Source organism: Oculina patagonica, chromosome 4, assembly GCF_052425735.1.
Source record: "Oculina patagonica isolate OP01 chromosome 4, crgOcupat, whole genome shotgun sequence".
Taxonomy (NCBI): domain Eukaryota; kingdom Metazoa; phylum Cnidaria; class Anthozoa; order Scleractinia; family Oculinidae; genus Oculina; species Oculina patagonica.
In genome coordinates, this window is record NC_135761.1 from 54,346,227 (window position 1) to 54,470,055 (window position 123,829).

General features: G+C 37.9%; 5 protein-coding genes across 6 annotated transcripts in view; 4 read left to right on the forward strand and 1 right to left on the reverse strand.

The window, feature by feature from the left end:
* The window catches only part of LOC144650682 (uncharacterized), a 14,312-nt gene extending 2,746 nt beyond the window's left edge, over nucleotides 1–11,566 (forward strand). Inside the window, exons 3-13 of the mRNA XM_078510410.1 lie at nucleotides 577–608; nucleotides 2,091–2,244; nucleotides 3,182–3,345; nucleotides 4,180–4,334; nucleotides 5,065–5,145; nucleotides 5,696–5,807; nucleotides 6,379–6,456; nucleotides 6,745–6,872; nucleotides 8,456–8,572; nucleotides 9,293–9,403; nucleotides 10,113–11,566. Coding sequence (XP_078366536.1) covers nucleotides 577–608; nucleotides 2,091–2,244; nucleotides 3,182–3,345; nucleotides 4,180–4,334; nucleotides 5,065–5,145; nucleotides 5,696–5,807; nucleotides 6,379–6,456; nucleotides 6,745–6,872; nucleotides 8,456–8,572; nucleotides 9,293–9,403; nucleotides 10,113–10,203 — 1,223 coding nt within the window. The 3' untranslated portion in view covers nucleotides 10,204–11,566. The remainder of the gene's footprint in view (nucleotides 1–576; nucleotides 609–2,090; nucleotides 2,245–3,181; nucleotides 3,346–4,179; nucleotides 4,335–5,064; nucleotides 5,146–5,695; nucleotides 5,808–6,378; nucleotides 6,457–6,744; nucleotides 6,873–8,455; nucleotides 8,573–9,292; nucleotides 9,404–10,112) is intronic.
* LOC144650710 (uncharacterized) lies at nucleotides 11,294–15,277 on the reverse strand. 2 transcript variants are annotated; one of them, XM_078510447.1, is made up of 3 exons: nucleotides 15,132–15,277; nucleotides 11,807–12,002; nucleotides 11,294–11,431 (listed from the first exon to the last, which is right to left on the reverse strand). In XM_078510447.1, exons 2-3 carry the CDS (start codon nucleotides 12,000–12,002, stop codon nucleotides 11,373–11,375), a joined length of 255 nt encoding a protein of 84 aa, XP_078366573.1. In that variant the 5' UTR covers nucleotides 15,132–15,277; the 3' UTR covers nucleotides 11,294–11,372. The 2 variants fall into 2 exon arrangements, with proteins under 2 accessions (XP_078366573.1, XP_078366572.1); XM_078510446.1 differs by lacking the exon at nucleotides 15,132–15,277 and adding an exon at nucleotides 12,899–13,024.
* Nucleotides 15,278–18,353: 3,076 nt separating this feature from the next.
* LOC144650691 (uncharacterized) lies at nucleotides 18,354–36,079 on the forward strand. The gene is made up of 3 exons (XM_078510421.1): nucleotides 18,354–18,440; nucleotides 33,721–34,326; nucleotides 35,475–36,079. The coding sequence occupies exons 2-3, from the start codon at nucleotides 33,741–33,743 to the stop codon at nucleotides 36,077–36,079; spliced, it is 1,191 nt and encodes a 396-aa protein (XP_078366547.1). The 5' UTR covers nucleotides 18,354–18,440; nucleotides 33,721–33,740.
* Nucleotides 36,080–43,516: 7,437 nt separating this feature from the next.
* On the forward strand, nucleotides 43,517–84,328 carry LOC144650683 (DNA-directed RNA polymerase III subunit RPC2-like). Its single transcript, XM_078510411.1, has 49 exons — nucleotides 43,517–43,562; nucleotides 44,428–44,589; nucleotides 45,956–45,988; nucleotides 46,698–46,754; nucleotides 47,137–47,277; nucleotides 47,822–47,890; nucleotides 48,422–48,453; nucleotides 48,929–49,020; nucleotides 49,340–49,457; nucleotides 49,575–49,656; nucleotides 50,606–50,755; nucleotides 51,527–51,640; nucleotides 54,244–54,324; nucleotides 54,827–54,883; nucleotides 55,867–55,914; nucleotides 56,429–56,476; nucleotides 57,184–57,249; nucleotides 57,848–57,898; nucleotides 58,309–58,368; nucleotides 58,462–58,551; nucleotides 59,897–59,995; nucleotides 60,663–60,726; nucleotides 60,930–60,995; nucleotides 61,706–61,754; nucleotides 61,844–61,882; nucleotides 62,164–62,238; nucleotides 62,620–62,718; nucleotides 63,212–63,339; nucleotides 63,881–63,908; nucleotides 64,493–64,550; nucleotides 65,261–65,297; nucleotides 65,793–65,842; nucleotides 66,171–66,207; nucleotides 66,323–66,384; nucleotides 67,009–67,027; nucleotides 67,251–67,328; nucleotides 77,375–77,449; nucleotides 77,582–77,633; nucleotides 77,724–77,784; nucleotides 78,128–78,210; nucleotides 79,124–79,172; nucleotides 79,265–79,282; nucleotides 79,420–79,525; nucleotides 80,212–80,308; nucleotides 80,612–80,702; nucleotides 81,929–81,975; nucleotides 82,238–82,297; nucleotides 82,801–82,890; nucleotides 83,947–84,328. Exons 2-49 carry the CDS (start codon nucleotides 44,509–44,511, stop codon nucleotides 84,077–84,079), a joined length of 3,420 nt encoding a protein of 1,139 aa, XP_078366537.1. The 5' UTR covers nucleotides 43,517–43,562; nucleotides 44,428–44,508; the 3' UTR covers nucleotides 84,080–84,328.
* An 11,535-nt stretch (nucleotides 84,329–95,863) lies between these two features.
* Nucleotides 95,864–121,211, forward strand: LOC144650695 (serum amyloid P-component-like). Its single transcript, XM_078510426.1, is given in 5 exon segments — nucleotides 95,864–95,939; nucleotides 96,403–96,665; nucleotides 119,201–119,312; nucleotides 119,787–120,066; nucleotides 120,752–121,211. Coding segments are annotated over 5 exon segments (1,101 nt in total). The 3' UTR covers nucleotides 121,122–121,211.
* The last annotated feature ends 2,618 nt before the right edge of the window (nucleotides 121,212–123,829 follow it).

Sequence of the window (123,829 nt, forward strand, 5' to 3'; positions counted from 1 at the left end):
AACATTATACACTTAACCACTGCTCCTGATGGAAATAGTTAATTTTGTTTTCCTCGAACCTCAATGTTTCCTGAGGCTTTTCATCACAAAACATTGACATTTGTATGGAAGCTAAACTAACGGGTTTCCTGAGGGATCAGTCATTGTTTTGTTATATAGCATGACAAAGACCTAGAAAAATGGCGGCTGTCGGTCAACATTTATGGGCAACATTGCAATGTTACCCTCTGATTGCCCACTCAGTGACTTTTGGTAGGAAACAGTTTTTATAGTTAGATGTCATGATTTGAATTAGTCATTAAGAGCGCTCGCTGTTGGGGAAAATTTCCAGCTTTTCTCACAAAATAAACTACACTTTGTGAGCAGGAAGTTTGAGAATCATGACTTAAAAATTCATACAGTGTACTTATGAACTTCACAAAGTACTTTATAGACACATGTTAGTATGTAGCCCTCCTGGTTTTGATTTTGATTTGTTTTTAAAACACTGAGAGGAGAAGAACAAAAAATCCTTCATTGGTTGTGATTTTCAATATTTCATTTCTTATAATTATTTTTGTCTTTTTCATTTATCAGATGTAGGCAGTTATGACAGGATTCTGACTCTGGTAAGTGACTGGTATTACTAGTGATTTTGTATTCAGTAAACTGTAGTAGTGGTGCAATTATTATGTATATTCTCCACTCCTCTCTCGTGAAATTATCTGGGGTCAAGAGGAGACTTTTGGAGATGAGAAACTAGGAAGGCGTTGCCATTAAAGATGAGTTTGTTGTCCATCGTACTGGTTGTCTTCATAAGGCAAATTGATGAAGACTAGCAGTATTCTAGTTAAAACGTGGGATCAACAACTCAAAGCCTTTCGATCTTGAGACAAACAAATAAATGTTCATCTTTCCTAAGAAGGTGTTACTTTTAAATGTGTCACCCCCCAACCCCCCTCTCCCCCCCCCCTCGTGACCCTTACTTGAGATTTGTTTTCACAAATTGATATTGATAGAGATTATTGTTTATATTGTATCAAGGGTAACTCTCCCAACTTAAAACTTGTTGGCCCTGATCCCAAGTTGATTTCAGGGCTCGAAAACAAAAAGGCATCTGGCCATCTGGCACATTCTCACATGCCCAATGGGCAAGGACCCAGGAAATTTGAGAGCTACTTGTTTTTTTTTTCCATCCCTGGGATTGGAATGTTAAGCTGTTTGTTTATAGCGCAGATTGAACCACAAGGCACCTTACCAAGTGGTATGAGAACATGTGTACAGAGCATGAAGTACATGTTCATTGTATTAAGCATTACTTCTCATGGATGTGTACCCCACTCTATGCAGGGCTCAAAATAATTTCCGTAGAGTCTCCAGACACGGTGACCGGAAAAATTCATTTTAGCTCGGTCATACCTTGTTTTTGCTCGGACAAAATTGCAACATATAATTTTCCAATAATTATTTAATACTGTATATGTTAAAGTATAAGAACCCCCACCTTTTGTTTTCGGACTCTGTTTTTTTCTCATTGCGACTCTATTTTTTGCAAAGAAAGTTTGTAGTCCCCAAAGGAAAACAATTTTGTTGTAAATGCGACCGTATCGGTCGCAATTTTGAGCCCTGAATAAATAGTGCAGAGAAGTCAAAGATTGTTTTAATCAAACTTCATTTTAATTGTACTTTTATATCCTGGGTTTTGGAACTAAATTAATCGTTTGTTTCTGTGCAGGAGGAAACGGACAACTCTGGAAAAGTATTTTAAATTTCAGACCGTAATAGCAAAATGTAAACAACTGTTTAATTCGATCAGTTCTAGCTCATTTTTTTGGTTGGAAGTTCGGTTATACAGCGAGGTGTATGCACTAACAGAAAGTAGACAGTTTATTTCAATATCATTATATTATCGACTTGTGACTAGACAACATAACCAGCAAGGCGAACGTTTGACCGGTCAAGTCCCCAATCAGTCCAGACATTGTATGTTGAGTATGCTATTTGTACTCTCCAAAGTATAAATTTCAGAAATATGTTTCAATTATTTACTTGTTTTCTGTGTGTTGGGTTAAATGAATTTGGGTGTAACAAAAGGTTGTTTTTCTGTGCAGATTCGCTCTCAGCGAGACAGTGATCCAGTGCCATACCTTTACCTTCCTGATGAGATACTGCTGCTGATCTTTTCCTTTTTACCACACAAAGACTTGGTGTCTTGTTCACGGGTCTGCTGGCAGTTTTATCGAATCTCTATGGATGAATCTTTGTGTAAGGGTTTGAATTACACGCATTTGTATATTTTTTTATTGGCCAAATTTTAGCTTGTACATTGTGCCGCATTACTAGTTTAAACTACAGTGTATGTTTGTGGTAAATGATTGCATACTTTTTGAGGTTGTACTTCAGTCAAGTTGGTATTCATTGTTCTTGCCTCCTGCCCCCCCCCCCCCCCTCCTCCTCCTTCTCCCACACACCTCTTTAAGGTAGACACTGTCTAGGGCTGAGACTCCTCCTGGAAAGTGAACACCTTGATATAAGGTGAAGACCTCTCTGAAGCAGTTATGCTGCTCCCAAATTAAGCTTTTAGAAGTACATGTTGTTGGCAATCCTTCAATATGAAAGAGGTTTTTACAAAAGGTCCATAGAAAATGCACATTTAGTACTGTTGAGGCTCATTATTTCATTTGTAAAGATAGTTAACAATTATCCTGCGAAATCGCGCGGAATATCGCCTGATACTTAGCCGACGAGGCCGTAGGCCGAGTTGGCTAAAATCAGACAATATTCCGCAAGATTGAGAAGGATAATTGTTTTATTATTCAACAAATTGTCAACGAAACACATTCTACACATAGAAAAACAGTAATTGTGCTGCGCTTTACAAGATTTCGGACGAATCTTCGCAACCTACGAATATCGCAGGATATCTGTTATGTACGGATGACAGATATCGTTAACATTTTGACCATATATGGGCAGCGCGCGCATCTGTTGAATAATAATAGGGAATAACTGTCATCAACCTAGTAAATGGCCCAGCTCATAACGAGTCTCTCGTAGCTCAGTTGGTTACAGCACCCAACCGGTATCTGGGAGGCCATGGGTTCGATTCCTGTCAGGGACTCAGAATTTTTCGTTGTCCCATGCTTGTGTCATTGTTAAAAAATTCATCGTTATAACTTTCAACAAATTCTTTACTTCACAGGGAAAGTCATTGTGTTGGGACAGAACGCCAATATAACTGATGAATGGTTGCATGCAATTGGCACCCGGCGACCAATGAGTTTGACCATTTCTAAATGTCGCGGTGACAAAATTACAGCCAAAGGACTTCGAGAATTGTTCCGGAATTGTAGTGATTCCTTGGAGGTACTTTTATACCTGTGTACATGTAAACTACACATAACTTTTTTAAATGCTACGATCTTCATTGATTTACTCATTCTTAATTTATAGTGCTTTTCAATAACACACAACATCTGAAGTTTAAACCCCAACGAACGATTCGTTATTTGGTGCCATCAATCATAATGATGTTGACAGCTAACGAAACCTTGAAAAACAAAAGCAACTAAAATGAATCCAAATCTACGAATCACAACTGACAGATGTGACCTTCAATGTGAGCTTCTGTTTCCTGATAGCTTTACACAGTTGATTGACAGTAGTGAAAAATGTAAACCTTGATTGACCGGAGTGCACATGTCATTGAAAGGCTCAGCAACCTTAACATCACTGTCATTGTAATCATCATCGCCATCTTTGTTTAACATTACAGGATCACATTCATTTAACAGGTAAAAAGTCTGCTTTGAGCCTAGTGGCCCATACAGGCCGGAGCTTATCCCGGTTTCCGTAGCATTAAGCGACTAGGAGTATTGCAACTCCCCCCTGGATGGGATGCTAGTCCATCGCAGGGTTACCCCCCAGCAGTAAGTTCGCCGGTACCCATTTATACACCTGGTTGGAGACAGGCACTCTGAGAGTAAAGTGTCTTGCCCAAGAACACAACACAGGGCCCTGGCCAGGCCTCGGACCCGGGCCGTTCGACTCGGAGGCGAGCGCGCTAACCATTAGGCCACCGCGTCTCAGAAACTGGTGGTCAGGTTGCTTAATATTGATTTTACATTTGGCAATTGCATAACAGAATGTCTTGAAATTTACACGTGTATAGTTTGGTGATTTGCTTATTTTCAACTCCAGGAGCTGAATTTCAGTCGTTGCCGTGGAGGCGAGTTGATTGGCGAGTCTGTTCTTTTACATGTGGCAGCACGATGTCATTGGTTGAAGTCTGTTGATGCGAGCTGGACTAATGTCAGTGATAATGGGGTCCAAGCTCTTGTTGACAATGTCAAAAGGTATGTACATGTAGTAGCTGAACACCCGTGACCATGCTCTTGTAACTTAGAATCATTGCAGTGTCACCTTAAAGAAGATTTCCAGTCCGTATTGCCCAATCATTGCCTGCAATGTTTGTGTGAGTCTCACACGAAGGAATGTTTACAAGCAAAAATAAAAATTCTGGGGCAAACTTACCTTTTTCTTTATTATTAACGCCAGATATCCATGCAAAACAATAATAACTTGTAAAAAGAATCTTGGTGCTATTTCAAACCGACGTTTCAGCTCGTCGAGCATTCTTGAAGGAAACGATCCGTAATGGTGGACTAAAAAATTATTGTACGCTATTACCCAAGTGTAATGTTTCAACAAATGAAAATCAAAAATGAAAACAAACCTCGAGTCTGGGCAGTGTGGACTGGAAATCAGCTTTTCTGCAAAGGACCATATGAACAGTCCCTGGAAATTCCTTACAATCCTTTTGATGCACATGTTCAGTGTAGTTGAAATCTCTAAGGTTGTTGTCTCTTGCCATTTAATCATTCAACTTTTTTGTTAATTTGCACGATATTATTGCTCGCTGTGAATCCTATTAAAGCACTGAACAGTCTGGAATCAACAATTACATGGTGCTACAATGTTATGTTAAAGTGTCACACAACCATAGCATTCTATGGGCATTTTATTGCATTCAACTAGCAGCTTTTTGTTGTTTGTAAAAAGTGAATGTGTCAAATTATGTTGCAGGTTGGAGTGTCTTTGTTTGAATGGCTGTTCTGCTGTCAGTGACCAGTCCATCAAATGTGTGGCAAGCAAACATGGCAAAACGTAAGTCCTCTCCCCTCCAAAGGTATCTTCCCTTTTAAAGGGACAGCGATATACACTGAAAAATTTGAATTTAGCCCCTAAGGGAGACCAATCTGGGTGTGGCTCAAGCATTTTTTGACCCCTAAAAGATACATGTACCAATTTTTCATGCCTGATTGATCAGTCTAGACTGCCAACACAGTATCAGCGTATGACAGCATTTTTTATTTTTTTTTTTCACATGCAACCCTAAACAAAACCTTGACTCTAAAACTTTTGGTGTGCTGTTCTGAACACCCTACATGTAGATGAGACCAAAATCTGTAATTTGCATCCCTAAGTAAGACGGCAAGCATACCCGTCCCTTCAATGTGGGTGCCTCCCTTTTGTCGCTATGGAAACCAGAAAAAAGTACATGTTCTGATCTGTTTATTCAGTTGGCTCTGAAATGGCTCAACATACTTTTCCCGCAGTGTTTAGCTCCTCCCACCGATGAGAATCGAGCTTGACTTTTATCTGCTCATTTCATGAAGTGCATTTACATGTGATAAAACCTATTCTTCTTTTGCAGCTTGAGAATCTTTGAAGTGTTTGGTTGTTTTAACATCACTCCAGCGGGGATGAAAATTCTTGGTCAGACTTGCAAACAGTTGCAAACTTTAAACATTGGACAATGTTATAAGGTACGTACGCCTACTTGTATGTAAACTTAACAATTATTTCCTGAACGCGCGTTGGACATGAGATGGAAGATAATTGTTTTATTTAAAACGCTCAAAGAATTGCAATATTTTAACTCCCCAGCTGTTCTTATTAATGTTTATTGGCTACCACATTTGTGGTTAATGGTATATGAGCTCATGTACCATTGCCTGTTAACCAATCAAAACTCAGGAATTGCAATATACCATTGCTACTGTAGTTTTTAACAAACCCAGATATACACTTATGGTTTAACATAATTCGAGTGAATATTTTGCAAGATGCGTGTATTCTTCCTCACCCTTTCAGTGGCTCGGAAATTTAAACAAAAGTAAGCGATATTGTCATTCAAATAGTCAACGGGGGGCAGCCTAAAGCAACTGGACTAATTGCCTTCACTTTGTATGAGCGATGGACAACTTGGCCGCGCCTCTCTTGGAAAGGTCGGGCTGGAAGTCTGTTGGAAGTCTGGTACATTCATTAAAACTTAATTGACATCGTAGACTTGTTTTGTTATATTATTAACAAAATGTTTTTTTTCTTTCTGTTTAGATCACTGACACGGCTATCGGCTGTTTGGTATCTAATCTTCCAGAACTGGAGAACCTTGATCTCCGAGGCTGTAAGCAGGTACAAAAACTCAACTTATTATGAAAGCCTGTGTTGGTACCCTGGGTGCCAGAGGGTTTTGTCTTTCTTTTTTTATGGCGAAGCTACTTCGCCGCTCACAGATAGCGGCCTTGGAATGTCAGAATTTACTATTTTCTCTGAGAGAGAGTTCAACTGTTTAATGGTCTGTGGGAAAAACGACAAACAATAAACAGTGATCGACTTCATTCATCTCATCACCTGTCTGGCTGAAATTGTATTGATATTGTTAGGAGAAGCTAGATTTTGAACAGATTCCTTTGTTTGTAGGTTCGTGATTCAGCTGTGAAGAAGATTGTTCGTCACTGTCCACTTATCACAACTCTTGCACTAGCTAACTGTCCTCTTATCACTGACGTGTCTTTAGCAGAGATTGCTACCAATCTTCCGAGAATAAGGTACATGTAAGACGCTTTACATCCAGGAACAGTTTAGCATGGAGTAATTTTCGTATTTTTGTAATTACGCCAGGCATAACTAATCGATGATCAATGACATCAATTGGTAATCAATGAGTAATCGATGGGTAATCAGTTGATTAGTCATTGATTATTGGCGATGATCAATGAGTAATCGATGAGTAATCGAAGCCCAAAAATTTTGTGGCCTATCGATTACTCATCGATGACATCGATTACTCATTGATGTAATTGATTACCTATTGATGTTATTGATTACTCATCGATGACCCATCGATTACTCATCAACTATCATACTGCAAACAAAAGACACATTCCTTGCTTTCTTGTACCATTTTTTGTGATTTTTTTTTCTCTATGTTAGTCATATTTTGCTTTATAACTGGCATTCTTGTTGACGAAATTACGCCCTCGCAAAAAGGTCAAATAACCTTCCGGCATATCAAGACGTGAAGGGCTAAGCACAAATACAGATGATATTTCAATATTTCACTTTACCCAACTCTTTATTTAATAACAAAACAATTGAACAGGAAAACCAACCAGTCTGGAAATGAAACTAACAAGTACGAAGACAAGAATCGACTACGTGGTTATAGATTTTGGTCGGTGGATGTTTGTCAGCAAAGTAAAACTGCTTCGGCTTAGGGAGACAGCCATCATAAGCACTTACATTACGCACCGGAACAGCTGCAAGCACTTTTACTTTCTGTACTTTTTTCACGTGTTACCATGATATTGTTAGATTGTTATAGCGTGTTATACTTTTACCACGAAACTATATCGATGAGTAATCAATGCAATGAATGACTAATCGATGCAATCGATGACTGATCGATGCAATCGATGACTAATCGATGACCAAAAATTTTGTGGCCTATCGATTAGTCATCGATTACTCATTGATCATCGGCAATAATCAATGACTAATCAACTGATTACCCATCGATTACTCATTGATTATTCATTGATTTCATTGATGTCATTGATGTCATTGATTAGTTATGCCTGGAATTACGCTACGTGGAACACAAAGAAAACAACAAACAAATTGAAGGAAGCAATATGGTTAGCCTGTGTTTGCGCGCTTGTTTTCGTTCTGCCCCACTTGGGGCCCGCTTGCACAAAACGTGCTGTAATCAAGGGTGCCCCAGAAACATGGCCCAAGTCAGGGTCCGCCGAAATGTTTAATTGAGTGTGTGTAATAAAAAATAAGAGCAATCATGGGATGTGTTTTAAGAGGTTATTGTGATAAATTGTTGCACACATTTCGAGTATTTTATCCTTAGCCGAGTTTTGTCTAAAAACAAGAAGCCCTGACCTTACAGTAACGGCAGCAAAAACAAAACAAAACAAAAAAAAAACCAAAACATTTAGGCATCCTACATGTAAACAACTCTAAAAATCTGTACTTGGGTTTATATCATAACCCATTAGGATCCGCCACCAATATGAAACAAGCGTTCGCCCTCAGCCAGTTGATTGCTATCCGTGGCATCAGATAAAACTAGTTATTTGCCTTACAGTTTACTATACATGTTATTTGTGGTGTTGCCCGACAGGTCTCTGGATATTTGTGGCTGTTCTAAAGTGACTGATAATGGTATCTGTGCACTGTCCAGAAACTGTCATAGACTGGAGTTGTTGGACTTGACTTCTACTGGAGTAGGCCACAAGAGGTGAACTATTTTATATATTTTGTTTAAATCTGAATTAGTTTTAAGGACTAACATGAACAAGAATCTAAACAAAATTCAAGTTTTGACTTGATCCAGGCAAGGTTGTAAAAACGTCAGTCTCACCAGCCTATTTTTATTATTAAAAAAGATAAAATCTGTGTTACAGCAAGGCGCCTAAAAGTGTGACCACGTTTAATTTATTCACATTCTTTCGTGCAGATTTAATCCAATCAAAAGCCGTGGATAGCTTGCAGTTGACTTCTGATTGGATTAAATCTGCACGAAAGAATGTGAATAAATTAAAAGTGGTCACACTTTTGGGGGCCTTGCTGTAATTCGCCTTTACCCATTTATACATCTGGGTGGAGAGAGCCACTATGAGATTTAAGTGTCTTGCCCACGAACACAACACAATGATCCCACCCAGGGCCTGAACACGGACCGCTCGATCCGGAGTGCAACGTGCTAACTATTAAGCCACTGCGTCTCCCAACAAGACTATTTGACACCTTAAAATAATAAATTGACTGTTAAATATAGTTACACAAGGCAAGCTTGTTACATTTTATGCCCCCTGTTTTTAGAAATCCACTTTGATATGACGAACTGCTCTACCAGCAGGCAAGTTCCCGTTCGGGATTACCCGCTCGGGATTACATCCCACCTCATGCGCAGGTTTTAAAACTAATGCACTAACTTGTGTGGTTTTTCCTTTTTTAGCGTCTTGTCGCTCGCTAATTACTGTAGTCAGAGTTTGTGTAATTTGAAGCTGAGTTTCTGCACGGACATTTATTATAACACTGTGGTTCACCTCGCTAAACAGTGTAAAAGGTAATTATATATGACAAGACATTCCTTATCAGTTTTCTTTGTCTGTTTTCCCTCGGCAGTTTCATTGTATACTTCTCAGTTTCTCGTTATACAATCCGTTCTCTACTCACTCTGCTATGGGTTTGCGAAGGCCGCCTCGCTCCTTAATCCGCAGGGGTACTCCCCGAAAATTTGGAGTCACACATAAGCGTCTAGAATATTTGTCTTGCAATATCGCGCGGATTATCGCTTAGCTGACGAGGCTAAGAACGAATTGGCTAAAATCAGACAATATTTTAATTCCGCAAGACAACAAATGGTCAACGAAACGCATTATATAGCTAGCAAAACTGTGCCTTTGTAGTGCTTTGCAAGAACTCGGACGCAGGATATCTGTAATGTACGGATGACGGATAACAATTACAGTTGAATCTCGGGAAATCAAAGAAGGTTGAGATATCGGGAGTTTGAGTTATCGAGGGTAAAATTAGAAAGAAAATGATCTGGAGGGAAATCTAAAAAGGTTCGAGTTAGCAGGAGTTCGAGTTACTGAGGGTTCGAGTTATCGGAATTCAACTGTACCTTCTGACCATATATGGGCATCGTGCGAATTTGTTAAGTAATAAAGGCCCGCCAGCCTCCCCTCTTCCCCCGGCTTCATTCCTGCCACCTCTTAATATTAACAGATGAGTTTACAATTGTAAATTGTATACTTTCTTTCTCTCCTCAGATTAACCACACTTCACTTGTATGGCTGCAAGCGAATACGTAACGCATCTAATCTCAAATTACTCAACCCTGCTCTTACTATTGAGTGCTGAGATTGTCATTTATTGACATTTTTCATTTTTTCATCGGGGTGGTGAGGGGAGGCCAGTTATGTTTAAGCGTGACCATGTCACGCAATTGTGGGCGATTCTTGAAAAAATTGCGTTCAGGAATTAAATACAATGTTATTTTTGTTTCGCTTAGTAAACCATCTCCTGTTTACAAATCTAGAAGCGAAAAGAGCCACAAATCATGCTTGATTGGAGGATAATTTTTGTCTTTCATTGGGGGTTCCAAGTGAGCTTCATTCAAGCTTGAAAATTCGCAATTTCTTGATTTTGCGGGAAAAACAAAGATTCAAAAGAAAAAAGGAAAACACACACGAAAGCAGGATTGCTAATCATCAATGTCTTCTGCAACATCAAGTACTGTCCGAAATATCGGCTACAGGACGAGCAAAGGGGATTTGTGAGAATTGTAGGTCCGCGTTGATATACAAATTAACAGAAATCAAGTCGTGATTAAGCAGTTGGTTTCAAAGATAACGAACATTAATTTTGTTGCTTTGTTACTTCAAAGCGTTGTTTATAAGTTTTGTATATAAGAGGTGTCTCCTAGAATATTGTGGCGTAGCAATTGATTTTCTATTACAATTTGAAGTAATTAAGTCTAGATTATTATTTAACTAGGTAATGTTATGATGTCTCAGAATGGTAGGAAATTCTTCTAGCTTAGTGGGTAGGTTTGAAATCTCAACATTAATTTATACTTCTTCAAATCAGTCGACCTAAAGGGGTTAATTTATAGCTTACTTTTTGTTTGTAAATTTTGTATGCCTTGGAGCTCTCATCGTTTTTTCTCTCTCAGGAAAATTTTTTCATCTTGGAAGAGAAAGGGAAGGGGGGGGGGAGAGACTAGCAACAATTTTCTCACAACTCACGGGTTTTTTCTCAAAAATCAAGCGGGGAAAAGGGGGAATATGGTTGTACAGAATAGAAATTATTTAAAATAATTTAATGACACTTAGAGTATGCCAAGGTAGTTCTCTTTAGCATGTATACAGGTCTTGTTTAATTTAAGTCCTCTCTCTACTGGAACTGTGTCAGTTATTACATTCATATCGCCGATATAAATGAATGGATATTATATCCAAAGAATGTCGTGTTTATTGATGTAAACCATTGTAGCAATACGAAATATTTTAAAAGTCAATTATTGTCATTCATTTCACTCTGGGCTCAAAGGATTTCGCAGTTCTTTCGTCAATGCTTGGATTCATTTCTGTGAGGAAGAAAAAAAACGCGTGTCATGTGATGTATACATTGGTCTGTCTATGAAGTAATTTGCTAGATATTCAAACAATATAAATATCACACTAATGAGGCAATAATTGAAATAAAGAAACGTTTTATTTTGTATATTAGTGGTCATTCCTTCGGACATTCAGGTGCACCCGAAAATCCCCTTACTCACAGCAACAACAAACTGTAGCGCAAGAGACATAAACTTAGCTGTCATTCGCAGGCTAAAAATTTAAAAGGTTTGAAGTATTAAGAAATTAAAAACAATTCTTTGATTTTCAATTTTCTCCTCATCTTTTGCTTGACATTGTATCAACATTACAAGGAGAATTCAAACCTTCATCATTCAACTTACCAATCACGTTCCTCCGTCTCCTCCAACCGACTGCTCCGCCATTATTAGCCGCGCCATTCTCCTTTTCTTCCTTTCTGTCCTCCCTGTATTCTCTTCCCTCCTCCAGAGTTTCCTCCATAGCTGCAGATGTTCTGTGCTGTGTCATGATACAAAAGCTGACAAGCGAGATGATGGCACATGTTAACCCGAGTCGCATCTGAAAGAAAGGGACACCGTAAAACGATTACATGACGTAACAAAACCCAATCACTCGGCTCGTCATCAAACATTTGTCAATGGTTGAAGATTTTGAAAAAGGTAGTTTGGTCGTGGCGACACGAGGTAAATGTATCAATGACAAAATAGGTAAATACTACGCTCAAGTCCAAAAAACTTTTCCCGACGTTTTGACAATGCTGCCTTCTTCAGTCTGAGACAAAACTATTTCACCGACACGAGGTAAACCGAGTAGGAAAATCGGTGCAGACGGAAGTGCTCGGTTTACTTCGTGTCGACCCGACTAACCGCCCGTGGGTCTCCGGAAATGGTTTAAAACACGTGCTCTGAATAGTTTTTTTTTAGCCGATCAAGGAAAACAAACTGTGTGTAGCCAGACAAAGGAGAAAAAGATCATTCATTTTAACAAAAGCAATAACGACCCAGAAACTCGTTTGTCAGAGAATACTTGCAAAGTAACTTAAAACTGAAATCCATATTTTAACCGGCGCTTTTCAAGTTCTAAAATGCGTACTACAAATGTACTTCTAATCAGTAAGGAAAAACCCAAAATGAACGAATACATATTGCCATACTACAAAATTTTTACCAAGTCTTAGTTGTCGAAACGGAGAACCTAGGTTAAGTATGTTTCCTTCGTTGATATTAAGCAAAACATAGCAGAAAGTATTTTCTCGATAGAAAAAAATAAAAAACCAGGTAGCCAGTTGTGCTTTTATAATTTTTCTGCAATAAAATAAGCTGAAATGTGTTTGAATATTTTGTATACATTGCAATTAGATTACGGTCGTCTAAAACTTCTGTGATCTATAATTTCTTTAAGAGTATGAATATTCTTCAGATAAAAGAACAGTGTTAAAAAAGAGTTTAGATTACCTCTCATACAAAACGATTTCCACTTGTCCTCTCAAAGATACTCTACAGTAAAGAACGCTAGCTAATCTCGCTGAATTAAAAACGAAGCACGCTTTCTTTTGTTCGTGCTCGTTTAAATGGTCTTTACGTTTCTATCTTTTGGACCGGTAAAGATCAATCAAGGAATGTCTGAGGCTTCCGACAGACGCAAGCGACCAAGGTGCTTGATTGGCTATTTGGGAACGGTAATTTATGATTCAATACGTCCGTAGCGAATGTGATTAAAGGTAATCAGCTAGTTTGCACTCGTTAGCGAGATTGCGATCGTTCATTAAAGTAGATTTATTCGTCATGTCTTTGTTCGATGAGTCCGGCCGGGTGGGCTTTCGTTTACTCTCTTTCGATAAAAACTTTTATTACTAATAAATACTGTTTCAGTATTGATCAAAATAGAGAAATTGGTAGAAACTGATGTAAGATTTGTAAATAGAGTCATCTCGAAAACTGTACAGAGACTCTATAGCTGGGGGATAGAGAGAAAATGGAAAAGAAAAACCTTCTCTTAGAAAGCTTAAAGATCAACCTTACTTTGAAAACTTTTGGCCCTTTATCACGTTTTTCTTGACTGCTAAATGTAGGAGTATTATTTACACATACGGCGAAAAAAGTGATTAAATATTATGAGCAATGACAGGCAGTAGTCGTGCTCGCTTACCACTGAAAACACACTTAGTGCGTTTAGCTGTTCCCTAGGAAAGAAATTACACTAACAAATCTCGGGAGAGATAATTTTCGCACACTAAAAGACATAAAAATGCTTATTTTTTTTATTCACAGTACTTCATAAATTTTTATTCGTAGTCGTCATAGCTACGGGTGATTTTGTTGCTTGTTAAGTTAATGAAGGGTTCGTGCAGATCCGATCGTATCGGCCGACAATACGCTCTGTTTTACCATTTTATTTACATTTAATCTTCCGTGCGATTCCCGGCTGTCACCTCTCTGAATATAACTTTTTTTTCAGTTAGCGAATTTATAATAAAGAGGGATCAAGATAAGTATTTTAGAATCGTGTACGTGGACTTATTAATACGCATCGTGTACGTGGACTTATTGATAAGTAATTTATACGCGATACGTCTATCAATAAAAATTGAAGCATTATCCGAGATCCTTGATTTTTCATAAAAGTTCAAAATTAGCGCTTTCGTTACGTAGGCTTATTTAAATTAAAATATTCCTTAATATGAATTGAGTTGAACACCAAGTACTACGCGATTCACTAGATAAATTCTTCTTAACTACCGAGGCTTCGGGCCATCAATTTCATATTGCATTGAGCATTATTCGAGCATTTTAGTGGCATTTTCCCGGAAAATTGATTTTTTCCGAGAAAATAAAAAAGAAATTACTTTTTTTTTTAGAGAAAATGAAGACTAAAACTCAAAATTCAACTACAGATAGTTTTCTGGAGATAGTCAACTACTTTCTGTACTTAGCCTCGTAGATGATTTCGAGGATTATAATTTTTTGGCTGTATTTATGAACTTTTATACGTTGTTGTTGTTACTTGCAACACTTGTACGTTTTTGTAAGTGTTAACAGTTAACACCATGTAAAAACTTTGAATTTAATTTAAAAAAACCGTTTGTATAATGAGCATTATCCGAGCATTTTAGTGACTTTTTGGGCGAGACCGATTATTTTAGTGGGAAAAATGGAGCATTAAGGTGGAGCATTTTAGTGGGGAAACAAATAAAGCATAATGTACAAAAGCCTAAACACAGAGACAATGAGCTGACGTCACAGCATACGGTGTGTTCGTGCTATGTTTTCATTGGATAGTAAGATCGGAAAGTGTCCGAGTATTCTTCCAAGGATTTGCCAAAACCGACACCTGGATTTCCGAGCTGTGCCTCGAGTTTTATATGATGCGAAAATAATAGTCAACGTTTTCGACAATAATACCGTAAATATCGTCACAAGCAGAGCTTGTTTTGTTCAATTTTAAAACGTTAGATTTTAATTTACCACAACTTCATAGAAACCAAGAGATCCTAAGTCAATTTGCTAGAATATACAAGATCGGGTTACGGAGAAATTTCAGGAATCGAACGCAAATACGGAAATTTGTCTAGGATGTGAAAGCAATAGTGAAACGGTTTTTGTATAATTATAATGCTCTTTAGCTTCCGAAATAACCGATTCTCAAGAACCAAATACTTACAAGAAACTGAACGTTTTAGAAAAATACCTTTTTCTTTGTGCTCAATATCCAGCGAGATTTCAGACTTTCCTTGGAGTCGAATCAAGACAATTCATGGACGCCAGTAATGAAAAACAGTTTGTATTGCGGCATCAAAGATTGTTTAGTTAAACTGCTTGTAGACCTACGGCTGAATACACAGTACGGGTGTGGTAGTTATGAGAAAGTCATGAACGTTGTTTGCTTGGCGCAGATGTGTTCACGAAAACCACCCATGCAGTTAAGTTGATGTGATTTGTGTCAATACGTTTGCTAGAAATGATTACAGTAGCTAGTCGGACATAAGCAGCGCCAACCGCCAACCTCGTCCCCAGGGTCTTCTCCGCAACGTTTTTTAAAATGGCGGACGAGGTTCGCTCAAGCGCATAACAGAACGAACTCACTCGCGACATAAACAAAATTATAAGCACAAGAAGAACGAACAATTTTGTTTTCTTATACTTAACTTTGTTGCGTATGCCACAGCGATTGCTAGTGATGATAACATAAGAAGAATAAGTGTGATTGTTCTTCTTCTGCGCTTTGTATGCTCCAGTATGCTTGTGCTTGCTCCCGGGTGCTTGCGCTAATAATTCTCAGTGAAAACCAACTTTTCAATGCGAACTCAACACAATAGAGTTAGACGCATGAAAACCGTGACGTTTGAATCCTCTTGAGAAGAATGATGGCAACTTCTAAACGTCACTCTTTTATGCACACGGTACTGTAAAAGTTATTTTTTTCAGCTGGTTTCCCTCGGTCCTTTCACACACGAGAAAGTATCTAAACAAAAGGTTTAATAGGTGTAATGACACTGCACTCCACACGCGTTATACATCACGGGTTTTTTCTTAGGCGTCGTGGCCTTCGCAAGATAACGAAAGAAAGAATATAATAGAATTTTTCTGCGTGAATTGAAGATGAAGTCCAAAATGTAGATCTCTGATAAAAGTGGATTTGGGTTTCTCCGTTGGTTGCCGTTAAATCTACGAAAATGTGCGTTCATATAATGCGCGACAGACAAAGAAACAACAATCTGTCCTTTTTTATCGTTTCGTCAGTTCTTCTTGTTGTTTTTTTTGCCACTTTTAGCTGGCGTCAACAAGGTTTAACTGGAAATAACAAAACGGAAAAAACAAAAACGTGAGAAATTGTCCCTCGCTTTTCTCGCTTCACCTTCTACTCCTTTTATTCCAATACGAGAGCCATGTAGCATTGATTTGTCAGTTTTGAAAGGAAAATATGTATTTTAATCAACAGAAGAAATATAATTGGAGAATTTACAAGTTGAGATACATTCCCAGCCATTTCTAAGCCATCATCTGATGAGTAAACTTCAAAATTCATCAGCAGAGTATGACTCCCTGCCCCCTCCTGACAAAGCGTACGCTGATGTGTTTACTTCCCCCCTCGCCCTTCTCCTCGCAGGGTCATGCTGCCATCACAGTAGTCAAAACAACTCTAATTCTTTATCATTACAAGCTTCAAACTACTGTAAATATTTATTCTTCTGGTAAAATAAACGGTTGTTGTTGATGTTGTTGTTGTTGTACTAAACAAGAATATTAGGAAAACGCCAAAACTTGTTCCGTGCACCGTACTTTGTAGCTTCTTGGTAATATGTTATTAGTTGTACGTGTGGTGACTGGGTCATGAAGTCATAAAGTGGCATGCATATGCCACCGCATTTTTTATACACCTAAGTAGGAAAGTAACAACAGTTAAAGTAATTTTCCCTGGGGAATGCCCCTAAAATGTCACAATTTAAGGAGGCCGAATGCAGTTTAGGGGTGGCTAGCCCGCCAAATCCTTCCCTGACTAGCCTAAACTGGAGGTGTGACCATTATCGTTGATTGCGTGACATGTGACAAAACAGTTTTAAATTTATTAGGTGGCTTTCGTTGTTGCATCCTCGTTGTTGTTGAGTCCACACTCTTGTAGGTCTAAAGACACCGTTTTAGTTTTCTGATAAAAATAAGAATTTTAGTAAACCGCGACAGCGATGGCATCAAAAGAGAACAGTCAGGGGCGGATCCAGAATTTCTCAAAGGGGGGTGGCTGTTTACCAATATTTTTGTTTAATATTGTACAAGCCCCAGTTTGTATTTTATGGCAGCGGGGGGGGGGGGGGGGGGTTCGGGCTTTTAGGCAGTTTTTTGAAAGTAGAGTGCAAATCATTTTGGGTCTGCGACCCATATTTAGTGAAGCCAAAGGCTCCTTCCCCCTAGGGGGGGTCTGGGGGTATGCCCCCTTCAGAAAATTTTAAAAAGTTGAAGCCTCTTAGACGTGATTTCCGCGATTCTGAGCAGCTTTATACAGCTGTCAATCAAGTTATTAAAACACTGTGTTTTTCCTTGATAATTTGGCAAAAATTCTTTCTTCAACTTACTTTGAGTTATATTTCGGAGAAAACGTCTACTTCTTATGAAATGAACAGTGATTGAAATTTAAAGTTGACAAGCCAGGAACTTACAGGAAAGAACAGCATGATATGCGTTTTTTGCTCACCCACATGCGTGAAAATTTGTAGCCCTTGGCAAAGTGGCCTGGGAACAACTTTGGCGACTTTGCTTGCTTTTGAAATCGCTTTGATGCGAAAAAACGGTACGAAAACTCGCTAAAAAAGATGTAAATGGAGAAGAAAATCATTCCAGCAAGGCTAAAACAACTCTTGAAAGTTAAAAGGAATCTAATTTTTTAAAATTATACACACATGTTTTGTTACATTAAGCCAGAAGTTCATAAAACAGGCCTTTTGAAAATCTCCTATTTTGGAAAAATGGCCTTTCTTAACTTTGAACGGCCGCCTGACTATGAAAGGTGGATGGACATTGTCCTTATTTTCTATTTTAATATGTTTATTTTTATTTTTCTGGTGGATCAAGGGGGGTGGCTAGCCAGCCAATCCACCCCCCCTGGATCCGCCCCTGACAGTGTTATTTCCTCTTGGTCTAGTTTATGCTGCCTCGTCCCCAGGCGCCGATTGGCCGGACGTTGAGGCGGTAAGGCGGGAAAACAGGGAGCGCGGGGATTGATGGTTAGGGAGCGAGCCGCTTCCCCGTCCGCATCAGGCCCAGAACGCCAAGCGAACCGTGCACGTCAGTCCCACAACACCAAGCGAACCGTGCACGACCAAGGACGAGGACGCCTGGGGACGAGGCAGTAGTTTATGCATATGCGGAAGATGGTTTCCCTGTGGTTCTTTGTATTTTATTCCGAAAGGCCTCACGGTATAGGGGGAGTACCTTCAAGATTATTTATTCCGACTACGAGGCGGTAGTGCGGAACCTTCTCAGTTTTTGCAATGTCGAAGAAAAGGTAAGTTTTTGTCGTTCATATTCTCTTTAATGCTGTTCCTAGTGGATCGATTTCGCCTGCTTAGCAGCCGATTTCTTTCCAAGCGCGAACATGCGAGGGAGCAAGCGAGCAGAAGCTCAGCTCGTTCGCTCGCTTTTACTTCGCTCGCTCGACTCGCTCCGTGCGTTTGGAAAAATCGGCTGCTAGCACAGGCAGGCTTGGATCGATTATGCCATTGGTTCCCTGATTGGTTGCACAAAGTTGTTTTGCAAGTAATCTGTAACTCATTCACGGTAGAAACTTATAGACACTGTATAGACACTGTATAACCATTGCCCATTTTGTAAATGTCATTTCACAGTCTCAAATTAAAATTGCATTGACTAGGTGAGAAAATTTATGTCTAACAGTGTCAATTTTCACACCTCAAGTGTAGAATAGCATTCTCGGGCACGAAACTAAAGATTGCTTATTTAATAACTATGTTTAATACGACCAAGAGAGGATGAGGGGACAGAGAGGAACTTAGAGGGCGTTGGCCGGGATATGTCAAAGACAGAAACGTTATTTTTAGATATGCGGACGTCCACAAAAGCGTAGTTCCGGTTCTAGTTAAGTCAATAAATCGGGCCAGCGTGACATTTGTTTAATCGGCTAATCAACATTAAGCATGTAATTTTTAGTGGGCATTTTACAGGCGTTTGGACTTCGGCAACGATATTAATGTCAATGATAGATTGTATCGGAAGCTTTCCAAAGTAAGCGTCTCCTGTAGATGCTAAATAAAAATCATGACAGGCCTACACCAAGAGAAAATATTATTTTCACTTGCCTACACGGACTCCTACTGTTTATTATTGCTATTTGCGACCTGATTTTTTGACCGCTGTGTCTTATAAGTATCGCTCTGAGAAGCGTGTCTCTAAGCGATTTGCTTTTTTAATGCGACAACGTAGGATAGGTGGCTTTCGAAAAAGGCCTTCTCCTTCTGCACACTATAATTATTATTGGGAAGCGTTTTAGGTCAAATAGACGTTAGTGTAGACTGGAGGTCACACAAGTCTGCATGCTTTCCTGCAGTTTGTAGACACTAACACCTCTCTCATTTGCTAAATGATTTTGCCCGTGCGGTTTGATTTGGATGATATCATTTTGCAAGATATGTTTTAATTTTTTTGTCGGAAACTTTCTTTGAAAGTGTTATTTTATTTTATTTTATTTTGTGACGCCGAACCCGGCTGTTTAATTAACTTTGCTTGAAGGTGTGATGTATCTTAACACAGATGACATACCAGTATCTGTGTTTTTACGGTTTCGTTTGATTCGTCAGAGAATGTCGAAAATGATGTATATTTGTATCAAAGAGACGCTGTGCCGTATTCGATCGGGCGTTTTGTCGCTTGAACTCGACCTAACGGAGGTTTTTCATTCCCCTGTTCGCACGTATGGTCTGGCACCGCATGAATGAAATGTAAGATTATCTCTAGACGTACTGGGGTCTGTTATCTGTTTTGCCTGTTTATGCAGGTTAAATTTATATGGTTTTGACTGTATTCTTCGCGAGCGATTGGATTTGAAAAAAAAATGGTAGAATCTATCTCTTATTCCTAATATTTCCTGCGAAAATTTTATTTCACAACTCGCTCTCACTATTGTTAATGACATTTCTCACACCTTGATCATGAATGGCGTGTGTGGAAGCCAAGAAAAACAGACACTTCCGTTTTGCACGCGGCTAAATATAACTTTTCTGTCTTTGACATATCCCAAGGCCTAGACTAAGAGACTACCTCTCTGTCCCCTCATCCTCTCTTGATACGACTTCATTTGACGGTTACGGATAAATTTCAATATTGATGCTGAATAATGATTGAAAAGTTTAAACACCTTGGATATTCCCAGTGGTGATTTTAATCTCTGGAGATAAAGCGTTGCAATTATTTTTGTATATTCCCAGAATGTCTCATACAATCTCGGTCTCTAAGCTTATACATAGTAAACATAATAAAAAAAATGTGCAAGGCTCACTGAGATCTTATAATTCAAATGAAAATTCCTTTCTGTGCAATCTGTCACTGCTGCAAAAGGATCAGATGATGTAATCAGCAAATTTGGCACTCAAGCTTTTTTTTCTGTTGCACACAATGGCATGCTTATCTACTGATTGTCTTGATTACTGTTGGAAAAAACTTGGTAGTGTAAACAAACACAGGCCTCCCTATCCTTCCCCCGCCTCAGTAAGTGACTACCTGAAATGGGTGTTTCCACAGGCTTACCATCCAATGTTTGTGAGGTCAGAACATGCCAAAAAGAAAATTCAAATTTCCTCACTAATTGCTATTATAAATATTAAAGGGGGATTCTGCTGATAGTTTTTTTAATTACCAAAAATATACACATAGCACCGTAACTTTTTGTATACTGTTTGAAACACCTTGAGCACTGTAATTAATTTCTCTAAGTGACCCTGCCATTAAATTCTAAAGCATTCTGGAGAATTATTGTTTGCCCCCTTTTATTTCAAGAGGGTCCTGAAGAGGGGAGGGGAGGTGGGGTGTGTGTGTGTGGGGGTGGGGGGGGGTTATAAAATCCTATTTCCCAGCCCAAACTTTGCAGAAATCCCATTTCCTAGCCATTGTTTTTCCCAATTAAGTCCCAGTTCTATTGTTTATTTGATTGTTATTCCCAGTCCCTGAGTGACCCAAATCCATTTTCCCTGTGAAAATTTGCCCAAATCCCAGTTCTCATTTTACCCTATTTTTTTCTTGAAACGCATTGGAATTTCTTGTTTGACTCACTTAAAAATCCAAGGAACGGGAACTTATTATTCTTTGGTTTTTTGTGGACTTAGTGAGTATTGTGATCATGTTATGTCTCCAAAGGCTCCCCTTCCAGAGACTTTTTCACACAAACACTCCTTCGAAGGGATTCAAACATACATATAAAATGTGAAACTTTGTTTTAGAGAACTTTTTATAGAGAAATTTTAATCTGATACAGTGGAAGCCGGCATTACGGACACCCGCTTAATACAGACACCCTGGTATTATGGACAGTTTTGTTGGTCCCGACGAAAACCTCATACATTTTCTCTTAAATTAATCTGCTTAATATGGACACCCGTCAATACGGGCAACGGACACTTTTCCGTGTCCCGAGTACCAAACTCTTATACATCTTCAACCCCGCTTTACGGACACTGTTTATCTGTGCACAGACAATTTTCATTGTCGCCATTATTTGCTAACTTGAAGACATTAGACCCTAGTTCGAAGAGTTAAACCCACTTTATTACAAAGAGTGGCTTAATAGCGTGACTTACAGTGTTTGACCCTTGTACTGTTTTCTGACTGCTGTTCCTATTTATAAGTTTCACTTTCTTTGCTAAAAGCTTCGGTGCAAAGTTACCGGTAAGTTACCGACTCTTTCAAATAGAGTTTAAGAACGGTTACAGTCAGAGTTTCATTTACAAAGGAAACTTTATAGAAAACGTTCTGTTGCTGTTGAAATGCAATTTGTTTCTTGTATATAGTAAAGTTGTGATATTTTCAAATTATTCCACTGTTGAGTTTATTTAAGTTTAGTTCGTGTGTATGACTAGATTGTAAGTTTTTTGTAAAAGCTATTAATTTTAGTCAGAGAACTCACAGTTTGCTTTTGTTACATTTTTTGTTACATTTTACAATTAAATAACATTTTGTTGCTGGTAAAACATGTATCCGTGACTTTTTTTGGAGATCCCGCTTAATACAGACACCCCGTTAATACGGACAATTTGGCCTGTCCCCTTGGTGTCCGTATTAACGGGGTTCCACTGTATTTCTCTTTGTTTTATGGTAAAGACCGATAACATTTACCGAGACCAATAGCACTTAATGAGACCAATAGCACTTACCAAGACCAATAACATTTACAGAGACCGCTAACACTTAACAAGACCAATAGCACTTATAATTACCGAGACCCATAACACTTACCGAGACCAACAGCACTTACCGAGACCAATAACACTTACAGAGACAAACAACACATATCGAGACCGATAACACTTACCGAGACCAATAGCAGTTACTGAGACTGACAACACTTACTGAGACCAATAACACTTACCCAGACCGTTAACACTTACCGAGACCAATAACACTTACTGAGACCGATAACACTAACGAAGACCAATAACACTTACCGAGGCCAATAGCACTTACCCAGACCGTTAACACTTACCGAGACCAATAACACTTACTGAGACCGATAACACTAACGAAGACCAATAACACTTACAGAGACAAACAACACATATCGAGACCGATAACACTTACCGAGACCAATAGCAGTTACTGAGACTGACAACACTTACTGAGACCAATAACACTTACCCAGACCATTAACACTTACCGAGACCAATAACACTTACTGAGACCGATAACACTAACGAAGACCAATAACACTTACTGAGACCAATAACACTTACCCAGACCGTTAACACTTACCGAGACCAATAACACTTACTGAGACCGATAACACTCACCGAGACCAATAACACTTAGCGAGGCCAATAGCACTTACCCAGATCAATAACAATCACCGAGACCGATAACATTTACCCAGACCAATAACACTTACCGAGACCAATAACACTTACCGAGACCGATAACACTCACCGAGACCAATAACACTTAGCGAGGCCAATAGCACTTACCCAGATCAATAACAATCACCGAGACCGATAACATTTACCCAGACCAATAACACTTACTGAGGCCAATAACGCTTACCGAGACCAATAACACTCACCGAGACCGATAACATTTACCGAGATCATTAACACTTACCGAGGCCAATAACACTCACCGAGACCGATAACATTTACCGAGACCAATAACACTTACTGAGGCCAATAGCACTTACCCATACCGATAACACTCATCGAGACCGATAACACTTACCGAGACCAATAACACTTACCAAGACGGATAACACTTACCAAGACCAATAGCACTTACCGAGACCGATAACATTTACCGAGACCAATAGCACTTACCGAGACCAATAACATTTACCGAGACCAATAACACTTACAGAGACCGATAACACTTAACGAGACCAATAGTACTTACCGAGACCAATAGCACTTACCGAGACCAATAACATTTACCGAGACCAATAACACTTACCGACACCAATAGCACTTACCGAGACCGATAACACTTACCGAGACCGATAACACTTACCGAGACCAATAACACTTACAGAGACCGATAACACTTAACGAGACCAATAGTACTTACCGAGACCAATAGCACTTACCGAGACCAATAACATTTACCGAGACCAATAACACTTACCGACACCAATAGCACTTACCGAGACCGATAACACTTACCGAGACCGATAACACTTACCGAGACCGATAACACTTAACGAGACCAATAGTACTTAAAATTACCGAGACCAATAACACTTACCGAGACCAACAGCACTTACCGAGACCAATAACATTTACCGAGACCAATAACACTTACCGACACCAATAGCACTTACCGAGACCGATAACACTTACCGAGACCGATAACACTTAACGAGACCAATAGTACTTAAAATTACCGAGACCCATAACACTTACCAAGACCGATAACACTTACCGAGACCAATAGCAGTTACTGAGACCGACAACACTTACTGAGACCAATAGCACTTAACGAGACCGATAACACTTAACGAGACCAATAGTACTTATAATTACCGAGACCCATAACACTTACCAAGACCAATAACACTTACCGACACCAATAGCACTTACCGAGACCGATAACACTTACCGAGACCGATAACACTTACCGAGACCAATAGCAGTTACTGAGACCGACAACACTTAGTGAGACCAATAGCACTTAACGAGACCGATAACACTTAACGAGACCAATAGTACTTATAATTACCGAGACCAATAACATTTACCGAGACCAATAACACTTACCGACACCAATAGCACTTACCGAGACCGATAACACTTACCGAGACCGATAACACTTAACGAGACCAATAGTACTTAAAATTACCGAGACCCATAACACTTACCAAGACCGATAACACTTACCGACACCAATAGCACTTACCGAGACCGATAACACTTACCGAGACCGATAACACTTAACGAGACCAATAGTACTTAAAATTACCGAGACCCATAACACTTACCAAGACCGATAACACTTACCGAGACCAATAGCAGTTACTGAGACCGACAACACTTACTGAGACCAATAGCACTTAACGAGACCGATAACACTTAACGAGACCAATAGTACTTATAATTACCGAGACCCATAACACTTACCGAGACCAAAAACACTTACCAAGACCGATAACACTTACCGAGACCGATAACACTTACCGAGACCGATAACACTTAACGAGACCAATAGTACTTATAATTACCGAGACCCATAACACTTACCGAGACCAAAAACACTTACCAAGACCGATAACACTTACCAAGACCAATAACACTTACCGAGACCGATAACACTTACCAAGACCGACAACACTTACTGAGACCGATAACACTTACCGAGACCGATAACACTTAACGAGACCGATAACACTTAACGAGACCAATAGTACTTATAATTACCGAGACCCATAACACTTACCGAGACCAAAAACACTTACCAAGACCGATAACACTTACCAAGACCAATAACACTTACCGAGACCGATAACACTTACCAAGACCGACAACACTTACTGAGACCGATAACACTTACCGAGACCGATAACACTTAACAAGACCAATAGTACTTATAATTACCGAGACCCATAACACTTACCGAGACCAAAAACACTTACCAAGACCGATAACACTTACCGAGACCAATAGCAGTTACTGAGACCGACAACACTTACTGAGACCAATAACACTTACCGAGACCGATAACACTTACAGAGACAAACAACACATATCGAGACCGATAACACTTACCGAGACCAATAGCAGTTACTGAGACTGACAACACTTACTGAGACCAATAACACTTACCCAGACCGTTAACACTTACCGAGACCAATAACACTTACTGAGACCGATAACACTAACCGAGACCAATAACACTTACCGAGGCCAATAGCACTTATACCCAGACCAATAACACTTACCGAGACCGATAACACTCACCGAGACCAATAACACTTACCCAGATCAATAACACTCACCGAGACCGATAACATTTACCCAGACCAATAACACTTACTGAGGCCAATAACGCTTACCGAGACCAATAACACTCACCGAGACCGATAACATTTACCAAGATCATTAACACTTACCAAGACCATTAACACTTACCGAGACCGATAACACTTACTGAGACCGATAGCACTTACCCAGACCAATAGCACTTACCGAGACCAATAGCACTTACCCATACCGATAACACTCACCGAGACCGATAACACTTACCGAGACCAATAACACTTACCAAGACGGATAACACTTACCGAGACCAATAGCACTTAACGAGACCGATAACATTTACCGAGACCAATAGCACTAACCGAGACCAATAACACTTACCGAGACCGATAACACTTACTGAGACCGATAGCACTTACCCAGACCAATAGCACTTACCGAGACCAATAGCACTTACCCATACCGATAACACTCACCGAGACCGATAACACTTACCGAGACCAATAACACTTACCAAGACGGATAACACTTACCGAGACCAATAGCACTTACCGAGACCGATAACATTTACCGAGACCAATAGCACTAACCGACACCAATAGCACTTACCGAGACCGATAACACTTACCGAGACCGATAACACTTACCGAGACCGATAACACTTAACGAGACCAATAGTACTTATAATTACCGAGACCCATAACACTTACCGAGACCAAAAACACTTACCAAGACCGATAACACTTACCGAGACCAATAGCAGTTACTGAGACCGACAACACTTACTGAGACCAATAACACTTACCGAGACCGATAACACTTACAGAGACAAACAACACATATCGAGACCGATAACACTTACCGAGACCAATAGCAGTTACTGAGACCGACAACACTTACTGAGACCGATAACACTTACCAAGACCAATAACACTTACCGAGACCAATAACACTAACAGAGACCAATAACACTTACCGAGGCCAATAGCACTTACCGAGGCCAATAGCACTTACCCAGACCAATAACACTTACCGAGACCGATAACACTCACCAAGACTAATAACACTTAGCGAGGCCAATAGCACTTACCCAGATCAATAACACTCACTGAGACCGATAACATTTACCCAGACCAATAACACTTACTGAGGCCAATAACGCTTACCGAGACCAATAACACTCGCTGAGACGATAACATTTACCAAGATCATTAACACTTACCGAGGCCAATAGCACTTACCGAGACCAATAACACTTACCGACACCAATAGCACTGACCGAGACCGACAACACTTACCGAGACCAATAACGCTTACCGAGACCAATAACACTCACCGAGACCGATAACATTTACCAAGATCATTAACACTTACCGAGACCAATAACACTTACCGAGACCGATAACACTTACCAAGACCAATAGCACTTACCGAGACCAATAGCACTTACCCATACCGATAACACTCACCGAGACTGATAACACTTACCGAGACCAATAACACGGATCAATTTAGGTTTCTGGGAAACTGCTCACCTACCCCTCCCCAAACCTAACATTAACCCTTACTTATCGCTTTGGGAAAAATGTTAGGTTTGGGGAGGGGTAGGTGAGCAGTTTCCCAGAAACCTAAATTGATCCAATAACACTTACCAAGAGGGATAACACTTACTGAGGCCAATAGCACTTACTGAGACTGATAACATTTACCGAGACCGATAACACTTACCAAGACCAATAACACTTACCGAGACCGATAACACTTACTGAGACCGATAACACTTACCGAGACCGATAGCACTTACCAAGACCGATAACATTTACCGAGACCAATAGCACTTACCGAGACCAATAACACTTACCGAGACGGATAACATTCACCGACACCAATAGCACTTACCGAGACCGATAACATTTAACGAGACCAATAGCACTTACCGGGACCACTAACGTCACTTACCGAGACCAATTAACAATTATTGGATGAGGTTGAGCATGATAGCGATAATTATCAAGGCCAAAGTTTCTGTTATCTGCCGAAGCCGAAGGCTGAGGCGGATAACAGAAACTGAGGCCTTGATAATTATCGCTATCATGCGAAAACCGAATCCAATAATTGTTTTATTATGCACATTCCTGAGCTGCACTTGTAAAGACAAGAGCGCGCACAAAATCTGCACAAAATCTGCAAAATCTGAATGCATAAAACTATTGTCTGTAGGTATGACGTCACTTCTACATATGTAAAATCTAATGTCTGTAGGTATGACGTAAGAGAAACAGCAAGCAAGAATTAGCTGCGTGCTTATAGCCAATCAAAATCAAGCTGGTGACACCAATGTATAATAATAACACTTACTGACACCAATAGCACTCACCGAGACCGATAACACTTACCGAGACCGATAACACTTACCGAGACCGATAACACTTAACAAGACCAATAGTACTTATAATTACCCATACCCATAACACTTACCGAGACCAACAGCACTTACCGAGACCAATAACGCTTACCGAGACCAATAACACTCACCGAGACCGATAACATTTACCGAGATCATTAACACTTACCGAGACCAATAACACTTACCGAGACCGATAACATTTACCGAGACCAATAACACTTACTGAGGCCAATAGCACTTACCCAGACCAATAACACTTACCGAGACCGATAACACTTAGCGAGGCCAATAGCACTTACCCAGATCAATAACACTCACCGAGACCGATAACATTTACCCAGACCAATAACACTTACTGAGGCCAATAATGCTTATCAAGACCAATAACACTCACCGAGACTAATAACATTTACCGAGACTGATAACACTTACCGAGACTAATAACACTTATCAAGACGGATAACACTTACCGAGGCCAATAGCACTTACTGAGACCGATAACATTTACCGAGGCCAATAGCACTTACCGAGACCAATAACAATTACCGACACCAATAGCACTGACCGAGACCGACAACACTTACCGAGACCAATAACGCTTACCGAGACCAATAACACTCACCGAGACCGATAACATTTACCAAGATCATTAACACTTACCGAGACCTACAACACTTACCGAGACCGATAACACTTACCAAGACCAATAGCACTTACCGAGACCAATAGCACTTACCCATACCGATAACACTCACCGAGACTGATAACACTTACCGAGACCAATAACACGGATCAATTTAGGTTTCTGGGAAACTGCTCACCTACCCCTCCCCAAACCTAACATTAACCCTTACTTATCGCTTTGGGAAAAATGTTAGGTTTGGGGAAGGGTAGGTGAGCAGTTTCCCAGAAACCTAAATTGATCCAATAACACTTACCAAGACGGATAACACTTACTGAGGCCAATAGCACTTACTGAGACTGATAACATTTACCGAGACCGATAACACTTACCAAGACCAATAACACTTACCGAGACCGATAACACTTACTGAGACCGATAACACTTACCGAGACCGATAGCACTTACCGAGACCGATAACATTTACCGAGACGGATAACATTCACCGACACCAATAGCACTTACCGAGACCGATAACATTTAACGAGACCAATAGCACTTACCGGGACCACTAACGTCACTTACCGAGACCAATTAACAATTATTGGATGAGGTTGAGCATGATAGCGATAATTATCAAGGCCAAAGTTTCTGTTATCTGCCGAAGCCGAAGGCTGAGGCGGATAACAGAAACTGAGGCCTTGATAATTATCGCTATCATGCGAAAACCGAATCCAATAATTGTTTTATTATGCACATTCCTGAGCTGCACTTGTAAAGACAAGAGCGCGCACAAAATCTGCACAAAATCTGCAAAATCTGAATGCATAAAACTATTGTCTGTAGGTATGACGTCACTTCTACATATGTAAAATCTAATGTCTGTAGGTATGACGTAAGAGAAACAGCAAGCAAGAATTAGCTGCGTGCTTATAGCCAATCAAAATCAAGCTGGTGACACCAATGTATAATAATAACACTTACCGACACCAATAGCACTCACCGAGACCGATAACACTTACCGAGACCGATAACACTTACCGAGACCGATAACACTTAACAAGACCAATAGTACTTATAATTACCCATACCCATAACACTTACCGAGACCAACAGCACTTACCGAGACCAATAACGCTTACCGAGACCAATAACACTCACCGAGACCGATAACATTTACCGAGGCCAATAGCACTTACCGAGACCAATAACACTTACCGACACCAATAGCACTGACCGAGACCGACAACACTTACCGAGACCAATAACGCTTACCGAGACCAATAACACTCACCGAGACCGATAACATTTACCAAGATCATTAACACTTACCGAGACCAATAACACTTACCGAGACCGATAACACTTACCAAGACCAATAGCACTTACCGAGACCAATAGCACTTACCCATACCGATAACACTCACCGAGACTGATAACACTTACCGAGACCAATAACACGGATCAATTTAGGTTTCTGGGAAACTGCTCACCTACCCCTCCCCAAACCTAACATTAACCCTTACTTATCGCTTTGGGAAAAATGTTAGGTTTGGGGAGGGGTAGGTGAGCAGTTTCCCAGAAACCTAAATTGATCCAATAACACTTACCAAGAGGGATAACACTTACTGAGGCCAATAGCACTTACTGAGACTGATAACATTTACCGAGACCGATAACACTTACCAAGACCAATAACACTTACCGAGACCGATAACACTTACTGAGACCGATAACACTTACCGAGACCGATAGCACTTACCAAGACCGATAACATTTACCGAGACCAATAGCACTTACCGAGACCAATAACACTTACCGAGACGGATAACATTCACCGACACCAATAGCACTTACCGAGACCGATAACATTTAACGAGACCAATAGCACTTACCGGGACCACTAACGTCACTTACCGAGACCAATTAACAATTATTGGATGAGGTTGAGCATGATAGCGATAATTATCAAGGCCAAAGTTTCTGTTATCTGCCGAAGCCGAAGGCTGAGGCGGATAACAGAAACTGAGGCCTTGATAATTATCGCTATCATGCGAAAACCAAATCCAATAATTGTTTTATTATGCACATTCCTGAGCTGCACTTGTAAAGACAAGAGCGCGCACAAAATCTGCACAAAATCTGCAAAATCTGAATGCATAAAACTATTGTCTGTAGGTATGACGTCACTTCTACATATGTAAAATCTAATGTCTGTAGGTATGACGTAAGAGAAACAGCAAGCAAGAATTAGCTGCGTGCTTATAGCCAATCAAAATCAAGCTGGTGACACCAATGTATAATAATAACACTTACTGACACCAATAGCACTCACCGAGACCGATAACACTTACCGAGACCGATAACACTTACCGAGACCGATAACACTTAACAAGACCAATAGTACTTATAATTACCCATACCCATAACACTTACCGAGACCAACAGCACTTACCGAGACCAATAACGCTTACCGAGACCAATAACACTCACCGAGACCGATAACATTTACCGAGATCATTAACACTTACCGAGACCAATAACACTTACCGAGACCGATAACATTTACCGAGACCAATAACACTAACCGAGACCAATAACACTTACTGAGGCCAATAGCACTTACCCAGACCAATAACACTTACCGAGACCGATAACACTTAGCGAGGCCAATAGCACTTACCCAGATCAATAACACTCACCGAGACCGATAACATTTACCCAGACCAATAACACTTACTGAGGCCAATAATGCTTATCGAGACCAATAACACTCACCGAGACTAATAACATTTACCGAGACTGATAACACTTACCGAGACTAATAACACTTATCAAGACGGATAACACTTACCGAGGCCAATAGCACTTACTGAGACCGATAACATTTACCGAGGCCAATAGCGCTTACCGAGACCAATAACACTTACCGACACCAATAGCACTGACCGAGACCGACAACACTTACCGAGACCAATAACGCTTACCGAGACCAATAACACTCACCGAGACCGATAACATTTACCAAGATCATTAACACTTACTGAGACTGATAACATTTACCGAGACCGATAACACTTACCAAGACCAATAACACTTACCGAGACCGATAACACTTACTGAGACCGATAACACTTACCGAGACCGATAGCACTTACCGAGAACGATAACATTTACCGAGACGGATAACATTCACCGACACCAATAGCACTTACCGAGACCGATAACATTTAACGAGACCAATAGCACTGACCGGGACCACTAACGTCACTTACCGAGACCAATTAACAATTATTGGATGAGGTTGAGCATGATAGCGATAATTATCAAGGCCAAAGTTTCTGTTATCTGCCGAAGCCGAAGGCTGAGGCGGATAACAGAAACTGAGGCCTTGATAATTATCGCTATCATGCGAAAACCGAATCCAATAATTGTTTTATTATGCACATTCCTGAGCTGCACTTGTAAAGACAAGAGCGCGCACAAAATCTGCACAAAATCTGCAAAATCTGAATGCATAAAACTATTGTCTGTAGGTATGACGTCACTTCTACATATGTAAAATCTAATGTCTGTAGGTATGACGTAAGAGAAACAGCAAGCAAGAATTAGCTGCGTGCTTATAGCCAATCAAAATCAAGCTGGTGACACCAATGTATAATAATAACACTTACCGACACCAATAGCACTCACCGAGACCGATAACACTTACCGAGACCGATAACACTTACCGAGACCGATAACACTTAACAAGACCAATAGTACTTATAATTACCCATACCCATAACACTTACCGAGACCAACAGCACTTACCGAGACCAATAACGCTTACCGAGACCAATAACACTCACCGAGACCGATAACATTTACCGAGATCATTAACACTTACCGAGACCAATAACACTTACCGAGACCGATAACACTTACCAAGACCCATAGCACTTACCGAGACCAATAGCACTTATAATTACCGAGACCCATAACACTTACCGAGACCAACAGCACTTACCGAGACCAATAACACTTAAAGAGACCAACAACACTTACCAAGACTGATAACACTTACCGAGACCAATAGCAGTTACTGAGACCGACAACACTAACTGAGACCAATAACACTTACCGAGACCAATAACACTTACCGAGACCGATAACACTAACCGAGACCAATAACACTTACCGAGGCCAATAGCACTTACCCAGACCAATAACACTTACCGAGACCGATAACACTAGCCGAGACCAATAACACTCACCGAGACCGATAACACTTACCAAGACCAATAACACTTACCGAGACCAATAGCACTTACCGAGACCAATAACACTTACCAAGACGGATAACACTTACCGAGGCCAATAGCACTTACCGAGACCGATAACATTTACCGAGGTTCTGTGACCAAGGCTGGGCTGGGTGCATCTGGAACAATTTACCTACAAAAAATCTTGTCCAGATTATGAACTGGGCCCAGGCCCTGCCCGGTTAACAAGTCAAATTCTTTGGAGGCTTTAAGGCCTTTATTAATTGTGGCTTCAAGTTCTTTTTGTAAAAAGCTTCTAGAAAACCAAGCTGTGACCAGTTGTCATTACGATCTATTACTCTTGGTCTGCAACCATGTGACAAGGCAGCCATGTTGGTGGACAAAGTAATAAAAAGTGTTCCATGGAATTTGCATGACAAAAGAGTTTAGTTCCCAGGAGAGGGAAACATTATGGTGAACTGCCTGGTAAATATGCTCATTAAGGTTGACATCAATAGAGCAATAAGTGCATTTATGTCCCAGCTTTGCTCTACCAGAAAGAACAAACTTTATTCTTAAACTGCTCCCAACCCCTATTTAGCAAAGCACAACTAATACAATAATATCCACAGTCTCTGTGTGATTCTGAGGCCAATTTGTCTTTATTCAATGAGCTATTATTCCGGAATCATGAATTTTGATAATCACCGGTCTCACAGTTGCTTTCTCAGTGGATGATTTACACAGCAGTGCTAGCTATCATGTGAATTCTTCAATAAGAAGTCAGCTGTCAGATCAAGATTATGAGTAAAAAGCCCATCTCCTTTACCCCTTAGGTGCATCTTGAAAAAATGAAATGAACATTTCTGAAGATCAAAAACGTTGGCTGGTTGTGGGCATTGCCTTCAACAACTTGGTGTCCCATATTCGCCCTGTGGTGGAACATTTTTTACAGGCCGAGTACCAGAAATTAAGATCCACCAACAACATCCATGTCCAAACTACAGCCGGAGGACTTCTGAAAAGTCATCCCAAACCTCTCAAATATGAGAACATTAATGGCAATGGCACCCTCAAACTTCCATCTGGAAAATTTGACTTTTCCAAATTTGATTACAAAGTGGCAAACCATGTTGACTTCGCCAAGCTTTATCTTCAACCATTCATGGCCAAGTTCAATGCATTTGATGGGTCGTGTGATGGGTCAGCTGTCCTCTTGTTACTTGGCCAAGTTCCTGCATTTTCATTGGCTGTACAGTCATCGGCCAAGACAGTAAGAGAACATGTAAGAAATGAGTGGGCTCACTGCAACTTTACAGAGTGGGACGCGGCAAAGTTCAAGAGCTGTTTCCATGAGATGCAGGCGCTTGTACAATCCCTTTATCTCCCACCTGCAGACGAAGCAAATGTGTTAGGAGAATTGAGCGACTGGGAGACCAAAGGTAGTTTACTTATTCTTTATCACAGTTACACTCATTGTTCTAAGATTGTTTATTTTGAACCTATTGCATTCACAAGGGTTGTTGCATGGTATTGCTGGAAATCAAAATGATTTATTGTTCAGAATTTATTGTGTTGGAGGAAATTTTGTGGTAAGCCGACTCAGATCTAGTATGAAAGAACTGTGAGTACTATTGCTGGAAAAAATAATGAACTTGAATTAGAGTGCATTTCGTGCCAACAATTAATATCTTCGATTCTGTGGAAAGCAGATTTAGAATCCTGAGAGTCAAAAAGTGGCACTTTCAAGAAAACAAACAGTTGGTACAGTGAATGATACATAATTTTAATGAGACTTTATACCGAATAAAGGTTGCTCATAATAGTTTAGACCTTCCCATCTTTGGCATTCTATTATCATCATCATCATTTTATTTGCCACTTTCGAATTCAGTAATACATACAAAATAACTTAAATAGATAGGGCGAGGAGACCTCCAAGAAACCACAAGGCTTATAGGGGAGGCCACCTTGGGTTAGCAATAAGTAATTTCGCTGTGAATGTGCAGCTAGGCCAATTTTAGACTCATTTTATTAGAAATTTAATCATTTTTTTCTTAAAAGAAGAGAAGCTACTCGAACCAGTGATCGATCTGGTAGAGAATTCCAAATTTTAGGACCCTGGAAATTATTACAGATAGGGTCTCTTTGACCTCTTTTGACGTTGCAATGGCAACGAATTTTGATGTCAAAGTGATCTTAGTTTGTTCATTGCTTAAACTATACAAATTTGTATTTAAAGTAGTTGCTGAAAATGATTGGTGTAGCTGCGATAGAATGTCAAAGACGGGAATTGCAAACCCGTTACTAGCTACTTTAAACTTATGTTTTTAAGATGTCTTGAGGAGAGGCTTAATAGATCAGGGCCCTTATTAGAGGCGGTGTGGGTGGGGAGTAGGGGGCTTTTAGATGTGCTCTATCATGTAGGGAAAAGTGCGCTTAAGAAAGGGAGCTTACGTTGGAGGGGGCTTAAAGAGGGGGCTTAGAGAGGGGGCTTAAAAGAGGGGACTTAAGAGGGGGGAGGCTTAAAAAAAGGGGAGGCTTAATTGAGCTTTTACGGTAATTTGTGTCTGTCCTGTTTCCTTTACAGGGACAAAGTTTTGCGGAAACTCACCTGTAGACCCTTCCCTATTAAGCCTTGTTCATAACGAAGTCTCGCAACTTAGCTCAAAACTGGATGATTTTGTTTGCAACTACAAAGAAGAAAAAGACAAATTGGAGGCCAGCTTTTTAGAAGTTAAGGAATCCCTTGACCAACTCTATTTGACACTTCATCAGAAAGTTGATCTGATAGAGGATGAAGTCAAGACCTTGAAGGAACAGGTGGCAGGTCTAAGCTCTGAAAAAAGTGAAGAGCGTGCAAAGTTTCCGAAGTTCTTTGGTGCACTAGCCAGAAATGAATATTTTACAGGCCGTAAAACAGAAATGGAAAACTTAGAACAGGCTTTTGGTGTCAACAACGCTACACCTGATGTTCGTGCTGTGGCCGGGGAAAAGAGCAAGGTCCATGGGATTTGTGGACTCGGCGGGTGCGGAAAGTCATCCCTTGCCTTTGAGTATGCCTGGCGCAACATGGAATGCTACCCTGGGGGAGTGTTGGTGGTGAATGGAGAGAGCGATGATATGCTGAGGCAATCTCTTCAGAGAATTCACGGAGAAGTCGTATCAGGGAGTTCAGTCTACCCAGCAAGCTGAAACGTTTGAGCAAGTGCTTTCTCAAACTCTTTTCTGGCTTGGCAACTTGAGAGACAGGTGGCTGTTGATTGTAGACAACATGGATCAAAAGGAGCTTAGCCCCAGCACAAGGAGAATTCTTCTCGGCCAGTGGAAAACCGAAAGCTTAGGCCATATTCTTGTTACTTCCCGTAGAAGAACTGAAGATTTGTGTGAGGTACTAGACCTTGCATCCGAAAGCTGTTTTGAGCTGAATCCTTGGTCCCTGGGTGAATCAGTTGAATTCCTTAAGAAGCGAACGGAACTGCCATCCAGTCGTTATCAGGAAGAAGGCGAGAAAGAACTTGCCCAAGAGCTTGGTGGACTACCGTTAGCTTTAGAGCAAGCCGCTGCCTACATCAAAGCGCTGAAGTGCTCCATTCAATCATACCTGCAGCAGTATCATGTGCAAAAGTCTACGCTTTTAAACGTAAAAAGTGCCAAACCAAGCGCAGAGATCTACAATGAGGCACGCCTGGCAGTGCAGAGTACTTGGCTTCTTAATTTCAGCTATATCTCAAACGTCGAGAAAGATCAAGGACTTGGAAAGGCAGCTGCTTTCTTCATGAAAGTTGCAGCATATCTATCTCCAGACGAGATACCCGTTGAAATTCTTAATGTCGGTGCTCCAGAAGTTGAGCATGAGGATTTGAAGAAACGCTTGGAATTGCCTCTTGGTGCAGTGCAAATTGTGGACTTACTGGTCAAGTTTTCGCTTTTTAAACGGAAGACACCTGATACTTTAAGTATCCATCGCCTTGTTCAGGAGACCTTGAGAGATCGTCTCAATAGCGAAGGTGAAAGTAATCAAGTCTTATCTTGTGCTATGAGAATGATGCACCAAACATTTCTCAACTGTGTTGGTGCGACAGATTTCTTCCGCAATTTGTATAACAGATTGGAGTCCCAGAGAGAGGAGAAATGCCATATGGATTTTGAAGATTTCTGCAAACTAACCTTTACATCTTTAGATGTCCCACTTGAAACTAGACGTTGGAAAAGGCTTTCCGCGAATGCCGCTCATCTTGTTGGTCATCTCTTAGATAATTTACCCTTGAAACCTCGTTTCTTTTGCGAAGAGTCTGCAAGGATATTTTGCGAAGCAGCTTTCTACTGCTATTCCCTAGGAAAGGAGAGCAAAGGATATAGTTTACAACAATTTGTCATCGAGATCATTTGTGCAAATAAAGAGCCTATTCGTTATTACAAAGGTGACGACCTGCTCAAAGTAACAAGAATCTTACGCCCTTTTACAGACTCTGCAGTTTTTGCGAAGATAAAGCTACTGTTCTCAGAAAGTGAAGCAGGAAAAAACAATAATGAAATGGGAGTTGCAGCAGGAAATACAGCTCAATTTCAAATCATTTCAGAAGCGATCGAAATGATTGAACCAAAGGCAAAAGATGCATTTAGCAGGGCCGATTTCCAAACATCCGCTGATCTTTACTCTGATATCGTGAAAATATCAAATTTCAGTGTTGATCGTGGAGCCATAAAAGACAATCAACCACACCTTATTCCTCTTGGGGGGATTCTTTGTGGCCGTGGTATTGCACATTTAAAAATGGAAAACTTTGAAGCTGCTTTTGACGACTTTGATGCGTCTATTTCTGTAGACACTCAGTACTACCGCGGCTATTACTGGAAAACGTATGCGTTGTGTAAACTTGTTGAGCGTGGCAGGACTGAGTTTACCTCCAGGGCCCAAGCTGCATTTGCAGTGCTACATTTCAAGTTTAAGGACTCAAAGTTTGATGACATACAGAAATTAAAAAAACAGTTTCCTAAATTACTTGATGGGATCAAGTACGAGTCCGTGTCGAATGTCAGCGAGCTTAAAGAACTAGAAGAACAGTTCAGAGTCCAAAATCATGACTTTTCAGACGTTTCAATTACTATCATTTTAGCTCAAGGTCGCTATGACTTAAAAAAGATGACCATTATAGGAGGACGGTTTTATTTCGTGTGCCTACCTGGAGGTTCTGCTTCTCTAAATTGTTTCAAAGGACTTCATCTATCACAGGGGTCCTTTCTCTTTGAAAACGTTACATTCTTCAATCCCTATCCGGCGATTTCAGCATTAGCCACCACCCGCACGACAATGGGGAAAATATGTAGGACATTGATGACAGCGGGTAAAGAAGAACTGGATGTGCACGAGGATAATGTTCCCACATTAACGTTTGGAAGAACACAACGAACAGAAGCAGAGCTGACTAATGGAGCTGGGCAAAACCAAAGTGCCTTAGTGGAGGCTTATGACATCCACTCGTTAGTCATAGACCACTGTGAAATCACAGGACCGAAAATGTCAGCAATAGTAATTAAATTCACAGACTCTTGTATTGGAGAAAGTAGTGTCTCGATGAGGTTATCGGAAATCAAGACGTGTACCGGAACTGGTCTCCACATTCAGGGAAACACACCTTTAGTCCACACTAGTATCCTGGACAATGAAATTAGACACTGTCAGCAATACGGTATATTTATAGATTCTCCATCGCTTTTCTTCTTGGAAAAGAATAAAATCTTTAGCAATAATCTCTCCGGCGTTGTCGTTCTCCATTCTCTCGTCGGGAACGTTGGAGAGGAATTCTCTTGAGCATAATGGAAAGCATGGCATCTTGGTAGCCGACAGCAACGTAGTAATGCAGGATAATGACATTTCCAACAATCGTGGCTGGGGAATTGTGTGCACCTGCGAAAGCACGTTACGCTGCGAAGAAACTTCGTTTCAAAATAATCTCTGTGGTGGGCTTCGGATCTTGTTCAATGGCAAAGGAAATGTAACAGTTCAGAATTGCGAATTTCGAGGAAGTTATGGCCCTTTTGTTTTTCCTGTAGACCGGCTTTCCCGAATGGAGGAAGAGACTAATCAGTTATTGACTAAGCCTCGGGAATGCAACGTTCCATTTTTCGTAGGCTGTTTTCTGGAAGGCATTGACCTCACTCGTGGGTGCATCAGTGAACTCAGGTCCCCCGTGTTATCTGATAACCGAGTATCAGAAAATTCCGTGCGTCTTGATACTGAGCCAAAATTCTGCTCTACCTGCTGCAAGGAGCGCGAAACGAACAACAGTGATGAAACAGTGTGCCCTAGTTGCCATATTGCCATTTACTGTAGCCAGCGGTGCTTGGATAGGGCTAAGCCAGTTCATAATCTAGTATGCAAATCCGTCCTTGAGGCAAATGAAGTACATTATGTTTATGACGCGCGGCCACTTAGCAACGTGCCTTCAAAAATGGATCATGATGCGATCAGAGCAGGCATTACTTTGTGTGTTATTGCTACTGTTACTTTGACACGACCGGGATCAGTGGAAGGGGCTTTGGACATTCCCTATCATCTCTGTTTGCTCATGTGTCCACAGCGAAAAGTTTGGAGTCTTTTCTACTCCGCAATCATCCACCATTTCATAGCAATGCAAGGAAGACATTGCCAGGACCGCATGATGGACACAAAGGCAGCTTGCATTTTGGCGAATTTTGATTCGGAGTCCAATCTCATTACGGTTTACAACCATCGCATTTTTCCTCTCGAGAAAGTTTCAGACGCTTCAAAGTGGTTGGACAAGACATTTGATGCGTTTGAGGAATATTTGAGGCAATATTTAAATTCTTGTTCCATTCGGAATTACATTACCCGGCTGTTTGCGGAGGATCGCCAGTTTTTCCTTTTTTTTGTTGTGGAGGAGGGGGGGGGGGTGGGGGGGGGGGGGGGGGGGGGGGAGGGAGGGAATGAGTCCGTACTCATTTCCCCGAAGAGGAACGAAGACTGAAAACGAGAGAGCGGTGGAAATCGAGCCTAAGAGACGGAATGTTTAACAATTACTCCATGGGTGCGCGTTGGACATGAACCTAAAATGAGGTGATAAAATAATGAACGAGCGCACAGCGCAAGCACAGGGCTATGTTTGTGTTTGTTTGCGTGGTCACAGCTTGCCGAGATAATTATTCAAAATTTCTTCACCAATTGCTTTTGTACTTGCTAAGGCTTTCTAAAATCGGCTTTTTACGGCTGTGTATTTGTAATAAAATTAAGTAGAAGTATTTTTGCATTGTTTTAGCTTGTTTTATGTAGCTTTTTGGCGATTTGAAGCGTGCGAGAGCTCTGATGTATATATTTTGATTTATTGGATTTTTCGTACATAAATGAGGAATTTTAAAAAATTTAGATTTTTGTGATTATTTGTTTTTGTGTGTAAGCCCCATATTTTTTTTAGGGGGGGGGGGGGGGGGGGGGGGTCATAGTCCACTTCCTGAACTCTCTCTTCCGCGCGCCCTTTATACAGGTTGAACGCGTGCATGGAAGAGAGTGTTCAGGGAATGGACTAGGGGAGTCCGTTTTCCCCGAGCCCCTCTCCTAGATTCGCCACTGGAGAGTACCCGTTTTTTGCGTCCCTAGAAGTAGCGCGAATCAAGTATGAAATGTCCTTCGTCCTGGCGGGCCACAAATAAGACGATGGCAGGGCTACCACTGTGAGAGTAGAGGGCGGAGATAGATAGATAGATAATCTTTATTTAAAAACACGGTCAAATTCATCAGCTAATCAAGAGGACCGAGTGCACATCGCGAGCTCGGAGAGGGTAAACTAGACTCTGTCCTGTTTTGACGTCATCGACCAATTTGCTTGATTCGTCCGTTTCGATCTGGTAGCCCCGGGTGGAATGCTCGTTGGAAATTAAAAAAAAAAAACGTTAAAGTTTGACCGAATCGATCCGTGACGGGTTGTCCTGAAAGCCCGGAGACCGGGCCAGCCTTAAGGGCCCACTGACGTATATATTTGGACCCGTTGCTAGGGACATTCACGGTTATATAGTTTTAGCAAAATTTCTTGTTTAGTTATGGTTGAATCTTTTACTCAGTCCATAACGTAAATATGACGTCATCGGGCCACGCCCATGATCACGTGACCAATAAAGAAAAAGTCTAAAATTTTCGATGTTTTGCATGTTATCAGAAAATCATTCATGGTGTCATGATCTTTATTTGTTTTTGTATCTTAGTAAGTATGGGTTTCATTTTATTATGGAAAATAATTTTTTTAGAGAGATTTAAAATATTGATTTGTCCATAAAATTTTTATTAAAAATGATTTAAGCAAATGAATACTTAGTTATGTTCCCGACCCAGATCGGAAAAATATAACGTCGAAAAAAAGTGAATCAAATTAAAGACCGCCAAGTATTTAGATTTTTTCTGCAAACCGGAAATCATTTTGTTAACGCATGCGTAATTCATCTGACAAGAGAACAGTGCGCGCGCTAGTTGTACGCGTACGCTTTTGAGATTATTTTCATGTGTAAAAAAACTGCTTTTCCTGGTTCAATTTAATCTGACTGATTCTCAGATGTGAAGTCAACTATTAGTCAGGAAGTTTTTCGGTAGTTGTTATTGTTTCATCTTATTTGGCGAGTTTGAAGAAGTGCTCGAAAGGAAATTTTTTTGCACATCTGGCGCGTACAGATAGCGCGAGTAACCCGTACACGCAATACAGCGCGCGCTCTTTTAGCACCTTAGCAACGCGCGAGAAATCCGTCAGTGGGCCCTTAAGGTTGCCACATCAGACCTGCTTCAACAAAAATTGTGTATGTATGTACCCGGAAATCCAGAAGCCACGGCCCGGTATCCTAAAACCAGGAATGGGTACATTCGTTAAGGTTTGGAAATTAAGCGCGCTTGACGAGAAACTATGTGATTTTGGCAAAATTCGCCATTGTTAGCCAATCGAGCGAAAACTTTGATTTTGTAGTTTAAGACATAACTAAACGTGTGCCATACCCTTTCATATACTTAAACGCGTGAAATCCCTACCCTTTAATATACCTGAAGCCTGAAAAAGGTACCCCTTTCGGGCGGAGCCTCCCCGTTTAGGCCATTATAGGGAGTACTCCCCCCCCCCGGGCTTCGAAAACACAAACTGAAACAAAAGGGAATACATAATTAGTTTTTAAGGTAGAAATCCATTAAGCTTATGTTGACTAAACGCCCAGATTGCTCAGATACTTCGAAGATACTGTAAACTCAACTTAGGTAAAGCCGCTTAGTTAGGGTTACTTAGCCTGTGTTGCAGACGAATAAAACCCCGGTTATATGCGTCTGCGAATTAGAGCACAAAAGCTTGTTCCGGCCCCCCGCGCGTGATTGGCTCTTGAAAAGGGCTGTTCTTTCGAGCGCCGTTATTGGTCGTTTGATGTTGTGAAACCATAGTTACGCGTTCGATGAATACCAGATACCAGTTACACTGAGGCGTTCTTGTCGTATAATTTGTATATTTGCCGCTCTGTGAAATGGGTCATCCAATTTATTTCGCTTTTCACTTGTTTAGAAAGGACACTTTATGCTGTAGGCTGTATTATTTGGAGGCGTTTTAAATTGCGTAGAGCCATAAGACTGTCGCTTTAATAGCAAATGTGTAGAGGTCATAGTCTGCACGGCTTTTCATTTGTTTATTTTGACTGTTTTGACACCTCTGTGGTTAGTCTTTGAACATCCTGAAACATATTCATGTTTGCAAGATATTTTTTGAGCTCTCGAAATATTTGCTCTGGTCCTAAATTTTCCGTGAAGATGTCGACTACTTGCATTCTGCATTTGTAACGCCGGGTTCGGCTGTTTATTGTGTTTTTGCAAGGTCATGTTGCTTCTCATCACGGATGACGGATGGTTCGTTGTGTGACATTTTTTCACTACAAGACAATGACCTTTTTGCTTGACAGTTGTGTTTGCTTCTTGTCGTTATTGTTTTCTTTTTTATCAGATAGTTCGGACCGGTTGCTTTTTTACCGCTTTAAACGTTTATTCTCACCGATCTGCCATGATCGCCGCAAGGTTATTGTGTATCTGTTATTCATCAAAAGCGTAACTATGGTGTTACGAGATCCATTTGACCAATCACGGCGCACGAAAGAACGGCCCTATCGAAGAGCCAATCAGAGGTAATTATAGAAATCCCTGGTAACGCGCGGGGGCCCGGAACAAGCTTTTGCTCTCTATTCGCTCTGCATAAATTATCGACATCGCATATAAGTACTACAAATCATGAATAAATTGACATTGTTCAAGTGCGACGGCGGAGGGAACATACTAAGTGCTATTAAGAGCCAGCTGGTAGTTTTGTTGAATATTTTTGGGAGACAGTTATGGGTGTTTATATCGTTTGAGGGTATTATGGATGGTACAATTTCACCTACCCACCCACCCTCCCATTATGTACTTAGTTTGCACTGCGACTCTTGTCGGGTCGCCGAATTTTATCCCCAATCTTAAATGCGATGCGATGATTGTTGCAGTGCAGAATAGTATACTAATTCGCAGACGCATATAACCGGGGTTTTGTTCGTCTGCAACGCAGGCTAGGGTTACTCAGCCGCAGACCAGTTTTTTCCAGCCTGCGTTGCCCGTTAAGTCCTGGAAACGAGAAGGACAGCCAAATCCAAGATGGCGGCATAGATCAACACTCAGGTAAGATATAAGAAGCACACGTGTAGCATGGCAAACTTCTTCCAAACAGGCGTTAACAGAAAAAAATCTCAGAAAGATAGCAATTACTACGCTGGGAGAATAATTTGCCAGAATAATTTTAATAGGAAGAGTGCACGATACAAAACAACAATCTCCTTCTGAGTTCTTCACAGAGTCAAACTGACAGTCGGACGGAAACGCTTTCGACATAAGTGGTCTGACAGTGTTGCCAAAGTTCTATAGTACCAATGACGGGAGGTTAGCTCTCCTTACGAACTGACGCCAGTAAAAGGGCTCTTAAAATTATAAGAGCGTTTAAAATAATCAGATTTGGTGAACAAAATATGCTTAAGCTTAGTACATTGACACTTAGATAAAGTTATTTATTTATTTAGTCTACAGAAAGCGCGTACAGTGATTGTGCCTGTTTCTATTTAGAAGACTTAGGGCTTAAGAAACACAGATGGAAATTAGGAAGAACTTGAAACTTAAAAACAGTCGCTACAACAACATTTGTTGTTCTCCCGAACTTTCTCCTGCAGACCTGCCAACCTGACAAACTGTCGGGGAGGGGGGTAAGGTGGAAGGGGAGGGGGAGGAATCTCGTTAGAAACCTGGGAAAAATAAAGACAAATGCCATGTCATAAAAAAATTAAAGAAAATCAGCTTCTAAATCATGCTATTGGCCATGACATATTGGGAGATTTTGATGAAAATTGCATTTGGGAATGAGATTGAACATGGATTGCCACAAGTTTGGATGCCTGGGTAGAAAAAGAGTGTAGACACTATATGCTCCAAGGCGGGAAGGCGATAATAAAGCCACAGCACAAGTATTTTTTGCCTGTTTCTTTCAACTTTCCAGGTCAGCTGAATTTGATGATGACAGAACAAGGTTCCTATTTAACGAATTTCCTTCAGTGTCAAGTGAGCTGATAGAAGAGCAATGATAGCAATGGAGTTTGAAACATTAGGAAAAATTACAGAAAACTTGGAGGATGTTTCAAAGCCAATCAAAGCTGTTGAGGTATAATTATTTTACCTTAGATGGTATCCAGGGTAGTACAAGTTTGACAATGTTTTTTTATAGTTTACAGTCTATTTCACATAACTTTACCGTGCCGCGTTGTGAAGTTTGTTGGGAAATTGGGAACTACATTTCGAAGTAGCCAATTACCAATTATGCACAAAGAAAAATACATCAAGCAATCACATTTTTTCGACTTTGTTGCTTGTTTGCAAGCAAAAGGAAGGAGAATAGCGGTTAAGTTGGGTAATCTGGAACCACATTCTTGTTAACTCTCAAGGGACTGTTTTAATTTCTCAAGGGAATACTTTCCGCTGTGGGTGATCAAAGCCCATGACTTGTAAAGTGTCACTCTATAGTTGTGCTTCAGCACTTCCGTTCTTGTAGAAAAAACGTGACTTGTCAAATTTACAAACGTTATATAACAATTAAAAACGTGAGTAGCCCAAATCTTACGTGACATAACCAATTAAGAATGTGAGGGGTTCAGCGCTCGAAGGCAGCGAAGTTTAAAACGATTAAGAACGCAATTTGTACTGGTACAAGTCTTTAGGCGCTAATATTAATTTAACCTAAAACGATCAACAACGCAAATTTGTACTGGTACAAGTCTTTCACACACTAAAACGTTGCTAATAGTTAACCAAAGGGAACTCATTTCGTGACAATTGATTATTTCTGCTGAGTTGCACAATTTAGAATTGCAACATTCAATGCAGGTGTGAAGTGATATTTACAAGTTTTTTTTGTAGCCTGTTGTGAAATTACTTCCGGTGGAAGCAGTAAACACTTAAAGTTTTTGCTTCTGTTCAGAAGTTAATGCATCGCCATTAGAAACAAAAACAGCAACTGTTTTACTGGAAATGTAGTTGTTAGAAATGGCATGTGTAGCCATAGGGTAAAGAATAACGCGAGGAGAAGCGGCTTTTTGTAATATCCAAACGAAAATTTACTTCTTGATGTGGGGTTAAGATTGTGTGATGAGACAAAATGTAACTCTGTCGTGCGTAACCTTTATCGGGAACCCTGCATTAAGCCGAGTAGAAATCTTTCTAACTTGAAAGGAAACAACTATTTCGATTAAAGGCAAGCGTCAAAGTTTACCATTTTTAACCAAGCCAAAGTATATGAGTCGCAAAGCGCCCAGCCGTCGAGACTGACAAATACAGCATTTCCTCTGCAAAAAATTAATAAAAAAAATGCTTGAACTGAAAGACGTTTGAATTCTTCCATGATATCTTCGAACAACAATGCCCAGGATAAACCTTCTGCTCATACTAACTTCATGCAAAAAAGTTGATATCTCGAAGAGATCTTTGATATTTATACCAACTTTATTGCAACATTTGTAATTTTATGTTTTTAGGACAAATGGAAACTATTGCCAGCCTTTTTAAAGGTATGTAATGTTTGTAACCAAAATATAGATTTTACACAAAGCAATGATTTTTCCTGTTGTGCGCAATAATTATACATGTATTTGGTTCTAGTTTAATTAATAAGTAGGTTTCCTTGTTTGCATTTAATACACAAACAAAACCAGTCTTAGACCCCCCCCTGGGGGGAATACATTGTACTCAAAAAAGTTTTATGCAGGGAGGCTCTATGGATGCTGAGGTCCTTATAACCCTCACCCTTTCATATACTATTTTTGACAGAAAAGGCAACCCTTTCATCACACACCTTCCATAGAAGATGGTACCCTTTTGGCATACCTGCAGTAGAAATACTGCGTCCTTTTTCTTAACTTTTCACTTGTGTAACCCCTTAAATACGTAGACAAATTAGCCATTAGGTGCATCTGTTTGAGGTTTTTGAAAATGCCTTTTTAACCAATTGACACCTGTGTCACCTGAAACTGCCTGTGAGGAGTATTCACTTCTGTTCTACTTCTGATATCATCGCCTTTGGCTAAAAAAGGCATCACATGACTTATTAATACTCAAACTCTGCAGGATAAGAAATCTTTACAATTGGATATACATATATCTCTAGCCCAGAAAAGGTTCCCCTTTTGGACAGTTCATTGAATCATGAGTTCCTGGGTCTTGATAAACTGTCCTTGTATTTTGTCAAAGATATTTACAGCTATATGATGTATTTTGCAGGTTAAGGGACTTGTCAAGCAACACATAGATTCATTTAATTACTTCATAAACGTGGATGTAAGTACTGACTTCCGCTATTGATATTATTATTTGCAAAGCAACAAAGCATGGCTGAGAGCGAAATTTTCCCATTTTTTCTCAAGTCAACAATGCAAGCAATAAAAATAGTACTGTCTTTTGATGCCATTTATATTAACACATTTGTATTTGATTGACCAAGTCTTTTCATGTTGACAAAAAAGCATTATTCTGCTTTTAGAAGTTCATACCAAGCCTGTGGCCTGATTTCTTTCTATAACGTATACATAGAGTGAAATGCTGCGCTGTTGTCTTTATCTTTGTGGTATACAGAGGTGCATTGTTTAAATTGAGTTTATTCCTTTACTTTTAATTAGCAGCAATTATTCTATATATGAATTTCCTAACTGTTTTTTTGTAGATAAAGAAGATTGTTAAAGCAAATGAAAAAATTACTACTGACGCCGATCCAGTGTGGTATTTAAAGTACCTGAACATCTATGTGGGCAGTCCTGATGTGGAAGAGTCATTCAATATCACGAAACCCATCTCACCTCACGAGGCAAGTTGATGTTTTACCTACTGTATAATTTATGTGTAGTGCATGTGAATAAAAAATTTAGTTACTGTTGCAGCATTAACTAGGTCTCACCCAAATTTTTACTCCCCCCAGATGCAATGCGGGGTCTAACCCAAAGGGTTACTGATACAAAAAATTATATTTGAGCCCTGGATACTAGTCTATCAAAGGGCTACTCCCCCTCCCCCATGCATAAATGCATAGGCTTAATGGTTAGCACGCTAGACTCTGGTGAGCCTGGCGGGGCTGTGTTTTGTTCTTGGACAAGGCACTCTCCTCTCATTGTGCCCTCCCCCAGATCTATAGATGGGTACTGGCCAAAAAAAAATGCTAGGGGTAACCCTATAATGGACTAGCATCCCATCTAGGGAGTAGGAGAAATCCGTAGATTCGGTTTAAGCCCCCCTTACCCCTGCCAAAAAACCTGTCGCTTAATGCTACAGAAACTGGGATAAGCTCTGTAGTATGGGCCCGGCGGCCAGGAACTGTTATTAAGACTTATACATTTTTTGTAATTTCTTTTCAGTGCCGCTTGCGAGATATGACATACTCTGCACCCATCACTGTAGATATTGAGTACACCAGAGGAAGCCAGGTGAGTGAATTGTCTTCTTATCCATTGCACCATCTCAGAATTGCCTACAAGCATTTTTTTATTGTCATGCCATGCTTTGCAGTTGCTGTAAGTTAAACTCCAATCTTACATGTATCTGTAAACAGAAAATTTTTCTTTAACATAAATACATCATGATGTTAAGGTTGGGGACCAACTAAACTGCTAAATTATTTATTATTTCACTTTGTTTTGCCTTGTTCTTTATTTTAATGGCATATAACTTTTATGTTAAAGCAAAGCAAAATTCAAATGGCACCATCTTAGAGAGAAGGGTTTTCCTTTTGTAAGTAACTAACTGAACAAAATCCCAAAGTTCTCTTACAATCAACTCAGTCAAAGATATTGAAATTTCTAAAAAAACAAAAACAAAAGAAAGAAAGAAGTTTGGTGAACAGATCAACAGATCATGAATTATATAAAAATAATAGTGCTTATATTATTATTCAACAGTGCTTCTGAGACACTTCAAGTTGTTGGAATGTAGTGACAAGTTACTTTTTTATTTTTCAGCGAGTGGTGAGGCATAACTTGCCAATAGGGAGGTAAGTAAATCTTCCATGATATAATAATAATATAATGTTGTTTTCCGTGCTGGTTTGCAAAACAAAATGTACATGTTCTATTAGTAATGAAACACTCACTCCTTCATGTGGCTTTGAAGGAGTTTTACAAATATGAGAGTCAGCAAGGCATGCGAGGCATGTGAGGTAAGTCAGCAAGTCATACAAGACAGAAATCCTACTCCCAATAAAAAAGGCTAACCACAGCTACCTTAGTCAACTGTACGCTAACCGGAGACCAGGTGTTATTAAGGCTAACCGGAGTGTTATTTAGGCTAACTGGAGTGCCATTTAGGCTAACCGAAGTACTATTTAGGCTAACTGGAATGGCTTGCACACTTTAGCTGCCTCCCATTGTGTGACAACCTGCTTTGAAGGGTCCTGCAAGTATCTCATTTTAGTCATTAAAAATACTTTGTTAATGGTGCTTGCATTGCTGCCTGTCTACTTTGTTTAGAATGCCGATAATGCTTCGGAGTTCAAACTGTGTATTAACAGGGAAGAGTCCAGCGGAGTTGGCTTCCTTAAATGAGTGTCCTATTGATCCAGGTTGGTTGATAAATGCAGGTATTCTGTGTTATACAAAATCTAGAAATAAATGAGATGTATTTTGCATGGCAGAAAGAAACTAGCAGTGACAGGAATGTAAGAAGCCTGGAAAAAATTGGCCAGGGGCTTTAATGGGATGTGAATCCGTGGCCTCTGTGATACTGGATACTGGTGTGATACTCTATACATGATGTTATTCTCATCAAGTCTTAAGTGATGGGAGAAAAACTTCTCCAAATTAAAAGCTGTACATGTAGCATTAAAACACATCTCAATGACTTTTTTTTATGAATGATCCATTTACCCCATCTTTTTACAGGAGGTTACTTCATTGCAAATGGAACAGAAAAGGTTATTTTAATTCAAGAACAACTATCGAAGAATCGCATCATTGTGGAAGCTGACAAAAAAGGAAATATTGGATGTTCTGTAACAAGGCACGTGTCTTACAATCACTGATATTTTCCAGTTGCTTAGTAATTTTTTCAGTTGTAGATGGATGTATGTTAAACATGTATTGCTAAGTGTATATTCTGTATTAATTTTGTTTGCAGTTCAACGGCAGAAAGAAAAAGCAGAACAAGTATTGTGACTAAAAAAAACAAGTTTCTTTTGAAACATAATGCTCTGTCTGAGGTGAGGGTTTTTTGTGAAGGACACACACACAACAGAAATATAGTTACAAGAGTACAATGGAAGAGATGCCTGAAATAAAGCACCAAGTGACGTGTGATAAATTGCGAGATAATCATTCTGATTTGCCCTGTGTATCTTGGGTCTGTCCATTTCATGAGTTCGAGTTCGAGTTTGAATTTCGAGTTCGAGTGACCAACTGGGAAAAATTAATATTACCCCATAACTCGAACTCGAAATTTCTAACTCGAACTCGAAATCTCCAACTCCAACTCAAAATTTCTAACTCAAACTCGTAAATTCGATACACTCGTGTATCTTAGTAATTATAAAATCAAAGGGAGAATTTTATATTAGATCAGGAGTTACTTAGAGCCTTATTCCATGCCCCCCTTTCAGTTTAAAATATTCAAAAGACCACAATGCAATTACATGTAAATAGTCTTTGTGGCGGTTATGAGACATCAAGGGAAGGGAGATGTTTTACATTTTCTACTTATTTACCTAGTATATAAAAAACTAACTGTAGTTAAAATAATAAAAATTAACTGAGATCAAAAATTAATTGCAGCATATAGATTATTTTTTCGTTTTATGCATGACTTAAAAGTCATGTCCAGTAATATCTATTTCCATGTGCTTGCAAAGTTTGTGTATGTGCACTATATTACTGCATTTTCTCGATTAAACGCCGGGTACCGAATAAATGCCGGGCATAATAAGCTGTAGGTTTATTAGAAAGATGTATGTTTGTCAAAAATTATAAATAAAAACCCTTGCTTAATAAAAACCGGGATCAAATAAACTGCAAGAGTCAAATAAACGCCAGGTCAACCAAACTAAGTTTCAAATAAATGCTGGGGGCGTTTAATCGAGAAAATACAATTTGTTTTAAAAAGTCTTTGTCATCTTATGAGTGATCATTTTTTTCCAATGTACTTCTCACTTTCAGGATGTACCGGTGGTTGTGGTATTCAAGGCCATGGGCATAGAGTGTGAACAGGAAATAGTTCAAATGGTTGGGTGCGAGGAAGAAGTCATCTCCACGTTTGCACCATCACTTGAAGAGTGCCATAGACTCAACATCTACACACAGTTACAGGTATTCAGAAACAAATTAAGCGACTTATTATTTTTTTTTTTTGGAATCCCACGAATGACTTAATTATAAGGTGTAGGCATGTAGTTGTCCAAAGTTTGGTTCATGCTGCACTGTATTGTGCATCCACTGGTCAGGGTAGTTGGCTTGTTAAATACATGTACTTATCTATTGGATTGTGATTTATCTGGTAGATAGCACAATCTCGTACAACAATTAAGCTTGTATGATATACCGGTAGTACAGTGTAGGTAGTAGTGTGAGGCGCGGTGGTCTAATGGTTAGCACGTTCGCCTCCGAGTCGAACAACCCGGGTTCGAGGCCTGGCCGGGGCGCTGCGTTGTGTTCTTGGGCAAGACACTTTACTCTCACAGTGCCTCTCTCCACCCAGGTGTACAAATGGGTACCGGCGAATTTACTGCTGGGGGGTAACCCTGAGATGGACTAGCATCCCATCCAGGGGGGAGTAGAAATACTCCTAGTCGCTTAATGCTACAGAAACCGGGATAAGCTTCGGCCTGATGAGCCACTTGGCTCGACAGCAGGCTTTACCTTTACCTACATGTTTTTTAACCAATCAATACAAGACATCTACCATGTATAGCAAAAGCTAACTGAGGTGGGTAGAGATACATGTTACGTATAGTGAGACTGATGACCAGTTTTAACCATTCTTATCCCTTCCTGGTTTATTACTGGCTTAAAAATATTTGGTGCTTCTGTTCCATAGTATTTGTATTTCCATTATGCCTTTAATCCTGATTTTTGTAATAGGCCCTGCAGTATGTTGGGTCCAAAGTGCGTCAACGTGCTACATGGGGCAAGAGTAGGACCAAGGTGGAGGAAGCAAGAGAGTTGTTAGCAGGAGTCATGCTTGCTCATGTTCCGGTAAGTATAATAAAATTATAACAAAATATAATACTGACAATAATTATGTGGAGTACTTCTGTCTTTAAAGCCTTTTGTTAAGAACACCTGTGAGTGGAATAAAGTTTGTGCAAAGGAAACAGAGATCTTGAAACATTATTTGCAATCAATACCACAGACACTTACTACATTTCAATGTTGGTTACCTCTACAGTGTAAATCATGATAAAGGGTACAACTGTAATACTGAAACTGGTGCCATAATAGCTATAATACTAGAGCTTTAACTTCCAACTTTATTAATTGGCATGGATTACAACTGTTATTTTTCTTTATTTTACAATTTTTTTTTTTTTTTTTTTTTTTTTTTTTAATTTATTTATTGACACACAAAGAACACTACTTACTTAACAAATACATACCCTACCTACGATGCTAATTACAAGACATTACTTATTACATTATTTAATATACATTTTCTTTTTAAATAATAATATTGCAATAACACGCCTTACAATACCTACTATAACAAATAGCGCTCTTACAAAAACTATTACATTATATTACTATTACATTTTAAAGTTACAATCTATTTACAAAGTTCAATTTTTTACTACTAACTCTAATACTAACTGTATGTATTTTATTTTACTATGAAACGAAAAATAAATAAATAAATAAATAGATTGCGGCACAACCTCTGGGCAGGGGGCGGGGTAACTTGGGGGAACTCAGGCACAAAGTGTTGTCCATTTTGCTTTGAATTTCGTCAAACTATTATTTTTAACAGCGATTGTGCGTTCATAGAGAATCTTTTGATTGAGTAAGAGAAGGAAGATATCTAGATTCGGATATGCTGAATTCAACCAGGACAGAAAAATGTGATACTTGGCGATGATGAGGAAATGATTCAGGGCATAAAAATTACTTAAATCTGGTTTATAACCGTAAAAAATATCTGTGTCAATTAAGGTGATATTTTCTGAACGTTTTTCATTCCACCATGCAATAACTTTTTTCCAGAATAATTGTACCGTCGGACACTCATACAGCAAATGAGGTAAAGTTTCGTATGAAGAGCTACAACGATCACAACTGGGAGAACTTTTCAATTTCATTTTGTAAAGTCTGTTATTAGTGGGTAGAATGTTATGTATGACCTTGTATTGGAAACATCTGAGTTTATTTTCTATTGTAACTTTGAGTGGCAATTCATAAATGGCTTTAGCAGGAAGACGTTTTTCTATAAGCTTAGTTTCTATGTTTGGGGCTTTAAACACTTTCATAACAAGCAGTTCGCGAGCAGATTTGGCGGTGACATTCGCAAGAGGAAGCTCATTACTGTCAACATCGGTAAGCATTCGTTCGGAATTTAAAATTGATTTTTTCCATTCTTCAGGGATCGCGGTGAGAAGGCCATAATACGTTAAGAAGTTTACCGTCATACCATATCTATGTTGAAACTCAGACCAGGATAAAAACGTTCTGTTCTCATTTACCAGATGACCGATTTTAATAACTCCTTTTCTATGCCAAGATGGATAGAAGACTGATTTACCATCTATTTTAATATAGCGGTTATTCCAAATAATTTCGTTTTCATATTCCTTAGCAGAAGAAGGGTCTTTAGAATGTAGCTCCTGCCAGACATTCAATACTTCCTTGTAAAAGGACGGTACATACGAGACGAAATTAAGGTCAGATACATTAAAATTACATTCCAAAAGAAACGAACCACCATATTGGGATGTAGCAGATGAGAAGAGGGAGCACCATTTGTTATCACCAGCTTCATATAAACGTTTAACCCATGCTCCCTTTAAAGATTTGTTCATCATGTTGAAGTCTACCATGTTAAGGCCCCCTTTCTCTATAGGACCAATAAGCGTGTTACGTTTGACCTTATCGGGCTTAAAGTTCCATATGAACTTGAAACAAATATCATTAACTTCACTAGAAAAATTTGGTGGTGTTGTGAGAACGGAGGTATTATAAACAAGCTTGGAGATAGCGAGGGTTTTGATGATACAAATTCTTCCCATTAAAGTTAAGCCTCTGGTCGTCCATTGGTTTAAAATTTTCTTTAGCGCAACAAGTTTTTCCTCGAAATTAATTTTGTAACTAACAGACTGATCATATGCGAAGGCCACACCTAGCGCGATTACATATTTTTCAGGCCACGAAATATTAAATTTAGAACGTTGACCCAAGTTGCATTTAAGACTGCCCAGCCACATACCCTCCGTTTTAGAAGTATTTATTTTTAAACCTGAACAGCCTCCAAAATCATTTAAAAGATTAAACAAGTACAATTTTGTTAACATGATTTTTAACTTGCTTTAATTTTGAATGTTTTACAATGCTATAATTTAGGATTACAGGTAGGTATAAAAATTGTAATGTATATATGTCTGAATTTATCAATTTATCTTTTTCCCCCTTTCTTGTGGCATTTTAAGCCAATCCGCGCACTAATGTACTTGTTCAAAAAAACTGACGTCACTTTTCTTTGACCCGGTTTTGATAAATTCAGACATATATGTACAATGTACTATGTGTACATTGTTCCTTTACAAATATTTAATCCCCAATTATTATTTTTTTTGATTATGTATTGTTTTCAGGTAATCAAGTATGATTTCAAAGCCAAGTGTGTATTTTTAGCTCTGATGATTCGGAGAGTCATACTTGCTTGCAGTGATGAGGTAATAGTGGCCCTGCCTAAAAATCTGTAACGTACTCCTATACTGCCCGTTGTGTACATGCAGAAGGATGTGCTTTGAGCTTTTGGTCCAAATTGAAAATTAAAATTGAACTTGACTTTCAAGAAAAAGTAGACTTTTTGTAGATGCATGATCAGGCTTGTGTTTTAACATTTAGAAGCTTGTATCTATATGAAACAATATCAAACAGACATAACTCGTGGTTATTTACAAAGGAGGAATCGATTTTAACTTAAAAAAAAACCCCACCAGACTTGTACAGATGACCAGTCTAGCACCAGGGTTTTCAAAAATGTTTCGAAATAGGCGTCAGCAACTGGAAGAGTGGGAGGCTGTGACAACACACTGAGCTTGTTTGTAGCGAGCTGATTGCTATGACCTGCGTAACAGGCAACATAATAATGCTGGCGGAACTCCAGCAGTCGCTGGCTTGTTTTAAAAACCCTGCAGGTGTATTAAGCTTTGTGGTCAATTTTTCTTGCAGGCCCATGTGGATGATCGTGATTACTATGGTAACAAGCGACTGGAACTAGCAGGGCAGGTCTGTAAATTGTGAATCCTTGTGATATGAAGCTGTTGTTGTTACTGTGGCTGTTTGTATGGTAATTGTGAAGAACAGCTCCCGCTAACCGACTGTCGGTCAACTGTCAGCCGACAGGTTACCAACAGACTACCGACAGGCCACCGACAGCCCACCGACAGCCCACCGACAGCCCACCGACAGCCCACCGACAGTTTCCCAAAACAGACATTTTACTGTAAAACTGAGCAGTAAACACAGAAGTAAACCCGACGCAGAAAGCGATTAAAACAGATAAGACTTATAAACATTGATGTTTAGAACTGCTTTCAGCGAATTTGATGATTACAATATTCAATTTATCACAATAAGTTTTCCAGATGCCCTATAGTAGTTCTACTCCCTGATTTAGTCCAGGCTCAATCCTACCAAAGACTGGAAGTAATGGTGCTAGCTGTACCATCAAGCGTCTAACTCTGGTTGACTTTAACCAAGTAGTTACGGATGTGGACAGATGCAGGAAGTTAGCTGGCCTTCAATGAATGTCTGTGGTGTAGCTATTTTAGAGTATTGTCAGGGTTCAAACTAAAATTTCAGCTTTTAGCCTGAATTTGTCGGTTTTTTTTGTCAAGGCTCATTTTTTCCCAGCTGTTAAAGAGCCATGCATTTCAAGGGACACTTTCCATGTATGGATACATGACGTACCCAATACTCAAAGGTTTTCAGTTGGCCGATCAAGTCATGTTTTTTTTTCTTCGGTGAAAAGTACATGTAGCAGGCAAGTGTCCTCAAAGTGCCGGCTATGGCCGGCAGCCAGCTGCTATTTTGAACCCTGTATTGTTGTTTGCGGTTGGTTAGAAGCTGCCAAAAGATAATATTATTTTTATGTGTGATTATTTCTTTTGTTAATAATAATTGGAGAGATTGATTTTCTGTTGTATCCATTTTCCTGTTCTCAAACCATCTTCAGAATTTATTTTAATTTTCTTTTTTCCCATTTACAGCTTCTATCTCTTCTATTTGAGGATCTGTTCAAGAGATTTAATGCTGAGGTAACATAAAACACAAAATTAATAATTATATGTCTCTTAACAAGAATAATTATGACATCCCCCCAGAAGAAAAAATCTCATCTTTTATAACTGAGCTGCCAAGACGACCTTACGTGTAAGTTGCATTATTACAAATTCCTTTTTTTCTTGGCAAGGTCAAATACCTTCCTTACCGAAAGTGCTTTAAAATACACATCATTAATGATTAAAGTTGCTTTCAGTGTTGCGTGCATAGCAACTATCCTTCAACATCCTCTTTTGATGCGCTGTTTGAAATTAGCCAATTAAAACTGATGCATACCGATGTCGTTTCATGCAAATGAGCCCACAAGCTCAGAAGGTCATGCTAGTGGGCTGTGATTGGTGGATTTCAATCCGTGTTGTTTGTTAAGCATGTTAAAAGATGGATGTCGGAAGATAGCCACTATGCACGTAACAGTGAAAGCGGGTGTATTATTATTTTTGGTCCCAACCTTGACAGTGGTACTAACACATTCCATTAATTAATTGACAGCTCAAAAAGATTGCAGACCAAACGATTCCAAAGCCAAGAGCTGCACAGGTATGCTATTGTAATAAAGGAATCTGGGTTGTTCTTGCACAAAAAGATAAATTTTAACACTATGTATGATATGAAAGGTCTGCACTCTACCACAGCACTAAAGGATATTTGTGGAGCTCCCAGGGGGGTACTTGCAGTATACATGACGGGGGGGGGGGGGGGGTCCGACGGAGCTTCATATTGCGAACCCAAAAAAATACATGAGCCTGAAATTTTACACCCAGAAAAATACCTGACATCAAAATTTTCTACCCCAAAAAGTAAAAGACCTAGCACCTCTATACTGATTTATTCAATAAAACAGACTTTAAGACCTAAAAAAATATATGACAGATCTCTTGACCCCAAAAAATACCGTGGGGGGGAAATTTTCAACCGAAAAAAATATGTGACCTCCCCGTCATGTATACTGCAAGTACCCCCCTGGGGTGGAGCTTGGGTATATAACTTGGATGAAATGACAGACAAACGTTCTTCATACTGCTTGGATAAAAAAAAACTAAAAATAAAAACTACCAGTTGCTCGGATCAGTTTTTCAGAAATGTTCAGTTTTGTTGAAAAATACAAACAACTCCTGACTGTGGCGTTTTTCATCAAGTTTGCTTTATTAGTTAGAAAGGTGGGTTTGTTTTCTGATTTTATTATTTATTAAAAATATGTCAAGGCTGGGTATTACTGACTAACTTATTGTGTTGCTTTAATTCAGTTTGACATTGTGAAGCACATGCGTCAGGATCAAATAACACATGGACTGGTTCATGCAATCACCTCGGTAATAAAACACTGTTAACGTTTGGTATACGGGTAACTTCTTTTAATCTGATTTAAGGCTGGCAGAATGAGACAACATGTTTAAAAGAACATTGCTATGCTTGCATGCCGTGTGGAAACATGAAATGTTTCTGCTGTGCAGCAGAGGCAAATTTTGCTTCTTGAAAACAAAATTGACGCTGGAAACAAAGCTTCCCATGTGGCAAAACTGGGAAACATTGGGGAAACATGTGCTTGCTATGGGTGTTTCTGGAAATATGTTTCCTCATTTTACCAGGGCTTAACTAAGTTGAATCTGAATCTTGATTTGAATCCAGATCCAGACCCAGAACTTTCCATAATGAACAACTTTCTATCTCAGGGCCTGAATGCACCATGAAAGTTAATCCTAAAGAGTCTTTGAGATTGAGGAGCAAATTTAAAGTTTGAAAAGGGAATTACTTTGTTAAATGATTTAGCATTTTTCTTATTTATTGTTTTTGATTCCCAACTCTCACTCTCAGATGGTAATAAGGTTTGCGAATAAAATTAATATAACTCTGTCAAATTATTGCAACATTTATTCATTACATGTAAGTCAGCTATATTTTTTCTTTCAGGGAAACTGGATAATTAAGAGGTTTAACATGCATCGTGCTGGTGTCACGCAAGTGAGTCCAGTGCTGTTTTTTGGCCTAAAAGGTCTGTTTCCTTAGCTTGGTATGGGCGAGGTAAAAAAATGACCAAGACATAATTGGAGACATTTCCCCCAAAATACATCTCAGTTACAGTTGTAGATGCGTATGTTGTGGTTTAAATTGATCTCCGTTTTAAAAATTTGCCAAACAAGTTTGATTTTTAGTTTTCATTGTCTTAAATTCATTAGCATTATCTGAAAGAAAGGCAAATAAAAATCAAACTAGTTAGAAAAAATTTAAACCAAAGTTAAATTCTTAACTACAACAGGTATTTATTGGGAGATTTAGATGTCCACTCTTTTGGCCAAAGGTTCATCATTGGCTAAACCTTTAAATGTGTTCTGTTGAATTGACAGAATTTGTGAAATCTTTCTCTTTTATAGGTTCTTTCACGTCTTTCATTTATTTCTGCTCTTGGAATGATGACGAGAATTAGCAGTCAGGTAAGTGGCAGTGTAAACTCAGAATACTCTTCATACACACAAAATATTTTATTTACTGCGAGCTTTATCCACTGTATTTTTCACTTCTGACAGTTTGAAAAGACACGTAAAGTGAGTGGTCCTCGGTCACTGCAGCCGTCTCAGTGGGGAATGTTGTGTCCGTCAGACACGCCTGAAGGAGAGGTGAGTCTCGAATACATAACACAGAACAGTACTAAAGGCCTTAAAACACACACCCTAAAATTTGCCAATAAATGCAGCCGAACCCCTATTAAGCGGCTACCCCCGATTAGGCAAACAGTTATCAAAGGCCCAAAATTATTGCCAGTATGATGCTGTAAATAAAACCCTCATTTAGCAGCCACCTCTATTTCCGTCTATTGTTTTTAACCTCTATTAAGCATCCACCAAGAATTTAAAACACGTAGTTTGGCCTTGCTTTCAACAACTTAGTGACAGATAGAGCGGTTTTCAGTTGAGTGTCGTAAAACCAAAACCATAGTAATTACTCTGGCCAATCACAAAGGACACAGACAATTCAGTAAACCAATCAAAACTCGAAGCAAATACATGTAGCCGGCACGAAGCGCGGGAAAACGTGCGCGAGCGAGTCATGATTGGTTTTGGTTTTAGTTCTATTGGCTGAGAAAGTGGTGCGAGATTTTTAAGCCAATCACTAAGCGTAGCAATGCAAAACCAAAGCAAACGCAATTAACTTTCGACACTCAAGTAAAAACCGCTCTAAGAGTCCGAAATTTGAAGTGACGACTGATAAAACATTCATGTGAATCTTCCGTTGTCACTAATTGACGATCTTTGATTTCGTGGCAAAAAGTGATATTTCTACCACACCTTATGCTGATTTTTTGACGAACCTCTATTAAGCGGCCACTTACCATTTCCCCAAGGGAAGTTGCTTAATAGGGGTTTGCCTGTATTACTATACCTTATTATAGTCAACTCTCGCCTTGCGGACACCCCGCTATTGCGCACACTCGCTATTACGGACAAAATCTAGATCCCCGGCGAAAGAGGTTTGACTGGAAATGACTCCCGCTATTACGGACACTCACTATAACGGACACCAAACGACGTCGCGAGCGTGTCCGCTATAACGAGAGTTGACTGTATGTTGTATCTACCTATAGATACTTCGATTTTAGCTTTCTTTATTTTAAAGTATAAAAATGGTTTAAACAGATCTAAAAATATAAAGAATGATGGAGAATGATCAGAGAATAATGGATTTTGCAAGGTTCGCAGAATTCAAATAAGTTGCATTGACGTTATTGTTCGTTGCCCCCCTGAGGAGCAACTAGCGATGCGTAAACCCTTGGGAAGGGCGCTCTTTCGTTTATAGTGTTCTTGTCGAGGAAAGAATGTTCTTGCTGCTTGCATCTGTTTCAAGAATTTCGGCGTAACTTGGATGTATGTCGTGGCCGATTTCTGCATGATGTTTAATTTCTTCATTTTGTTACTACATGTATACCTTCGTCAAAATTGACATTTTGTTGTTGTTCTTGTGTAGGCTTGTGGGTTAGTGAAAAACCTTGCACTTATGACACATATCACTACAGACCAGGATGAGGAACCTATTATCCGTCTGGCTTATAACCTTGGAGTAGAGGTGAAAAACACAATTTAACAGTTCTAGTTGAACCATGTTTGTATGGACACTCAACGGAACACGAAGCATGTATACAGCTAATTCCAGAAAAGTTGTCGGAAAAAAGCACAAAAGTGCACGCGACAAGAACGAAAGTTAGTATGTGTAGAACAAGAGAGCAACTGCACATGCTGAATACTAATAAGATGACAATATCACATACGCGAATCTGCACGATTTCTTTCCCTTCAGAAATGTGAAAAAGGTACTTTAAGCCACGCTGAATGCTTAAATTTTAAAAAACTCACGTGCTTTGTACACTTGTACATTTCCTCTACACCAATATGCAAAATTCAACTGAATATCCAGAACACCTTTCGGTCTTGTCACGTGCACTTTTGTGCTTTTTTTCCGACAACCTTTCTCGAATAAGCTGTATAATAATCATACGAGTGATTAACAAAATCGGACAACCGCATAGCAGGAGTCCGATTTGTTTAATGACGAGTATGATTACTAACAGAATTTAACGACAAAAGTCCTGTTATCAGTTAATCTAACTTTAAAAAATGTTCACCGGTTTAACTGCAAATGCTACATGTAGAAAGTATTTCTGAATTGTTGTACATTACAACAAGAATAAACTGCGAGCGGGGGAATTAAAAATTGTGCCTTTTCTAAATTCTAGAATCTAAGTATGCTCTCTGGAGAGGAAATAAGCCATCCTTCAGTCTATCTAGTGTTTCTAAATGGTGAGTTTTATTTTCTTGTATGTACTTGCCTTTAGTATTCGGTTTATTTGTTAGCCTTGTGGGTATTGTCTTCTGTTTTTCCAACCAAACCAAATATTCAAGTTTTTGGCGTAAATATGCTGATTAAACAGTTAAATTACTCTTTGTAACGTGTAAGTGTCACTGTCCGCAAATAGATTCATTTCAATTTTTTTCCATCACAGGAAACATTCTTGGTGTTGTAAAGAGTTACAAGCGGTTAGTTGAGACGTTTCGACTGATGAGAAGAGGTGGGTTGTTTTCAGTTGAACTATGGCAGGCAAAATAAATATTATTTTTATGAGGCGATGTGGCCTAAGTAGTTAGTGTCTTGAACTCCGGATCGAACGGCCAGGTTTGAGCCCAGCTGCCAGAATCATTGCGTTGTGTTCTGGGCAGAACATTTTACTTTTACCGTAACTCTTATGGTAACCTCACCCCAGGGGGGTACTCCGGCCTGTAAATGACGGGGACGATTGAATGGAGGAAAAACTCAGGACCCAAAAAAATCCCTGGACCAAAAATAACCCCCCAAAAAATCCCTTGTCAAATTACCCCTAAATTGCCAGGAGGGGCAATAATATAACACAAAGAAAATCATAAAAAATCAAACGCTGTTGTGTGTTTATTCATCATACCATAAATACGCCAAGGCCCCGTCAAGGCTCTTTAGTTTGTTTTTAATACCCAAAAAATCCCCTATTTTAATCAAGTCACCCCAAAAAAGACTTGCCAAATTCTCCAACCCAAAAAAATCCCATATTTTAATCAAGTCACCCCAAAAAGACTTGCCAAATTCTCCAACCCAAAAAAATCCCCGAATCGAAAATTTCAAACCCCCAAAAATCCTTCGATCATCCGCGTCACTTACAAGCCGGAGTACCCCCCCCCCCCCCCTGGGAACCTCACTCTGCTAGCATACATATAAATGTAACATTGTTTTGTTGTTTTTGGTTTTTAGCTGGCTACATAAGTGAGTTTGTATCCATTTGTCCAAATCACCAACACAGGTATGCGTGGTAAATAAGCGTGCTGGTATTTTGCATTGTTCAAATAAGTAAAACATTTCAACAGAATAACGAAATATATTTTGTTCCAGATTTGTCAATATTGCATCTGATGGAGGACGAGTTTGCAGGTACAGGAAGTTTATATTTACTTGAATATCTCACTTCTCTTCAAATTTCTTATTTTACATTCAAATTATTATTAGTTATTTTGTTTTTCTTTCGTTACAAAGACTAATGTAAGACTGGGCCGCCTAGATTAGCCACTGCTACCTGCGGGCCAGTCTACTAGATATTGCAAATAGGACAAAAGAAAAAATAAAGTGTGTGAAGAGTGTACGCGTTGTCGTAACAGTGTCAACGGGCCGTTGTGAGCTAATGCTATTTCTTTTTTATTTGAACAATATTTCAGACCCTACATTATCGTTAAAAGTGGTAAACCAAAGGTGGTCGACAGACATATTCAAGAACTTGTGCAAGGGTTTAGGTGAGTTCACGTCTGTAGATCCACTGTGTGTTTTCGTTACTTAAAGCTAAAATAGCTGCCTTGAAATGGTGAGTCCACAGAAGAGGGACATGGAAGACATCAGCAAAAAATCTGCCATCGCACTGAATACCTGAATTATGAAATAGTTAATTTGAAACTTTTGTAGTTTGAAATATGATTGTAAGTCCGGCCTAATTGCCACTGTGCTCTGTTATTGGACAACTTCATGTTATTAGCTTCTGTCTTCAGTTGTTTTCTGTTTTCTGACACAGCACATATTCAAAGATTAAATGTATTTACATTATATACTGACCTATTTGAATCTTCATTTATGGGGTTCATAATGATAATTTTAAAGTGCTGTATTTGTTTGTTTTTTAGGAGTTTTGAGGACTTCTTACACGAAGGCCTGGTTGAGTACTTGGATGTCAATGAAGAAAACGACTGCTCCATTGCCCTTTATGAAAAAGAAATCACAAGGTATAGGAACATCGTGGTAAATTGTTTTTTGGTGGTTCGTAATATCCCAAATCCGCAAATAACCGATGACAACAATACGTGCCCAGTAGTATCAATGAGCAATCAAACACAGTTGTCCAACTACATTTTGTATCATTTCTAAAATAACTCGAGGCCCTGTAATTTGTGACAACTTCATCTCTCTGCAACAGGTTTCTAGAAGATGTACAAATCAAAATATGTAGCATAGCTTGTGCAACTACATGTGACCTTGTGACAGGGGAGGTTCATTTATTACTTAGTGTATATGAAAATTACACTCAGTGGACACAAAAGCGATACTTCAAAGTAACCCTAAGGGCCAAGTTTTTTTCACAACTGCAAAGGTCAACTAACGTTGTTAAGTTTCATTTATTTCTTTGTTCAGTTAAAAGTGTTTCACTTGAATGTGAAGATGATTTTGCCTCACAAGCCATTTTTCATTGTTGTCTAAAAGTAATATTTTGTCTTGCAGGGAGACAACACATCTAGAGATAGAGCCGTTTACTCTGCTTGGTGTATGTGCTGGGCTTATACCATACCCTCACCACAATCAGTCACCCAGGAACACATACCAGTGTGCTATGGGCAAACAGGCCATGGGTATGTATACACTGTTTGAGGTAATATATCAAACACGAGAGACAGTGTTTCATCGGATATCCAAACACCGAGAAGAGAGTTGAAAACACGACGTGCAGCAGAGTATTTTTTGACGAAATTCGAGGTGTTTGGATAGCCGATAACACACTGTCTCGAGTGTTTGATATATCTTCTCAATCGAAACAAAAACTACGGAGTAAACGGAGAAATAAAATCGTAAAAATGCATGCTTATTATTAAGACCAAGTATCCAAACCTAATTCATGGTTAAGATTTTCTTTGTTTTAACTTGGTGAATTATTAATGAGTTTGAGAATACTGTATTCTAAAGATTTCGATAATGGGTTGTTCACATGGTCTGATTATATGTGATGGCAATATATATTAACATAATCAGTTTTCCCCGCCTCGATTACTTTTGTAACTAGAAGCGGGGGCAAGCATCTTTATAAATTTTAAAACAAAAAGATGATTGATTGGCCAGCCAATGCTTAAGGCCCTGTGCAGTCACTTTATTTATGTTTTATTATTTCAATCATAGGTTCCATTGGCTACAACCAGCGTAATAGGTGAGTTGTGCAATCGGTTTTACAAACCACTACCATTTTTTTCTTTCGAAGAAAAAGATTCAAAATAAATTTCCGCTGCAATCTATGTCTGTCTGAAAAGCTTTGTATCATATCCGCTCGCGATGTTTCGCTCCTCAACAAGAAATTTGAACTTGTTACTAAATGTCGTCATGAAAAAAGTTCTTCACAACATCCAATCAGAAGAGGCGCCGTCCCAACCGTCCATAATTTTGAAATTTTAACTGAAACTCTTTTACGTTAACACTCGATCTGATGATCGCTTAGTGCGTGAAACTCGAGTTACAATTACTTTGAATTCTGTCTTTATAGTTGTATTAAGCTCTGCATATTCATTCATAGAGTACCCCTAGGATAAGTGAAGCAATCTAGTCATTGTTTATTCGTTTAACGGTAAATTTAGGTTGTTTTGGTTTAGTTGAATTAAATAGAGCACCTCTCGATCGGCAACTGATTACAAGTACTGATAATTGGCTGAATTGTTCATCAAAGTACTGTAAATAATACTCAGTTAAACGTATTTACAAATGGCTGAGCTGTACGGTTTTTTTTTATTTTACACACAGAATAGACACCTTGCTGTACTTTTTATGTTATCCTCAAGTGCCCTTGGTTAAGACGAAGGTAATTTTCTACTTTATTATTTAAATTAAGGAATATAGTTTTTGTCTTTTTCCCTCTATTAAAAAGCGATACACAGGCGAAGGTTCTGTCGGACATTTTAGGGAACAAAGTGGCGTGCTACAACCTTTATTCCTTTCATAAAATTGTTACGTTGGATTTTCACTAAAATAGCAGTTTGTCTATATGTAACGCTGATTAACACTAAATTAGGTTACGAGCTCTGGATTTCTTGGGGCGAACGTTGATGAAGCTCAAGGACGAATCAACTATCACTGCTTGGAAACCGATAGCGAGTAATTGTTTTAGTGGAATTCTAACAAAATTTCTTTCAAATAACGATTTTCAATTATTTTTGTAACTTGACGCCTTAGCGAAATTGCGCGCCAATTGAATTATCATTTTAAACTTGCAGCGGTGTACTTGTGCTTGTAACGGTGAATGCCCTTCTCTCAGTCTTCCCTTGAATCGAATTATCCATTAATATTTCTAAACATTCCTCCCCAACTTTGGAGAAACGAAAAAAATGTCACCATATGAAGAAGACTGATTGTGTACGATACCTCAGCCAATCAAATTTCAGTCTTTGCTTTAGAACACCAGTGGAATTCTACTAATAAAGAATAGCGGTCTTGCACTCATGTGTATCATTTAGCAATATAATTTCACTCGAGAAAATACTAACCTATGTAATTTGTTTTCCGCCATGTTAGACTATAGATTTGATCCAGTTTGACAAGCTGCCGGCAGGTAATATGCTTTATTTTAACTACGTGGACATTCTAGGTCAGGCGGCACTGTTTCTCATATAACGATTTTATTTTTTACCTGTTTCTGGGATAATTGTCTGCCAGTGGCACGAAGTTATTTGTCAAAGTGTTATACTTGGACAGAGATTTGACTTAAAGACTTGTGTGTATACTTAAAAATAAAGGCGCCAGTAGAAAACCATTTTTCGCGGTTGTTTGATAGTTCTTCACAGGCAAATCCTAAGATAAAACGAAATTGTGCAATAAAATCGCCAAATGTAACCAATATATCCGTAACGCGATCTTGGTTATGGTGTTTTTAAAATTGTTTTAACATGATAAATTACTAAGGCCTTGTCCCCACAGATGCGTTTTCGTTGATGAGTTTTCGCCTATCGTCCACACTTCAACGATCGGAAACGCATCAACGAAAAAGCATTAGTCTCAAACGTGTGAGAATTACACTTGAATGTTTGTCTTGTATTTGTATTTCAAGGTCAAAATGCAACAGTGGCTGTTATGAGCTACAGTGGATATGATATTGAGGTATAAAGCATTTGTTTATAAGTTTGTTGTTTGTAATCTTTACAGCCTATCACACAGTTGATACTACCCTATTGCATGAAACTTTTGCAAAAACTTAATTTTTCGATTTCGGAAGGGCTACATTTCGCGACACTAATTTCCGCAAATTTGGAGAATTTTTCAATATTTCTTCTAATAAATATGCGACTTTCTTTTTCTCCGACATTTGAATTTGCTCGATTAAATCGTATAAAACGCAAAAATTTGATGCCAGAAAATTTCATGCAATAAGCTACATATCCTTCAATTTACGATAACGAATTTAAAGTGAGGCTTTGTTTTGTTTCAGGATGCCCTGATTCTCAACAAAGCTTCTGTTGACCGAGGTAAGATTCATCGTCCTAGCGCCTTTCAGGTTTAAAATGCTGTTGACAGTCATTCTACAAAGATGGCGGTGATAGCCGATGCAGTTTTACCTTATTGCGTTTGTTTTCCATCCAGGGTTTGGACGCTGTTTAGTTTACAGGAAGCAGACCTGCTTATTAAAAAGATACGCAAATCAGGTATATACTTGACAATTATTCCATGAGTGCACGTTGAATATGAGATGGTAGATAGCTGTGTCATATCCAACATCCGTGAGTGGAATAATTGTTTTATTAAAAACACCCAAATAATTGCAATACTTGAGCTCCCAGGCTGTTCTTGCGGACGCGTACACCTACCATACGTGTGGTCCATGGCATATGAGCTCATATACATGGCCTGTTAGCCAATTAAAACTCAGGAATTGCGATATACCATGGCTAGGTTTTTAAAATAAAAGTTAAGTATTGAATGAACAAGCTAGTCGGTGTCATGCTTTGTCCAGTGGAAGGACAGTGAAAGGCGCTGTTAGGTTAACAATGAAATTTTTAACCCATTCACATACGTTTATGTACATGTTGTGGTTCAATTTTACCTTTGGTACAATTTGGTATTTTTCTTTGGCCTGGTGTATGGTAATATATAATAATGAACATAAAGTGGGACCATTGAAATGAAAGCTATTTAACAGTTCTTTCATGTGGCGTTATCTGATTTTCTTTTTTTTAAACTGGATGTTTATTTTCAATTTATCGTTTTTGTTTTCTTTTCATATGACTGTTACAATCGTCCTTCTTCACTGCACAACTTGAAACTGAAAGACTTTTGATCGTGTAATGGGTAAGGGGACATTTTTTGAATTTTCACATTATACACAGTGGATATCACCTTGCTATAATATCCATTCATAAGTTGTTATTTGTTGCTTTATGATGTCGCTACCTGTATAAAGAAATTGCATCCTTTCCAAAGATCTCATCATAACTCTCCAGCGGTAACAAACATCAGTACTTTTTACTCTCAAAGTATGATAACAAAGCTAATTATTGTGTAAATCTCTTAGGTCCCAGTAAAGATGCTAGCACTGGGGAGGTAATCTGGAGACACAGAGCGTTAGATGCTGATGGAATTTGTTCTCCAGGTAACTGGGTTTATTTCTAATGCAATGAGGTAGGATTTGGATGTTGGTCATGGAAGTTGGAGGCACAAGATGTGAAATCCCCAGGGGATTGGGGGGGGGGGGTACTTCCTCTAGAAGACTATACGGGGAGGGGAAGTCTGGAAGTAGTTATGATAGACGTTTCCTCGCCGTCGCCATCGTCGTTGCTTTAAGAATGTCTGTCTCAGAAACCCAGGCAATGTTAAAAAATGTCGGAAGAAGGGGGTCGGCCGATCTCCACCATATTTATGTTGCATAGAGGTCTTACCCAACTCGTAACCATGGTAACAATTTTTGATTGATTAGCTTTATTGTTTACGAGAACAGACCACCCCCCAAAAATTGCCCAAATGGCGTGACAAAAGTTGTGATTTTAGGTCAACTTCAGCAGCGTGTATCTCTGGATATATTTAAGCAACAGATTTAATTTCACATCAGCGTAACACTTGTCCTTTGGTAGTTTAAATGCGTACTAAATTAAATGTTTTCTGTACATCGTTCACGATCTGCATGCAAACTTAGAAGCCATACTTCGCAACATTTTCAAAAATCGCAAAACTAGGCATTTTAAAATTACAGTTTCTCCAGGGTCCGGGAAGATACAGATATAAACCTAACTGCAAGTTACTCACCAAAGATAGGAAAACATTTTAGGCCAGTGTTGAAATTGGACCAGCGAATTTAAATTTTTTTAACGGTTCACTGTTTTACCGCTTTGGCTGATGTCATTTTCCAAGGCCACTACGGCTCCCTTGAAGCTGTCGATCTCATTAACCGGATTTCGCCGTTTAAGCGCCTCCGACAGGTGTAGAAACCTTAACGCTGTGGTTTCTTGCCATATTTATAGTTTCGCTGTAAATCGTCCTCGTTTCAAGCGAGAGCCAAGGAAACATGCCAGCGATTGCGTGACAGGAGTGGGATACGCAGCTTTGAGGGAGGCCATTGAACCAAAGCAAACTTGTCCACGTTGATTAACAGACTGATAGCTTTTTCCTTCAATACTTGATCCTGGTCCAGAAAGGCTTTTAACTATCCCAATGTGGATTGAACTGGTCTTAATAAAGCTCGCCGCAAGTGATCCGTCACCGGCACAAGTAGGCAACAGACTCGTGGAAACATCGCTGATGTCTGTAGGTTTGAAAAAAGGTTCCGATATTTCCGCTGATATATGCCATCTTGAAGCTTAGTTGCGATCGGTTTATTTGTCAGACAAGGCCAAGGATGCAAGTTGCGGAGGCGAATATTATTTGCTTTCAGCAACGGATTGGCAAGATTTTGCATTCAGATAAAAACCTGATAAATCATAGCGCTTAGTAACCTGGCATGGATTTAAGAAATTGGCGGGAATGGACTACCGGAATACCCCTGAAATCCGTGGAACGGGCGATCACGGAATAGAATGAGTTGGATTGCTTTCATTCGGAAACAAACAATTATTTAATACAATCGAACTTTAGTTCTTTTTTCTCGTTACAAACAATTTCGTTAATGTAAGTTGCAACCAATGACGCAGTTTCAATCAGTGTGATTCACCACCTTTCAGTGTGCAATATTATTAATGAGTATTTCTTTCTTCTTGGCTAGCTAGAGCTGCAGGTTTCAGCGGGATAATTAATTTTTACACAAAATTCATTTTGCAAAGACAGTAAATAAATCTAGGGTTAATTAGTTAGGGTTTCTTAAAACATTGCATGACAAATAAAAACCATAGTAGCAACAATAACGAATATGTGTTCCACATAATTAAGTAGTTTGGTAGACATGGTGGTATGCAGATCACATGTATCCTGATATGTCGACGGCTAATTACTGTCTTGGAAATACCAGTGAAAAGAAACTCTCCGCTTTATGACGTTACATGTATTATTGTAAGTAAACTCGTCGACTAAATTATCTGAAGGATCGGCAACATTTCACCACCGCCACTGCAACATAAAAGGAACTATTATACCTCACCGAAGTTGAGGTAGACAGTTTTTTGATGCGAGTAGGGTGTAGATTTTTTTAAACGACAACATAAAATAAAGCAGGAAGTGTAAATTGCACCTACATGTAAACACTTTCTACCTAACGAGAGAATTCAATAACATTATAATCTCATATTACGAAAAAAGGACCTTCTCGTCGCGATGGTAAACGGTTGCGAACGTTCGCTGAAAATTATATCAAGAACATTTGCCTGTGAGAATAATACTCATTCAGCGTTTCGACGCTGATATAGCTAAATGAATCTGTATATTCTTGAAACAAAGTGTTTATGTTTAACACTGTAAAAAAAACCTTATTTGGTCTGAACCCGTCACAGTTCATAACAGTCCGCAAACTGGTTAACTTGCTGACACTAAATTTGTAACAGTTAAGTGTTTTTCAAAAACAAAAAACAAATGCGGATATGAATTATCCCTGACTAATTAAATGCTTTACAGAGCTTTGTTTCCCTTGACATACAGCTTAATATTAGATCTCTTTTACTACTGGGAACATGAGGAACTTTGAACAAGCCTAGAAATCGAGGAAACAAATGTCGCTTTCCTGTTTTTAGGGCCTTCAACACTTAGGTCAAAATGTTGACAAATGTCTTCCAAATCTTTGAGTTTGAACTTGGAATGAAGTTTGCCCCTTCTTTGCAAGTCACATATGTCTTCCCCCCAGTGCCAAGGCTTCCTCTCTTTCCCAGTCTTCTGCGTCTTCGTCATTGTCTGTCTGGCCTTCTTCATCTGATTCTTTTGCCTGGTCAGATGGTTTCTTCCTCTGCTTTGCTGCGAGTCTGGAAAATAAGCTGCTAATCTGCTTTGCAGTGCGCCATTCCGCTGGTTTAAACCTGGCCATTCCACGACTGTCCTTTGCAAATCGCATCTCACGTGAGACCTACCAAAGATAGCGCAGGGTTTGGAGGGATAAACGGTTTTGTAGACAACATTGTCATGCAGGGCGCACTTTATAATGAAATAACGTAAAAGAGCGAAAGATCCATCGCTATTCTCCAGTCAGAAAAATATCGCTTGTCTATACCTAACAAAAGACGTTTCTTGCAGCGAGTTTACTGTCAAAAGTTTCCTATGCCGTGAACATATTGTCATTTGTTCTATCTCTTGGTCGCTCAACACAAACAGGCCAGCTCTATTTAAGATGAGGTCCACTTCTGAAACACAGACACGCGCGTGCTGCCCTCGTGCTCCGCTTGCCCCAAGAGAACGCAAATATCCACTCACGTCTTTTCTACAACTTAGCAAGGTGACCGAAAAAGCATTTTTGTCTTCTTCTTTGACACCTCCGCATCTGGAGTGAGACGAGTCAACCAAAATGGAAATTGAGCAAGCCATTTCATTACTTCTCTATCTTCCCTAAATTGAAATTAACTTTCAAACAAAAACTGTTTGCGTGCTTGGTTAGTAGACCTGCAATGGGATGTAATCGAATTTTTTTACGTCGAACTTTCAAGTGCTGAAACAGGGACGAACGTTAACTTTTATAATTGCATTTCTTTTGTAAATACTGAATAATAATAATAATAATAATAACAACAACTTTATTTAACCACGGTAAAAAGTTTAAAGCTAAAAGCTTGTGGGGCTGTGTACAAATTAGAAAATTTAAAAAGTCATATAAAAAGACATCCTAAAAATATTAAGAAGATAGAAAAAATTCACTATTATAACAACAATTTAAAAATTCAATAAAATTTAAAAACATCATCGTTCAGAATGACAGTCTGCGTGGATAACGCCTCGAAGCTAATATTTTTAAGAATGCTCTTGCCTCTTATTATGTAAAAAAAAGAACTAAAATTACTAGTTTTACCGTTGTTTTACTGAGCAACTGCTTGCGTGGCGCGAACATCAAAGCACTGGTTTTCTAATATTAAGTTTATGTCATCATGGGGATTGTCAGAATTTAAAGCGCCCTTTTATGTTAATGAACAGCAGAAAGCCACAATTATTCTACAAACTTTAAGGTGAACGTTTTTAATGTGTCATTTCTAGGAAAAATATGGGTGTCGGTAAAACGCCGACTCGGGGTCGGGGTCGGGGTCGGGGTCAATTTTTTGGATTTTTTTTTTAAAAAATTCACTGATTCAAAAAAAAAAATACAAAGTTTATATTAGCGTCTGGGGTATTTCGAGTCGAAAAAAAAGCATTTACTTCACAAATTCGCCACAAATCTTGATCCTTATAAGTTCAAAAGTATAACAGAAGAATTTCAGTTAAGGTATAACAGGCGAAAGATGAAATTTAACTTTTACGTATACATACAGTTTAGCCTACTTTGTCTACTTCTCTGTTATCGAATAATTTAAACCCGCTTTCAATGTTACGCGCATAGCTATCTTTCTACGTCCATCTTTCCACATTATCTTTCGAATCAAAACCGATGGATACCCTTGTTGGTTTCACCCACAAGGTCAAAAGGTCATGCTGGTGGGCTGTGATTGGCGGATTTCGATCCGTGTTGTTTGTTACAACAAACCGCTATGCACATAAGAGCGGATGTAATACTTCCTTGTCAGCATAACCTCAATTAAAACGCCTTTCCGCATTTCGGTCACGCAAATTGAAGAGATTGCTCGATACCTTCACTTATATTTTAAACAATTACAGACTTGTTAATGCGAGCTTTGCGGTCTAAACAAAACAATTCTGCTTCCTTATTTTTTTGGATACGAAAGGCCGCTTTATTTTAACGATATAAATCTGAATTTTCTCAATTTAATTTAAACCTGAAAAAGTTCATGCTATGTTGGCGAGGGGCGAGGAGCTAGCGCTCAGAAAGAAGTCGGCAGCAAATTCTATCCGCCAAGATAAACAATTTCACCTGTCGCCTGTTAGACCACGAATTTTTTCTTTTATACTTTTGAACTTATAAGGATCAAAATTCCCAGATATCATGTGAAAGAAATGGTTTTTTTCGACTCGAAATGCCCCACACGCTAATATAAATTTTGTATTTTTTTTTCTGAATCAGTGAATTTTTTTAAAACAAAAATAAAAAATTGACCCCGACCCCGACCCCGACCCCGACCCCGACCCCGACCCCGACCCCGACCCCGACCCCGACCCCGACCCCGACCCCGAGTCGGCGTTTTACCGACACCCGAAAAATATTTTATTCCAATTGTTAATACTGCACTTTGTTTGTTTTACCTTTCTTGAAGCCAGACAAAACGTCTTGTTCCCACGATGAAATATACATGCTTTTCTTGCTGGAAATAATTGAATTATCACGAAAGCTCAAAGCATTACTTTATGGCGAAGAAACCTATTCCCTTTTCCTCGTGGAGGTTTAGCGTCTTTCAAGGAATTAGGTCGGTTTAATATTAGGAAACATATCAGTTCGCATAGACGGTAACTGTTACAAAAAACTAATATTTTAATTGTTTTCTTTCTTAGTGTAACTGATATAATTCATAAATAATCAGGATAGTATAGTAGTACATTTAAGAGCAAGTTTGTGGAAGAATCGAACAAAAATTGTTTTTTGCGGCAATTCTTAAAATACAGGGATTTCGCTCATCTTCTGCATGAAGGTAGTCCTTATTAAAACTAAAAACGTTATGTTGTTTTTTTCTTCAAATAGTTTTATTTTTCTGAGAAAAACGAAATTTTCGATTTGACATCTAGACTCGTCTAGACTCGATTGAGAGGGTACAAATTAGGTTGAAAATTGACCATTTTCAATCGATTCGTATGTCAAAACCATCACGCGCAGAAAAAAATAAATACAACCGGTCTATTGCATGACTCTTCCTTGTCCAAATAAGCATAGTTTCAAAAGTTTTGGTTTAATCTAATTATTTTACGGTAAACAAAACCAGACTATTCTCACGCGAAATGAAAGTCGGTCGGTCAAAAGAATCGTCATTTTCACTATGTGCCTTATCTCAGAATTCCTTGAGATAAATATATTTCAACTGTAGAAGGATGATACTTTCAAAATATGTAAAGTTTTGTCTGGGTAAATGATTAAGCACTTGTCAAAAAATTATTCAAAATCGTACAAAAACGACACAAATCACGCAAGCTTTCGAATGCGTGACCAAAAGTATTACCACCGTATTTGTTCTTTAAATCAATTTAGTCGCAACACTAGCAATACCAAGGCATAAATCATAATAAATATGTTCACCTTTGCTTGATTATGATATCCTGTCCCATGCAATACGTTTTTTCCTGTCATTTCTTCAATGGCTGCCCGTTCAGTTCGCATGCCGCTTGTCGAATCCGTCTGCGACTGGTGAATTTGAAGCAACCACCGATACGAGTTTAACCAAATATGTATCGTCATGATTAACAAGCCCTTTTTGTGTTACTTGATTAAGCCATATTTCAGGTTATAGCCGGCAAAGCGTTTTCGATAAGCCACTTTGCAGTGCCTGTTGGCCCCGTTATTATTTCAAGTGAAGTATAAATTTGCATACTTTCGAGACAAGCGTGACAGTTTTTTATACTTAGGGGGTGGGGCGAGGAAGGGTCTTAAATTTTTAGATGAATCAAATGTTTAAAAACGTTTGGGGATGAATTGTCACAAACTAATACCGTATTTTACATGGGGATGTAAAAGAATTTCACAACGTCAAACCTGACCCCACGGGAACAAGGATACCAGTTTTCTGGAATATGACATTTGATATTTCTCTTCCTACATCTCTATCTCCTTTTATAGAAGTCTTCCCTTTACTGTGATAAGCAATCTCGTGAGGAACTTTGCATGTACTGGAACTTTTTCGCCATCCAATTCCAAGCTCGGATCGATGAAAGGGACAGATAGTAAAATCGCGTCGATCATACGAGCAAGGACTGCCAACTATATCGTTTTAAAAGAACAAGAAACTTCTATGAGACACCAAGTGCAGCGAGAACATGTGGAGTTTCCAACAGTTCACCAGACAACTGAAGGAAAAAGCACTTTACGGGGACTGTGTTGTGCCGGTTGCTCCACAAATGGTTCGTGAGAAAAAAGAAATCATTCAAACATCTATAATCGAGTTTAGTAAATTAAATTAGTCTCGTCTCCTAAAAGTAAACAACGTGAATTCTCGCACACACAAGGTCAATTATTTTACTTTGTTGTTTTGGAGAATAACGAAGTACATAACTGAATTATATGGTTTTTATAGAAGGAGCAACCAGCAATTAGTAGATTATAGACTACCACCAAACCGGAAACGAGAAGCAAACGACTTTTAGAAAGTCTAGCTTTAATAGATTACAACACTTTTCCTGACAGCGGCTTTTTGTCAATACTTTTACGGTTTTTCTCTCTTTGATTTTGAGCGTAAGCAGAACTTATAAGTAAAGTAAATCACGTAGCAAATACGAGTTTGTGACAATTCATCCCCAAACGTTTTCAAACCATTGATTCATCTAAAAATTTAAGACCCTTCCTCACCCCACCCCCTAAGTATAAAAAACTGTCACGCTTGTCTCGAAAGTATGCAAATTTATACTTCACTTGGAATAATAACGGGGCCAACAGGCACTGCAAAGTGGCTTATCGAAAACGCTTTGCCGGCTATAACCTGAAATATGGCTTAATCAAGTAACACAAAAAGGGCTTGTTAATCATGACGATACATATTTGGTTAAACTCGTATCGGTGGTTGCTTCAAATTCACCAGTCGCAGACGGATTCGACAAGCGGCATGCGAACTGAACGGGAAGCCATTGAAGAAATGACAGGAAAAAACGTATTGCATTGGACAGGATATCATAATCAAGCAAAGGTGAACATATTTATTATGATTTATGCCTTGGTATTGCTAGTGTTGCGACTAAATTGATTTAAAAAACAAATACGGTGGTAATACTTTTGGTCACGCATTCGAAAGCTTGCGTGACTTGTGTCGTTTTTGTACGATTTTGAATAATTTTTTGACAAGTGCTTAATCATTTACCCAGACAAAACTTTAAATATTTTGAAAGTATCATCCTTCTACAGTTGAAATATATTTATCTCAAGGAATTCTGAGATAAGGCACATAGTGAAAATGACGATTCTTTTGACCGACCGACTTTCATTTCGCGTGAGAATAGTCTGGTTTTGTTTACCGTAAAATATTTAGATTAAACCAAAACTCTTGAGACTATGCTTATTTGGACAAGGAAGAGTCATGCAATAGACCGGTTGTATTTATTTTTTTCTGCGCGTGATGGTTTTGACATACGAATCGATTGAAAATGGTCAATTTTCAACCCAATTTGTACCCTCTCAATCGAGTCTAGACGAGTCTAGATGTCAAATCAAAAAATTTCGTTTTTCTCAGAAAAATAAAAATATTTGAAGAAAAAAACAACATAACGTTTTTAGTTTTAATAAGGACTACCTTCATGCAAAGGATAAGCGAACAATTTTTCATAGCATTACCGGACGTTGTCGGATTCTTCTACAAATCTCCTCTTAAAGCCTTTGCTCGAAAGCTGGGTATCGATGTCTAAGACACTAACTCGTGCCGAGACTTTGTACAAAAAAATTCATAGGTCTCATAGGGTTCTTCATAAAGCTTCATAATGAAGGGTTTATTTGCAAATTGACAGTGATGAATGGCGAGCGAATCAAAACGGAAGGGGAAAATAATTGAGATGAACAATAAATCATAAATTGTTAACTATAAATTTGAAAATGGCAAAAAGTATTATATAAATCAGCATTTATCTTAATTAGTGTTACCTCACGCCCTTACCATCCTGCAAATCACATCTCGTTGTCTATCCCCCGTCCCCCCACCCCCTACTCCCCACCCTTCCTCCCACCCGACAATCTCGCTAGCCTCGGCGTCAATGCTGCCGTATCAGGCCAGTTCATCCGCAAGAATTCGTGGTGAACCCAAGCTTCCGTGAAACCTTTGCCAATGACTGAGCAAAGTTCATCCACTTCTTTTATAAAAATCTGTTCCATGGATCGAAATTGTCCGACGTATTAACGAACTAAAACCAAGCTTCAAAGAGGCGGAACTCAGTTGAAATGTCCAAACATTTTACAAACGTGCGGCCGTCTGACGGGGAGATTCGACCATGTTATTTTATCCGTTGTGTACTGGATTTGGGACTCATCTTTGGAATGTCAGATATCTGTTTTTGAAAAAGGAGCACGTATTCAAGGAGAAAATGTCGACAATGTTTCTTTGGTTTGAAGGCCGAACTGAAAGCAACGTGTTCAATTTTTGTCACGCAATCTCTGGCATAACATTCCCTTCGCTCTCGCTTAGAACGAATACTTTGCAGCAAAATCAAGGATAATATGACAAGAAACCAAAGCCTTTTGATTTCTGCACCTGGCGAGGCGTTTAAACGGCGAATCCGGATAATCAGATCGACAGCAGCTTGAGGGAGCCGTACACTGTATAGGACTGGCTTTGAAAATGAAATCAGCAAAAGCGGTAAAACAGTGAACCGTTAAAAAATTTAAATTCGCTGGTCCAATTTCAACACTGGCCTAAAATGTTTTCCTATCTTTGGTGAGTAACTTGCAGTTAGGTTTATATCTGTAACTTCCCGGACCTTGGAGAAACTGTAATTTTAAAATGCCTAGTTTTGCGATTTTTGAAAATGTTGCGAAGTATGGCTTCTAAGTTTGCATGCAGATCGTGAACGATGTACAGAAAACATTTAATTTAGTACGCATTTAAACTACCAAAGGACAAGTGTTACGCTGATGTGAAATTAAATCTGTTGCTTAAATATATCTAGAGATACACGCTGCTGAAGTTGACCTAAAATCACAACTTTTGTCACGCCATTTGGGCAATTTTTGGGGGGGTGGTCTGTTTTCGTAAACAATAAAGCTAATCAATCAAAAATTGTTACCATGGTTACTAGTTGGGTAAGACCTACATACGCTGTAAGAATGGTGGAGATCGGCCGACCCCCTTCTTCTGGCCCCTGCCTGGATCTCTGAGTCACAAGCTCTTAAGTCCCTATTTACCAGGTGACGTGGTTAGTGACATGGATTTCTTTCAGCTCTTCCTAGATTGCCCTTGTCTCACAATACTTACAATCAGGTGACATTTGCATTTTTACTGTCTTAATTTCCAGGCGAGAGGATAGAAAACAAACAGGTTCTTATAAACAAGTCTATGCCAGTTGTTACTGCTTCTGGACTTCAACCAGGTATGGCCGCCATGGTTTTACTGGAACGGTTTTCTGTAGGCTGAAAATTTTTAGTATTCTGGGTTTTGTTTGGTTTTGTTTTTTTTTTTTTTATTGGGGGGGGCCTCATTTTATTCTGTGGTTTATTTACAGTGACACCAGGCCAGCCACCACCACAACCCGAGTATAGAGATGTCCCTGTGTCGTGAGTATACCGAATCTGTTCCTTATCTGCCTGTTTATTTTGATGAAAAATATCTTACAGTAACTTTTCTTTCATTTTCTTTTTCGACAGGTACAAAGGTCCAAAAGATATTTACATTGAACGAGTTCTGGTGACATCAAATGCTGAGGAGGTGAATATTTAGTTCTTAGTGGCATGGATATTTTAAATAGGCATTAAAGATTGTTTCAAAGGGCTACTGAAAATCTTTGCATGACTGACCACCAGTTGGTTGCCTTTGTAGCTCGTTGTTTGGATCTTAGCTCAACGTAATAACGACCTGATCCAAATGTTAAATGGGAGTTAGGAAACTACCCATCAGTTGACAAACTGGGAGTTAGTTATTATTAATGAAATGATAGAACACAGATTTTCAAGCTCACAATCATTTCGTAACAAGGTTTATGCACAGCTCCCCGTCTCTCCTGCTGTATAGAAATTTTGTCTAAATTGTTCTTATTTATTTTTCATGTCAGGCATTTCTCATCAAGATTCTGCAAAGACAGACGCGGCGACCCGAGATTGGGGACAAATTTAGCAGCAGACACGGACAAAAGGGGTGAGTCGTCCAAACAGAAGAGTTGTGTGTAATACATGTATAACAGCAACATTTGTTCTGTTAATATATAGCACTATATTATTTCTGCTGTCATTGTTATATGGCTAAGTTATGGAGAGCGACACTCCGGTGAAGCCATAAGCGACACAGAGTGTCACTGGCGGAGCGGGGGATTTTTTTCTTCGGGCGTCCTGGAATACAAAGCAGTCAACAGCAAACGCGGAAGAAACAAAAACAAGGTACATACGCCCGAAGACAAAATATACGGTCCGCTGGAAGTTGATGCACCGAACACAGATCGCTAAGGGAGGGAGGGCGGGGTGCGACATTTGAACTGTAGTCGTGGTGTTTTACCGTCGAAAGACCTAGAACTGAGGTGCACGCTGAAGGGAACGGTTAATATTGCACCGCTACACCAATGGGAGAGAGCCATGGGGATAATAAGCCATTTCCATGGGACTTATGACCTGCATGCATAATAAAGTATTATGCAAATGACTTTAAATAGCAGGCATATCAGAGTTGACCTCTCTGATGATGAACAACAAGTGTTCAATAACCATCACTATAGACACTATCCTTGATTGACCCGAGAATAGTCAGTGGTGGTGTTTAACTTTTCTTTTCTTCACTTTAAAACTGCATTACTCAAGTCAACCAGTTAGGTTGTTATATGAAAAAAAAATCGGGCTCTTGCTTTCAAGCTTGGTCCGAATGCCCTTCAATAGTTTCACAGATCTTATTGAAACGCTTGACTATGATTGGAGATCATATATTTTTATCGACTATTCAACACCCAGTTTAACCAAAATTTGCTTCTCATGGTTTAACTACTTAGGTGTTAAAAAACTTGCAACCATTTAAAGGCAGGCTTAGAATCTAGTATAAATATTAGGCTTCTTTCTTTTTTCAGCGTGTGCGGATTAATTGTGAACCAGGAGGATATGCCCTTTACCGATCTGGTAAGAATTCTTATTTAAATACTGTTTTTTGCTGCTGTCTCTATTTTGCCCATTCACTGACAACTTTTTTCTTTTTCTTTCCTGAAACATAGGGCATCTGTCCTGACATTGTAAGTACCAGCTTCTGTTGATTTTGCCGTTATTTCCTGTTGTCACAACAATAATGTTACTGACAAATATGTAACGTTTCCTTGGTCAACACGAAGTTTAGTTGTAGTACTGACTTTGAGCTGGTTTTGTGTGACAGATTATGAACCCTCATGGCTTCCCGTCTCGGATGACTGTAGGCAAACTGATCGAACTGATGGCCGGCAAGGCTGGTGTTTTAAATGGACATTTTGGATATGGAACAGGTAGGAGATTTAAACAGCGGTGATCTTGCTTTGCTTTACAAATGTAAAGGTCATTAAGGTTAACACAGTTTTAAAGCCCTTTAGTATAGATTCCTTCAAAGGTTTGAATTCCAGTTACCCTTGAAAATTTCATTCAGGAAACTTTCAAAAACAGTCTATAGGCCATGGTTAAACATCGAACTTCACCAGTCAAACCTTTTGCAAATGAGCAATAGGATAGTTTTGGTCATTTACAATAAGTTTGACTGGTGTGACGTTTGAGGTTCAAGTATGGCCTTACAAAAATGTTAAGAGTCTAAACTTATTTGGTATTAAAAATTTAAAACATTTAAAATGTTGCAGTGTTTGCTGCTATAAGACTTGTTTCACTTAAAGTTTTGCCTGGAACCTTCAGTTAAATTGATTTATTTAATCTTGGGCTTTGGACTTAGTAATGGGAGGTTTTTTTTGTATTAAAGATTTTATAACACCTTATTTTTTGTACCTTCCCCAAACAAAAAAGGGTTTTAAAAAGTTTTACCTAATTTAATGGGAATATTTGAATTGAGTGCAGTGAAGTCACTCCTAAGATGATTCACATAGACAATGAGAGATGTTTCCCAGTCACCGTCGGCAAAAAAGCTGAAAGCTGAAAACGTAAGGCAATGGTACGCTGTTACTGATTTGAAAGCCAACCTTAATTTCAGCATTTGGAGGTGACAAGGTAGAAGATGTGTGCAGTGTGATGGTTGATCATGGCTTCAATTACTCTGGGAAGGAATATGTAACCTCTGGTATCACAGGGTAAGTTAATCGGTCTTTTTCAACAAGAGAATACCTTAAACCTTCGGAAGTCTTCGGGTGAATGTCAGGAACCTTCGGACATCTTGGGGTTTGGTAATCGCTGGAAGTCTTTTGTTGCTTTCATTGTTCCATCAAGGCCGGTCTTTGTTCTTTCCCAGTAAAGAAACAATTATGTAACGTTGACTTTCCCACTAAATTTGTATCTCAGAATTGCTGGTGTATTCCAGTTATTGCTTCTGTCTACAACATGTCACATGTGTGTATAGTTCAGTAGTAATGGCTACTGCTCTATGTTTTATCCAGGGAGCCATTAACAGCTTATATATTCTTTGGACCGGTGTATTATCAGAAGCTCAAACACATGGTGCTGGACAAGATGCATGCTCGTGCTAAGGTCAGTGAGAAGAGATACATCCTTTTATACCATGCCATAGAAAATACAGCCAATCAGAATACAGGAAAGCTGTTGTATACTCGACGGTGTTCAACCCAACCTTCCCATCGTGCGCTGCGATCTTATTCTCGATGAAATTTAGTAAGCGTATTTTCTATGGCATGGTATAAAATAGTTACACAGCACTTTCTCGTGGTATACTATGGAATATCCCACTTGTCACTTGTATTTCTTCGTATACACACTCGCCTAAAGGCTCGTGTGTATACCGAGAAAATAAAAGTGACTCGTGGGATATTCCACGGTATACCACTCGAAAGTGCTGTGTAAGTATGTATCTTAAGCGTTATATCCGAGAGGCTCCTAAACAGACTTAGATCATAGCAGACCCATCAAGGATTGCATGATTATATATATAACAATGCTCTGCAAATGAACAAAATTCACTAGGAAGTCAGGATGCCAAACGATGGCGATAGGGAAATGGATTACAATATGGTCGTAGTGTAGTAGCTTTCGTGTTCTTGTATTTCTACTGTTCCTTTATGTAGCAGATTCTGTTTAGTCTCTCGTTGCAATTATTGAAATTTTTTTTTTTTTTTTTTTTTTTTTTTTTTTTTTTTTTTTTTTGTCCCTTTTTTTTTTTTAAATTTTTCTAATGTAGCAGTTGCTACTGTTTTTTTTTTTTTTTTTTTTTTTGGGGGGGGGAGGGGGAATTTTTCCTGTTGTATGAACTATTGTTTTCTCGAAGGGCAGCAAGCCATTCATGTGAGAGTTTGCGAGAGCTGCTGCCCTAGCCCCAATATGGATAAACTTGAGAACTTAGGGCTTAGGTCTTCTACTTTGAAAACAGGATGGTTAACTCAGGATGATTTTATTTGGTTTTATACTTTTCTTAGATTTTGTCATTTTATTTGAGATTGCTTTTAAGGGCCATTACTAAGCATAACAGCCGTTCAACTACAAAGCGGACCTCTGAGGGAACATCATCTGTTAGTCGGAATAATAATGAGGATCGAAATGCACCAATCACAGTGAACCAACGTGCATAAATAGCGACGCGTAAACAATCGACCTCATCGCCTAAACGTTCATTACCTATGTTACACCACGATGAACAATATTCACATCTTTAATGACATCACTAAGCAGTTGACATCATTCATTCATCAAACACGTTATATTTCGTGGTTCTTATTTATTTTATTTGTGTCATTTATTTCTAGGGACCCCGTGCTGTATTAACAAGACAACCAACAGAAGGACGGTCAAGGTGACTTATAAATAACCTTTATTTTGCACTACACTTCCGGACACACATCTCAGTGATTAAATTTTAATCATTTGACCTATTGCGCTAATAGTTATGACAAAACACTTGGATCCATCAAACCTGAAGAATAAGCATAGCACAACGCTTGAAAATTAAACCAGAAATTGCTTATTCGCGAAGTACTGTAGTCTTAATTTTGGTGATGTGGCTTTCTTAAAAGTTTGTTCTGAGGATAACATGTGTTTGTGTTTGTTATTACTAGGGACGGTGGCTTGCGGTTGGGTGAGATGGAACGAGACTGTTTGATTGCATACGGTGCCAGGTGGGTAAAGGAGGAACACACTTCTGACAATATGTAAATCTTCTGTAAGATTGGTCCTAGGTTAGAGAAAAAAGCTCAATCGAGTCAGGATAAGAAAATATCTGGCACATTTTAGTAAGAATCATTAAAGTGTGCACATGAGGGCGAATAGAAGACTATACTTGGTTGGTTTACCACAGTCGTGGATAGACACACATGTTTATTTGTGTTATCGAGACGTTTTAAATATTTAAATGTAAATGTAGTTTGAAATAGGAAGATGCCTCGGTTCCAGAGTTGTCTTTTTTTAATACTCCAGAAACTCAAAACGGCGAGAGAAATGAAAAAAAAAAAAAAGAAAACGAAAAAAAAAAGAAAAAGAAAAAAAGAGAAACCTCTAGTACCAGGGTTCAAGACAGAGTGTGCCTAAACGAAAACAAAGACAAAACAAACAAAATGTCAGAACATATTTTCTTGCCAGCAGTAGATTATTGCTGAGTGTAAACCCAACTTTTACTTTCCAGCATGCTCCTCCTTGAAAGACTGATGATTTCTAGTGACGCTTTTGAAGTTGACGTGTGCAGCGAGTGTGGCTTGATGGGATACTCTGGATGGTAATGATCTTTTAGTCCGCGATGAGATTGTTAATTCTCCCTACTGTTTTGTTACATTTTCTATAATTGTCCTTGGGAGAATTGGTTTTTAGTCAACACGTCTTTCCTGAGATGATCAGCTTATTCATTTTCATAATCTACCTGACTAAATTGGTTATAAAAATGTAAGGAGAAGATCGAAGCTTATCAGTACTGGGAGATTAGCGGTTTTCAATTGAGTGTCATAAAATCAAAACTAAAGCAATTGCAGTGGCCAGTCACAACAAATTAAAAGAACACAATAAACCAATGACAACTTGAAGAAGATACGCGTAACTGGTACCAAACGCGGGAAAACGCGAGTGATCAAGTCGTGATTGGTTTAGGATTGATCCCTGCTCATTGGTTGAGTAGGTGGCGCGAGTATTTTAAACCAATCACAGAGCGTAGTAAAGCAAAACTAAAACAATTCGGATTACTTTGGACACTCAGTTGAAAACCACTATCAAATATTTCAAAGCGAGCCCATTTTAGTGGTGGGAGAGCAGCAAAAAGAAGAAGGAATCTTTTAAATAAGAGATCAGTTGCATTAATTAACCACATTTTTGATTGCTCTGTGTTCGCTTTTAACAAATATTTGTGATCAACACGTGTACATTTGAATGATTTAAATTACCGGTAATGCTATTTTTCCTCAAATGAACCAATGAAAATTGTCCAAAGCACGTTTATATTGGAGCAGTTTTTAATTGAGTGTCGTAAAACCATAACCAAAGTAATTACTCGGACAATCACAAAGGACGCAGACAACCCAGTGAATCATTCAAAACTCGAAGAAAATGCTCGATTGAACCCATCACGAACCGCGGGAAACTAGTGTGAGCAATTGGTTTTGGTTTTACTTTTGATTGGCTGAGAAAATGGCGCGAGTGTTTTAAACCAATCAGTAATGCAGAACGACACTCAAATAGAAACCGCTCTAGTACATGTAAACAATAATAAGGGATGAGCCACACCCACAAGAAGTTTTCACTTTAAGTTGTCGATGACTGATGCCGCTGTTTTGTTGGCTTGCAGGTGCCATTACTGTTCGTCTTCTCACAACATATCCACGTTGAAGATACCCTACGCTTGTAAACTTCTGTTCCAAGAACTCTTGTCCATGAACATTGTACCACGGCTTTCATTGAAGCACTATACGGACGAGTGACGAGCACATGTCTGGAGATATGCAACTTATTTACTGCCCGGCGTGCGACCACTAGGGCTTATAAAGAAAAGAAACACATCAGTGAGGGAAATGTGAGCGGGTCCCTTGCCACCTCTATTAAAGTCAGAAGCAAGAAACATCTAAGTAATTGTTATTTATATGGAATAAAAAAAGTAAATAGGCCTTTGACGTATTACTTCGCCCCGCTACCCAAGAAATAGAATGAAATAAAAATGAATTTTCTGGAAATGGTTGATATAGGAGTCCTTGTTTCGAAACTGTAAGCAAAACTTTGCAACCGGTACTCAAGTGAAAACAGCTTACTGACTTCAAATCTCTTCTAGCTTGCCAAACCTGGGTAGTTTCTTTGCGCTGCGGACAATACCATCGCCAAATGACGGTAAAGCAAAAGACAATAAGCCATTTCCAAATCACAGTACATTTGCTAAGCAACAATAGGTTCTACAATACAGTAAGTTCCAGAAGTAAGTAACGACACTCCGGAATGTAGCGACTCATATGTAATTTGACTGGTTATAAAAGGGACCGTGTCACGGCTGAGTTTAGTGCATTTTATTGATTTTTGCCAAATACACGCTATGGAAATTCCAGGGGGGGGGGGGGGGGGGGGGGAGAAACGAGGTCTGGGACCGAGTAGCGATGCTCTCACAACTTGCAAAGCGATCAATTCACGATGTAGTCAGCGGTTTTTGGACGATGATGCAACAGGCAATCTTTTCCCGCGAAGTGGAAGCTGCTATGCCGTGGAATCACTTATTATAAAGGGGTTCAATTCTCTTAACTAAAAATCTAAAAGCAGCGTGTTAATCCGAAAATTTCGTCATCGTCGTGTAGTTTTAAGAACGCAGAATTTTGTGATGCCGTTGTACCACGATTTTCAACTGGCCCACATGGGGATTGTAAATGAAGTAAAACAAAGAAAGACCAAGTCAACAAACAACCTCGAAACAATAGAGCAAGAACAATAGCTCCGACCAGCGCGGGAATATTCGATCGCCACGTTTTCATTACCATTCCCGTGATGGTTTTATTTCATAACAAACACCACATATTGACACCAAAAACCTTTCCGGAGAAATTTTCGCTGCTTTAAAGACAAAACTTAGAAAGTCTTTTTTATTACTACATATATAAAAAAATCGAACTCTCTCACTGGTCCCATGTTGTTATTGTTTTGGCAAGTTCACAAAGAAAGGAGCTGCTCATGCGCCTTAGAGACATCCGCTGACTACCACCCCGATGATTGCTTTGCAAGTTGTGAGAGCATCGCTCAGATTTCATATAAGAGAATGTATGGGAAGTTGCTTTCCCCCCCCTGGGAAATTCCTTCTATGGATCTAAATGATAAATGATAGCTTCATTACAAACAAATATGTCTCCCGGGCGTTATAATTAAAAGAAACAAGCAAACAAACGACATTGGCTTTGAAAACTGTTCAGCCTAACATTTTTTTGAAAAGCCCATATCGCAATCCGTTTAAATCTTCTTCAATTTTTGTCCATCCGTACCTTCTTTTGTATTTGATGTGTTGCTGAGATGTTTCTTAACTGGTTTTGAAGTGGTTACCTTTATATTCTACTCAATTTGGTAGCCATTTTCTATATCAAAATTTTGTTCAAATCCTTGACGCAGTTCCTTTACGACAATAAATAACAACAAAATGTGGAAATTGTACCAAACAAACCTGTCTGATGTTTGTATTTGATGACCCTTATTCCAAAGTGATATACATGCATAAGGGCCTCCGCAGACCAGTTATTCTGTTGTCGAAACTGAATGTTATCGACAACTGTTTTTGTCCGATGCAAGCATTCAACACACTGGAGTGGACTGTCGATTACTGTGTCAGGCCAGCGAGAGCTTGGGAACTAACACTCACTACGCATGCTTAAACCACTGACAACTGACAACGCAGTTACGATAGTTGCCAACAACTCACCCCACGCACTCCGTTTTATTGTTGTCGATAACATTTAATTGTCGATAACAAATCGTTGTTGACCACAGTGTCTAGTCTATGGAGGCCCTAACTTTGTTCTGATGTAATATAAATACAATTATAACTCCAGCACCGCTCGGCTACTAACTGCTTCATCTGCGACTTTTCAAAGACACAACAATCCTTTTCTTCACAACTTCCATTATTTTTTTTATGACACTTGCCACGAGTAAATAACACGCTCAACATATTTTATTCATAATAACTCCAGTGGTGTCTTCCACTTTGTTTTTTTAGTACTTGCGAGCAGCTTGACGTATCTACTTCTTTTGTGGCTTTTTGCCCAAACAGACCAACATAAAAAAAAAAGAAGGTCAGCTTCGAGCCAAGTGGCGCATACTGCCGGAGCTTATCCCGGTTTCCTTAGCATTAAGCAGCTAGGAGTATTTCTACTCCCCCGATGCTAGTCCATCGCAGGGAACCCCCCAGCATTATTTCGCCGGTACCCATTTATACACCTGGGTGGAGAGAGGCACTATGAGAGTAAAGTGTCTTGCCCAAGAACACAACACAGTGACCCCGGCCAGGGCTCGAACCCGGAACGCTCGCTCCGGAGTCCGGCGCGCTAACCATTAGGCCACCGCGCCACCCATAAACAGACCAACATAACGATTGCTTTTATGCATTTTTTTTTTTGCAGCGACAGGAATAATATATAGATTTAGGCAAGCCTAAAAGCGGAGCTCCCCATTTATTTAATTTTCACTGGAGTTAACAATGTTTATTATTATTATTATTATTATTATAAAGTGTCTTGCCCAAGAACACAACACGGACCCCGCGGGCCGCCATTCTGATAAATATGCGGTCAAAGCTTCTAATGTATACGCTGGCCTATAGGTGCTAGACAAATTTAAATCGATCATCGTTAAAATGAATGTCATTATTTACGGTACAACAAAGATAATAATCTCGAGGCAGAACAACTCAACATTAATTAAGAGTTAATTCTCTGCTGTCTAAGAATAGAAAGATGTTAATGCTGGCCCATAGGTGCAAGACATTTTTAAAAATCGATCATGGTTAAAATGAATGTCTTACGGTAAAAAAAAAAGTAATAATCTCGAGGCAGAACAACTCACGGCCAAAAAAATAATTAAGAGTTAAAATAGAAAACAGTTTCGCGATCGCCTTATCGTTCTCCCTTTTACAAAAGAAACGTCAATATATTTTGTGGACATATATATTTTGTGGACATATATTCCACAAAAATGCACTCAAATGGGTTACTCCCGTAAGAAATTTAAAACTTATCTGGGATAAAGCGGTGGTCATTTTGTTCGAGCTTTTTGCTTTGTCGTCGTTCAACACTTCTAAAAAACATCATTTATACTGTATGAATTTCTTCTGCCGAGAAAATTTACGGCTGAAAGTCGGAATAAACTCACAGCAATAAGAAATAAACTCTCATCTGCCGGCAGAACTTCAAGGCAAGGCCTCACGGCAAGGGATTAGAATTCGATCGACTTTCCGACAAGCCACATGGCCCAAAAAGTAGCGACAGCATACTAAAAAAATCGCGACAAACGACAACCTTTATGGAAAAAACTTAAATTCCGACAAGGACAAGCAATTTTCCTTCAATTTAATTACCGACAGCGACAGGAAGAGCGATAAAACAACGACACGGCACATTTTTAAATTTAGACAAGCGACACGGGAACCCCCCCTGGCAGGGCCTCATATGCTGTAGATGAATTTTTAGGTCATCGTGCGAGAAATATTTCGATAAGAAAGTTCTCCTTTTACTGGCGATCTCATTCAGCCTACACAGTGAACACCGCGCAACAAATTTTCCCGCGTTTTCAAAACATAACTTCGTTTACATCTAACTGAAACGTACGTCCACCTCATCCAGTCGATAGAAAATAAAGGACCATTAAGTCAATTGCTCGTTTTACGGTTACGAAAAATGAATGCGACCAAAGACCAATAAAATTAAAATTTAACCGTGTAGCGATCGAACGAAAGCCACATTTGTTTTGCGTAAAGGAACTTATTATATCTCTGAGATAGTACGCACGCTGTGATTGGTCAATTTTACGGGCCGTATTCTGCAGTACGGCCCGCGAAATTTGACTGAGAGTTCTCCTGATGCCGTACGCCTTTGCAAGTTGAAATGTCTCGCGAAGAAGATTTTCAAAACTTCCTACAACGTTCGCAGTCAGAGGAAAAAAGCGAGGAACAAAGGCGAAGCAAAGAAGGTCTACCGAACTTTAAACTCAATTTTTGTGATCTGTTGGAAAGAGAAAACTTCCCTGAAGTCGCGGACTTAGAGCAACCCGGGCAGGATTCAAGTCAAGAACTTGAAAGTTTCATCAGTGCCGAGAAATATGCAAACACGGTCAAGAAGACGAAAAGTGAATGGAAACGGTTCGACAATTATTGTCAAGAGCAGACTGATGGAACATTTCATGTAGAAACCGTACCTGCTGACGTCTTCGATAAGCTCCTCGGAAAGTTTTTTAAATACGTACGCAAACGCGATAGAGCTGAGTGCGAGCCAGACAGCATTTCAAGCTTTCAACGTAGCATTCAACGCCGCCTTAAAGAGCTAAGTTTTTTTAAGTAGTCCCTTCAAACTTTATACGTGTTTTCTCGTTCAGTATTTTCTACAAACACTGCCATAAGTTTTCGAAAGTTTGATAAGCTATAACGCATGTTGTCAATCGCGGCACTTTCGTCGCCAAGCAAAGAACTTTAGAAGTTATTCCAAAGGAAACTTGCGCTGTATCTAGTTTCATCCTGTCACTGAAATTACTGTAAAACTAATTGCAGAAATAAAGTAGTAAAGGTTGGATTTAAATTATGTTTATACGCTTATCAATCGAGCTATTAAACGGCCGAATTGTTTACGACAAAGCCAATGAAATTCACTCGTCCTTTCGCCTTTGACGTACGTCAGTCAAACGAAGCCGCTTCCAGTACTCTTGACTTGAAATGTTTTCTTTTCTCCAAAGTGAGAGATATAATAAATATCTTATTAACCTCGTTTTCTCGGTCCGTACTGTAAAATACGGACCCTCGTTTTTTCCCGTCGACTTATGGCCCGCGCGCTTCGCGCTTGGGCCATAAGTCGAAGGGAAAAACTCGGTCCGTATTTTACAGTACGGACCTCGAACTCGATTAATAAGAGGTATATAGAGGTGCGTCTGTTCAGTTATAGATCACAGATGACGTCAAAATGTGGTATGAACAAAAGATGATGTTCGAGTTTGATCGTAGCACGAGTCAAGTTCGAGCCCGAGTCAACTTCGAGTCACGAGTCAAGTTCGAGTCACTTTTTTCCCCTTTTTTTTTCAATAATATCGTTTGACTATACCGTAATTGTTATTGTCAAACAATGTCGCATAGTTAAGATAAACATCAGTTGTTTGGTTTGACACGAAACGATTTTCAACTCACCAGCGACAGAATTGTCGTTCAAGTTTCCAAAACGTTTGCTGCGTTTTCAAGACTGATAATGTTTCCATTCGCAGCTTTGAGGTGCTTCGAAAATCTTAATTATCTTCTGTGAAAATCAAATTATCTTCTGTAAAACCCGCACACACAAAAAAATACATTGGACGTGGTTATTCTAAACTGTTTGACAGGTAAACAACACGTCCTCCACCAATTTGGCCGTGGAGAGAATGGGCTAGAATGTTTTATTTCTTGTATGGGATCCCTCTGGATAAAACAAGATGGCGCTCGAGTCAAGAAGGGCTAATATTTTTTAACTTCACGTCAATTTTCACGCTTTCTTGTTGAAATGGAACCTCTGCCTCAGCTGTGTGTAATTAATACAGGTAGGAATCTGTGAGGAAAATCTATTATGAATGCCGAGAAACGTTTGAAAAGCAGTTGCGAACAAATGCAGGACTAAACTGTCGCAAACGACAGTGAAACTGAAAGAAGAGGTCAAATGACTCAAATCTTGCTGTTCTTATACCTCCGGTACGTATATAATTTTCACACAGCAATTAAAAATAAAACTGGAAAAAAAAGAAATTTAACTTGACTCGAACTTGACTCGTGACTCGAAGTTGACTCGGGCTCGAACTTGACTCGTGCTACGATCAAACTCCTGATGTTCATACCACATTTTGACGTCTTCTGTGATCTATTACTGAACAGACGCACGGCAAAATGAAATCTATTTGTTTTATATAATAACACAAGACTTCAGCACACTTCAGTGTGAGCAATGCCGCCGTGCCGATGAGCAAAGTTGTTTTGATTTCACTATTAAGTTTTCGTTAACACAAAGCACGTCGGGGGGGTGTTAATCCGATTGAATAAACAGAAAAATGGTCAATTGAAAGTCAATGAAAAAACTAACCTTTATTCCGATTTGGAAAGTTGTTTAAATCTGAAAGCATTAACCGAAGCATTCAACCGCAATTCGTTTGTTTCCCGTGGCGTCGTCCAACTGTACAACATCGGTCAAACGTTCATACAGATTTCGGATAATTTCTCGAATAATTCACTGCCTTCTTCAAGCTTTTTTCGCCCAGTTAAATGCTTCGAAAGGTGGACGATGCTTCGCGTATTGTTTCTCACTGAAGATTTGTAATTAAGCTGAACTTTTTTGCTTTGTTGTGACCCCGCAAGTTTGTAAAACTTTGCCGACAACTCTGATTTGGACTATGAACTCTGATCACGCGCGCGAGTCACACCACCGCGTGACGTCATCTATGTGTCTGTACTCTAATAGATCACAAGTAAGAACCAATCAAAATGCACGTAGAATTCAGGTTATTATATAAATATTTGTCTTGCCCCGAGTTCTCGTTTAAGACGCGCCCGCGGACCATGCCGCTAGCCATGATGACCATAAAAACTCAGCTATATCCTGTACTTGCAATTTTCTATGGCTATGGGGCTACGCTCAAAAAGGAGCTCCGCTAAAAATGTTGCCAGTATTATGACGGTCAATCAATCAATCAATCAACTTTATTATTAAAAGAGGGTAACGGCAAACAGTAAAAACTACTGACAAACAAGCGGCCCTCGGATTACAAATTACAACTACATAATATATACAATTTAAAATTTGAATTAAAATACAGAAATTTCTAAAAATAGGGATTAAGAATTAAAAAACTGTAAAATGATGAATGTCCTTAAGGCTAGATGCGTAAAAATCAATTAGGCCATTTTTAAAACAATGTAGACTCTCACTTTTCTTTAAGAAATTGGGAAGAGTGTTCCAAAGTCTAGTTGCTCTCACGCTAAATGATCGCCCTCCTTCGGTTTTTCGTTTGAAACGGGGGCAGGCCAAGTTGACAGAGCCATATCGACTATTTCTTTCATTTATTTCAGAGTTTGGCACTAAAAGTTCGTTCATATAGGATGGGCTTTGGCCATTAATACGTTTGTACACTTGTGTTAAGATGTTTATTTTAACCTCGAGATGAACCGGAAGCCAATTTAAAATCTTGAAAAGTTCAACGCTGTTCGCTCGTGTGTCGGCGTCAAGGATAACGCGCGCAGCGCGTTTCTGGAGGCGAAGAATCCTCTGCAAATTTCCCAGAGAACACGACGACCACACCACGGAGGCGTAGAGCATGTCTTGCTTGATCATCGCGTTGTAATATGCTATCCTTTGTTGAAAAGGGAGAAATTTCTTAATTCTTTTCAGTACAGCAATACGCTGGGAAACCTTTCTACAGAGGTCATCGATATGTTCATCGAAGGACAGTTTGGAGTCGATTATGACTCCCAGCAGTTTTTGTGAGTTCACCTGATCGAGCTCAGTGGCATTTAATTTAACTTGCAGCTGCTGGTGCCCCATTCTTTTCTCAAGCCATTTACCCGTGGCGAGCATTGTCTTGGTCTTTTTTTCGTTAAGAATCATTTTGTTGTTATCTGACCATTTTTGTAGTTTATTCAAATCCGACTGGAGACTGTCACTGACGGCCCAAGGTGCTAACCTATAGTCGGTGGAATAACTAACTGTAGTATCGTCAGCATATATATCTGCCACAGTGTCCTGTAGAGCTGAGGGTAGGTCATTAATAAATATAAGAAACAGTACAGGACCTAGGATGCTACCCTGAGGTACACCCAAAGTAATGTCCCTTATACTAGAATGACATCCATCAATGTTTACGTATTGCTTACGGCCATTCATGTAGTCAGTAAATAGAGGCAGATAATCCTCCCCTACACCGATCGCCCCGAGCTTTGTTAACAACAATTGGTGGTCAATGAGATCAAACGCTTTTTTGTAGTCCACAAAGACGATCCCGGTTACCTTGTCACTGTCAAGATCAAATAAGATCTGATCCACGAGCCGTATCAGAGCCGTTTCGGTTGAGAATCTTTTCCTGAAGCCAGACTGGAAGCTGTGAAGTAAACCATTTTCATTCAGGAATTTACATAGGTGATCACAGACGTGTTTCTCCAAAAGTTTTGATAGTACCGGTAACACAGATATCGGCCTGTAATTGTTTTTATCGTTCCTGTTCCCATTTCCTTTAAAAACCGGGGTGACTCTTGCAACTTTCCAGGCGTTTGGAAAAGTTTTCGTACGCAAGCAATGGTTTAGCAACTTGGCAAGTGAGGGGACAATGGCAGGTGCAGCAATTTTAAGCAACTTGGCACTAATACCATCATCACCAGTTGCCTTATGCGCAGGGATAGATAGAAGTAGCTCTGCTGTTTCCTTCTGAGTGATAGGTGGAATATCAAACTCACAAGCGCTGCCCCTTTTAATTGAAGACAAAGAATCTGATAGACTTTCACCATCAAGCGCCGTAGTCAATTTCTTGGGCTGGTCAATAAAGAAATTGTTTAGTATCTCCGCGATGCTGTTCTTATCAGAGATAATCTCATCATTTTCCGTCAGATTCTTGATTCCTATCTGCTTTTCTTCATCATCCTTGGGCAAGCATTTGATCAAGTTCCAGAGCTTTCTTGTGTTGTTTTCATGTTCGGAAAATTTATCCTTAAAGTACGATTGTTTGGTGTTCCTAATCAAGTTTGTGACTTTGTTCTTTGCCTGCTTAAACAAACTCCAGTCAGATTCTAGTTTGCTCTTGCGCGCCTTGTTAAGAAGTTTGTCACGCTCTTTGATTTCACGAGAGATGTCGCTAGTAAACCATTTAGGCTGTACCTCGCGTTTTACGCGCTTTTGTTTGAGTGGGAGGTATTCATCAATAACACTCTTAAATATCATGTACCACGCGTCGACAACATCGTCAGTCTCGTCAAACACAAAAGCGCAGTCCCAGGGAGCTTCTTTCAGAGAAGTGTTGAATGCATCTTTATCGAGCTTACTGATGTCCCTATAGGTTATCGTGACGTGTTTACAATCTTTACAATCGGTGTTTCATCATCGCATGGTGTTTCATCATCGCATGATGGAAATTGCTGTCCTTTGTAAAACAATAACGCGAAATAACAAAAGTCTGCGTAACTTGAGAACGTAATCCACAACGGAGCAATTTTTCAAGTTTTTGCTTGAAGTTGAACGCTGAACGCTGTCTTGTATGTATAATTTTGCCTTCATAGCTCTAACAGAGATAAATAAACCTTTCGTTATTGGTAAAATAAAAGTTTATTATTTCATTTAATTTTTTACCGTGTCGCCGTCGTGGTTGTTTTGACTCCCTGATGTCAGTTCACTAAAATCCCCCGCCGATTAAAAAGATGACTGTTTCAAATTTAATGAAAACGGGTAAAAAAAGAGAAGATAAACTTAACCAAAAAACCCAGACGCCGGACTTTTGTTTCTGTGAACGACTGTAGAACTTGCTGTGTGTATCTATAGGATATTTATTTCAAAATATATAAATGATCTTAATGAAATAATCATCTCCAAGCTTCCGGTCGGGGAACTTCCTGCCTGTCATCCGGGATATTGCTTCATGGTTTCTGTAAACAGAGCTAAGTTAAAGTTACACATACTTTACCAATAAGTTGTGATTAATGTAGAAGGAGCAAAATACGCAAAGTTCTATCATGCGTTATTCTTGTACACAAGTAAAATATTCGGACGCATCATCACTTTGCAAGAAAATAAACCCAAACATTTTTGAAAGACAAAATCATCTCTTATGATACTCTCTTCCCAGTAGACCGCGACACCCAAGATTTCTTTCAACGTCTTCACAGTGTTTTAACATGCATCAGGTGGTATGTTTCGCTGTACCACATGATCAACGTTTTTTTGCAGTAAGAAAAAACAAACAAACATTCGTCCGCTAACGAACTTTGGCACAGGTAATTACGTAACGTCAACATAACTAGCACTTGCTAGACCTGACGTATGTCTCTTTAGAGTTTTTGTCCCTCTGGTACATTCAATTCAATTCGATGAAATTGTTTAATTTTTTTTCGTGATCGAAGCGAATTTTTAGCTGGATCGGCTATTTAATTTGACAGTTTATGCATTTATTTGATAGAAAAGCGTGGGCCCTTTTTAAAACTGACATCTGCTTGATTATTTTCGCCTAGCTCGTTCTGATGTGTACATCAGGGCTACAGGTAGCATAAAAGTGCCCTGAGGGCCCCTTTGTTTTTAATGAAAACAGTATTTCTCAACATAAAGAGAAACTTTTAAATATAGGCTGAAAGAAATTTTGCTCAGGTAAGAAATGATTCTTTGCCTTGGAAAATGTTTTTAGGAAACTTGTTTACGGGATAACACCGATCGGATCAGCTAATTTGCTCATTAATATTTATTGTTGTTACTTTTGAAAATACTGAGAAAAGGGTTGATTTTTTTCCCAAAACAACAAAAATTATTTATTGCAGTCCACAATCAGAAACTGGTGTACTGTCGGACCACACCATTTTTCTTCTGGCGAATATTTGGGAAATTCGTGCAGCTTGGTACAGCGCGAAGTGCAGAGTGCCCTCAATTCCGTAAGTTTCTCGACTGGTATTATTACCTTTTAGATACAATAGACTTGAGTATTGATTAGGTCCTACGTCTGAGAAAATAGCTTTCACCTACAGGTATGTCACGTTTCGCACATTCCGGATTTTGGTAGGTGGTGTTTTAGAAAACTGATATCTCAGTCAAATTTTTATCGAATGCAATTGTTGAACTTTTTACCTTTTGAAGAAAGATAAAACTTATAAAATATTCATTTTGTTTGTACAAAACATGTAAAATATTCATTTACAGCTAAATTATAGTCTCCAAATGCAAATTGGGTAGTTCTGAGGTTCAGTTGAGGCTACAGTGAAAACCCTCCTCGCGAAAAATAAACGATGTGATTCAAATATATGTCATATTTTTAGACCGGTGAAGGTACAAAACTGGCCTTATCCGAAGCTGTTATGGTCACGGAAAGAAGTCATTAATTCAGCAGACAGGACAGATGTTAAGGAAGCTATTAAAATCTTTGTTCACAGCGTATTGGTTGAAAAGGGGGACCATACTTCTTGAAAAAGAAAAAAACATTGTAGTGTGTTGACACCTTCAGAACGTTAACCTTGACTTTTTTGCAATTATGAGGGTTCTTTTCCTTGACGTGCTGTGTTGAACCTCACGTTACAGGACTATTATGGTTATTCACTAGGTAAGTGAATAGATAAACCAATATTAATGACGGTTATAAAGCTATAACCCCCCGGGGGAAAAAGCTAACTCAATTACAAGCAGCCAATCGGGGCTGTGTTCTTTGTGTCTCCCACATCAAATTGTAAATAATTAACAAATCGTCAGTAACTTGTAACATTGGAGTTCAGACTATAGCTGAGTTATACATTTATCTGCTGTTGTTGTAAAGGTGTTGGCTATTTTTGATCGCACAAGAACTGAGGCAACATGGGTCTTGTTCTCCTCCATTTTGTCAGTCTTTTTGCTTTGATCATGTCAGTGAGCTCAGCAGAAACTTCAAAAGGTACTTATCATCCTTCTAAGAAGTTTTTTGTCAACCTTATTAAAAGATCTTAAAGAACTTTTTAAAGGAACTGCGACACGGATTTTAGCGAAATTTACTATCAAATTTAGTGAAAAATAGAAATAACCGCTCAAAAAAGTGAAGGAACATTTCAATAACACCGCAAATACCAAAAAAGGTACGGATGGCCAAAAGTGAAGGACATTGAAACGGACTGCGATATGGGTTTTTGAAATACTGTTGGGTTGAACAGTTTTCAAACTTAATCTCGGTTGCTTGTAACTTTCAATTATAACGTCTGGGAGACACGTTTGGTTGTTATGAAGCTATGGTTTTGTCATTTAGACCCATAGTAGTGATTTCTTTGCAAACATTAATTTTCGTAGCGAGTATTTTGCCAAACGTAATAAAACTCAGCCGCGACACAGTTCCTTTAATATTGATTTCTTTATTTTCAACTTAGGACAACCAGCTTACAATGGTCTGATGTATGCCAACTTTAAAACTCATTTTAAATCCTACTTAAACATCACAAGTATTGCTACTGAACTTGTTCAAGATAAAACAGATTGTGCGTTTGCGTGTGTTGCCACAGAGTCCTGTTTCTCCTTTAACCTGGCCCGAAACAAAACATCAATATGGCTTTGTGAACTGCTCCCATCTGACAAATACATCAACTTGGACAAGTTCGTCACAAGCCAATTTTACGATCACTTCAGCATTCCGGTGAGTATGACAGCAAGCCGTTATATTACCATTTATTTAGGATGCCGTTTAGGTTGGGAAATATTGAGGCGGAATAAAAACGACCAGGACATTAAAATTTATGCCCTCTATTTTTAACGTGCGCCATCAATTTCTTTGCAGAACTGTCACAGTGGACTGGAGGGCTTGCTCGCAAAGTTCTCAGAATCATACAGAAATTTCTGAAAATTGCAGACAAAAATAGCATCAACTTCAAAACAACAGTTACTCAGACAGCTGCCGTCTACATAAGGGGGCGTCCGTATGAACGGTGTCCAGAAAGCGGGGTTCCATTGTACATTCTATGTAGCCATGACGACCGGTAGCGACGAAAGGCGACTGTATACGCAGCCTATAACAAATATTTATTCACTTTAGAAAATAGCACAAAGTAAATACGTGCGCTGATTGGTTAAAAATTGTGTTTCTATAACTCGATGGAGACACAGACAGTTGTCGTAGACACGGCAATCAATATTCACGGCGCTGAAATAAGCAATGCAAAAATAACAACTAAGAATTGTGCCAAATTTTAATGTCACAGCTGACAAAAACCAGGTTAAGACTAAACAAATATTTGCACATTAGAAAACAAGCGAGTAAGATGTTTACAGAGCCCGCTACACATTCAAAAATAGTCTGTGAAAGAAATTATCGAAGCGGCTGACCTTTCAAAGAAGTATATGAATTGGCGCAACTTCACTCCATTCTGAGCTTTGCAGCACTTCAGAAATATTCACAGCTCCTCAAAAGGACAAGATATTCGTCCAGAATGCCGAGTCAAACTTCTTTTCACAGAAAAATAATGCACTTTCACCTCCAAGGTTCGAGTCGCTCGATCGGCAGCATCGGTCGTCAAACCATTCGGTTAGGTCGATGAAGCGAAATAAAACCACAATTCCTGACTCCTTCCAGTGCTTGACTTCAGTTAAACCATCGGCTTAGTTATTTCTCATAATTACGTTAACTTTGGGGCCTGTTTTCTTTGTTTGTTTGGCACAAAACGGTGAATTTTAGCCTTCAAGCAAATGTTGAACAGTTGATTTATTTCTGTTCATCGACTCCCTTTCTATGATTGGTTGATTATGTTCATGACGTAAAACCGCGAGGTGAAGAGAATCTACGTTTTGATGTTAAATAAAGCGCTAAATATTACTTTGATGTGCGTTATTTTCTTTGTGCTTTTTTCTAAAAGAAATAGAAAACATGTTTTCCGTGTTTCTATCGAGTTACAGAAACACTCGTGAAAGTTTGGGAAGTAGTAATGTACTACACTCTGAGGCAAAAATTTTTGCCACAGAGATTTAGTACATACTACTTCCAGTGCTGAATTTTTGCGCTTGATCTAAAACTGAATTTTTGCGCTGGATTACAAGCGGGGCGTTTCATAGTATTTTATTTATAAAATGCATGAAACTTGTGATCAAATATAATAAAATATTATATTTGCTCCTTATCTTAACAACTGACACAAGCCTGAAAAACCAACCCTAACTCAACCCTAGGTTCAAAATAAAAAAAACTTCTTATACTCTTTTTCAAACTTTTTTTATACTGAGCGGGGCGTTTCATAGTATTTTATTTATAAAATGCATGAAACTTATGATCAAATATAATAAAATATTATATTTGCTCCTTATCTTAACAACTGACACAAGCCTGTAAAACCAAGCCTAACTCAACCCTAGGTTCAAAATAAAAAAAACTTCTTATACTCTTTTTTAAAAATCTTGGATCTTAGTGCGTTTAAAATGAACGTCTTATATTACATTTTCAATATAATATTTTTGTATTTTTATCAGATTTTTGAACATGTTTTTATGTAGGATCATATTTGATATAATACCGAGATCAGTACAAATATTGACTAATCTATTTGATTGTTCCTTTTCACTTAATTGTAAGAAAAGTGTATTGTCTTTAATGCAATGTTTTTCTATGATATTCATCATCTCAACGAATTTTTCTTTGATGTAATTTGATGTCATTATAATATTTATTATACATTATTTTTTATATCATTTATACAGTGCGTTTAATCTGATTTTTTGTTGTAAATGATGCTGTTATTAATATGCTTTTGTGTCAAAAGATGTCTCCATTTACCGGATAATTTATAGTTATAATTATTCAAATACACAAAACCATTTTTTTAGATTATATTTTTTTTTTTTTTTTTAAATATTTTTTTATATTTATTTTTTTATTAATTTTTATTTTTTTTTTTTTTTTTATATATTTTTTTTTTAATTATTTATTTTTTATTAAAAAATTGTCATGGTTTCATAATATTTGGTTCAATACAATAGATTCGAATGTTCTATTGTTTATATTAACTAACCAATCATATTACAATAAACTTTTATACAAACTTTTATATAAACGTTTGTCATAAAATAAACTTTTATTCTCAGAATTGATTCAAGATGCCAAAAATGGTAATAATTTCGATACCCGTGTTTCTAATCTCATTTGCTTATCATAAAAATAAAAATAGGTCTAATAAAAATGCTGATTAAAACGCACTATTAAAAGTTATATAAAATTATAATGTTTTATTATTATATAGAAAAGTTATGTTAGATAAATTTAATTATACTGAAATGTGGGATCTGATGACAACAAATCGTATGAGCGTTGAAAAATGGAATGAATTAGAACGTGAAATGAATAAAACATATAAAAAAAAACTGAATAATAACCTTTACCATATCAATAAAATAATTGATAAATTAACCACTGATAATAAAATTTTGATTAGTGATAATCAAAGGGAAAAAATAAATAAAATCTATCAATTAATTTTTGTAAATCGTAGTTTTATAAATAAATTTATAACAAAAGACAGAAATATGAAAAAAGAAAGACAAAGACTTATAAGTGTTCGTTATTTGTTAAAGAGGATATTTCAACATCTAAATATACCAAGTGATTATATTAAAGTTAGTAAACAACAAAAAACACAAGAATTTAATCAAAGATACTGGTCTGATATTTTATTTGTGTTAGGTGAACAAATATATGATATTACTGCCAACTAAATTCTTGTTTTTATATTTTGATTGATATATAAATATATTTAATATATATTTATATATTAAATCCTTCATAGAAATCCAGTTGTTAAATTCATTAGCTATTTCTTTTTATTAGTTTTCTTTACTTGACGGTTTTTTGTCCCAAGGCCAACTTTTCTTTTACCAGCTATCATAGCTTGAACAGCTGTAGTGCGTTTAAATATGTTGTAAATCCTTGATTGGTATCCAACTATTAAATTCATCACTATAACCTTTCCACTTCACTAAAGCTTGTTTCTTCTTATAGTTCCGCCGAATTACTTTATCAATACGAAATACTTCTTGTTTTGCTTTCAATAGTTCGGACTCGTAAAAGCTACCTTGTATTTCTTCATTATTCAAATCTTTTAATTTATAAGTTATTGGATTAGTGTATTGGATCTTATCAACGATGAATATCTCTTCTGACCAATTAGGAGTATAGCCTTTGTCGAACACCTTTCGTTTATATTTAGATATTCGGACCTTATCACCAACCTTAAATTTGGGTTTTGCTGATAATGGCTCCATATCACCGTATAGGTTAAGATATACAATTCCTTGATTCTTTTCCTTTGAAGCTTCTGTTGGTGTCATCTTTATTGAACTGTGTTTTGTATTATTGTATTCTTTTACCAGTATGGGTAGCATTTCAAGATACTGTGTGTTACCTTGAATAGTAAACTGTTTGTACATTTTATTTTTCAAAGTTCTATTAAATCTCTCAATAACAACAGCTTTACCTTCATTAAAAGTGGAATACATCTTAATATCATTTTTCTTTAGCCATTCCTTGAATGTTTTGTTATAAAATTCAGATCCCTGATCGACCCAGAGAAATTCAGGTTTACGTTTGTCATTAATGACAATATTGTTGAATGCGTTAGTTATTGATGTACCTTTCTTATCTTTCAATTGTATAGCCCAAGCAAATTTACTGAATACGTCAATTATAGTCAATAGATATTTATAACCTTTATTCCATTTTGAAAGTTTATCCATAAAAACTAAATCAGCAGACCATATGTCGTCAATTCCATTTGATATTACTCTTCTAGTTTTAAATTTTCGTCTGATTGGTTTATGTAACTCATCGGCTAATTGTTGAGACCAATCATTTTTACTCAACGCCGTTTTCCGTTTTTTGTCTTCTTTTGTTTTACACCCATACCTACTTTAGCCTTGGTAGCAATAGTGTTCCTTGCAATAGCATGACCCCATTGTCTGTCCTTCCATGGGATAGCATCAAGGGCTTTTACCATCTTTTTATCAGCTTCGTTTTTGCATTTAACCTGATCTTTTGATGGTTTGTCAGTACATACAGAATAATCTACATCATGTTGCATGCTAACAGCGTCTGTTTTGCCAGTTGGTTGCTCATATATTTTTAGTATTTTACCTGTTTTTGGATCCCATTTTACCTGTTTTTCAAGAGGATTTCCAGGTCCGGTATATTTATGCCCTGGAATAACAAAACCCTTTTTGGGTGCTACTTTCAGAATAGCTTTATGGATATCGATACCTTCTCCCTTTCTGTAGTAATCAACATTGTCTTTTACACCTTTGAGAGCTTGCCCTGCTAAAAGTCTTGCCATTGAAGCAAAGCTAGGTGATGGAGTTATGAAATTAGATGCTACATAGGCTATTTTATCAACAGTAGAAGGGCCTTTTCGTCTTGCAAGAGCTCCACCACTATGACTTTTTATGAATTTACTCTTCTTTTTACCGCAAATATAACAATTTGATTTTTCCATAAGACGGCCATTCTTTGCTTTGACTTTTTTAGAATTCATTGACTCAGTATTCTTTTTACATGAAACACAGTATGACTTACACTATATATATATATATATATACATTAGATATTTAATCACAGTATGTGTTTCGCCATTTTTTAGATTTCTTATCCCAAATAGTACCAGAGCATGAAGGATCTTGGTGTTCACTTGGAGATGTCCAGAATTTCTTTGAGAATAAACCATTCTTCTTATTAAAAGCCCCTTTAGCGATATTGCCCGACCAGTAACGTTTAAGCAAATCTTTATCGCCTCCGGTAGCACCCATGATAGCCGATGCTAAGTCTTGAGCCTGTTGAAACCCTGGAATCTTTTCGCCGACCTTTTTGTTAATCGTTTCACCTATTTTACCCCCTTTTTTCTCACTAACAAAACGGGTTTTAGTAATACCACAAGAAACGCATTTCGATTTGAGTATTAAACGATTGTTTTTTGTTCTCATATATTTTTCAGAATTAGGAACTGAATTAGTTTTTATTTTTTCACGTACACAATACGATTTAGTCATTGTATATATATTACGTTACATATTTTTGAAATAATGTTGAATGAATTTTTCATTATTCATTGTGTCATATATGTCAAACACTTCTAATAAATTATAATACGAATTCCCCTTATTCATTTCGTTGAGAAAGTATATACAAAAGTATCCGCAGGTGGTAGTCTTTATGCTCTGTATCTGATTGTTTTGATGTATCAATGTTAAATTCTTCTTTTTTGCGTGATCGACTATTTCTTGAAATGGAGGCATACCGAAACTATCAAAATAATTGATAGCGTTATCTTTTACATAAGTTGCAACCCAATGACTTCCGCTCATATAGGATGGTTCAAGATTATAAATGAATAATCCTAATTTGTGATTATGTGGAACGGTCTCATCTCTCATTAGTACATCTTTTATTGGTATATTCAAATACTTACACCATTGTATGAGATCAAAATTACTCATGGGTATATTCTTATGAAATTTTGGCTTGATTACTTTTTTTTGGGTTTTAAAATCTTTTTTTTTGAAATATAATTTGGAAGAACTAATCCCCCAGTTTTGAGAAATTTATTATATTGATCCCAAGAACCAATGAATGGTGGCGGTCTGTAAGATAATGCATTTCTCTTATTTGGTAGTTTGATTTTACCCCCGTCTTTTTTCGTTGTTGTGTCATGAGTTGTTGATTTGTTAGTTGTTGACCTTCTTGATCTTGTTTGCGTTTTCGGAGCACTAATTCCAATCATTGGAAAACCAATTCGCGGTGCCCCATGACCGACCCTAATGACATTTCGAATTTGTGTCTTTGAGATGTTTAAATCAGATCCAACACCTAACTTCTTAGCCTTATTCAATTTATTGATTTGTCGTTGAGTTAGCATTAAACTGTCATTGCCAGTCAGATCTGAATTGCTTAAGCGAATTGTAATTTCACTTTTATTTCTATAAGCAGTCAAAAGCTTCCTTCGCTGTCCTTCTGATAGATTAACTTTATGAGAGTGATAAGTTGTCATTACTTGTATATATACTACGTTATATAATTTCTTGTTTATAAAACGTATACAAAATAAAATGGTTTATACATAATATTCAATTGATTGATTTATACAATAACCAGCTCATTACCCACCTTGTCAATAACGATTGTCTCATCATAAAGAACGATGGCATGGACGTTGAAAGGACTATCTTCCGCACTATTAGCGTTTAGTTTATATCTGAAGATCAACTGCTTTGGGTCTCTAGTTACTCGCTCTGCTTGATATGATAAATCAAAAAAGATAATAGGATAGAGAGAGTTGTAATTTGCCAAGTTGAGTTGTGTACCGCTGTTGTAATCATTCTTTCTCATACCATAAGACATCAAATCATTGAAGATCCTAACTTTGGACTCACTATCATATTCGGTCTCAGGATAAAACACTCCGTTGCCGTATTCCAATCGGCATGTTGTCAAATAACTACCATTCCCACGGTCAAGATTGATATTGAAGGTATCAAATTCATAGGGATTTTCATCTGCATTGTTTGATTTAGCTCGTTGTAGATATACAAAGATAGCCTTAACATTATCAATACTGGATGAGATCTGGAAGAATCCACTGCTATTCGTTGGTGCGGAAACCTCATACATTTCGCGCATATACGTCCAAGTGTTCTTTACCAAGAAGGAACTAACAAACTTATCATATAGGCTGTCCTTTGGAGTCAATTTTGGGACCCATAGAAGGAATCTATTAAGGACCACTCGTCCATCAGCTACATCATCGGCCTTTTTAAGTAATTCGGCGTCATTCTGTAACTGTATATTGAATTGGAGTTGCATTGGGAGTAACATTCGACCTTCCAGCTCTTCAAAGAAACTGTAACGATTTAGAGGTATAACAACATTGACATCATTGAGACCTGTCGTCAAAAGTCGCCTAGCCTCAAACCCTGCATTCTGATTAGCATTTGCTATCCTATGGTCGGTATCTAGATACCAAAGACTATTTTTTGCTACTGAACGACTAAAATCGTCACTATATTCGAGGAGATTCTTAACGAAAGTAACTTTATGGAGATTATCGGTATCATAAACGATTTTTCCTGCTGATTTAATCATCATGTGGTCAATCAATGAATGTGCTCCATTAATAACTGTGATACGATTCGCCCCCGTGGTTGCTCCATCAGCTAACATTTGCACCTGAAATTGCACCTCGAAATACGCATTATACCAATCGTAGAATGAACTTCTATCGTTAATCGTGAACTTATAGCCGTTTTTAAGTTGGTGCTGACCGTTAGCTGGGACTCGAATTACATCATCGAGTTGAAATCGAACCAACTCATACCTCTGTAAGTATTCGCTTGTTCTAAAAGACATATATTATTATGTTACATAATTTTGCAATTATGTACCAATTTTTTTAATCATTTTATTCATTTTACTCAACGCCTTCTTTTTACACCTGATCCTGATATTAATCTATTAATGATCATATCAGTACTTTCATTTTTCTGTTGGTGTCTGACAGGTGAGGCATTTACTTTCTGTAAGATTGGGGATAGTGACTTTTGCCCAGCATTTCCCTTCCTCATATTCCTTAGCCTTTCCATTATAAGGTCTCCGGCTTTTTCTGATGCCCTTTTACCCAGTTTATCACCTGCATGAGAAATACCTGATTTTATTGCCTTCTTACCTAAGGGCTTGACAATTTTTTTAACAACAGACGACATAACACTCTTCATCGGTTTGAAAATGTTATCAACGATAATCCCTGACCCTTTGTGCTTATATACAAATTTACCAAATTTTGGATGGTAAAACCTCTTGAATTCATATGGTTTCATTATATACTATTATGTTATATTATTCTATCCTTTTCAAAATTAATGAAAAAGACGTATCCGCTCCATTCAGGTTAATTAACCGTCTCTTCCCATCTGTGATGTATATTCGAATGCTACTTATCTGTTGCTTATTAACCGGGTTATATGTGACCCTACGAGGCTCGATTGTAAACGAATAACTCGGCTGTAGTACGCTGGTCGAAAAAGTATAAATGATATCCGACTCTTCGCCATCGACTAAAGAAGTATTGACTAGATCGCAATGTACATTTAATATATCGGTATCTTGGCTTAGATTTGGGACTCTTGGACCAATATTAACCGCATCCTTTAATACCTTTTTATCAAACCCTATAAGGTCGTTGAAATTGCTATGCGTCAAATCAAGTTGATAATTTTGAGATAAAGTGATTGTGACTCGGAATGTTGTTGAATCAAAATCAATAGAGATGGGATATATAGGGTTATCATCATCCCCTGTCTTAGTAATCTCTTTAATATATTCATCAAATTCAGAATAATTCCAAACACCTGCAGGGAAAGTTATATCTTCAAATTTATTCCCATTATCTGAACTATATTTAATGAGCTGATTACCATATGAGGGATTTACATTAAACCATGTAAATGACATGTTAATAATACGATTGAGGCCTATCATATATTGGTAATTGCTATCCAATGTTATAGGCCTGTTGAATTTAGTTGTAAAATTTTGAGGAGTGTTATTCCCTTGATTTTTAACACTATATGATGATAATACTAACTCACGATCCATATATATAATACAGTTACATAAATTAGACTTTAAAGTACTGATTATACAATTTATTATATTGCGGTCTATTGATTGTCGACATTTTCAATAATGTGTCCAATATATTAACTCCCGTATTCCGCATTTCAACTGACGTATTTCCAGCCATTGTTTCACCGATGATCAATTCTAATATCTTGAGAAGCTGATTTACATCACTGAAAAATATAACGTTCCCACCTCTATGCTTTCTTCTAATCCCTGAACCTTTTTTTTGAATAGTTTGAAGAAGCTTTTTGTTATCATTAATATAAGCTGTTAAAACTTTATTTGAATTATCCAACTGATAACCAGTTTCCTTAGCTTCTTTAGCACTTATTTTTTTTGCTGATAATTTCTTCGTATTGCTTGCTTTGAAACCTTTTAATCTGTTTCGTTCATGGGTTGCTTGTGCAATGATACTCTTCAAATATGTTGTCTTATTCTTTTTATCAACTAATTTTGTTTTGATATCGTCTATAGAAGGTAGATAAAAATCTTCGGGTGTTATTTCATCTTCTGATTCATCTTCAACTTCTATATCATCATCAGCGTCTTCTTCACTTTCTGCTTCTACAATCTCACCTTCATCTTCAGTAAAAGTCCCATAATCAGGCCCTTCTTTTCCAAAAACATCTGAATATCTAGGTGGTTGCTTTGGAATTTGTTTTTGTTGTTGAGGTTCAAAGATATTATCTACGTCCATTTCCTCAAAAGGATCAACCTCGGGGGCGTAATCTGGACCTTCTTGTTCACCTTTCATCACCTTTTTGACACGCTTTTTTGGTACTTTGGGAATCTGCAAATTACTTTCTATTACCTCATCTAATTTACTTGTAACTGGTTTGAATACCTTCGCTAATGACTGTTGGCTTGTCTGCTGACCGATATTATTTTGTGTGATTGCATTTTTAACATAATTGATTTTATCGCCCAAATCAGATTTACTCTTTGCAAGCTCTTTCCATCTAAGTAAACTCATTTTATTTTATATTATTACGTTACATAAAAAATGAAAATTGAATATAAAAATCAACATTTAACATAGCGTTTAACACCTTGATGTACACCGTGTTGAACACCTTGTTGAACTGAAAATAATATACCCATATAATATAATGAGAATACCGAATTATGACACTGAAGACGATATGGCCTCAAACTTTAGACAACTATACGATTTCATGCCAAATCAATGTTTCCGGATGCTTGTTTGTGGTTCAAGCGGATCGGGGAAAACAAACACACTAATGCATATGATATACAATCTATTATATTTTGATAAAATTTATTTATACGCAAAAAACTTAGAGCAGTCCAAGTTTGTGGATCTTATGGATATGTTTCAGCAAATAAGTAATGAAGCTGGTTATGATGTTATTGAAGCACGCAATGATGAGATTATTCCCGTTGGAGACCTTGATGGTGACTCTCAGAAAATAGTCATTTTTGACGATTTTGTATGTGATAAAAACCAAAAACCATTAGTCGACTATTTTATACGAGGAAGGCATAAGAACTGTAGCGTGATATATCTGAGTCAAAGCTACTATAAGACACCAAAAGACATAAGATTAAACTGTTCACATTTCTCTATATACGAATTCCCAAGTGCTAATGAGAGTAGTCTAATATGCCGTGAATAACAGTATTCCAAAAGAGCTATACGATAAAGCAACTGCAGACCCATTTAGCTTTTTATATATTGATAAGCCACGAAAATTCGTAACTAAGAATTTCAATGAAAAAATATAATATAATATAACTGATTGATATAATATGAGTTACTCAAACGGTTTATTACAATCAAATAACACTAATATTACACCAATTAAAGGCCCTCGAGGTGAAAAGGGTGACCCAGGAGTCGGCTTTGATGTTACGCCTGAAGGTAATTTCAATTTGAACAAAAAGAGAGTAATAGGGCTAAAAACGCCTGATGACGTTGCGATCGATGATTCAATTGAAAATTATTCAAGGGATCTCGAGACGGCCGTAAATAAACGATATCTTAACCAATTCTTCCTTAAAAAGAACAGAAACGAAACAGTGTTTGATTGTGCCGGCCTTTCATTGCAAAATACCGAAGTGTATTATCCAAGTTTATATAACGATCGATCTGTACCAAACGTAGGCTATGTTAGTGTTGAGGATAACAAAGTAAGGACTGAAATTGATACCAAACTTGCTACTAAGGCTGACAAATCGTACGCTGATAATACATATTTAACGAAGAAATCAGGAGGTGTCTTAGCTCAAAGCCTTCAAAACAAAGCAGACAAATCGTACGTTGATAACAGTTTTTTAAAGAAGGTCGTAGGACGCGTTTTGACTCAAAAAATTCTAAGCAAGCTTGATATTCACGGTAGTAACATGATGCAGGCAAATCTCCATATGGGTGGGTATAATATAACCCATCTAAAAAGCCCAACCAATGATACAGACGCTGTAAACAAAAAATTCATGCTTAATCATGTTGGTGAAAGTCATATAACTTCCGTTGGTCAAGAAAACACGTTTGCCCATATAATGACCGATAGTATCAATCAACTAAGCGAAGAAAATGATATCAAGCTTGGTAGTTTAATCGATCATCCGAATTCATACCATAAGATCAATACGAAAGTTGTAGACAGTAAGCTGGTACTTGACAGTTCAATAAAGGCTACTACTCAAGCAGATTAGGTATCAATGTATATAGTTTACCAATCAATCGATACACAATGGTTTTCGAGCTATTTTTTCCAGCTGAAATAGATCATGATAGTCTAGATATCGATATTGTATCATCAATCGAGAACATCGACAAATCAACTACGCGAGTTTATGATGGATATAGTCGAACAATAGCACAAATTAATAAATATCAGCAACATCCTAATAATTATCTCTATGTTGATATCGTTTTAAAGATGAAATCAGGGAACGCATATGTCCCAAAATTGCAAACATATATCGTGATTTATGGAATAAAAGGTTATCAGAGTAACGTTGATCCTAGGATATACGATCAGCTATATTATGTTGAAAATGATAGAATAGCTTTCAATGCATCGATTGATATGAAAACAAAGGCTATTTATGGTATTAAACCAGCTACTACTAATGACCAAGCTGTTAATTTTGAACAGTTGGTAAGAAAAAATTTTCGGGACAATTTGAAGTCTGATCTTGAATTAAAAATGGATAAGAAAAGAAACATCAGCTATTACCATAAAATTTTCGAGTATTTTTATGATCTAACGAATCCATCTGAATTCATCATGTCAGATAGTAACGGTGCTGTAGTGTTTGGATTAAATGGCAATCTTGTCTTTAATCCCACAAAATTGTTAGAAGATTTTGATCCAAAAAACGGCTTTATGAGTGGTTTCGAAATTAATTTAAATGAAAATATCACTGAATCCAATAACTGGACTATATATATGGCATTTAAATATGACTATAAGCCCAGTGATAATAAAAGGATTAAAATTGAATTTATCGAGGGTGATAGTTTTAGTTTTCCGTGGGTTAAAGTGGAGCATAATAAGCTATTCATCGATTATGATCTAGATTCATATACAGAGCAAATAAGAGGAACATATTTTGATAAATATTTGAATCTCTGGTATACTAAAATAGGAAATCAATTTAGAATCGCTGTTTGCAATAATGCTATGAGTATTGATCAAACATTGTCTGGGTTTAATATCAATGCATCCAACATTAAAATCAGTTCAGATTACTATGTACAAAGAATCGCTTTTAGTAAAACTGCATATCCGATAAATGGTAGAGAGTATCATAAAATCCAATTTTTAGATAAAACAAAGGCTGTATTCTTCGAATAAATTATCTAACTCCAACGATTTTATCTAATTAAATTATATGAAAACAGTGAAATTGGTTAGCAATATTATTGATTCTATTGAGAGATTAATTCAAAACATAAGGAAGCTGTATTACACAATAAAGAACAAGCGCAATGCTAAAATGACAAAATTATAAAACAAAAAAATCATATATAACTAATATATATGACTAAACATCGAAAATGCATATTTACATGGAACCATATATCAAGCGAACTGACTGAAGAACAAATTATAGAATTGAAAGCTTATTATCAAACATATCATCGAAAATGTTGGGCTTACAAGCAGGCTGTTAAACGTTTCAAAAAATGGAAATTATTAGGGAATTCATTGTCTATCATATTTGCATCAAGCGGATTCGCCTCCTCTATAGCGACTGGTGGTATTGCTTTGATCACAATATCAACAATTTCATTATTGATTCAGGCTTTGATGATACATAAGAATCTCGAACTAAAAATTCATAACTCCATATATGCTTACCAAAGCTATCAACACCTTTTGAACTCTATTAAAGGCGCTATGAGAAGTGGCGATTATAATGCGTCTAGCATCCTAAATACAATGAAAAGCATTGACGACTACATATGCGATACCGGTCCAATAATCGATCGATATCTGCTCAAGTATGATGATAAATTTACCGAATAATCCGTGCGATCTGGGACGATTTTAATGCTAAAATCTCACCCCAATACCGATCATTAAAAGCTCGCGTTTTTTTTGATTCAGTAACACAGATAAAATTGTATGGTATACCGAGCATTTTAAACAGCTGTCTTATAATATATTTCGTTGAGATCATCCTCTTTCTTCTTTTATTTATAGATGGAAGAATAGTATCGATCTCATGAAACACTTTGTAAATCTTATCGCGATGATTATGAGACAATTGTACCCTATTTTTAATACATAAATCGTTTAAAACATTCTCAACGTGATACTTCCGATGATATACCGATTCTCGCCGTATTCTATGCATATTTTCATAAAAATCAATGTACTCACTGACATAATCATAACTATTAACCAAACCGCAATTTAGACAGACATCCATACCATTTATATTTTCTATATCCTGCTTACTACAGCATTGCTCAGCATCCTTGATACCTTTTATCAATAGTTGATCACAGAAAGGGCATATAGGTTCTTTTAAATTTTTTAATTCATCGTGGATTTCAGAATTACAAACCATTATATATATAACACACATAACTTAACGGCACAGCTGTGTTTGGCAGTAAATTTCAGAATAAACTTTTTGAGTAAACTTTTGAGTAAACTTTTGTGTAAACTTTTGTGTAAACTTTTGTGTAAACTTTTTGAGTAAAATTTGTTGAAATATGATTGGTCAATAGAAATCACACCAGATTAAAAAACCTGCTGACGCGTCAGCAGGTTTTTTCGGTCAATGGTTTAGTCATTAATCATTTATAACTTATGGCTAAAACCGTAAACTGAATAATTATTTATTTAATGTTGATCTTTACGAGGTCTTCCACGTCGTCTTTTCTGGTCTTCAGGTATACACTTTAAACGTACATGATTTTTGTCTTCATTTGATATTTCAGATCTGCTATTCAGGTCTGAAGATAGCATTTTAATAATACAAATATTAGCTTCAAGAATGCTCTGAATACACCACATTTTATTTATGAAGACTATATCATTCGAGCTTTCATCAGCTTCTGGCAGGTGTTTGATATTTAATGTAATATCACTCATTCTATATATATTAATAAAGAAAATAATTATATGTTTATATCTATCACTCAAACGCACTATAAAAAACACTTAAGGAAATATTATATAGTATATATAATGGGACGAAATAAAAAATACGATAATGAAGAAGACAGACAAAACGCTATAAAAAATTCAAAGAGTAAATATATGCTGAGTAAAGAGTGGATATGTGATGTTTGTGGTGGTCATAACTATACATTAGCCGGCAAACACAGTCATATAAAGACTAAAAAACATATCAAAAACACTATTTTCAAAGCTCTTGAAGACCAATACGACCTAATACCCGCTGAAAACATATAAAGCAATATTATATAATCATATATTGTATAGCCACAGTATATATTAATTGCTGTTATCTGTTGCCTTAGGTGACCAAAAATATATTATTTCTGGTTATCTTTAAACGCATAAAAAAATCTCAAAAATAATATACTATAAAATGACTTAAAGAAATATTTTTATATAGTACTAAAATGAAAAAAAATATCTCAACCAATATTAATATGGACGAATCTAATCTCAACAAGCTATCTAAAACCGACCTTATAAAACTCATTTTATCACTAAAAGCCGAACCAAAAGCACACGAAAACCAAAAAGCCGAACCAAAAGCACACGAGCACAAAAAGGTCGAGCCGAAAGCACACGAGCCCCAGAAGCCGAATCAAACCCCCACCCCCTCGCGTAAAATACCAAAAAAGAAGACATACCAATCTCATTCAAATACTCCTAAACCAATAAAAAAAACCCATAATACTCTTAAACAACTATCAAAAAGTTACCTGAGGGATGCAAAGGCACTAGGCTATACATGGATAGATCTTGTAAAAAACTCAACAAGGAAAAAAGTAATCAATAAAATTCAAAAATATAAGAACGATAAGACCTTAAACAGGACACTCAATGAATTTAATTTCGATGACAGTATTTTTGATACAACATCCAATGACCAACCTCTATTCAAAATAACTGAAATCGGAAATACGGTAAATAAAAAGTACAATGCTTACACAAATGAATTTAAAATAATTGTACGCAAAAATTTCATAGGTAATAAAAATGACGTTTTCAGTGTCTTTGAAAAAATGGTTGAAATGACAATAAAGAAAAGACAGTTAAAACCAAATGATAGGTTCAGATTGGTAATTTCAAATAATGAATTAACACATCCGATTTCAACAAAATTGTTAAAAGTTTCTGATTTCAAGTTAAATCAATTTTTAGATGTAATCAATACGTTGGAGTATAAAGAAATAAATTTAGAAAATTGCAAAATAATTATTCAATCTGTTAAAATACCTTCAGGTAAAGGTCGACTATATTTATCAAAACAAACAGTAAATAGGAAACAATGCATTATCACAATAAAAAAACACCGACTCAATATGCCTTGCTAGGGCAATAGTAACAGGTTATGCTAATTTACACCCTGAGAATTACACTACAACTCAGTTGAAAGATGGATTCAATAAAAGTAGGAAACTACAACAAATTCAAGCCAAAGAACTTCATAATAATGCTAATGTTGAAATTAATGATTATGGAAATTCTTTAGAAGATGTAAATAGCTTTGCATCACATTTAGATATTGAGATTAACATTATCGATTCTGAGCAGTTCAATGAAATCATATATACATCCAATAATGGTAAAACGGATAAAATTTATTTATACAAAACACGGAATCATTTTGATGTCATAAAATCAATGACAGCCTTTTTAGATGTAGCATATTACTGCCATTCTTGCAAAAAAGCTTACACGAGACGTGATAAACACAAATGCCCCCAAAAATGTCTATCTTGTTTCAAATATTTTCCAGATGGAAATAAATGTAATGGTAAAGACGTTACATGTAATCAATGCAATCGTGTTTTTCATGGTAATACTTGCTTCAAAAACCATACTAGTAACCGATCGAAAAAAGATAGTGATGATTCAGTATGTAGCAGTGTAGCAAAATGTTTAAAATGCAATCAAATAATACTAAAACCATATATTAAAATACATAAATGCGGTTTCAAAATGTGTAATAATTGTAATAAATATTGTGAAAGCAAACATGAATGTTTCATGAAAAAGATAAAAGTTATGGGTGGAAATTGCATCAAAAATAGCAAAAAACCATGCCGATTAAATAAAAACATTCTCAAAAAAGATTATTGCTACTCATGTAAAACGTATAATAAAAAATATTTATTTTTTGATTTCGAATGTACCCAAAACACTGGAATACACGAAGTCAATTTAGCTATCTGTCATGATTTCGATGGTAATGAATTAATCTTCAATGATATTAATAGTTTTTGTAATAAAATCGTCAATGAAAAATATAAAGGATATACACTTTTGGCTCATAATAGCAAAGGTTATGACAGTCATTTTATACTAAAATGGTGTATAGATAATGGTTTCAAACCTTATTGTATTTACAATGGTGCAAAAATTATGATGATGGAAATTTCACAATTAAGAATCAAAATAATCGACAGCTTAAATTTCATTCAACAATCGTTATCATCGTTTCCTAAAACGTTTGGTTTAAACGAGTTGAAAAAAGGATATTTTCCACATTATTTCAACAAAGTTTGTAATCAAAAGTATATAGGAGAGATGCCTTCCAAAAAACATTATGGCTATAATCAAATGAAAACAGAAGATAGACAGAAATTTTTACAATGGTATGACGATCGTGTTAATGAAAATTATGTTTTCGATTTCAAAAAAGAGATAGTTGAATACTGTCGTTCGGATGTTGATATATTGAGGCGATGCATGCTAAAATTTAGACAAGATTTTATAAATGAAGAAAATATTGATCCACTAAAATACATCACAATAGCTGGTGTTTGTATGGCTATTTATAGAGGTAATTATATGCCTAAAAATACCATAGCTGTAGTTGATAACGTTGTTCAAACAGAAAACCATAGTGCAGTCAGTATTGCATGGCTTGATTACATTGCTGAGAAAAATAATATTAAAATTCAACATGCCTTAGAAGGTGGCGAAAAAGTTATCAATAACAAATTAAAAGTAGATGGATTTTGTGAATCTACAAATACTGTTTATGAATTTCAAGGTTGTTTCTGGCATGGTTGTCCAGATTGTTACAAGCCTGATGTAATCAATAATAAGAATCAATGCGATATGGGTACTTTATATAATAAAACAAAAGCTAAAAACAACAAAATAACGAGTGCTGGTTACAATCTTATTGAGATGTGGGAATGTAAATTAAAAAAGGATAAAAGTTTTCAGAAATATTATAAAAATGATTTGAATAGAGAAGTGGTTGGACCACTAAACCCAAGGGATGGATTTTTCGGAGGAAGGACTAATGCTTCCAAGCTCTTATACAATTTCAAAGATGGTGAATATGGTAAATATGTTGATTTCTGCTCCTTGTACCCAACTGTCCAGTTCTACAAGAAATATCCCATAGGTCATCCTGAAAAAATTATATCGCCAGAAAAATACGATAAGAAATGGTATGGATTCATAAAATGTAAAATTTTGGCACCAAGAGAACTATACCATCCTGTTCTGCCTCAAAAAATAAAATGTGAAAATTCTGAAAAGCTAATGTTCCCTCTGTGTATATCATGTGCTAAATCAAAGCAACAAGAAAGATGCCAACATAATGAAAATGAACGATCATTCATAGGCACATGGACAACCGATGAAGTCAACAAAGCCATTAAAAAAGGGTATAGAATTACAAAAATATATGAAGTTTGGCATTTTGAAAACTCATCCGACGATCTATTCAAGGGATATATAAAAAAATTTATGAAACTCAAACTTGAATCAACGAAATATAATTTTAAAAATAACAATGACGAGATGAATTTCAGAAATAAAGTCAAAAAGAATTTAGATATTGATTTAGGTGAATTAAATGAAAATTCAGGTTTACGAGCCATTGCAAAGATGTGTTTAAACAGTCTTTGGGGAAAATTTGGGCAACGAAATAACATGAATCAATGTAAATACGTAACTGACATAAATGAATTTTATCAAGTACTTCTCGACGACACAATAGATAATTTAAACATGAATTTCATAAATGAAGAAATGGTTCAAATGAGCTACACTTACAAAAATCAGTTCATTGATAACAGCTATAATACGAATATATACATTGCATGCTTTACAACTAGCTCAGCTCGACTAATGTTATATGAAAAACTAGACTATTTAGATAAACAGGTGTTATATTTTGATACTGATAGTATTATTTATATCGAATCCAAGGATAGTAAAACAATAGAAACAGGAGATATGCTAGGTGATTTATCAGATGAATTAGACGGTGATGTTATAAAAGGAAGCTTTGTAAGCGGTGGCCCTAAAAACTACAGTTTCATATATGGCGATAATAAACAGAAATGTGTTATTAAAGGTTTTTCCCTTAATCATGAAAATTCACAAATACTAAATCACACAAATATGATTAAGATGGTTAAGGGCGATATCAAAGAACTCACATTAGTAAATGAAAATAAGATAACCAGACAGAATAAACAAATTGTTAACAAATATGAGGAAAAGGTATACAACTTTGGATATGACAAGCGCGCAATAAAATACAAATCAGATACCAATATAGAAACATATCCATATGGATATTAATTTGACCTAGGGTTTGAGCAGAGCAAGCGATTTGATTTTTAATCGAGTTTTAAACGCATGCATAAAATGGTATAAAAATAAAATCATATATATAATATATAGTAAAAATGTGTGACATAAATATGGAGACATTAAATGAAATACATGAAAAAGCATTAGATTTAAAAAACATTCCCGAAAGCTGCTTTAAAATAATGAAATTCATCACATTCAATAAGGAATTAAGCAATTTCAGAAACAGTTTATCTGATGATCTAAAAACACAATCATGGGTTTTAGGCGAATATAACAGATTACTGAGTGTTTATTATGAATTAAAATATCAAATAAGCAAAGATCAAAATTTGTATAAAATAATATTTTGTTTCAAAAATGGACCTGATGAAACTATCAATTTACAATATTGTGATATAACAAAGGATGGAGAGTAATATAAAAAGAGTATAAGAAGTTTTTTTTATTTTGATTAAAGGGTTGTTTTAGGGTTGGTTTTACAGGCTTGTGTCAGTTGTTAAGATAAGGAGCAAATATAATATTTTATTATATTTGATCATAAGTTTCATGCATTTTATAAATAAAATACTATGAAACGCCCCGCTCAGTATAAAAAAAGTTTGAAAAAGAGTATAAGAAGTTTTTTTTATTTTGAACCTAGGGTTGAGTTAGGGTTGGTTTTTCAGGCTTGTGTCAGTTGTTAAGATAAGGAGCAAATATAATATTTTATTATATTTGATCACAAGTTTCATGCATTTTATAAATAAAATACTATGAAACGCCCCGCTTGTAATCCAGCGCAAAAATTCAGTTTTAGATCAAGCGCAAAAATTCAGCACTGGAAGTAGTATGTACTAAATCTCTGTGGCAAAAATTTTTGCCTCAGAGTGTAGTACATTACTACTTTGGGAGAACTCGAAAAAGCTGTGGAAACACTCGTCTATCGACTCGTGTTCCCACAGCATTTCTCGTTCTCCCAAACTTCCACTCGTGTTTCTATTTAACAATTAGATTATGAGCTCGAGATTTCTATCGTGTGATAGTTGATGAGGGCGAAGCCCGAATCAACTATCACACATAGAAATCGAGAGCGAATAATCTAATTGTTTTAGTATAAATCTACTAGACGTTCAAAACTTAACAACAAGACAGGCTCTCGTTTTTATTGAATAATGATGTAAATAAGTCACACAACACGCGGATAATTGACAACTGCACCACATTGCATTGGCTTCTGTGTGCGCGTTTGCATTTCATTCACGATTTATTGAAACCGTTATATGCCCGAAACTGAAGGAAAAGCCAAGTTTTTTATTGTGAAATGACGATTGAAAGATGTACTGACGTACAAGGGCCCTTGGAAGTCAAGTTTTTTTTTAATATTCGAAAACGTAAAAGATTAAAAAAAAGGTAAGCGAGTTGTTCGCATGGAAGAAACCACATTCCACTCTTTAGCTTCTGTGTGCGCCTTTGCATTTCATTCACGATTTATTTAAACCGTCGTTTGCTCGAAATTGAACTAAAAGCCATTCATTGTTAAATGACAATTTAAAGATAGACTGACATACAAAGGCCCTTTGGAAGTCAAGTTGTTTTAAATGTAGGAAACGTGAACGAAAAGAAATTTATGAAACGTTGAACGAGTCGCCCGAAACCTTGAATGCGCTTTCAATTTTGTTGTTTTATTTGTCTTATTGATGCATAAAAAAACTTGCAGGTCGAATCTGTTTAGCCTTTCTTTTACTGCTCCTCGATGGGACGATGAAACTGTGTTAGTTTGCAAAGACATTTTAAACTTTATTTTCACAAAATGTCTCGGTGAAATGCATCTCTGAATGTTATAAAATTATAGATTTGCCTGCTTTTAAAAGCGTAAATGAATATTAATTGCTTTTCTTACCGTGTAAAATCTTCATTACATATTTCGGTACAGTCTTTATCTTCTCCAACATTGCCTGGAATAGTAAATAATCCAAGTCCTTCTTTACGGTCAATTTAAAAGCGAAAAAGCGGCGACCATTCTGTTGACAACCGCACGCTGTTTCGCTACTCACCTTCTACAACAGAATAGAAAGTGAGTAGCGTAGCCAATCAGAGAACAGCATTCGTGATAGAACGCTAGTAGATTTATACTAAAACTCGATAGAAACACGGAACATGTTTTCTATTTCTTAATTATTACAGAAAAACTTTCGTTTCCAACAAATACTAATAGCTTTCATACCGAATTTTGGTATGTTCGAAAAATACTGAAATGTATTTTTGCCTCTCAAAGACATCTTGGAGAAATAATATTGTTGTGCTATTGTAAAATTTGGTTGTCGTGACATTTTTAATTGCCCTGCATTAGAGATCTTAAAAATTTATAAATCCGGTTTTAAATTTTCCGTTTTGTTCGTTCAAAGTGAAATGTTATTAAAATACTGTAGACTGTTTTATGCTATGGTTTTTCCGAGTGCATTAGTATATTGGGAAAATTCTGCAAGGACATTTTTAACGCTATTTTTTTCTATTCGCATTTACATCATCCTGACGAACTTAACTGGAGACGCTCAATAAACTTTGCTACATGTGAAGTTTGTGAGGTCAGCTGTCCGTTGGAAGCTGATAACTTGTAAGGAAGGAACCAATAGGAAATCAAAAAATCCCAAACCCGATAGTTTGAATTAAATAATTGCTGATAACGATGAACAAATGTGTAAATAGTAGTTTTTGCTTGGTACCATAATTATTAAATAGATTTAGTCAAGCCTAAAAGCGGAGCTCCGCGGTTATTTACTTCGCCCTTTTAAAAAATTCGAATTTACTGACAGATAACAGTAAAATATAGCCCTTGAGCCAGCGATCCAATATAAACCATTACTTGGTCAGCGGTAAACTTCAAAAAAAACATTCGACCTCGATGAGTTCTATATGTGAGCCCGCGATATGGTCATGTGATACTGGTCAGCGGATACCTTGTTTTGACAGCTGTCAATTGACCATGTCATGGATGTCGAATTTCAAAGATGTAAGCTGACGTTACCTATAACCTTAAACCTATTTCTGGAGTATGGCCGCCATCTTGGGGCAACGTCGTCGTCGCTAGGGCGCGCGTGCCCATGAACCATGCCACTAGCTATGATGACCATGAAAAACCAAAAGCATGGGTCTGTTAATTTTCTATGGGTATGGGGCTCTACTTCTGCTTCTTCTTCTTCTTCTTCTTCTTCTTCTTCTTCTTCTTCTTCTTCTTCTTATTATTATTATTATTACATTATTTTTATTGAATTGAATGTATAGTAGATGTTTTTCTTCCCTTAGTCTCCATGCTTTAGTGGACCATGCAGAAACAACAGAACTTGCGTACCAGTTTACCAGACGAATAGCTTTGCTTGCCTTTGTGCAAAGGGATACGTAGGAAGGGACTGTGAAATAGGTAAGAGATGGTTTTCTAATATCATACTGTTTGATGTGATTTTTAAACCGAGAGCGAGCCATCTAATTGTTTTAGCATAACCCAGCTGCCGATTTATTAAACACAGAATACAGGTAGAGTTGATTATTTGAATGTTTTGTTGATAAAATTCCCCCCAAAACGGAGCGCTTGCACCAAGAGCCATCTAACGATCGTTAGCATAACCCAGCTGCCGTCTATTGGCAAAACTCGCGATCTGATTGGCTACACTGGTGCCGTCTATCGATTGTTGTTAATTAGACGGCTCTTGGTGCACACGCTCAGTTTTTTTGCGGAATTTAATTTTACCCGAACGCAATCCGTTTTAATCTTCTCGAATTTTGTCCATCCATCCCCCTTTTTGGCCTTTCAGTGTTTCTTTTGAGTTATTCTACAGTTTTGAGCCGTTATTGTGATATTTCAGTTAATTCTATGACCGGTTGGTCAGTGCCGAAATTGCCTAAAATTGCGCGACATTGCCCCTTTAACACAGGCCATTCTGTTTTCCAGGATATCGACTGGTATTTACAGAGAATCGGTCCACAGACAACTTCGCCATGAAGCAGCCAGCCATAGGGTCTGACCTCAGCGAGTTATCTGTGTGTTTTTTTCTAAAAATAGTACCAGACGGGCAGGAACATTCTGTTGTCAGCTACGCCAAAGAAACCGATAACGATTTGTCTATTTCATTTCCACCTCAATCGACAACTGTCTTTATCGGCCGTACAAAAATGTAATTGCTGCTATTTGCATTATCTCATAAATATAGTGTATGTCCCCTATACAGTCAACTCTCGCCTTGCGGACCGGACAGCCCGCTATTGCGGACACTAGGTATTACGGACAAAATCCAGATCCCCGGCGAAAGAGGTTTCACTGGAAATGACTCTCGTTATTACGGACTCTCGCTATAAGGGACACTAAACGACGCCCCGAGCATGTCTGCTTTAACGAGAAGTGACTGTATCTGTGTGTAAATATATAAGACTAAATAAAAATACTATATACAGTCTATACTAAAAGAAAGCAAATAATCTATTGCCAATATTATATACATCTTATTCGATGGTTTTACAGAGGAAGGAATAAGAGACCTACACGGAACCTGTTAAACAGGTCTTGTGGAGAATATCGTGAGATATTTGTACCCCTTTCGCGCGTTATTTGTTCTTCGCAAAGCGGAGTTGCATAATAAAAGCTCTTATAAGTTAGCGCTCCATGTCTGTAGATATCTCCGTCGAGGAAATAAAAATGCTGCAGTATAGAGATTCGAGTAGATGATTGATTTTGTGTTTCCAGTGTTTTTTTTTATTTACTGGCCATTTATAAATAAATAAATAAATAAATAAATGCATAAATAAATAAATAAATAAATGAATAGATAAATAAACAAAATATTTTTTGTAATTTATTTTCAGGAGTATCGACATGGTCGCAAATAGTACCTGGCATCAATTTTGTTTCACATGGGAAAACACCAATGGCATATACAAATCCTATAAGGATGGTAAACTGGAAGCCCAAGGTGTTGATTTCCAAAAGAGTTACATACTTAGATCTGGAGGCACTGTAGTGCTCGGACAAGACCAAGACAGCATTGGGGGAGGGTTCAATACCAATGATGCTTTTGTTGGCGAAATGACCGAAGTGAACATGTGGGACAGCGTTCTCTCTGAAAGCAACATTGCAGCCCAGTACGAAAACTGCAGCATACCCCATGGCACAGTTCTTGCTTGGCCTATTTTCAAAGATGTTGTGCATGGTCAGGTGGAAGTGGTAGAGCCATGATCTACCGGAACTAAGGTGATTCCTTAGTTTTGCACTACGCGTTTTTACAGCGCATGTTTTCATTCGTAATTAGCGCGCTCATTAAGAAAATGGCGGGATTTTCTTTAGGGCTTATGCACCTATCAATTTTAATCCGCTGGGGGCTGGGGGGGGGGGGGGGGGGGAGGAGGCCGGGCATAGAACGGCATTTAAACTTAGCTGAGACTTTCTGTTCAAATGCCCAACCCCAAAGCATTTGCGGATGTTCAAAAGAGTCACTAAACTTCAATAAAATGTTGTAAGAAAGTCCATCTGGCTTTTAATTCGAGTTATTGAAGGTATAATTAGTAAAAAAAATGACCTGGAGGGGAATCGAGAAAGGTTCGAGTTTGCTGGAGGTTCGAGTTATTGACATTTGGAGTTATCGAGATTCAACTATAATACCATTTCACACGGTGCCTTTGCCATAAAATACATAAAGTGCGAATCGATAATATTTACACGTGCTTAATGGGTATTATTGCAGGAGTTTACAGATAATTCATATCCATTTTACGCGCATTTTGACCTTTCTTTTTTATTGCACATTTCGAATCATTTTATTCTTGAAAACTATCCGGAAAGGTTAAAAATCGTATGTTAACTTTCAATAAGCGGGAATCACAAAAACTGCACTAAAATGACTGAACGCAATAGATTGTAACCCTAGATTTGTGGGTTTAAGACTCTTAGTACCCAGAATTGTCGTTATAGCGATTGACTTATTTGGTCCGTATTCATACTTATGACTTGACAAATCGGACAACTACTGATCACTGGTATGATTACAGACAGAATTGAACTCCACTCCATAGAGGGGGGCATTGGGGCCTGTAAGAAACCGAAAAACCGCACAAAAAATCACGCAAAACCGAAAAACCGAAGTGAAATTCGATCAAAACCGAAAACCGAACATTACATTCCAAATTCCGAAGCTCTAACCTTAATCGGTACCTCGAGATTTTGAAAGAAGGAAGAAAGGAATTTTTTAAAGATCTTGACATATTTGTTCATCAACATGCTAAATTTCACTGTTCTAACTTGCATTTTAAACATAAAAGCAGGTTTTCTTTCTACCAGCATGATCTCAGAGAAGCTGTAAACCAAGTTGGAAAAACCGAAAACCACAGCAAATACCAAATTCGAAAAACCGCTAGTATTTTTGTCGGAAACCGAAAACCATATGCTAATAGAAGGAAAACCCAAAAACCGAAGATGACACCAAAACCGAAAAACCGCGGTTTTTTGTTGCGAAAACCGAAAAACTGATCTAAAAAATGGCCAAAACCGAGAAACCGAAAACCCCAAAGTCCCCCTCCTCCATAGAGTGGTTTTCACTTGAGTGTCGAAAGTAGTTTGCGTTTGCTTTGCATTGTTTAGCATTACTACGCTTAGTGATTGGTTAACAAATCTCGCACCACATTCTTAGCTAATCAGAACTAGAACCAAAACCAATCCTGACTCGCTCAAGTACGTTTTTCCTTCGTGCCTGCTACATGTATTTGCTTTGAGTTTTGATTGGCTCACTGGATTGTCTGTGTCCTTTGTGATTAGCCAGAGAAATTACTTTGCGCTTGGTTTTACGACACTCAGTTGAAAACTGCTCAATTACTTTATTACCATATAAAAATGGGACAAAAAAAGTGTTTTGTAGTTATATTAATATAATGAAGGAAGTGTAGCCGAGTGGTTTGGAAGCTGAACTTGTATTCTTGAGGTCTCCACCCCACTACTAGTTGGGTTTATTATCGTCGGTCGTTACCTTGAGTTCAGCTCCTCCACTATGCTTTGAAAATACCACAGGTTAACCTCTTACCAGTTCAGATTAAGAATTTTAAAATATTTGCTGCCGTTCTTTAAAGTGGCATGCCTAGAAATTAACAGGTTTGTCGCACAGACTTCATGTATAAGTTCAAATTTATTGCATGCAAGGCTACGGCAAAGGAGTAAAATTTATTGGCCAATATTTCAAATAGCGGAAGTATACAATGGCAGTTTGTCCCCTTTGATTGTACATATTTTACATTAGTATAATTTCCAGAGGTGAATTCAATTCTGATTGGTCGAGAAGCTCGGACTATGTCGCAATATTCACCGCGCTAGGCGGTGAATATTGCATCTGAAGGTATGGCTACTAAGCCATGCCACGTTTGCCATCCAGGCCAGTGAACATGGCGGCATTTGCTGAATGAAAATTTCTCTCATTTAAAAGAAATCACTCCAAGCCCTGGATATTTGAAACATTGGGAATTTTGCAAATTTACTACCAAGGCTTTTGGACCGAAAATATTTTCAAGAGATGGTTTGCAAGGCATTTGAATTGATCGTAAACATGATGGTTTTGGAGATCGCACACGGCCATGTACTCAGTCAGATCGACTGTCAAAACATTATTTAGTTCTCTTCTCACTGGAGCTAGTAATTTCGGGAGGATTCACATAATTGCTCAGAAGTCACCAGCGATTAGACAAAGGTACCAGATATCTATATTTTTCGTAGTATTTGTTTTGTTCCGTTTTATCGCTAAAACTTGAGTGTAAATTATATATATGATCTCAATCGATGAATTAAACTGGTTTACACGTTTGCAAGCGAGCACTTCTGTTTGTTGTTTTCGTGTTTTCTATTGTTATTTTGCAGTTTTTGATATTCACCCCTGAAAATTATACTAAAACAATTATTCGCCTCAG

Coding starts and splice junctions, on each gene's coding strand:
- LOC144650710 (XM_078510447.1), bottom strand. CDS start 12,002: ATGCGACTCGGGTTAACATGTGCCATCATCTCGCTTGTCAGCTTTTGT. Junction 11,432..11,806: donor GAGACGGAGGAACGTGATTG/GTAAGTTGAATG, acceptor TCTTCCTCACAG/AAATGAATCCAAGCATTGAC.
- LOC144650691 (XM_078510421.1), top strand. CDS start 33,741: ATGAACATTTCTGAAGATCAAAAACGTTGGCTGGTTGTGGGCATTGCC. Junction 34,327..35,474: donor GAGCGACTGGGAGACCAAAG/GTAGTTTACTTA, acceptor TTTCCTTTACAG/GGACAAAGTTTTGCGGAAAC.
- LOC144650683 (XM_078510411.1), top strand. CDS start 44,509: ATGATAGCAATGGAGTTTGAAACATTAGGAAAAATTACAGAAAACTTG. Junction 45,989..46,697: donor TATTGCCAGCCTTTTTAAAG/GTATGTAATGTT, acceptor TGTATTTTGCAG/GTTAAGGGACTTGTCAAGCA. Junction 65,298..65,792: donor GTTTGACAAGCTGCCGGCAG/GTAATATGCTTT, acceptor TTGTATTTCAAG/GTCAAAATGCAACAGTGGCT.